General features: G+C 38.5%; 1 protein-coding gene and 1 pseudogene across 1 annotated transcript; both read right to left on the minus strand.

Annotated features, from left to right (window-relative positions):
* Positions 1-47,419: 47,419 nt before the first annotated feature.
* Positions 47,420-60,336, minus strand: LOC125760872 (netrin receptor unc-5-like; annotated as a pseudogene).
* A 20,177-nt stretch (positions 60,337-80,513) lies between these two features.
* On the minus strand, positions 80,514-90,967 carry LOC125774931 (uncharacterized). The gene is made up of 5 exons (XM_049445302.1): positions 89,590-90,967; positions 87,592-87,756; positions 86,505-87,486; positions 85,280-86,000; positions 80,514-84,864 (listed from the first exon to the last, which is right to left on the minus strand). The coding sequence occupies exons 1-5, from the start codon at positions 90,965-90,967 to the stop codon at positions 80,785-80,787; spliced, it is 7,326 nt and encodes a 2,441-aa protein (XP_049301259.1). The 3' UTR covers positions 80,514-80,784.
* Between the last annotated feature and the right edge of the window lie 35,015 nt (positions 90,968-125,982).

The following is a 125,982-nucleotide window of genomic DNA, read 5'->3' on the forward strand; positions in this document are numbered from 1 at the left end:
TCTCCGTCATCTCGTGCCCATATCTAACTGTGAAGAGTTTTATTCTGCCTTTGGCATTATGTTGATGGAGCTTCCAGCTATCCCCATCTGTTATGTGCTGCATATGGGATAAATGTTTACTGCATGGAACGTATGGATGGGGCGCAATGAAGTGCAAGCCATTGCTTTGAATGAAAGCGCCGTTCATTTCAAGCATCTTCATACTTTAGGAAATGGATTTCAACGGAAAGAAGGGTTTTTTTTTCGACGAGTGAAGTGAGCACAAGAACACAAAGAGAAAAAAAACTAAGTAACAAAACAATCATAGAATGGTGTTCACCAATACATGAAACGAACTGAAATGATTGAAGAACACACGAAACAACAAAGTGTAAGTATTGCAGTTATTGTAGTTACAGAATGTAATAGTACTAATTTTACTATGCATTAGAATAGAAATCCTCCAAAAATAATCTTATAAAAAATGATATTTCCAGTTATGTAACTAAGTTTTATCTTAACTTAACAAAGTTTTATCGCATCAGTTGCTCCGCTGCGTCTGTTTGTGACAATTCTCAACAGGCTGACGAATATTTTTAAACTAATCATTCTAGAATTTTAAGGTGTATTGAAAATGATTATTCCGTAACCAATCACCGCTGTACCATAACATGATTGTTGAGAACTATATCAGCTAAGAATCAAGAAACTATATGACAGTGTTAAATTAATAAATATAAAAAATATGTATTATAATCTGCGTTAAATTAAAGTGTTAATAAGAGAATGTTATATAAAACACATTAGCAGTTTGCCTTCATTATTTATTGTTTTGTGGATTGCAATAGCTATAGCAAATTAAGAATGATAAACATGATTTTCTTTAAAAAGTTAACTTTATTTCTTTGTTTATCCTTCCAAAAGTATTGATTTGGTTATTTGTTGTTGTAATAACCAATGTTTCGTACTGTTTCATATTTTTTGTCACATTTTTTTCCTTTTTTCTTTTCAATGTGATTCTTTGACATTTTCTACTCAAGTCAGTAATTTAAATTTAAATTTGTATAATATTTTTATTCGTCTTTGAAAGATAAAAAACACTTTTCAAACATTATTAAAGAGACATCGTATGAGATTGACCAGGAGGAAAGGCTTTATGAATATTGTAACCATAATAATAATAGAAATAAACCAATTTTTTTTATAACATTGTTAGAAATCCAACAACATCAGGACCAGCATTTGTTACACGGAACAGTTTGGCACAGACTAACAAGGTTACGAATGCAGCATCCTATTCATACATTATATCACATTTACATTTGATGAATCAACAGAATACAAGTAAACCAAAATTTGGTGTAAATAGCAAAAAGAAACTCGCGCCAAATGAAAGTGCTGCAACTGCGTTTGTAAAATTGGTTTTTGATCTTTATTCTTTTAAAGTTTCCCTCGGGAAAGAAAATCCTTTGATACCTTTACCAGCGATGACCGCATTGTGAGCATCTTTGCGTCTAAAGAATTTGAGGCTCTTGCTTGAATTCGATGGGTAAAGTTTTCACATTGGCGTAGCTCTTGTTGGTTTCCTTTCAGCAGCCATTCGTTTTAGCCTGCTTGTGCTCTTGAGCAACTTTGGTGAAGAAGCTTCGAAGAGTTGATCTGGCGAACAAGCGATGAGTGGCGCAATGAGTTATGTCTTTCGGATGAATCGTTGCTCACTTCTTGCTGTGGCGGTTGGGTGAAGCATAAAACTTTTGCTCATTATTTGTGAGAGTTCTTTAAGAACTTACGCCGGTGAAATTTGCGGTCAATTAATAATTCCGATAATTTTAGCTGAATCAACAAACAAGAAAACGCTATTTGGTTCAGTAAATTTTCACGCAGGATGCAGCTGATCCAAATATGGTAAATATGAATGCAAGAGCACGTTTGTAACGCGCATTTTCATCATTGATTTTATTGAACAAATCGTTCGCTTTATCGTCTGTGCCCGGTGGTAGTTGAAACGCTGGTGCTTGGTAAATAATTTATACGAACACCATTTTCCAGCTTTCAACTGCATCAGTGACGAAACATGCTCGTCTGCTCGGGCCAATTCTAGCAGCCTTTGTTACTGGTCGACCCTTTCAAACCTGCTTTACCCGTCTATAAGTGTATTTGAGAAATTGTGTACAATCTGCTTACTTATGCATGAGGCCAGCAAAGGTGAAATATGCGGTAAACTCGGGAACGAAATTACATCTTCTTCCAAGCCACCTGCGTTCCTTGTGAAATGTTAATGTAGGGTCATTTTTCGGATGGTTCAGTGTAACTAATTTATTGACAAGTTTAAAGTCTTAGCACTGATGTAGTTTTTCAAAAATATAGAATTATAGTTATATTTGTAGAAACTGTTTCAATTTTCTATGAAAAATTTAAAGAATACACTATGACACTATGTGTTTAATGCAAGCCGTTGCAGCAGTTTAAAATCCTGCTATAAAATTCTATAGAATTATGTATGTGAATACTTCCTCTAGAAAATTATTTTTTATCTTAGCTAGACTTTTTCGTTGAATTAATGAAAATGTCTTATATGATAAAAAAAAGTTCCGTAAATAGTGCTATATGACGGTATTACCAAATTTAAATCCAAATGGAATGGCGTTTTTCATTCAAATTTTGCAAAAACAAAACCCTCACCCGCTATAATAACTGTTCACACTTCCTTCCCTATATATTGATCTTTGGGATAACTTCCTGAAGAATCACGAAATGAAGCGCGATAAGCTGGATAATCCACCTTGTAATTCAAAATATATGAACCCAAGTTCAATGTCATCGTCCAACGGGTGATGAATCATTTCATTTATGTATTTACTTTATTTCGGATAGGCTGCATACTTATAGAATTTCGTTTCAAATCTTTTTTTTACTTCCCCAAGTGATGGCAAGGAGCAATTATCATGGATGTTTGATAAGCTATCTGTTCTTACATGATGAATATAAATAGAGATAGTCTATTTTGCTGTACAACAATATGCTCATATTAAACTGGAGTTAGTTTCTTGGTTCAATATAATAAACAACATGTATCGTGTAGCAGTTTTCTAACATGTAGTAAATGCTTTTCACAAACCTAAATTCAATAACACTTGCGAAACACTTTGACAACCTAATCATCGCTACATGTCCATTTTAGCACATGGCTCCATGCTGCACATGATACACAATAATGGATTGATTCATTTCACTTTCTATAAGTGTTCAACCGAATAGTTGGTTCCTAATCTGTTATAGACATTTTGCACCTTGATGGGCAACGAAGGCAGCCATTCTGCCATTCTAAAACCTGTCAGGTACAGCTTGATTGTATGTTTGATGAGGACGTAAGTAATTCCTTTTACACAATCACATACAATCAGGTACAAGCAAGCAGAACGTACTGATTTGAAATATATTTTGAAACTATATTTTTCGGTACGCTTTCGAATACGATTCAGTTTACAAAAACTTGAAGAAAAAAAACTTTCAGAAAGGAATGATATTAGTTAGGAATTTAATACGACCCAACATACTCCCCAAGAAATGGCATTTTGTGTGCGTGTGTACAAAATATGACTGTAATCCCGTTGGAATAATGAGATTTATAATTCCAGCTTAGTGCATGCACCTAGAACAAAACCAGGTCCACTTCCTAAATTCTGCTGTCGTCGTACAAATGTCAGTCCTAGTCTCGTTCGTTACGGTCAATCAAAGTGATGTGTCGAATCATGGTTGCAAATCTCAAACGATATCAGTCCTAGAAATGCTTATAAACGAAATCAGTGTAGTAAACCATTTGGGTCCGCCATTCAATGCCTGGGCTACGAGCAATGTCCTACGGGACGGGATGTGCCATCATACGTAAAATTATAATCTGATTTCATTTTATGTACCTCTGCCGTCGGTTGTGGAATCCAAATGGTATGTAGTTTTTGTAGATGCTTTGAGCTTGCTTTGCAAAAACCGTCAAACTTTGTTGCACTATGGAACGTAGAATGCAGGACAGAATGTATGTAGATGAACTTGTGCTTCTTATTTGGTTGTACTTGGCTCTTATTTTGCACTCACTATCTGCTGCTGGCTAACTATCTGGAAATAAAGTTTAGCAATAGCTTGAGTACACGAGTCCAGATTAGATTTTGTACCGGAACGTTCTTGCTGTTAAATTATACGTTACTGACTGTACTATGCAACCAACTCGAAGCTTAACACTGTAAGCGATAATTGGAAATAAAAATGAAAATGTAATGAAAATAAATATAAATTACCAAATGCCCTGTGTTTCTCGTTTAATTTAACATCAGCATTATACACATCGAACAAACACACGCATACCGCCGTTTCACGCGGAAAAGCGTACTTATGTTATAATCGTACTATCATTCACCGACACAAGAGAACATTCGATAACTTTATGAAGACGCTAATGTTAGCCTAATCGGTGATTAATGGACCATGCCACTAGAAGGCAGTGAACGAGAAGTCCCGATATCTGTTTTCTATTGTCAGTCAAGCGTATCCCAGCACTTGTTCCTGCTCTTATCTTTCTATTCCCCGACTCCATCTTCATCCGTCGGCAGCAGATACGCACATTGCCTGTAAAGACTGAAGTGTTCGTCCGAATTTCCTGACAAGGCAGATTCCGCGTGCTCCGATGTGCTGGTGCTGCTTCCAAGGGCTGAGAACATTTATAATCATCTAAAAGTCTGTCCTTGTCGTCAACTGTAACACCCCTTTTGAGCAGCAAAATGGACGAGGCGAGGTTTGAAATGACCCTTAGGATGGCTTTGCCAAGTGGACTGTTTAATGGTAGAAAACCGTTGGATGTAATAGATGATTAAATTATATACCTCCGGCCGAGTAGTTGGGGAAATCCCATTCATAATTTGAAAGATATTAAGCTAAATATGTTGTGGGAATAATTTTGTTGAACAAATTTCAAGTTTTCTTAATTTGGCATTATTCTTTCTCTTCATTAACACATTCTCCTTATGAGATATGAATTTGATTCAATTATATACAAAAAAAATAATAAATAATGTATGATGTAGGTGATGTTTCACAAGACGGGATTGGTACCAAATCCCATTCATAGCAACGACTGTCTATAAGATTACGTCGTACAACCCATTACAGCCACAGAATACAATGTCTTAATTAAAATGGCTTTAAATGTTTACATACAATCTTAGTCCTAGAATTGAAAATGGATTATATCCAATTGGACTATCTTTGCGTGTAGAAGTTTCTGAGATGTGATGTTCTATTTTTCCAACTGTAGAGAGCAGCTATGTTGCACTGTTTTATCCTTATATTGTTGGATACAAAACACAGCAAAATTAAAGAATTTAAAATTCATTAAAAAAATCATGGACACTATAGTATAAAGATGCTAGTTAAAATTTCATACGCTATGCTGTAATGGGTAAATCTACTAAAATTGTTGTGACAAGCATGATATAGTATTATGAAAAGAAAAAGAATCAATCATTAGTATTCTGCTTAAAATCATTATTTTTAATAAAAGAAATGAATTCGAAATAAACTTATATACTAGTTTACAAAAGAAAAATGTGAATCAAAAAGTGAGGGAAAATAACAGAAACATAGGTTACAATGAACATTTATATCCTTAAAATAACCTTTTTGAACTTAATCACATACTTGTCAGGCACTAAAACCGCTTCGAAATATCCTTATTCTAACAATTAAGAAATTTTCATTCAAATCAAAACATTTTAAAGGCATCATTTTTTCAAGTAATTTTTTTTAATTTTATTACTGACTCACTGGCCGTATTGATAGAAATCATTTTTATGTACGGTAAAGAAAATTGTAAAAATTACGTAGCATTTAAATTTAATTTGTGTCGAAATGAAAACATACTGCAATTTCTTACATTGTGCACGGTCGTGTTTTACCTCCATTTATTAACGCGCTTCATCTAATATCAAGTTGTTTAAATAATTGATTATTATACAACACATCAGCATTCTGAAAATAATGAGATTTCGACTTGTGCCAATGATTCTGTTTAGAATGCGGCGCATCCCATGTACACCATTAACTAATATCGATACAAAATCAAGCTTATTTATTGCTGCGTGGTGCCTTTAAGCAGAAAAGAAGCCGAAACCGGTTCAGTTCTTCCAAAAATTCTTGCCAGTTCTGCTTCGTTTGGTTGCATAAATCATTAACGACGTTTGAAAAATGAAATGTGTTGCAGTCGTGCGGTGCATGAATATGTTTGAATAATGCCGCAGGACTGTTGTTAAACGACATAATGATCAATAAACTTATTTTGAAAATATTTCCAATCCAATCAATACTGCTAATGAGAATTTGGAATTCTATTTTGTTCTTCATGGCAATGTTTCCGTAATACCATCAGTTGTGTAGCTAAATTAATTTATGCGTTAGAATTGGCTCCAAATCGTTTAATGGATATGAGAAGCTTATTAACAACCAAAAGCAACAAAATAAATGGAAATGTAAGTTTTACATTTGTAGCAAAAATCCGCACATAAATGGACAAATGTAATCTCAATGAGTAGCGTATGTGTGGCGTATTTGAACATCTCAGAATAGAATAAACAAACATATAAAAATCGTTGTTCCACTCAAGCTAATTAATTGTAAAACACATATAAAATGGTATAGTGGTGTGGAGATCCCCTGTCAATTAATATTTTTACAAAGTAGTATTTCTAAAAAATCAGCCAATTATATTCAGAAGATAATTTACTGTAATGCTGAGTGGTTTTTACATACCTATGCCTACATTGCACATCTGCTTAATGATTTTAGCTCATGTAAAAAGTTCCTAAACAGAGTGTCTACAGCTATTTCCCCTCCAGTCCAAAAACATATCGTTTGTATAAAAATGTCTTACAAAAACAACAATGGAAATTAAATAAACTGCTGCATGTGATGTGCTGGATAAACATCGTTTTAATGTTAAATGTTTAGCTTACAAACGCTTATAAAAACGCTTTTATGGAATAGAGTGAGTGGCACGAAACAGTCTTCACAGTTTTCGTGTAATTCTATCACATTTTTTTACACGCTCGAAGCATAAAGTTTTCATTCTGATTTGTCTTTGTCGTGCAGCAGAATCTCGAATGTTTTATCGACACGTTACAGATTTTGCCGGTGGAACGAGTGGAACCATCCCCAAACATCATTCTGTAAACATTTGCATAATCTTTCATCAACAACGTGCGGCTTTTGGCGAGTGTTTCGGTGACAACTGTTGTACGTGCCTGTATCAGTACTTGTGCAACTCGTGCAAAGAAACCCAAAAGCCTAAGCCTCTTTTCAGCAGTTGATGTTCGCCAGCTGCGTGTTCTAACTTTTCCTTTCTTCAGCCCAGCGACATGCACATCCGATACTCACTCCTTCGGCAAATCGATGAGAAAGAGGAAGCTTGAATTTGCATTTCTCGGTCTATCGACAGCAGCCGCGTAACATCACGCTTCAAATGTAATCCCAGCTGTTCGTCATGTTCGGCAATCGGTTTTTCCGAATTTCCTCCAAACCAAAACTACAGCACAAAAGGAGCACTTGAAACGGAAATCTAACAATTCCACAACAATGGCAGTTGTTACGTTGGAAAAGAAAAATTATAAGTATAATCATAGAATAAATTGATCTGCTAGAGGTATGGTTTGGACCAACTACAGAAATAGTAACAAATATTGATTAGTTTTTAAATTTTTGTATAAATCATACTAACTTTACTCTTTCCTTAAAGCTTATGCTTATATTACTAGCATACGCGAAATAAGCAAGATAATTCAAAGCAAATGAGCAAATGATGAAATTCGTTTCATTCTTCCATCGTGTTCTAGTTGCCTGATTTGCTTGGTGCATCGATATTTATGCTGCAGAAAACTTCGTTGAACTCCGTTCACCAAATATTTGCGTTGCACTTCAATTGCATAGTCAAATGTGTATTTATCGATTGAAGACTTTAAGTATTTCAATCTTACCCCAACACTATAGTGAATAGAGCTGGTCTACTTAAAGGAATGATTTGCTTCCATCGTAGTATTCTTTATTTGTCCAAAATGATCGAAGAAGAAAGTTGTTCTAAGATTCCCAGAGGTGTTGTTTTATTTTAAATATTGTTTTTTCAATAGCCAAAAAGGATATTTTCAATATTATTATATTTTAAAAATTCAAAACAAACATTCACTATACTGTGTAGTAAGGGATTGAGATGAAATGACAAGTAAATGGGAGAAGAAAATTTCAAAATGTTGTTGAAATTTGCAGCGTACCCAAAAGTTAAGATCAATGTATATCTGAACATTCTCACGAGTTTTTAATTCGTTTATTTTGTAGTTTTTCTGAAGATAGTTAAAGGTAAGTAGAAGGATTTTTATTTCTAGTTGCTTCATTTTGTAATATTGTAATCAGGATATCGGTGCTTAAACATAGCAATTCCGATCCTATCAATTTGTGTACCTTGATTATTTATATTCAGAACCGGCGCTCACATACATCATAGGACCACCCTTAAAATAATAGTAAAATAAAAAATGAAATTAATTTTATTTATTGTTTTTTTTTGCTCGGTTACAACGGCCTGGTCGTATCAAGACTTATTTTACCATGTAGCAGGATAGTCACTTCATGCTACGGGATGACGGTCCGGATGGGATTTGAACTCCAGTCCTGCCGTGTGGATCGGCGCCGTTTATCACATATACCACCCGGCCAATATTAATTGTTAATTTCATACTTAAGTAATATTGTTAAAGAAACTAATTCGTTCCTTTTTTTGAACATTGATCATGTTCTTATTGAAATACTCTTAAAATGTTCTTCAGTCATAAGCAATTGATTAATGTCACGATCACGTCATAACTGAAGAGTCTTTTGCTTTAAAATCATTTTCAAATCATGCGAATAGTTCATGACACAAAAAGAATGCCTCAGAAACATTTAAAAAAGTAGTCACTCTTACTGGCTTTCAATATTAATAGCGCCTAAAATATACTCTCGATTATTGCAGTGAGGCCAACCTTTATTATTGCCAACCTTTCATCTTGAATGTAATTGTATTATTGAAGATTTAGGACACATTAAACACAGCGTGAAGTTGACTCCCATTAGCATTGAGCAAACGATATCATCGATACTTGACCAATCACTTTCTCATAATTGATATTGATGACCCTCTTGAAAAATGGCATCGACACATGACAGAAACATTCTCTACTTAAGCGCTTTGTTTAATTAAACTGATGCAAGGTGTCCGTACAAGACCTGCGATTTTTGAACACATGTCAGTGTTGTTGGGCCAGTTGTTTTATTGCTAATGTCTTAAAATTTAACATTAAAATGCTATTTATTTTAATTAAATTGAAAATAAAATGGGAATTTTACTTACATTTTTAAGCAAAGAACAGAAAATAACAAACAGCTAAGACGCCACATTAAAAGGCTGCAATGGGGCTTATAAAAACACTTCACAAGAGGTATGAAATAAAATACTTTTACGTATGCCTTTAATACATACGCACAAAGAAACAGAAATTAAAATATTTGCACAACCATAAAACCTGCATAAATCACGTAAGGCTTCCGGTACGCTGGAAGCTAGCTTACTAACCGAATTGTCACTTGTACAAAACACACAGCCATAAAGCAGAGTGTAGACATAAATAGCATTTTGTTGCAAAATATCAGTGCGGTGTTAGACAGTGTAGGAATGCACAGCGCAGCAGAGTTGGTAAATATGCAAAGCATAAAGCATCAACTTGGTAGTAGGCTTGTGCAATCCATTACGAACTAGGCTGGCCAGTAGTATAGTGCCATAAATTATTTTGGTTTGCAAATTGCGGCAAATGTTGCACAAATAAAAGTTCAAGACTGTGGGTAATGCAGATTCAATGTGATGATCAAAGGCACGGAACAATTGTACATAGCTTAAAATATCTACAGCACATAAATCATATTTTTCTACTAACTCAAAAAGATCTTATCATAGATTTTATGTTTTGAAGAATTTAAATTTATGAAACACAAATGACAAATCATATCCTTATCTATATCATAGTATATTTTTTTAATATATTAAATATCAGATTAAATTCCATTAGTTTAGATACTTAGTAAAAATGATACGAGTCTTTATTGTAATCTACAGTTATATGCCAAGGAGAAGGCATATCGGTACTGGACCAGAGCAGAGGACTAGGCGTTATATACAGGCGATACGACACTAATAACTGCATGTGCGCACGTGTGTGTCAAAGAAACAGCATCGTGCGATCGGTAGCCGGTAGAATCGTTCTCTTTTTGTGCGAATCATCAAGTAATAAACACCTCATCGAGCCTCGACTCATCATTGGCGCAGCCGGTAGTTGTGAGTACAATTTGAAAATTTACAGGTAAAAACAGTGCGAAAGAAGATTTTAACTAGTGAAAGTGAATCTTTGAATAAGTGCACCCGAAATTCGTTTGTGTTAATTTAAACGTGATTTCATCTCCGTTCGACCGTTAAAGTTCGGGTGATTTGCGGTGCCGCCGTCCTGTAAACACGTGCTTACAACGGAGTCTTTTGTGTGTGACCGTTGACTCCAGAACAAAACAATAACGAGGTGTTTCGTATTGGAATTTAATTTTAGCGCACTACTAGATAGACGAAAAATTTGCAAGCTAAATCGCTATACGAAATAGACGATTTTTGCCTTTTGTTCCACCTGAGCACATTTTGAGTTAACCTCAAATAATAAAAAGAGCTAAGTACTCCGTGTACGCTACAGATTGAGCGCACTATTAGATAGACGCAAAATCTAGGCACAAAACCGCACTACTAGATAGACGGGCTGTGTAATTTTTTTTCTTTCGTAGCGTGTGCGTTTGTATGAGTGACCTGCATAAGATATTATCCGCCAGGCGTGATCCCGTCAGTGATAGTGAATACAGTGACAGTGTCGACTCTATTGATTCCGGTAGTTCAGCACATATTCCGATAGTAAATTTTGATATTACGCTAGGAACGATGTCTCTCGACGAATCGCAAACGCAAACACAAGCGAATAATATTTTGACTCAATTAATGTCGCAGATAAACATTTTAAATGAGAATATTCAACAGATAGCCGCAAAACAGGAATCGTATGAAAATTCACTGCACAGGTTGACGAACCCTGAAAACACGTGTTCTCAAAACTCTTTTACAATGCCTGTTCTGTCTACTCCTGTTGTTGGTGATGTTTTTCGGATCCCTGATCCAATCAAATCGATCCCTTCGTATGATGGAAATCGTAAGCAGCTACAGTCCTGGATAATAGTGGTAGAAAACACGCTTAGTATTTTCAAAAATTTAGTGAGCAGCCAAGTGTATAATATTTACGTTCAGTCGATATTAAATAAAATTTCTGGTAATGCTAAAGACGCGTTATGTCTAGCAGGAAATCCTTCAGATTTCAATGATGTGAAAAAAGTTTTGATAGAAGCTTTTGGCGATCGCCAAGAACTAGCCACATACAAAGCCCAGCTTTGGTCAAATAAACAAAGTGATGATATGAGTATCCATTCGTATTACAAAAAAACAAAAGAAATAATGCTTAACATTAAAACGATCGCAAAGCAGAATAAAATTTATAGTGATAGTTGGTCAGCTATTTGCATATTCATTGAAGAAGATGTGCTAGCCGCATTCATTGCCGGACTAAAGCATCCATATTTTGGTTACGCGCAAGCAGCTAAGCCTGAAAACATTGAAAGCGCCTATGCATTCCTGTGCAAATTTACCGCAAATGAAAAAATTTCTTCACGATTAATCGAAGTGAAAAATCAGAAAACTGCTATACCTAACAGAACAATGAACAGTTATGCAGCAAATGCGATTGGTAAAAATATTTTTACAAAACATCAGGACAAAAACTCAACCAAGAGCGATCAAAACTAAAGCTAAAAATGTTAAAGAAAAAACGTTCGAAAATATCAGAGGAGTAAAAAGGCATAAGAGTAAGATAAAGCGACTCAAAACTGTAAGAATTGAATGATCTCTTTGAAATTATTTGAAAGTTAAGCACATATTGTATCTGTTTGAAATGTTATGTATTCCTTTTGTAAACTACAGAAATAAGAATTAGTCATATTTCCACACTTTATTTTTGTAAAGTCTTGAAAGTATACCGACAAATTTATCTTCCTTCTTCCTTAAGCGAAGCAGTAATGATTAGGGATTAGATAGGGCTAGTATTAAGATTACTTATTATAACGTTTATGAAAAAATGATACGTAAAAAAAAAATGATGAGCCTCACGAACAACTGCATCCGTCAGACGAGGGCGTCTCGACTCTTACCCCCGGAGGAGTTATATGCCAAGGAGAAGGCATATCGGTACTGGACCAGAGCAGAGGACTAGGCGTTATATACAGGCGATACGACACTCATAACTGCATGTGCGCACGTGTGTGTCAAAGAAACAGCATCGTGCGATCGGTAGCCGGTAGAATCGTTCTCTTTTTGTGCGAATCATCAAGTAATAAACACCTCATCGAGCCTCGACTCATCATTCTACATTAAAGACGATACTAAATTTTGAACAATGCGTTCATTGTTGCTGGCCTTTAAAGATTGACAGTTTAAAAGTTTTAAACAAAACATCAATTCTAAGTATCCATGGTTCCTTGCATAACGAAGAAAATTCGTAGTTCGTATACACTCTGTTTGGTTTATGCATGTGTATCTAATACTCATGAACCCTCTTCGTAAATCCAATTTGGTTCGTCTTTATAGCTAGTCCACGTTGGCATGAAATTGAATTCTGCACATCGTGTACTTCAACTTGCGAAACTTCATGTGTGTGCAGGTGAAAACTGCACAACGACGCAATCAATCCAAATAAATATGCACCTGGGGATTAAAACGAAAATAGGATATTTCTTTCGATTGCTTTCAGATCTGATTGATAAAGGATTCCAGCAAAAATTGAGCATGATCGGTATGTGTCTTTCAATCCATGAAATGTGTGTTTTAAATGTATGGAAAACCATAACCTTAAGTGAAAAGTATTCAACGTACTTATCTTTAAAAGAATTGAAATCATGTTAAGCATATCACATCAAACATTTCACACGAGGTTGAAAATTACGCGCCTTAGAAACAATACTTTAATACACTTCTACAATACTTTAATATTCCCTTCTAAACTGATGTGTGGCAATTTTGTTTACGGATAAAAATATCGATATTCAAACAACAGAACGATATAGTTGAGAGCGATATCATTAAATAAAAGTGGTCGAGTGTAGCGAGGTAGATCAGGCGAAGCATGTGCAAGCTATCCATTACATGTAGATCACGTACGTGACTTGTAGCCTAATGCAGCGAACCACCCAACCTTGTGCCGTGATTTTGTCTTAATCGAATGAGAAGCGTAACCAGCAGAACCGTTCGTTAGCAGACGCTAGGCTACGAAGATGCAGCGTGCGAACTTGCGCTAGTTTCCGCAATATGTTATCCTCCCGTCGTACTGAAACTATCTCGTGAGTCGTGACTTATAGCCCGGAGTCAGTTTGGCAGTTTGGAGCACAGTAATCAATGAACTACTTTTCATTTCCTGTCGTGCCTGTAACACGGCGAACGTTGATGAAATAAAATTAGTTTCTTTGCCTTTTTTATCAGTTACACAGAAATTACACTAATGATTTTGAAATTCAATATTGAACTACAAACAAAGCATGATCTGTTTTCATACTGTGGGATTACGGTGTTTAACGCTAAACTCAACACTACGTTCAGCAGTGTGTTTTTTTTTCAGGATCAGGATGCTTAAGAAGCATTACTATTCATAGCGTGAGCAGATGATTTAGAGAAAATGGGTTCTTTCCACGATGCTTGATATTTCATTCCGGAAAGTGAACCGAATTTATTAAAAAGAGAAATTGTTTTTTCAGATTCTTTTGCACCACGATGATTTTGATTTAGCATAGTTCTCATAGTAATGGATTAAAATAATTTAAAGTTGTTGTTTAAATTTAATTATTTGTTTCTTGAGCTACAGATACTTGGAAACAAAGTTCTTTTCCTGATTTTCTGTAAGTTATCAAATTAGTTTTTTTTAAAACAAAAATAATTTCTTGCAGTATCTCCTTTGTTACAAGCTTTAAATTGTAAAGTTCAGGTCCTAATGCAAGTCTGAACACGAAGTAATGTCTGAGTGAGCATTAATTCGCAATTTGTATGGAAAGTTGATGTTGAACAATGAAATGAATGAATTGAAAGCGTTATGTACGATGGTTATCAAAATTTTGGAAACAAATAATTTAGTTTGAACTTTAACGATGAAGCTTCTATAATGTGTACCAATTTACAGGTGACCGTCAGAGCTCCCGTATTGAAATAGTTAAAAATTCACAATTATTTATTCATTCCTCTGTACGGTTCGATTTCAAAAACCGTAACGACATTAATAACAGGCTTGAAAAATTGCTGCACAGCCATGCATGCATGATAATTAGCCGACTTCTGGCTTTGTTCGTACAATGATTTTTTATTAACATATCTTTTAGTTGAACACCATTTAAATTATATTAATGATTTTATAATGCATGATTTAATTATTCGCGGTTTTGAAGATTTTATTTACAGTACGAAAAGAAAACATTAATTTAAACAACGCTGTCAACTGCGCTGCGTGTAGATTAGGTTGCAGAACAATCGATTTGGTTCGTTTATTTGAGTTATTTACCGTCGGTGTTATGGGATTTGCAAAACATATGGATGTACTTTTTTCGATCAGCCTTTAGCTATTTGCTAAACATTTTGTGTAAATTCCATCCATGTACACACCATTTTTGGACCGTTCGCCTTAACGGCGCCAGTTCGCTCGGAATGCCTGCAGGTTTGTGTACTTGTGGTTTCATTTTCGTTGCCGCTCGACATTGACCGTATGTTGATTAAATATTAATACAAATCAAACACAACTATGGTTCACCACTGATGAAGAAGCGAAATTGTTTGCCAATCTTCACTATGTAGGTGCTTTTTTGGATAGTGTTTTATGAACTGGTGTGAGTAATGTTCGATGTGCAAAATTTGTTGTTTTCCCTTAATATTTGTCCAATGGTTGTTTGTTGCGCAATTATTTGACATTTGTTTAAACTAGATTCATTTAAAATAATTTCAATGCTTTTTCACAACAACATATTCGGTTGTTAAACGCAAATTTGGAGGTTAAAAACAATATTGCTTTGTTAAAAGCAATCTTCAGGCTTTTTTCGTCTGGTTCTAAATAATTTGAACAATTTTTTCTTCTTTTTTCATAAATTCCACTAAATTGGAATGGTTTCAATCTCTAAATCGATTGAAGCGTTTAAAAGTATTTTTAGCAAACTGCTTCAACCATCATCGGTTTTCCGAGTTATCCAACGTAAATCCACACAAAGATTGATTTATTTGATAAAAACGACGATTGCAGCGACCGTTTTGGCATGTTTCATGCGCGCATATGATCTACACCCGTGAGCCGTTTTATGTCACCATACTACAACTGTTTGCGTTAACACTGAGGATTCAGTTATCCAGCAAAGGATATAACGAAAATACCACAATAACGTTCTCCAACGCATTGCACGTAGAGTAAATTGTTTTCACCCCATGAAGTGAAATCCGAAACGCCACCATATCATCCGGTTATGGCATTTTACGTTCCAGCCCCAATCGCCGTATATCAGCGTTCTGGCGAAGGGCTTACCATCGGAGCAGTTTGGAGTTGACTCTTGTGCATGGCTTGGGAAAAGTTTCCGGCAATGGTCGCAGCAGGACATCGGGTGAATATCCAACAATAATGAAAATAATTTCGTTTTAATAAATGTGCTCAAAATTTATAGCTTTGCCTACGTGTCCTTTGCAAACGCTTAGCTCTTTCATGCTGGGTTCGGCTTTGTTTCGAACAACTCAACCAATTTCGATTCGACTTTTGAATCACGAGGCTGACCATTCGAGAACGTTAACGGCAATTGTCTCAAAGCGTTTCAATAGCAGTGCTGTATTTATGTTTTATTCTTGAATTCCACAATATAGCAGTAACATTCCTAGAGACACAATAGAATGTATATGGATATGCAAAAACGCACACAAAATGTGGAAGAAATAAATTTCCAATTCTTTTTATGGTTTTATTATACTGTAATTTTAAACTGTGATTTAAAACAATGACAAATATTGCTTTATTTCTATAAAATGCTAATGCCTGAGGAAACTACTGATAATATCAACGACATCAAACCATCGATAGAAAAGGAAAAGTTTAATTCCATCAATGCTTCAAATATGTGCCAAAGATAGTTTTTAATCGAAACCATTCAATTCATAAGCAAAGTTCTAGCTGTTGAAGATGTCTTTGCTTGTTCAATTCATTTGGAAACGCCAGGGTATATAATCTCCAATGACTACTTAAAACTTTTGCATATTAATTGATGAATTCTAACTTAATTACAAAAGTTTGGTACATTTGGTTTTTGATAAAAGAGTGGAAAAAATGTCGAAAATGTCGGCTCTTTTCACTAAGATTATAATTTTATTTGTCATATTTTCTATCTCTCTCTTCTTGGCTTTAACGACCTTACAGGTCACGCCGGCCATTTCTGGCTTACTAGACTTATTTTTACCACGTAGCCGGATAGTCAGTCCTTGCTACGGAGGGACGGTCCGGATGGGATTTGAACCCGGTCCGGCCGTGTGGACTGGCGTCGTTTATCACATGCACCACCGGGCCGCCCATATTTTCTATATAGTTTTTGAATCCCAAGTATAATCTATTGTAGAATAAAATATTGTTCAATGTACGACTTGGTTCAATCCGTACTTAAATAGCGTACTAACATATCATCCCCTCACCGAAATCAAAACATTTTCCCATAAAGTTTTATTAAACTTCCGCCTAACTTATCCCATCAACCAAAGTGTCATTCCGATACTTACGCATCAGCAACTATTGTGGAGAATCTTCTTCAGTGCGGTGAGAGCGGATTATGCAGGCATTGCTAATGTTGAGATCAAGAATATGTCGTTGCCAAGATGTGAAATAGCTTATCGTCTTTAAATACCACCATAAGTTATCCATTACGGACCCCAACAGGACGAGTTTGTTTAGCTTTGTTGTTCCAAGGATTAAAAGAAGCTTGCTCTTAACCAAAGGAATCTTTCAGAGCTATGAATAATTGCCACTCTATGTTACTTAAGCGAACTTTGGGGAAAAAAAATCCAGATTTAAAACAATACCATATAAATCATTTCATGCATCTATATCGTATAAAAAATTAATACATCCGTTTTTTTGAATAGCATTTTGATAAATTCATTACTCCAAGATGTTATTGCATACAGAGAAAATACGGTTATTAAGAAAATTAAATTTGCCTTTTCCCGTACGTAAATATATTTATTCAAAATCATTGCCCGAAAAGCAGTGCGTATTTCGTTACTAGTACATCCATGTTGGAAAGATAAACTTAGCCACTTTCTCTTAGACTTTTGCACAAAATTACATTGCGTTTGAGCTTGTCATTGGTCGTTCCCTGTGCTCCATAACCATAACTTTAGCACCAAGTTTCATCTTGCGGTCCGTAGACACTTGCTAGAAGGCGTATAATTTCACACGATTAAATCATTATTCGGCACTCTGAGCACGACGATAAGTGCACTTTCGTTTGGTATAATTTGAAAACAAGCTGAACTTTTCGCCAAAGCAAACGCAATATCAAACAAGGTTCATCGTCTGTGTTTGCGGATCTTCTTTGCAGAAAGAATCTTGAAAGACATAAAAGAAGAATATATTTCAAGCACACTTTTCATCCTGTAGATTACAGCAATCAACAACTTTTAATCAACGTTTCTGATTTGTTTGTATTATGCCTAGGTCCTTTCGACATCAGTCCGATGTGTTAAGCAAAATTAAACAGCTCTTTTGGTGTATACGAATCATTGTAAAATATTAATAAAAGTTGATTGAAAACACAAATTTCTAAAGATGAAAGGTGATAAATGAGAGATAGTAAAGGTGATAAAGGGGAGAGAGTACTAAATAGAGTATCTGACAAGGGTTATATACATGGCAGCTTTAGGTTTTTTTACTATTCAATGAAATATTTCGAATGTTGCAGATTCGTAAGTTTTTGGTAATATTTCTAACAAATACCAATATAACAGAGAGCTAATTAAATAAATAAAGTAAAAAATGGATCTTAAATGCTAACGAATTATTACCGTTTGTAGAAACTGTGTGAAAGTATAGTTTTAGCAAGAAAAAAATCTAATTACAATTCACTGCTACACGTGAAACATTTATTTTCAAAACAAATAAAAATGTTTTGTTTAGTACACCATGTCATAACCAGTGCACAGTTACATTCTAAGTACAACAAATATAATCTAACCACACAAATCTGAAAACATAATTTGCTTCCCTGTCATCACCATGTATCGTGTTGTACAAACAAAACTTCTCCATTTCGTGATTTGCGTGCACTGTTTGCAGAGAAAAAAAGTAGAAAGAGTTACAGTGTTGTGCTCCTTGTGCAAACTCTGACGGCGTTTAAGAGATAGAGCACGAGCTGAAACCCCTGTCGGTTCCATTCTTTTGTGCTGCTTTGATGTGAATCATCTTCACTCTTTCTATTGGTATCCAGTACATTGCATGATCCTTAAGCAACATGTTAGCGCACATGAGAACTGTGTTCTCTAGTTCAATAATGCACCAAATCGCTTGTAATACATTTTACTTACGGTACTGTGCATCGGTTCTAAGAAAGTAAATTTAGCATTTGGTTTGTGTGAATGTTTTTCATCCAATATGTTCGATCAATTACACTTGCAAGCGCATTTTATTGTCTTTCGGGTGAAAGATAAAAGGTGCTTGCATTCGAAAAATGTACTTCAAATAGTCAAACGCAATGTATGCGTCTGAAGCAATTACAAATTTTCATCCTTAATTGGAGTGCAAAATAATCAATAAGAAAAAAAAGTTCTGTTAACATCACTAATCCTTAGAATATTTCTAAATGCATTTTAGCAGTTTTATTTAATTTTGAACCATTTTTTTAGTTAACTAACTAACATTGTTTTTAAGTTAGTTTCCGACATTATATTAACTACAAAGAAAAAGGATTAGATGTTTTCCTTTTCCACTGCTCATAAAATGTTACATAAATAGCATAAAAAATGTTAAATTAATTGTACCATAAAATGTGAAAAGCAGTAAAACATAGTCCAAGCATGCGACAGACACGAGGACGTTAAAAAGCATAAATAGAAAAGTGATTAAATTTCATGACAAAAATGTGGTGCAGATATGAACAAAAAATGTGACAATCTGAATCCATACAAAATTCAATTTCAAAATTTTGTACCGCTTCCCTCAAAGAAACACGTTGATCTCTGACCATTTACCCTTCGCTGGGTGCCGTTGTGAAAAAAAAAAAACAGGGAGGAATACGATGTAGATTAAGCTCCTGGTACGTGTTTTGTCACGGGTTACGCATCGATAATTGTTCGCATGACAAAGGAACAACATTTTCATCATGACAAGGGTGATCCAAACGAGCCATGATCCTTGCATCCTTTGTGTAACCCTTCCATGGTTAGTACCGTGCAAAGCATTATACATTCGGGAGTCTGAATACTAGAGCCCGGCATCGTAACGAAAATGGATGATGACCATGTTCTGGGTGCAAGCCTTTTTGGCCATCCCGGGTAGCAAGCACAACCGTCCCTGTTATTCAACCAGGAAACCCCTAAAACCACAACCGGATCAAGAAACTTACCAAATAGAATTACATTGACAGTAACAAACAAGGAAGTATTGCTTGATAGCAGAATGGATCACTTGGGGCTTATCGTGATAAACGTTGTGCACCAACTTTGAACACATTTGGTAACTTGAGGTAAACTTTCTCTACGGAATTTACCCGTGACAGATGCATCGAATGCATATTTTCAATCTGAATTCTTTGCTATATTGTGTGGTGTACAAAACCGTTCGTGATGTTCGTTCTTTTCGTTATAGAACTTATATAATGACATATGCTATCACTAGCTATAGCTTTCAAAGGATCGCATGCGTATTCAATATTGTAGTTTTTTAATAAAAATATGCGATCCGTTTTAAACATCGATATCCCTAAAACCCTTATTTTTGAACGTTTTTTTTCAGTTTGTTACTCATATTTGTTACTTGTGACAATCGTCGTAAATGTGATCTTTTAGTAAACTGATCAATACACGCTACCACGATTGAAAAGGGAAAAATAGCTCGATGAATTATAAGCCAAAGATCGTTTTTCCGTTGGCAGACGATTTAAGAGAAGCAGCGGAACTAAGCCATGGACGAAACCAGTATGTTTAACCGTTTAAATATTCTATTTGTTTTCTTTGGTTCAATAGATTCCCCTTGGTTCTTGTTTTAGCTTTTTCTTTTCTTTGAATCCTTTATTGATTATACATTACCGTTCGTTCTCGAGAATCGATATCATTATTTTCGTCCCACTTTATTTTCTACTGTGTTTTTCTACCGATTCGTAACACTCGACCGACTCACCAATGCTGTTGCTGGTTGGGTGACTAAGGACAAGAAAAAAACACTGTCTTATCTTACTCCGAACGTACACAACGATTCAAACGAAAGAAAGGAAATCAATTCAAGAAATTCAACATTGAAAAAGGAACTACTGCCAATAACTGCCATTTACCAGAGCTCAATAGTTTAATCGTCCCCCCCTGCCTGCAAAACCATCGTTTGAACGCATGAATTCAATGATTGGCCTCTGTAAATGATCTTCCTTACTTCGACATCCTTTACAGTGTACGGTTCGATGGGTTGTTGGTTGCTGTAAGGATGAAATGCATTTTACGGAAGTGAATACGAAACAGTGATCCGAATCGGAGCGTTTCCGTGCGCCTTTTCTTCCGGTGCGAGGGTATTGTTGCAAATGGAAAATCACCATCTATTTGAGGCAACCGGAAGAGGAAATCGTTTCCAAGATTCGCTCCAGCTATGTTCACATTGTGATCAAGACATCCGAACTAATCGTGGTCCGTAACGATTGGAAAGAGATATCAATAGTAAGTTGTTGTTCATGAGGGTACGTACGAAACAAACCACCTTGGCCTAAAATATTAAAATTTAGCGTACATTTCATAAAATGTACTAATCATTAAAGAAAAATCTCAAAGTTGATGTCACAAATATAAAGTAACTGAAATTACAATCAAACAATTTTAAAATTTGAGTTATTATAAAAATGTTAACACTGTAGCAACTTTTATACAACTTGAATACAAGCAATTGGGCTTTAACAAATTTACCAAATTAGAAAGAGAATAAAATATATAATAAATCTTTTAATCATTCGTTTTGCATTCGTTACAGTATCAAAGACTAACTATGGGTTGAATCTTGAAGTTGCGATTTACATAAAAAAACATGTGTGCAATTTCATTATCAATTGCATTTCCTTATAGTACTATAGGTAGTTTTATGCTATTTTTGTAAAGAGTTTTTTTTTAATTGTAATTTAAATTACTCCCGAGACGCTAGTAATAGCAATAGGAAATTACGCGGAATGCATATTTCAACCCCATTTGGAGAAGCGGGTGTTTAATGCAACCCTTTGACTGCGAAAGAATTTACGCACAAGAGCAACACTTGAAACACTTCTGTGTTCTAGGGCTCTTGAGTGAAAAATTGTCAGAAAACCCTAGCTTAGGCATGAATATTTAGTATCTCACTTTGTACTTGCACAGATGGCATTTAGGATGTGAAGCGCTTAGCATAAGAGTGTGCATGCAATTTTCCTCCCTTTCAATTAAGATCTCCCGTGGGATGATAATGATGACCTGAGCAACCGACACCCTCGTAAGCGCTGAAAGAAAGCCGAAAGCCCGTAGGTGGTCCCGGCGGGTGTTGCCAAGTGATTGCATATTTGAGTGTGGTTACAATGAACGACCACCTAAGCGGTATTTTATTACGAATTGTTTCAATAAATCCCTGCACCCAACAGCGTGTCCCAGATGCTAGTAAATAGATGATGAAACGTATTAACGTGGGCAATCAAATACAGCCAAAGCCGTACGCATTCGAGGAACTTATGCTTCCTGTGGTATGCTATGTGAATTTAAAAACGGAATATTTTCTCAACCATAAGCAGAAATCGATATCATACATATTAAAGTTAGTCTCAAACCTGCATTCTTGGGTATGCATTACTGTACAGATGACTTGATTTGATGAAGAAAACGTTATTTCCTCAACACTTCACTATGCTTGTTCGATGCACGTGCCGATGGGATACTTCACAATATGCAAACAAAAGCCACCGCTTCTGCATCGGTCACGTCCTAGTGACACTATGTAATGGCGCAAAGTCAAGCTGAGACTCAATATTCAATTAACGTACAAACAAGTGCACAACGTCAATGCTCTGTACATTGGCACGAGATTGGAAGCTTGTTTGATGTTGCGGCTTCTTGTTGGTGATCAGAAAACCAACCTCATCCTGTTTTGTATGCTCTGCTAAAGCTATACTGTTGCAAGCTGGCATCAGTAGTGTTTCATTACAGGGGCAGCTTAACTGGGAAAATATTTGTGATATAAGCAACGTCGACTACCACACACCTTTGACACAGCAAACATCAATAGCAACGTGATGGTAATAAGTAGAATGATCCACATTTGAACCGCTTAGTTAAAACGATAAGAATATTAAAATGCAGACGAAATTGCTGAAGCTAAAACAAACTCTTCGATAATATGACTCATAAACCTTGAAATATTGAAATTTTAGTGTAATATAGTACAAAAAGCTTGATTTTAATTACATTGAGTAATACGTTTTGGTATGGTTCAGTGTTTAAAGTTTTAACACTAAGCGTAGCCGCACTCATGAGGTATCATTCAGTAAGAAGTATTTAGGCATATTACAATTTTGCAACACAATTGGCTTGTACCTTATGGCTATACCTGTTCCAACCGCTATACTTTATTGCATACCTCTCTTTAATTCTTATGCTGCAGCTAATTATCATTTTGATGAATGACATAATTTTATCCTTCGTCAACTTGCTTCTGTCCATGGTACAAATGTCTCCATTCTCAGCGTACTGATTTATAGCATCAGACATTGCATCTTCTCTTCTCTGTGCGAATCGCGCGGATTCCAGTGCCTGAATCGTGGTCCACGATACCTTTCTCACTTTTCATCTTATTCTAGAACATCGAAAATATTTCTTGCAGAGTGCAACTGCACGTGCGACGCTGAGTAACAGATTTCTGAATCACAAGCTCTGTAAAATGAAGGTAATTTATAAGTTTGCTGGTTGTTATGCTCTTCCGTCAATTGAAGCATTCTTGAGAACTATCTAATTGATCAAGAAGCGAGATTTGAGGTAGAATTTTCAACTTGTTTGAAAATTGAGTTTTGTGAAGAAATGAGATTTATTTCTGTGCATCTGTTTGAGAAGAAAGCAGCTTAAAATGATATAAAGCAAATTTTATAAAGGATAAATCTCATAAAGGATATGCGGATTGGCTGGATCCTTTCCAAGGATCTAAGGATAGTAACAAAAAAAGATGAGATACATTGCGGTATAAGATTGTGTTGCGTCATTGATTGGTCATTTCTTGCACGTCATTGCTGAATGGCTTTACGGTTTTGTGATTTATTGTATTTTTAGGCCACTCAAGACAAACTTAAAAGAACAAAAATTCTTAACAATGCGGAAAATTCTTGACAACATTACATATATCGTTACACTAGTGAGTTTCATGTGGTCCATGTAAAGAATACCATGAAGAAAATGATTAAGCAACTTTGTTCGTGTTGTTGAAACAAAAATTAGTTTTTAGAACCCATTTTAACCCCTGCTTGTTAAAAATGACTTAGTGTCGGACTTGTCCACATAATCAGTTTTAAATCATAGTTACTGGTAACAGTAACAGTTGTAAATTGTATTTTTATATCATGATTACAATTGTCATATTTAATGTTAATGCTTGGAGAATTTTATTTTTTTTTACAATATTCAAAGAAGTTACGGACATGTTCACGTACAATTCATCTGGTCTTCAAATCTTCTGCAGTTGTGAGTTACTCACGCAATTTTCTCACTAAAACTTCATTACGCAAAATTATAATTCTCACAATGTACTTAGAAATTGTGAACTCACTCTCGCGTGTACTCTTCGAATGTTTACTCACTATATTCAATGAGAAAACTCGCTCTAAACATAACATAACTTGTTCCTCTTTCTCAAACAATTGAAAGGTTTGAGTTCTTTTGATATCTTCTAATGGTGAGAAAGTGGCAAGAGAAAGAGTTTGTTGTTTACAATATGATTGCATGCGTTGGTTTCATTGCACTGAGATAAGCCAGCGAAACGCTTTAAGAAGTTTCATTAGGCTTGTCTTATGAAAAAAATGCCGGCCGGCAATGAAAATAAGGCAAAAGGAACATATATTTTTTTCATTATTTAATTATTGAACGGGTGTTATTTGTTTGAAAAATAAACATTGGTAAAAAAAAGATTACTCAGTAATGTTGTATAAGATAAACGATACGAATCATAATTATATTAATTTAACTCAACGAACCATGTGAACTCTTCTTTGTTTTTTAAAATAAAATATTAACTAAATGTTTGTTAAGTACATTAAGTTCCTATTGTAGCTACACTGTTACAGCGTTTTCAAAACGTTCGTCACTTTTACTGTACTCTGAACAAAAAAAAATCCACATAAAAGGAAGTACCACGTGACGTATCGTTTCCTGATATTTCGTTGCATTCACATCGAACTGCACGAACACTCGACTAACTTTGTCTTCCTACAACACAGCTAGAGAAAAATTGTGGTTCCTTTCCAATCTTTTTTTGTACGGAGCTGTAATCGTTGATCGTTATTGAGATTCCGTAAGACTCAATAACCTAACGCTACAGAATACTCTAGGGAAGAGAACGCCCTTGTTGACATCCGATCAAGATTGACACTGAAGAGCAAAACTGATTTATGATATACTTCTTGTAAGCATTTTAGTTTGAATATGAAAGCTGTTTTTTTTGTTTTATAAACCAGCCGTAGGAGAAAAGAATCATTTTTGGAAATGCAAATGCGATGAATTTGTTTGCGCGTTTCTTCTTCGCCGATATGAACTCTGTTTTTCTTTGAAGTACAGTTGAAAGCAAGATATGAAACAAGTTTGCGATATCCCTCCCTTGTGTCTTGAACCTTTACAGCAAAATGAAATGTATAATTTGTGATCATGAACATAATATACTTAAAACAAGCTATGTTCATCAATATTCTGATAGTTGTTTAAATTCGATAGGTATACCACAATTGATCGATTTTAATATCTTTTGTAATAAATAAAATTAGAAAAAGATATTCACTTACGTTTCGTTACTTGTTTTTCAGCAAATTTGAAGCAAACTTTGCAAATGAAATTCAATTTGGTACTTCAATTTCTTAGTTTGATTAAAATTTGTCTCTCATTACAAAAAGAAATGTTTAATTTTAGAAAAACTCCTTATTTACTGACATATCACGTTATGCATATAGTCATAACTTTACCTTGTTTCCAGATAGTCTGTCCTTACGCCGAGGAAACATTCCGAATGGGATTTAGTACCGGTCCTGTCATATGGAAGACAGGCGTCCTTTTAATAGTAATATGCGAAGCGATGCATTTACTGCATTCTTTCATTTGAATATCACTATCCAAATATTCTTGCACCACAAACATATAGCTCAACTGCTTGGCTATTTTTCTCTTAAATTTGCAACGCATAATGAAGCAAGCTATATCTAGTGCTTTGTTAAAACACCGTATGCTTCCGTAAACGTCAGCTTTCCTTAAACTGTATGCAACACGGTCGATAGACATCATTATTCCCAAAGGTGTCGTTTAACTTTTCTACAGGATAAACTTGTCCGCTGTCCCAAGCGATGAAAAAGGAATTTCATCAAACATAAAGCATTCTCTCTCTCATTCCATCTTTTAAAGCTGGGCCATAAGGTGCTATGAACATGTTTTGCATATTTGCATATTGGTGCAAAGCTTGTCGATTGTCACATTCGTTCCACAATGGCATACAGCTAGACGCTGTTTCAAACCGTGCTCATGTGTTAGATGGATTCATTTTATTTTATTTTATTGCATTTCACACACGCTATGACTTTACTTTTTGAATGTAGGTTATGTATTTGTAATAAGAAAATATTGATTTTTTTTATTTTGAAGTGCCTCTACGAAACCCATATAATGATGATAGAGTATTAAAGTTATGAATTTGAAACCTATGACCTTCAATTAAATTCCTTAAAAATATGAGTTTCTTAGAATTATGTTCTTTGAGAAACTATTTACGAATGTTCTATGTTTAAGAACATTAATTTCAGGTTTTTTCTCTTTCAACCCTGTCTTTAAGAGCAACATTGGCAAACACTAATTTGCAAAGTGATTAATAACAATTTCCATACCAAATTAGAGGAAAGAACCAGATGAACAGTTTCTCAGCAATCAAAGACGATGGAAAAACGTTCCCATGAAACCCAGAACAGACGGGAAATTACGGGAAAACCGTCCAACCTAATGAACAACGTTCGCACGGACCACTCCCGTCGTGGATTCGTTCTTAAAGTGCGCAAAGAAAGGATCGATGGCTGGTAACGATTCTACAAGTAATCGTAGGGCAATCTTACTACACCAGCTAGTTTGAGCTAGGTCGCTCAATCAGACAGCCAGCATAGTCGCTAAATATTTAAGGTTTGATTGCAGCATGAATAATAAATTTGTCTGGGTAGCTTTTTATCCGTCCTTTAGTTTTCTACCCCAACCTTAGCTTGCTTGAGACATAAAGTGCAAAAAGTTTAGGATGGGTGGAACAGTTTCAATACACTTACAATGGTTGTGAAGCGACGCATGAAAAAAGGTACAACATATATATCGGTACATTTTCTACTACATCCAAACTGTTTCCATGTGTGAAAAGGTTTATGATTGAAGGGTTGGACAATGCTTTTAGCATTTTCCTTTTTTTCTATCTATCGACAGCTCTTGTTTCATATTGAACGAAGGAAAGAATATTTTGTATAAATAATTTTATTGCTTTTAACCCGTTTGACAAACACATTGTGTACACGCATAACATATTTCAATCTACAAAGCTTAGTTCATTTTCCAACTACATAAAATGTGTATTCTTATCAATGTTTGCGTTCCAAATTTTAACATTCTTCCGGTTGAACCCAATCAACAACTATCTCTTCAGTCAGCTATAGTATAATTTCCTTAGAGAATTTCTTCTTAACACAACGGGGTCGATTCGCTTTTTGCCGATCAGGAACAAACTAAATTCTACACATATTTGGGGATCGCAATTAAATTGCTTTCCTCGAAACTCTTTGGCAGAAGAAATGCCTATGGGCAAATAAACTAATACTTGCGGTTTATTTACATCAGCGATAAGATATCTTACGAAACACCCTGTGTCTAACTGCAAGCGAAGTATGTGATCACATTATGTTGAAAGAAATTGTTGTGGTTTTGGTATTCGTTTGGCAGTGTTGTTAGAATAAATTCAAGTCATACTATTCTGAATTAATCTTCCAAAAACTGTGGAAAAAGGGTAGCATATGTATTTAATAAATTGTTATAACTTTTTATATTTATACATTAAATCTAAAAATATTTACTAAGTGCATCCGCTATCAAAGAATAAAATTGCGAAATTTGAACATTTCCAATTGATTTTTTTACATGGGGCAGATTACAAAGTGATGAATATACAACTCTATCGCTGAACTTCGGCAGTGCTGTATCTTTCAAGTGTTTCTTTTTGCAAGGATCGATTGAAACTAAATGATGGTAGTAACACGTTGGTTTCTGTTGTGCTTCTTTAGAACGGCCAAGCCGTATCAAGATGTATTTTTGCCACGCAACCGAATTGTCTGTCCTTGCTACGGGAGTACTGTCCGAATGATATTTGATCCTCAGTCCTGTAGTGTGGAACTAGCGCCGTTTACTACATACATCACCGGACAGCCCCACATATCACAAATATGTTACTAGTATTTTTACACGCCTTTTTCACCTATTTCAAAATTTAAAAAAAAATATATACAGGTGTTAGTGATGTAATTGTAAAGAATTCTAAAAAAAAAAAACAAAAAAAAACGTATAATTTTTCTGTCAAGGGCAAATCAACTTTTTTGGTTGATAATTTTTTTTCGTTCTTTTGCTCTTAAAGAACTTGTTCCAGCCACCATATTGTTCTTCGGTTGCGATTACTACAAAAGCTCTTGTAAGAATGCAAATAGAGTGAAAGCCGGTGTTGGGCATAAACTCAGTATACACATAGTGTAAAATGGAAAGTGTACGAAATGTTAATTCAAAACACCTGTTGTGACGTGTACCATCAGCAGCGCTTATGATTATGCATATGAATTCATGTAAACAAAATGCGATTGGATTGCGGATTTCAGCTTAATGACTTATAATTCCTAATTAAAATTAAACTATCTGTATTACATAGTTAATTATTTTAAATCACACCATATTTTGCAATACTTTCTAATACTTTTTACTGATACTATATAATATTTCATAATATAGAAAATAAAAAAAAATGAAAAATCACTCTTCAGAAATTTTTAAACGTTCAGTAAAACAGTGAAGCTTTCCAATCCATTTACATATTATTTTATACATAGTGCATATTAATTATTAGAAAAAAAAAACAAACAATAAATGAGCTTTGAATGCTTCTAAAGGAAAAACCAAAACTATTTATCAAATCACCAAATTCTATACGATTGATTAGCGGTTTGTAAATCAACCATGTTACCGAAGGTGATTTTTAATATTGAATCGAATAAAAGATATTTAATCGATTGCATTTAATACATTCACTTTCATGCGTTGAATTACTAAGTTGGCATAAATCCACATGCCAACTATCTTTGCCTAGAGTAAAGTAAAGACGTACCTACCATATGGTGTGTTTAAGGCGCGGTAATCTATCGTGAAAAACATAAATATCTTTTTTTAAGTAATCTTGTTAAAAAATAGCCTTATCAAAATCAAAAATGTGATCCGAAAACGAAATGTAACAAACGGAGATCTTATTGCTGAAGCATGCAGTTGGAATAACAATAAAATTTAACAAGAAAACAAAGACCCCCTTGAAGAACTCATTTTGCATAATTCATTGCATTGGACTTCATACGTATGAAATCGTGTTGTGCAGGATGGGACAAACTGCTTCTTCGGTACGTTCAACGCCGTTGTCGACGACAGCGATTGTCCGTCATGTTGGGGAAGTCTGACGACTTGCAGGAGCCGTTGTGATTTATAGCTGTCATTAAATAATGTGTGCGGTAAATTTTATTTTCCCCTCAAAATACCACACACCTTCAGTTGCACATTGCTTTTCTTTTCGCAGAACTATGGCCATGCGTTCAACCGCAAGTGCAATTTTAAAAACACTACTAGCGATGAAGCAAGAAATGTGGTTTTTTATGAACTAAATTATTCTTGAAAAGCGGTACGACGGCTTCGAATGGTTGAATAATGAAAGCAAAGTGCATATTGGTTAGGGTTCAACTTCCTCCCTCCTAAGTAAGAGATGTTTGGTCGTGATTTGGCAGAATGTTTTTTTTTCTTTTAATTTTTGCAATTCCCGACAGTTGCCGATCGATCGAGTCCAGACGAGACATGTAAATGTGGGCACCTTTTTATTGTGAATGGGTAACAGCCGTGGGCTCCCGTGTTCCGGGACATCCGCCAACTCATCAACATTACGAAGCGCCACGTGCGAGTCAATCACAGAATCGGCACGAAAAATGAAGCCCTTGTGCTGATGGAGAACGTGGTGCATATTGATTTTACGATCATATTACACTACCACCACCATCATCATCATCATCATCATCATAATCATAGTTGCAGTTGTCCACACCCTTTGTCCATAGGAAATAGTTGTTTGCAAATCAGCGTATTATTATCGTTCTCTGGTTCTTTTTGAGAAAAAAGCATAAAAGTTTATGTTTCAATTTATGGTTTTATGTGTAATCTATTTGTTTTTCTGGAAATTGCAAACAACATGCGTTAGGTTGGGAGTTTGTAGTTAAAAAAAAAATAGAAAAAACACCACATCAATAAATCAAGCATAAGTAAAAGATATTCATACAAATTAGACAAACTAGTAGATAAACTATAAAATTATTGCACAAATGCCCTTGGTTACGCTGTTAGTTTAAGCATAGTGAAACTTTGGTTTTAAAATTGTTTTACATGCCTTTTAAAACCTAGTACTCTTACCATCCTCCAAGTACTACAATCGGTGACCAACCACTTTACACATCAAATCAACGTTATTCTACTATCAGGTACGATATGTCGAGATCTACAACCGTCAAATCAATGATTTAATCAAAATCTGTACTTGTGATGCAGTAAATATCTCTTAATACGTTTCACAAATACATTTCAAAGAAAGATAAGTTACATATGTTTGGCTTTTATTTATGGATGCACTTATTTTATGTATTGTCTTGAGAAATAATGTTTATCATTAGTCTCTACCGCAATCCATTAATAACAATTATTAATAAATAATAATTAATCCATTAAAACAAAAATAAATTACAGAGAACTAAAATAAGGAAAAGAAACGAATTTGAATTCATAAATATGTTTTTCATTCTTGACATGTGCGAGTGATGAGTGTGAAGAATTCAGAGATATAGAGATGTACAGATGAAATAAATTTAATCCTACCTGTATACTTCTGCTGCTATTATTCTGCTCTCGTTCAAATTTTGAACAGAAAAAAAATCAATCCAATAGATCCATTGCATCGCATGAATTCTTTTTTATTTAAATGCACATAAATGTGGGTTGTTTGTATTTGGTGATGATTGATTTACACAAACATCTCCTAATCATGCGGGAGAAACTCCCTGTTGTGAAAAACCTTCCCACAGTGGAAATGCCGGAAATCTATTCCGATGGTTTCCCTCGAGTTCGACACCAAACATGCCTGCAATTCAACATAATAACATCACTGCTTCCGAATGCAACGAAGAGGGGAATTGGTTCTGAACGTTCATTTACATTTTTCGATATCGTGAGAAAATTAGTGGTTTGTTGGACAAAAATGATACTTGGTTTGAAGAAGAATGGCAAATAGATGGTTTCAATAAAATAATATAAAAATGATGTTAAAAAAACAAAACATTCAGTGAACTCTTCTCAGATGATTCAATGTGGATTAATTGACGAGTTGTGTGTTTATATGAACAAACGATGTCGTCAAAGCTTCTGCCACAGAAATGAATAATTACAGTTGATGAAAATTTTATTTCGTAAAAACTTTTTTGCTGCTTCTACAAAGACTATTTACCTCAGTGACCTTTTCATTTGATGTACTTTTTTATACAGTGGAACATATTATACATAGAAGCACATTATTTATAAGCCATTCTTCTATATGCCATCTAAAACGTTCATAGTTTTACATCGTTGCATGAAAAGTACTAAAAGAATGATTCTCTTTTTGTTCGTAGATAGAGCTGAAACAGCGAGTTGATCCCATTCATGCCAAAAATGCTGTTGTGCCATAAAACATGTTGCTGTTCAAAAGCATCCTGCTACGTACTGTTAACGGCACCTCCGAGATACCTTCAAAGGCGCCTCTCGTCAACCCATAACGACGTTCTCATTATAATATATTTGCATAATTCAATTGCAGCTGGACGGTGGTCGGTGCAAGCCTTTACCATCAATAACGGAACCATTGTTAGCTGAGGCAAATAGAACCTTCAGCACTCTGTTACTTTGTGCAAGGTGACTTTCAGTGGTATTCACTGAGGGGATACCTATCTTTAACACAGCCCTGGGAGGTGGATGGTTTCACTGGGTTAAATTGAGCTGCGTTTACGTTTATCAAGCATTTGCATAATAACTTTAGCAAACACTCCATCTGCTGAGTTTCTCTTATTGTTCACAGCTTTGCTACTCGTTTCATACTACCGAAATTACAGCAGCTATGAATCGATTTTGGAGCATGGACGAATTTTAGTTTATGCTTTTTAGAATTTTAGCGTATGCGTAGTAAAGCTAAGGACGGTATATCTAATAAACATATTACGGAAATTTATTAATCTGAATGCCTGTTTTTGCACGTTTCGTACTCAAAAACGCTAAACAAAGATAGATAAAATTGGAAGCTTTCTCTTGCTTTATGTTTTTATTCGAACGAAAAACGCAAAACTTTAATTAAAGTAGCAAACCAGACCACATGTCCATATGATGCAAAGAACATTTTGTATTTTATGCATGTTATATGCGAGACACGCGCTCATACAAATACTTGACAAACTAAGAAAATATGGCGCTCAGATTGAAGAATATTAAATGATCTATTCTGCAACTTTACTTTTGAGAACAAATTGTAAAAAGGCTTTGCCTACTTTAAACTCGTTCAACAGAGCTTAAAAAGGAATATTATGAGTTGCATTTCCGATATAAAATTCATCATTTGTTTGGCATCTGTTTTTAACAAGCTATTTCAATTCCAGGAAAATACACCTCTTTGTGTCGATTTTTCATGTATTCTATTATATCATCAATCGTTAGGAAAGCCCATGATTTGCCTAGATTTCATCTGATTCTGACAAACCGGCTTCTTGTGTGTGCAGTAGACGCTACCTGTTTCCTTGGCTGCAGTCTTTCCCTTTTTGAAGCACTAACGAACCGTACCAAACAACGTTCCAATACTTTGCCAGTGTGAAAAGAGGGTGCAAATTGAGGTTCAATTCATACACCCTTGCGAGACGATATGATTTATGAAGACATGAAATGTATGGGGAACCGGCAAGACTGGGACTTCTTTTATATGCGCTGTTTAAAAATGTTGTTGACAAAGTGAAAAGTTTGACTATTTATCCGTTGTCGTTTTAATGGAATGCAATTTTAATGGAATGGAATATTATAATTGATATAAGTTAAGTCCTTCAAACTCTAACATCGTTTAAAAATTTAATGATTAATAATTATTTCGTCTGCTATGTATCAATCAGTTAGAAATCAATCGTCCTACGAATACATAAGTTAAGATTAATGAAGACGGTTGAGTGTGAAGAACATTGTACACACATATTCAATTTCCGATCAATTGAACAAAACACATGAACGCGGAACACGGAACTGCAATCGCAAACAAACTACAAAGTACAAAGTGTTGCCGCCACACATTTGCCTTCTTTGTTGTTTTGCATTATCGATAATAAACTGGTATGTATCAAGTGAGAAACTGAAAAGTACTTCTCCTCGAAACAACCATTTGTTTATTTACAAAAAATAAAAAATAAAAACAACTTTACTCCTCATTGATCCGTTGAAAGCTATCCGACTTTGACCTGTATTCAATTTCAAAACCCTACCGTAGGTGAAAGAACACATATTTCAAATGCTTCTCGCCCGACACGCACTTGGAACACAATTCTTTAACATTTCTTCCCCCTCGTTTTTCACTCGTTGTCTACCGTAGTGTGTCGTGGCAGAGGGGCGTTCATCGAAACAGGAAGCGGAAGCTACTGCTATACTTGAGGGTTAAATTTTCGGTGCAAATGGCATCCAAAACCGCAAGGCAGACTACCACGTCCCGGTGTTGCCGCTCAAACCTTTGAAAAATGTGTTACCATTTCCACCTGCATCTCTTCCAGGGCTATTTGCACGAGGTTTCCAGTTTCCGTTCCTGGCGAGAGTTTCCTTTTCCGTTAGGTTAACGAGCCACAGGAAACCCTAGCTCGCCACTAGTTTACCGGCGTGTTTGCTAGGAGCACAAATACACCGACCTACTTCACTAGCTGAAAGTGTTTCGATGGTTGTTATTTTTTTGCCACACGACCCTATCTTTGAGGTGTAGGCTAATTCGGTTTGCTAATTTCATTCTTATTTTTGGAAGGTACAGCGCACTATTTGTATCCCTACGCCTCCTAATTACTCTGTTGATTATATGAGATGCCATTTTGTCCCAGCTGACCAAAAAGCACTTTAATGAAAAGAACAGTTTTAAGCGATAGCACATGATCCAATCATCATTAAAATTTTGAATTACTCAATTTGTAATTTTCTTTATTCTCGTACATAGCAAAAGGTATTTAGCAGCTCTCATGCCTCCTACATCGAGAACTACGTACCGTTGTCAATTTTCTTAATTAATAGGAGAGAACGAGTGTGTGTACAAAGCTCCCTTCTGTGGGAGTAACTAAACATCGGTCTTAGAAATAAACAAACTAAGTGACATAAGATTGTTCATCCTTAGATCGTCTTCTGCATCGCGTCAGTTTTCCCATCAAATGTCACTCTTTCATCGTACGCGGAAGACGGAACAATCAATCTCACGGTTTGATAGCATCAACTCGGTCTGTTACTGACAGATGATGTGCAGCAGCTTTTCTGTTCAGACACTAGGAGAGCACAATAAACAAACACGTTCAACAAGTAGTGGGTTCTTGTTCTAGGCGATGAGTTTAAAGCCACATGCCGCACAAACAAAATCCGAGCCGAGGAAAGTTATATCTCTATACACTTCGAATGATGATGAGAAGCAGACGATTCACAAATCATCACAAAAACATTACCCATTTAGTTGGGAAGCATTTGGAAAGGAATTAAAATGGTTATCATTTCATCAAGGTATAGCTGACGCACGTATTCAAAAAACTGTGGTAAAATGGATGTGTTAATTGGTTAAATCTAGATTGAATACGTTTATTGATGCGTATGGTATGACTTTGGCAAAAAAGAACAAATAATATCAATAACGCTTCCTACTGCGGGCCGCAATAAACATTAACTTCATATGTATGTAATATTTCAAACTATTGTGTTCAAAACGGGTGTTTTAGGTATCGTTCTTCTTTAAAAACCTTAAAATCCTCTTTATGCTCGTGCATTTGATAGACACTGATCATGACAGCACAGCACTCCGCCCGTTGAAAACCAACGCCATGGAGAATGAGTCGCTTGCTGGAATAGCACCCTGCAGCTAAGCATGACTTTCAAGAGCAATGCTCGTAAATCAGCGACAGACAAGCAAACGAGAACTGGAAACGATGAAATTGCGTTTCCTTCGACAACGGTAAAAGAAGCAATGGGATGTGCTGGACGTTTTAGACCCGTTCTGTACAAGATAAATATGTCAGTACCTTTATACGCTACACCAATACGGATTCGTCGTTATTACTTCCGTTGTCTGTACATAAATCTATGCAACTGGTTAAAACAGTGCCACAAAAAGCCAATATAAATCAGACACCTGCAGCTTGTACAAATTGCTTCAAAGTCGATAATATTAGCTATGTTTTGCGACACAACAGCATTCAAACGAATAGTTAATTGATAGAATTATTTTACTGTAACTAATACGGTCTCTTGAAATCATGCAATTGCTAAGTGGTCTTTTATACGCATGTCTGCATCTTCTATGAATTATTGTCGTCATCGCTCTTCAAGAACAATTTTCAAGTTGCTTTGTTCTTTGATGTTTCTATATTTGTTGTATACTAACTACTAACTACTAACATTAGAAATTAGTTAAATATGTTTGCAAACTATCCATTTGTTCGTAATTGTCTGCTAATAACTGACACTTCAACGAAGGAAGTAACATCCATCTATACGTAATTTTGTAGATTCCCGATAAATAGATATTCCCGCAAAAAATGAACGACGTATTATTTCAAATTCGTGATATGCGATTCATTCAATTAAATGTCCTGGATATAAATTTAATAGTTGTTGAATTATTAATGCAGAAAAAAGATATTTTTGATTATTGATTCTAAAACTAACAAAATGAAAAATAAATTATCTATATTGGCAAAAAAAATTATCAAAGACTTTGAAAGGTTCATTTCTTGATGGCTAGTCCATAAATGTAAGATATTGGTTCCTATCGCCAATCTATCTTCCTGATTCATTCTTTCAGTTCAAAAACTTGTTCTCTTTCCTTTCTATAATGTAAAAAAAAGGATCGTTAAGAAAATTAAGGAATCCATATCTGATTCAACGCGTACTTTGCAAAGAGTGCTGAAACTTTTCCTGTACCCGTGGTTAGGGAAGCTACGTAACATTTTGACCAGTATTTGAGTTTTCGATGATCGTAACTTTGCTCGCAACACGCTTCACAGCATCTCAAAACTACGATGGTTACGATGAAACATCGGAAGTGGTAAATAAAAAGTTGTCTCTATATTTATGATGTTTACTGGAGTGATTAATAATGCACAATGTCCTGCTTGCTGCCAGTTGTTCAGTTGCTACCAGCATCGGTGACGACTTTTCCCTTACTGCCAGACAAGAGGAAATATTTGGCTTGAATGGTCTTTTTGGAAATGAATAAAGGAGGGAAGTGTACAAATAGCAAGTTGTGGAAAAAAATAACCTATAACAGCTACCGAATTCACTACAAATGGTTTTAGTACGGTTTTTGCTGGGTTTAATCATCAATCACTCTGTATGAAGGGTATAAAAATTCGCATTAACATCTATAAATGACTTGTGTGAAAATTTGCAACACTAGCAGCACTTTAACAACTTAAGGCAAATATAATTCTACGGTTATGTTGAAGAAAAATACATAATTTCCATAGCCAAAAAACACATGATTTCTCAATAACTTCTTCAGGAATCTTCTATGACTCATCATACGATGGCCTTGTACATGTCCTTCTAGCAGTGAACCATAACCCCCGCTCTGTAAATAAATTAATCACCCCATTTTCTATTTGCTTCAACGTAACGTGTCTATGACAGTGTAGTAGCAGGGTAGTTGATTGGTGCAGTCTTCACATGTGGGAATTGGTTGCATCCCATCACAAATTTTTGAAGCTATGGTAAGTGTCTGTAACTAAATGTGAAACGTACATCAAACAAACCACCTAAAAGCGAATTGAATTTCAACGATGAGGTCCATTGACAATGTTGGTGTGTCCTAGTGACTCAAAATTATGCTTTTATTAACGTATAGGCACCACGTTTTTCAATCTAAAAAAACAGTTTAACTAGGTTAATTAACGTAGTTTGTATCAGTCAAAAATAATTATACCTTTTTAATACAAATAATCGTTACAAATGTAGTACATACGAGTGACATATTACTATTGTAACCGTACTTTGCAGTTAAGTAACGAATATATGATGCTACGACTGAACAACATTGGCCATTGTTCATTTTTAAATTTCCGAGTCGAGCACTTATCATTTTGACTGGATCGATTCCTTCAAATCATATTGATTTTTGAGTTAAACAAAACATTTTAGTCAGAAACTGAAATTAAGCCATGACATTCATTAATTTCAAATAAAAAATCGTTTCAAATTGTAATTGAAAAAAGAGAATGAAAAATATGAAACTTTTGTTTCTAATCGATGAAAACTTTTATTTAAAGTTATACAAAGAATGGTTTGAAAAATCGAAAGAAATGAAGTAAATTCTTCCTATTGTAAGTGTCGCTTCATATTTCATTCAGATGCCTCCCTAACGCTCAACGTGTCTGCGCATAATCATTTAAGCAAATATTCAATTAGTGCTGCTTGTCCTTACAACAAGCGCAAATAAAAAGCATTGAATAAGTGCTTGTTCAGCGATGGACCTCCATTAGATTTTACAAAATGTTTCGAAACTATTTTCAAACATTTCCTACGGTTTGTTTATTTGTACGAAGTATATAAATTACATTAGTTAAACCATATTCTTGTTGATTTTTTTAAAACTAAAATCAAAACATAGTACCAATTATTAATTAAGATACCTACATCGATAACTGTTTGATTACATTGAAAACTTTTCAATACACGAAATTATGCGTGTTAGAACAATAATAAAAAAATATCTCACATATTCAATTACAGTGAATCAAAAAAATTTTGAATATAAATGTTGGTATGAAACCAATTACAGAATACTTTGTTTAATTTATTAATGTAGCTGCCAGAATCCAATTGCTCCAGGGTCTTCGGAAAAGTGTTTTATAATAAGATGAAATGTTTAAATAATTTCAAAATATGGCTCGCCATGCCGATGGAAGACCCATTAATCGGTGGCATGCTGGAAGTAAGGTTCAATCTTGCAGTTCTACATTTGATCCTTTAATTTATCCTACCAAACAACTTTCCCGAATTAAGAGCCCCACGGACATACAATCTTTAGTGCGTTTATCCTGTTAATAATATGGGTCGATAGAAAGTGATACCCAAAACTAACCCTAGGATTAATTAAGTTGTCTAGGGAACGTTTGTGTGGACTTACCACAGAATCAACTAATTGGTTGTTTTGAAGATGCTTGGGATCATCTTTCCCCAGGGATTTGTCTCTCAAGTCGTCATTTCCCTTTGAATTCGCTCCCCACCGTTGAAATATATTTAAGCTGCGAATTGTGCGGCATTCTTAACTATGGTCAAAAGGTCTGTAAGTTAAAATGTTGTATCAAGCGCTATTGCCTAGTACGGCCGCAATTAAGCAATATTATCATTGAGATGTTTATTGATTTAAAAAAAATGCAATTCAATACTTATATTTGACTTTCATTGTAAAAAATGGACGTGTTATTGATTTTCTAACGATAATAAAATTGTTTAAAAAGAAATTATGGATTATAATAGTATTTATTACTATTAATAACAGCATTATTTTAAAATGCGTTATTTTTAGCCTTTTTTTAATTGTTTTTTATTAAGATTAAGAGAATTAGAATTATTGTGAAAAATGAAATCAACAATATATATTCCTTCCCTTGAAAATCTTTCTTTACACTTTTGAGAATATTTTTTTATGATATTTAAGGTACGTGTTTATAAGGGTTAAGTTACGTTATTATAAGTTACGTGTTTATTATACTTCGTCCAATTGAACAAACCGTAGGAAATGTTTCAAAATAGTTTCGAAACATTTAAAGGGCGGCTCGGTGGTGCATGTGATAAACCGCGCCGGTCCACACGGCCAGACCGGGTTCAAATCCCATCCGGACCGTCCCCCCCTAGCAAGGACTGACTATCCGGCTACGTGGTAAATATAAGTCTAGTAAGCCAGAAGTGGCCGGCGTGACCTGTAAGGTTGTTAAAGCCAAGAAGAGAGAGAGTTTACATATAACTAAAAAATAAAAGTTATACTTCTAATTTCACAAAACCTTTTTTTTAAAAGAACTATGAAAAAACAATTACTACTTCATTGATTGAGCTTCTTTTTTTATTCTGACTTGTGTTGAATGGATTATAAAATGAGCAATCCATTCTAATGCAAACGATTTTCATAGATTGAAGCTGTTAACCTGGTGTGCAATCTAATCGAAATTCCAGCTTTCCTAAGCACAAGGGGATCTTGTGATTTGTTGCACCATGTTTCACGGTTTGAATAGATTAACGAATGTCTTTGTAATCCTTAACGCCTTTGTTAAACAGAAATTGTCTTCGTTCGGGCTGCAGGAAGGAAAAAAAAACGGAGAGAATTGAAAATATTTTAACATTGTGCCCCAGGGGTGAAGATATTCTGAAAGTTCCATCCCGTTGGGTATGCCTTTATAAAACCTTGGTATGGCATTTGACAAAATTCTTTAGACTCCCGACGCATTTATTGGATGGAACTTGTTGTCGTCATAAACGAGCAGTACGAAACGTGACACAAAACGTATGAAGACGTTCATCATTGAAATTACTTCATTTTTATTTTTGCGGAAATTGAAGAAAAATCCTCAAATTTAACCGCTCATATTTTAAATGTTATATTATACCCAACACAATAAACAAAAAAAATAAAAGCCAACTTTAAAAAGTCTGTACAACAAAAAGTTAGATTTGAATGAGAAAATAACTTTACACTCTACATAGCATGAGTTATAATACATATTAGGCTTTTGGCAAGATGTAATAACATACATAGAGCAAAAACAATTGATAAATACATCATTCTTCACTAACAAAAACCCATTAGCAATATATAAGCTTTAAGCTTTTCTATTATCATCTCACTTTTAATCCTCATTCCTACGGTTTTCATAAGACAATACCCTGATTTGAGTAGAATAAAATTTCCTTCTTGCTTAAATCATCTACCAACACCCGTCGTATTGTTTCACCGGAACAAGACCTTGTCTTCCTGTTGACAGGAGACAAGCAAACCCCATTCTTGAGTGGCTTCTGTGAAACATGACTCTTATTTGAATTGTGATTAAGACGTTTCGAAAAGCGCTGACATGTTGTAGGAAACTTATAAAAGGGCGAACCCTTACCGTTACCGAGCTGTCATTAATCTTGGCAATCTGAAAAAGAAAATCGAGAATCGATAAAGCAAACATTAGGAAGTAAGCAGGAAACTCAATTCTTTATCAAAGATAGAGTGAATTAAAGAACGACTTGATTGACAGTTTGGCATCCGGTCTGTGAATCTACCCTGCGGTATTTCTGGCGTTGGATCCATAATTGATCGATTTTCGACAAACGATCGTTTTAAACTGAACTAACTGCTTATTTTAAAGAAAATTAATATACCAGTATATGAGTACAAATATATGTACACTTACTACTTACTATCTAGCACTAAACAAAAGTAAATTATTGATTGAAACCTGAGTAATTGATAAACTACGAATGAAGGAATTGTTAGGTTTTTTTAACGTAGGTGTAAAAGATTAAATTGAGAATAAAAATACCCAAAAATGGTTCATTCAAAATCCTCAACACAAATAATTATTATGCAAATCATGTCATCCGTTTCAGTATGTACGATTGAAATTCACTTCAAACTTAAACCAATCCCAAAGGAAGATAATTGGTTTCGTTAAATCATTTGCAAACTCGTAATTGTATTTTGCCCCGAGCACTTTATCCGGACTGCACTTTCTTTGAACGGCGAATAAAACTGTTTTCTAACCTAATAGTGAAATCGTCACGCACCGAAATTGTTTAAATGGTGACTGAATTTATAGAAACATAGAATATCAGGAATTGGATAGGGGTACGAACAAATATGGAAACAAATGGTTAAATCAACTTCCCACCTAAAGCAAAAAAGCAGCGTAGGCAAAATTAACGCCGTAGGATCATAGTAGATATGGGTGGACTTACATGAAAACGGAGATGATATTCACTCCTCAGTGCGGTAAAACGATAAGGGTGGGAGTAGATAATGGTTATGTCTTGCAAACGGCATCGTTATCTATTATTCTTTAATGCCGCATACTCCTAAAATTATTTTAATATATAATATTGTAAAAATATTCAAAATGCATAAACAATAAGAAAAATCAATAGATCGAAAAACCAACAAAGTCTATGTTGAGATAACTAGTCCTACAATTACCTTTAATATCAGCAAGCAGCTGATAGCGTTTAATCCAAATAACGCTTTTATCACTATTATTAGAACCATATACTTCTCCTACTGCGTACATCCATATAGATTCTAAACCCAAGACATTTGAACGTGCTTCGTTTAACATTTTTGCTTTCTACTTCCACTCGATTGCTTGCATCGTCATACTATTAGCACAATACTGCTTTGCGCAATGCGAAATCAATAAGTTGTAAGAAAAAATGGGTCTAGATAGACTTAATTCCTGGTTGTTCAGTATTGTACATTGTGTTGTTTATGTTAGTTGGCGTTGGAAGGCTCGAATTAATATCTGCTGACCTTTAACTTTCAATTAATTAACTAAGTGTAAATGAAAAAAAATACTGTGGAATACAATTTTCCATTCACTGTATTTCGTACACCATGCGCCATTATGATTAATGCACTCCACTGTTTGATAATAGGAGTTTCTTATTCAAAAACAACTTAGATGGTTTACTCTGTGTTTTTTTCTAACTACAAATTTCATTTTATTATGGTTGCAGTGATTATTTGATTAGCAAAATTTATTTGATTGCCTTTAAATGGAAAACCAATGAACACTTCGGTTGTGGAACTATTAAACATTCCACCCATGACGGTACATATTTACTTGCTTTATAGGCAGAAAAGCCTCTAAATCATTCCGCATGTCTCTACATATCTATTACTAAATTAGTTGTTCAATTGCCAGCTCACATCGATTTCACGCTTGATTAAGGCAAATTCGTTTGAAGTCTGCTAGTGTAAGATTTGTTTTGGCGTCATTACTTTTTGTGGCATGTGTTCAGTCCTGTTTTAAATATTTTGTCAACCCGCATAACTGTATGTTTCAATGTGAGTTAGTTATGGTTATGCTATGCTATGCTAATTGAAACTTAATCAACGATGCACTCTTTCTTCATGATTTTGTAATAATTTGTAGTAAAAGTGGAAAATTTATAATCTATTTAATTTTATATATCAAACATACTAAATATTTTTTATTTCATTTATCATTTTTATTCATTTAATTATTATTTATTCATTTCATATTTTTATACTGGATTTTTCCTACCAACAAATTATAAATTATTTAATATTTTATATAATTGCAGCTAAGTTAAAGGACAAAATTAAGCCCAACCAAATATATTTTTGCTTTTAAAAAATTGATAATGACTCGTTTTTTAAAGTTTCAAAACTTCATTATGAAGAAAAAGAACCTATATTCCTCGCAAACTTAATATAAAAAAAGAATCTTAATATAAATTTCGAACAAAATATATAATTTACTTCTACCTTAAGTTATGCTACGAATACTTATAATTTCTTCATGGCTTAACGACCTCAGTCCTGTGCTACGGGAGACGGTCCAGATGGGATTTGATGCACAGTCCTGTCATGTGGAACCAGCACCGTTTATCATATACATACCGGGATATCATATCATGTACCGGGTTAGCCCTGAATATTTATAACACACACCGCAAATACTGAGTAAGTATTGCTTGCAATCAAACACAACATATATTAACTCCTACATATGTATATTTTGTGAACCATTTGGAAAGTTGCAAATAGAACCTGCGAAATAAAAGCGGTTGCCGAATTAATCATACACAGCTGTGCCACGCTCAGAGACCATTTTTCTTCTATGAAAGATAACACCAATCTTGATGAAAACTACAGAGCAAACAAATCTCACCGACCATGCTCACCATCGGCCTAGCAAATTAATATCTATCTTTAATCATCACTCATCTGCGATAAAGCTAAAGCGTTTCAAGACAAGAAAGTTTTTCACCAGCAACCTTTTATAAATACGTAAGACTGACCGTTATGAGAAGATATCCGTGTATCTTAACAATATATAAATATTATTTTCAAATAACTCCCCAACATCCCAAATACCTTTGTAACTATTTAAAACACGGCTAGCTATTTTCGCTTCCAAAAAAGTTATTATAACTATTTCGTCCTTTACCTAATACTATCAATCACACCTGTAGTTTTGCGAAGTACGCCAATTCATCTTAGCTCCTAAATCGATTAATCACACAAACACAGGGATCAGATGGTAAGGCTCGGGAAGCAGCTTTCATAGCATTATACCGTGAAAACGATGAGCATGCTTAGCCCCTGTCAGAACTTCTGTCCTTATAAATGCAGAACATAGATTCTCAACATGGATCAATCCGACCAGGGTTATCGCAGGAAAATTGAGAAACATAATCAGATCCAATGATAAAGTGTGGTTTCTGATTACTTCAGCTCATTGGTTTCTATGTCAGCGTTATAAGTGTCTTTGGGAACTAGGTCAGCTTTCGCACAATGCTGTATCATTAATTACCACACTCAAGAGGAGAAACTCTTACTAATCTCTGCGGGAAATGATTCTGCATGACAGTGGTAAATGATTCGACGCAAATTAACACGTTCGTCATACTCAATTTGTTCCCGAGAATGTTGTTGAAAGACAGAGTTAGATCAAGCAGTAAGAAGAAATGTTTGTTTTTTTTCTTGATTATGATGAGTTTTAGATCAATATAGAAAATATAACATGAATTTGCGAAAATGAAATACGTATGATAATGCAGCATTCAATAAAATTATGGAAAATGTAATTACCTTCAAACAAAATAACCTATTTTTTCATCCATTTATATAGCCTTTATTGACTGACTGTTTTGTGCAAAGCTTTTCAATCAGAACAACAAATCAATTTTTATCACTCATCATAAAATTCCCTTGAAAAACTTCCAACGCAGAAAACGGCCAAGCGTTGGATGTTTTGGACACATTTCCCTTTGGAAAATCAACATTCCATTCTACGGATGATTGATAGTGCACGCTATCAATGTTGTCCTTGCGTCATTCGAAAGCGTAAAAACAGCAAATGGTCTACGCACAAAATTGTCAATCTCGTAAAAAGTTCAACCCCGACACTCTTTTGCATGCGTATGCATCATACTCCATGCCCACGTATGACCAATGCTGGTGGGATGCTTTACCATGATTTTATAGGCTGCACCAAAGATTCGTGTATGCTGTCCAGCTAGGACGAAAATGCCACAAACTCGCCCACAGATAATGTCCTTGTTGGGGAGGATTTTCTCACCCCCGAAGCAGCACTATTTAATCCGAAATACCACCACATCATCCGGTTATGGCATTTTCCAACTCAGCCTCAATCGTTTGAAGGTATTTGGCGCGAATCTGTACCCCCCCAGTGTGTGCGTAAGGAATATTTCAGGCCGCCCAGCACGACATCGGTAAATCCACCAGCAAGAAGGGAAATAATTCCGCTTAATAAATGTGCTCAAGATTTATGGCTTGTCCCCTTATGCTTAAAATTAAAACGTTGGTAAACGTTTTGCACTCAGAACTAACATCAGTGTTGTTCGGTTTGTTTTAAATTCCCTTTCAAATTAAAATAAATACTTTACTAAAGAGTAAATTTTTATTTCCTTCTGGTATAGTGCAATAACAAGCTGGAATATTTTCTTTATATTTTCTTTATATTTATGGAATATTTTCAAAAATAAAGTAAAAGTCTACAAAACGAAAGGCATACTTTTCATGATATTATAGTGTTATGATCTTCAGACTGTAGAAATAGTGCGTTTCTGATATGTAGAACATGTATCTATCAATTTAATTAATCGCATTACGGACCACATTGCTCTGGGATCGTCGAGTTCCACTTCAGTCTAATGTAATCCATTTCCGATGAGTAAAGTAACTTCCTCTTCCAAAGTGGGTGCCATGCCTTGGTTAGCTTTGGGACAGATTTGCAGTGCTCATCAACCAATGGATCTATTCAAACACATGTTGACCACAGGACACAACGGGTGGACACAGGACCCGAAACACTGATAGGTCAGCGAAACGAGTTCAATCAAATTTTCGACAGGAGGAGCCCTCGTTGCGATTCGAGTAACGATTCCGATGCGGTTCCATTCGATTGTAAACACCCAACAAGAGAGGAGTTTGAACGCGACGCTGTGTTTTATGGGCATGTATGATCTACTGTCGACATAAATCATACGCCATCGTCAAAATATTACATGTTGTATAGAGACTTCAAAGTTTAGATTCCAGCATAACACTTGTAGTTAGCCACACGTATAGAGACTTCAAACATCAATAGATTTTAAGCCCTTCTAGGACTACATTTACAATAATCAAAATTAAGCTCAGAAATGCATGTTTAAAGTGGATAAATTATAAGCAAATTTGATCATTATACTTTAATAACGTACCATTTTCCCTTGTAATGTTTACAAGTTTGTATTTCCAACAACTGATCGAAAAGCGAGCATTAACAAACGGAAATTGAATTTTATTCCAGACGGCTGTGGAAGAATCCTATCATCGAATCTGTGTGTCATGGTTCGGAAATGATTTGTGTCGTGTGGAGACATGTGTGGCCACGCTGGATACGTTCGATATGATTAACTGTCATTGACATAAATTTAATTAAATCCTTTACAAAACCGCTTCAAACAACATGGGACCAGAATGTTATGTTTCTCAAAAGTGTCATCCCATCAGCCGGTATCATTTTGATTCGATTGCATCTTACTTTTATAATTTGAACGTGAAAAAAAATCTCATTGTTTCTCAGATTAACTTGAATGATTGATCGTGAGAGAAGAAATGTAAAATTTTACTGTTTTAAGAAATACTATTTGATCTTTTGTACACGAATATGAATCTACACATGAAGAATAATCGTGGTGGCTTAGGCAACCTTCGTTTGACCCAAATCGCAGTGTGAGTGTCATCCCACTGTCAACACGTACCAGAGCGTCAATACACTGTTGTGATGTTCGAAAAGGTGACAATACCATATGAATGAGCACGATAAAGCTTCAGTCACGTATGGGATGTGTTTTTCACGCGGGAAACATTTTCAGCATCAACACTTTACACCATCTGCTAAGATAACATCTAAAAATATCGCTCAAACAAAATAAGAAAAACATCCTAACCTAGAATATCGAAATTTATGATTCCAACCTTCCTCGAATGGGCACAACAGCAGCTATCATTTAAAGGCCAAGAATTCATGTCATTCACATGCAAAAATATATTCCCGGCATCTTCACTAACCTTTCCAGGATGTTTCGTTGGCAGCTCAATCGAAATTTGATAGAGAATGTTTATACGACAAAAGCGCACGTTCTTTCAATTATTTTAAACTTTACAACATCTGCAGCTTTGTGTCATCTAAGGATAACGATATAGAAATGCATGTCCATCAAGAGTGAGTTCTATATCGGACCAGATGTTGCAAATAATACGAACAGAATACAAATGAATCGATACAGCTTTTCACTTGAACAGGTTTGTCGTTTGAAAGTCGACTACGATTCATCTCAAAGAGCTCATTATTTTTTTTGTCATTTTTTTTCTTTATGATTTCATGTGTCTTTGGTCTAAATTATTTTAAGTTGAAATACATGTCACATGTTTTGTGCAATATTTGACACACTTTTCTGATTTTTTTAATTTTAATTGAAACATTATTTAATGAAGAAATGCAATGTTCCCAGTATGGTTTCTGTAGCTTGTCCACTGAAATGGTCAAATTACGGTCTAGCGAGTGAACAAATTTGCGAACTAAGAGACCATACGAATAACCGCAAATGAGCATCAGACTAGACGGGTCTATGGACAGACTGGAACGATTTCAATGCTGGTATCAACTACGACCAGCAGTTCGGTCATCGGTGGGGGAAGATAGCACACGACGGATAATCCACATAATTTTGCTGCTCCATTACGTTTGTTTGATTAAGCTCTCCTAGTGGGAACATACATCATTCAGGATAAAAGGAATGGAAGTACGTTCTAAATTAGTGCAATAAGAGAGTGAAGCGTATAATAGTATCTTCCCAAGTATTAACCATAAATGTTTGAACAACTTCATCAAAGGTCCTTTTTTACTTACCTTTAATAACCACAAACGTGATCTTGTTTCAACTCTGTATTAAAACTCAGTTTGACCAGTATTTCTATGCCAACTTTTTATTGTTCCTCACAATCAGTCTTTATCAATAGAGCTACGGAAACGAGGACATCCGTGGGAAACAGTACCTTAACCTAGATCGTCGCTAACCAGTACAACTTTTATTTTATTATTTACAACTCAAATAATGCACTGCTGGTGCCGCTGACCGAGAGCGTATATCTAATTTGAACGGCGATGATAACTACATTTCGGCATACATGACGTTTCCTCTTCCAAATCTCCGAATATTTGGCATTTTCGACTTGTTCTACGACTACCTTTGTCGATCATTTCGCAGGAAACTTGATCGCCTTTCGATTCGATCCTTTTAGAACAATCGCTACAACTGAACACGGTATATGCGTTAATCAACAACTTGTGACGATGTGCTATTTGTATATGAGGGTGAGATTCTAGTTCTAGGTTTATTCGCTATGTAATGGCCTCGGCATTGTTTCGTTTTCGCCTTGCTACAATGTCTAACTTGGTGCGCAGCTAACAGTAACTTCTATAAGGGTTGGCTTTGTTTATGGGCTTTTGGTTAAATAATAAATGTTTAAATGGATGCACACATCTACTAAGGAATCATGAGGTTATGTTTGCATGCCCGAGTTGCACCTCTTACAATGTCATCAGCTTCTGGAGAGTACGCGCTATGTACTATCACGAGAATGCCACTGACGTGATAAGTACTTTGGCACCGTTGTCCTGCTCGGCAGCTAGTTCCAATCGTAAACAAGGCATCTCATCGGTCAATTTGTGCAACAAGAACTCACAGTGCAAGATCGCCATGTTCTTCCAGATGTGATCGAAGGGGATCTTCTGCGCAGAACATTCGGCCGACGTCGTCCAGCCGCCGGAACAGTTAATGCGCAGTGTCATCGCTTCTTTACTGTTAGCGAAGTGAAACGGTGAGCTCTGTCCGATCTGGAAATAACCCAGTCTAGTTTCGATTCCACTGCAGTGCTCCAAAGCACTCGGGTAGTCCTCAAGCACATAGGCGCGAATATTGAAGTCGGCTTCCGGTTTTCTAACCGGACCGAACATGACGATCTTCAGTCGCTTGGTGACGATCACCTCTGGCGCAAGACTTTCACCACCGAGCAGATACTTGCCGAGCTTCCGCGTCATGATGTACGCATTGTGCTGGTCAAGCTGAATGTAGGCCTGAGGACTGGGAACGTCATTCTCCGATGACGCAATCTTTTTCCAGCAGTTGGTCACTTCCTCTTTGTAGAAAAGCGATACCTTCCAGCTGGCAATGTCCTCGGCGCAATGCGGAACCTTGATGATGAGCGGTTTGGAGAAATTACTTTTTGCTGGCCCACACACAATCGTGGGACTGATGTGGGTGACCTGATTTTCGACTAGTATCGTATCTTTGGAGTCGTACATGACCGCCAGAAAAACGTTTATTCTTAGCGCCGTTGGAATGGCTCCCTCGGGGATGGAGAGCGATGTTTGCAGATGCTCCAACTCCAACCAACCCCCCTCCGAGGTGACAACCTGACGAGCAGAGTTCGATTTGTACATGGCCTCGGACGAACTGGACGTGTCCAAGGAATCCGTCGTAGCGATGGCGTAGGTTGAGTTTGCTGGTCAGGTAAGAAATCCCCACAACAAAGACAAGAAGGAAATTGAAACCATCAATATTATGACAACCGGCCGCAGATTCTCATCAATCAGTTAAATGAGGAATTCATTCAAGAATGACACACGGTACCGGACACGGAAAATTCATCGCTCGATGCCAAATTAGAAAAAGAATATTGGAAAGCTCATTTCTATTGCAAAACGACACTTACATGTATTTGTGTTGGACGTCCCCGACAGCGATTCAGAGCTGCGATACTGACCCTTTTGAGATTGGACGGCAGGTGACGATGTTATCTGACGTTGAAGGTGACTCTGCTCGAGTGAGTGATACTGATGGTAATGATGCTGAAGAATCACTCCCGACCCAACCTTTTGTTGGTTGTACACATTCGTACCCGTGTCGTCCTTATTTGCTGTCTGAATCGCTTGCCTGTAGAAATGACCGTGGCGTATCAAGACGGATAATGATTGAGTACAAATACAAGCCATATGCCTCGTTGAGTAGATTCGCATTCCTGACGAAATATCAGTCCATTTGGTGAAAACACTTACATCGAGTTGAATTGCGGTTCGTCGTAGTGATGTTCAGATGTGGATCTGGTCAGAAGTAACGGAACACTCTGACTCGGTATTTTTGGAGCTTCCATGGTGCTCCCGTTAGAGTATTCGTAGCCGTTGACGCGTATATTGATGTCCGGAGGGTTTGAGGAGAGAGTAAGCTTCTTTTGAAACTCGTGTGTGTATGTGTGCTGATCCGGTGTCGTCCGAGTGATGGAGTACGTTGGTATCTTCTGTCGATGTCGCATGTGCAGCAGAAACACCAGGAATGTCAAACAGAGTGTCACTATGAACCCGAGTCCGAGATAAAAGATCTAATCAGAAGCTGTAACGAAATGTAACGGAATGAAAAAGCCAACAAGTCAGCAATTTTTGGAATAGTTTTATTATTGTTTCATTTGCTTAACGTTAGAGAATAAGTGTATGGTCTTTCCTTTAGTTCAATGTACAAAACTTGTGATCTTCAATAACGCAAAAACAATGTTTTACTAAATCTGTTGTCGAAACGATATTAGGTGGTTTTGTATTATCTTAAATGCTTATTGTTTAGCCTACTCAATATGCTCAAAATATGAGTGGAACATATGTTTGTTGAAAAAGGATCATTATTTACACGGCTTTAAACATTTCATGACTTACATATGAAATTTTGTATCAACCTATTTCCATAGTACGTCCAGACCATTGAGCAAACTACGACATCGAGCAAAGGCGAGCATAAAAGCCTGTCTTGAAAAATGATTTCTGCATTCCATTACCGTTTGCGCTAGAGAAAACTCATTCATTGGAGAGAACGATTTGCTTTTCACTCTTCTCAAGTTCTCTTCAGAAATGTGGAACATAGGTGTAGGAGCTACTTAAGCTTCTTCAAGAGCCTTTTACTGCTTTTGAAGCAATGAATGTCCTTACTGAATGCATCTTTTTAAGTGGACATACGAGTATTGAAGCACATACTCGAAGTAAAGGCATTTTCAAAAAAATTATAGTAAAATGCGATTATTATTTTACAAAAAGTCATATTTTATTACATGCCAAAATTTGGTCTGTATATGCTCATATCAGTACTCAGTTCAACATCAAAAAGTATTCAAATTAGATACGATCTTTGCATTAGAAATCATATCACATTTCTTCTAAACCATGGAATAATCACTGAACTTTAAATAAAGATTATATTTAAAAAAAAAGTTATTGTTCTAGATATTTTAGGAAGGCATCGATTACAACACTATCGATGATATTCCCTAAACACATAACATTATTGATCATTTCCGCAACAGTTTGTGAATCAAATCTCACATACAATCAACAATCAATATCACATATAAAAAATCTGTTTCACTTACTTCATACCACCAGCAACGATCACATAATAGCCGGATAAATATTCCCCTGGCGAGTAATCAGTGCGGTTATTATGATTTTCCGCAATAAGAAGAGATTTCACCCTTCTTCGTTCACTCGCCAGCATCGTGAGACCGTTCCAGAATCATATCGATTCCGTATGCCTCTTTCGCTATCCTCAATTCCGGGGGAAAAGCGAGATGAATGATTATGTTTATTGTTGATGCTTTTGAAAACTGCGTCCGCAGTACTTCAGGCTTGACTGATGCCAATGCACCATAATGCTGAAAGGTGCTTGGTATACTACCGACACACTACCAACCAGGCACGGGTAAGGATATGCCGCACTCAGGGACGTCCTTTCAGAGCGTTTTCCCTGGTGAATAAGCAAAGGCTCAGATTGGCTCCATTCATGACCGATGATTACGGTTGACTGAGTGGAGCTTTAGTCAATATGAAGCTGTGGATTCTATTCTGATCTTTCTGTTCTTCTATTACTATTGTCGCTTACTAGCATTTGGTATGGTTTTGCATATGCTTCATTACTTGTTATTCATTCATGTTATTCATAAGGTGGTGAATATTTTTGTTCAAGCTATATTTTTATTTATTACTTTGCGTTTCAGTTATCACAATACGGCCCCCCTAAAGTAAATCAACAAATCAAGAAGAGTCACACTATTTGTCACACAATTTCTTCACTTGGTCCTTATATTTTAAATTGTGCAAATATTAAACCTTTCTGTAACTTTTTCAATTATTCTTGAATAAGTTCAATTAGGTTGCATCAAATAGAAAGAGACAAATATGCTAGGCATTGTTTATTTGAGGTTATTTGCATACCAATCAAAAATTGCATAAAAACTCAAACGATGTGAATTTGGGCAAAACAAAACGATTCTATTTGTGCAATATAAAATCGTAGAAACAATAATGTGATGAGAATATTCTCACAACGGAAACATCCAAGAAAGCCAATGCTTAACACTGTATTGTATTATTATAGATGAGAGCAACAAAAAGCTACGGGTCCTGTATTTCATGCCCATCAACCGTATATGATGTCCCTCAGGGGCATTTAAGATGGTCTGTAACTTGATATTGCACAATGCAGCCTTTTTCCCCCTTCATCAACAATACTTTTCCATCCTCGCATTCCAAACGTGTCACATGATTTGGGATCTTTGTATCACAGCTTGAAATGCATAACGTGCGTAACTTTATTTATTTGTCTGTGAAATGCACCATGGTCTTCCGGAAACAGGATAGAATCCACGAGGCTTCAGCCTTCTTGTTAATTGGTATTATTCAAATTACACCCTTTGTTAGCTATTGCGACGGTTATTAGAGATTTGTGAGAATGAGCCCATATTAGCAGTTTCGACCCGACCGTTTGAATTCAATTAAATTCAATTTTCGCTTAAATAATCATTGTTCTTTGATTATTTGATCAAGATCCTTGTATGCTCTGAGATTTTTTTGCATAATAATGATTATAAAATGATATTCCTTAAATGAATAAATGAATGATGAACAAATGTGTCTTTTTGGTATGAAATACATTCTGTATCAACAATCAAGTATCAGCCAATGGAAAGAACCTGAACTGTATAATACACTCACCTGTGTCATCTATTCTGCATTCGCCACCTCGACAAACGATGGTTTGAACGTCCTTCCCGTGACAACCGTAGGCACTGCTCTCCTGCTCGTCGTGATCCTCCATAAGAGCTGCCAACTGTTGATGATGCTTCACAAGCGCTTTATCGTAGTAGTCCATGTTTTGCGTGCGGCAGATTCGTCTCCTTGATTGGGTGCATTTGTTAGTGCACGAGCTCCACGCAGACCATGCTGACCAACGGCGTACTGCAAACGAAAGCGTCCAAGTTTGACCAAGAAGCACATTACCAATTAGCACATTTTCCATCTTTATGTACTATCTAACATGGAAAAGATATGCCGTTTTCAATTTGCCCGTTGGATTGCACTCTTTTCACTCGTTAGAGGACGATGAGAAGTTTAACGTGCATGCAACATCCTTTTATAATCAATACCACAATGACAAGCCTGACAATGAACCCAAAACCTTCCCTGAGTCACGAATTTACGACAGGATGCTAAAAGGAAACCAATTTCTCCGATAAGAATCTTTGTGCGATGCCTACCGTTCTTGATTCCAAACTCTCTTCCATGCTATCTGCCTTGAAGACATAGACATACCGTGAGCACCAGGCAATGGAGAAGCGCTCAAACTACTCTAAGAATTCGTGTGATGGAAATTCCTAACGTAAATCTTATCCTTTGAATGGTTTGGAACTTCAACAAGCAGAATGTCGTCACGCCAACACCAAGACGTTATCGCCAAGCAAGAAGTACCACAGTTGTATTCTTCAGAACGAACTACAATCGGTTCCATTCATTCTGAGACCAGTACTTTCACCTTTCAAAATGTACGAGGGACAATTTGAGAAAAATTGAAGGACACGATTAGAGTACTTTTGGACCTGGAATGTCTATTGGATTTGAAATCAAGTTAGCAGCTGGATTTGAGTGTGGAACTACGTCTAGTCAATGTTCAATACACAATGTACAACATTGCTTTAGGCAGCCGAATGCTGAATTGCCACAACAAAAGTGTGAGAACACATTTCTACAATTGACGGAATGGTACTATTTTAAAGGTATCTTATGTACATTTTTACATGGAAAACTTTAGTTGAAATTGGTATCATTACAGTAAAGACTTGATTTTTAATAATTAAAATATTTGCATAAGGCTATGTCGGCATGTAGTTTGGAAAATGAACGAATATCCACTAAATGTAATTGCAAGACTCCCATCACTACATTACATTACTCTTTAATCCTAATGCAATGTAAAGATATATGGTTAATTCCTTTACTCACCAAATGCGTTATCCTCGAATCCATTAGGAGTGATTATTTGGGTATCTTCTGTACGTGGAAAGTCGTTCATATTCCAGGCAGCACAGCAAGAATAAAGTAAATATCAAAGATCAAGAATAGAAAAATCGCGTAACAAAAAACGTGTTCGAGATATTATAGTGATAATGATCATGAAAATATCCGAATGATAATTAATCATTCTACTTGCAAGGGAGATAACATTTCTGAGGCTTCCAAATGAAGGTGAGATTATTCCGTCATCTTACCTGGACATGTTACACAATCGTTTTCTGTTGGTTTGGACCTACGCAGGGTGCTCCCCCATACAGAGGAATGGGATCGCTACAGGTTCTGGTACGCTTCCTTCCCTGGGCTGGTTTTCCCGGACAACGACACTCCAGCCAGGCGCTCCATTGGCTCTATCCTCCGTTCATTATAAGCAAGTAATAAGCGTGAGTATATCGGAAGGAAAGTTTTCTTTCCTTGTAACGTAATGATTTTCTATACCATTGCAGCATTTTAACAAAATTGTCTGATGTTTTACGACTCATGCAATGCAACAGAATAGGAAAAGATTTAGAGAATTGTAACCTATACAACTATATTAATATACAAACAAAAGATAAAACATCGTAAATTATAATTCTTCCTCTTACCGAAAACGATCAGCTCGATTGATTCCGATGTCCTTTTTCCGGCAATGTTCTCCGCAATGCACGTATAATTTCCTATGTCCTTTTGGTTCCAATCGAACAGCATAGTTCCATCGTCGAGTTTCAAACGTTTTCACAATCCCACAGTAACAGTTCCGTACGCATGTTGTTTTAGGACGAACGGAAACGAATAACAAAACAAATGTCCATTAAAGGATTTGCACATTTAAACAGTGCAATTTGCAAATAAAAATGTCATGCCCATCGCGTGGGAATCCTTTCAGCTTGACGCAAGGTTTACACGCAGTTCTGAATAATGTTCATTTGTAATAATATTTCCTACCTGAAGATTCAAACTTGTTATCACAATGTTTCCTTCTGTGGTAAAGGTCAATAGAGGGTTTGATGTGACGGTGAAGTTGTTCTTCAACCATGTAATCTGGGGCTTTGGATAACCCTTTGGAGCGATACACTTAATTTCCAGCTTTTCTCCAACTTCAGCACTAAATTTGGTTTCTTGAAGCTCGAAGTTTTTCTTCAAATCTGCAAAGAAAAAATTTAATCAATAAGATAATAGCATTTTATTTAAGATTTTAAAACAATATTTATGATACCACCAATCACGTTCGCTGCGAACGAAATACTAAGGTTCTTCGAAACAATACAAATGTGACTCATTTCAAAATGCCTTTTTTTACATGTTTCGGTACGTTTGAGATGATTCATTCTCTTTTGGTTACGTTTTTTCTCTTTTTGATGTACAACGATTCGCTAAATATTGTTCATCCTTTCCGTTAGAAGATGTTCAAAGAAAATCAAGCCATAAATTAATGTGTCATGTGTTTGGCGTTTTATGCATTCACGAATATGTTACACTCTGTTGCGCTCTTGCTGTAGAACCCATCTACATTAAGAGGCTTCATCTGTTCCAATTTATTGTTTGTATCTTCAAATATGTTTCTATTCGCATGGGCCGGATAATGTTGTACGATGCCGGGTGCCCAGTAAGACTTTTTAAAAGTACAAATATTCAACTTCAACTCCACAACACCTATCGCTCACAGACGCTCGCTCCATTAATGAAGCATCGTCGCTGTCGGAAGTGCATGGCGTCAAGCGAAACAACGCGACGGTTTGTTCCCGAACTTCGTGACTTCCGTAGACATAACCTACAGGAAAGGTGAACTGCTTTCGGAATGAACAACGCACACAGACAGTGTGATATTTGTTTAGAATTAGACCCATGATAGACCCCCTTCTAGTGCCCTGTGAAGTCACATCTTTCTTCAATATAATAGTCGTTTTTTTATGCCCATGCGCTTTCCACTACGCATCCCGGATATGATTTATGACCCTTGAGGCCGCGGATAGCATATGGACTCGAATAACTTCTTCTTTCCGTAACATTGGTTTGTTTTTATAATTAAGCAGTTGTAACATTGTGGTCGGCCGAATACAACGTTCTACTCAATCGAGGCAGTTTATCATCAGGTTTTTAGGAACATGATTCGTTAAGGAACTCATATACCGCACTACCATCAGGTTTAGAGTTTTGAGGAATTTTTATTACCAATTTGTTGAAACATGTGTAGGTGATTTCTGCGTACAGAGACGAATGACATAAATTTCACGTTCTATGGCAAAACTTTATTGTATACTATTTTCTTTTACGGAAATTTAATTTGTTGACGCGAAATACCCTATTTTATGTTGGTCTGATGTTTTACTTTGACCTTATTCTACATGCAACACACACCAATAACTTTTTGTTCACTAATTTCTCGCTCAAGAAATATGAAATTTAGACAGATCCGTATCATGCGATATCAAACAAAGTGTGATATGATTTCTACATCAATTAATCTTACATTTAAATTACTCTACACGTCGAGGCACGTCGAACTCTTGAATTGTATTTTTACGAATTTTTTATATGAATATTCTTGAAACCACAACAATTATTTCTTCGGATATGGTGTATCAAATTTCAAACAATGAGGTACATTAGCAGAAATTGCTTTTGTTTAGAACGAACCTCATTGAAAACCTGACATTTTCCTCAACTCATAACCTCTCTGTTTATGTTCAGCTGACTGTAGGACTAATCCACCGAGTGCTTTTTATTTCCAATCGTTTGGCTTCATTGGCAGTTCCCCTATCACCAGGAATTCACTGTCTGCGAAATTGAAACTTAACTAACGAAACCTTAGAGGCAGCTTAAGACGTAGCCACGAAAAGCGTGTTGGAAGCAGATGTAAAATGGTTCCCCATCCTGCAAAATAATTCCGGAAAGCATTAACCACACACTTTGAATGCTTGTAACCGCAACCCCCGAAATCCTCTAAGTACAGGGGTTTAGATGTGGTGGAAAAATAACACCTTCTTGCTGGAAAGACATTCTAAACACCCAAGTACAGCCGTCAAATGTATAAATGTTTTAAATGAGTCATGCTTATACCATTTTTTGTACTGATCACAAGAGCATCTTAGGGTGTTATGTCTTTGATTAAAGCATAACGACCAATTTTCTTATCAGTTTTATTTTCTTAGGTATGCTTGTAACCAGAACGCAAAATGAAGGAATTTATAAGAGTATCTGATGTTAATATTTCACATATATCTCATATAGGTGTGTCTCATATGCTCATCAGCTGCGTGTTTCATTATTCAAGAAGTATGTGTAAACTTGACTTCTGTGGTACCTTCAAACACAGAATACCAATATGATGTTTGTTATTTTCATGCAGCAAAATCATAAAATAACTGTGATGAGACTTGCGATACTATTCTGCTTTATTACCTTCCTGAGATAAATTAAGTGCATTTTGTTGCTTTAAACATGAGACTTATCAACAACTTTATTATTCATTTCTTTAATAAATTTTACTTCACACAAGCTTTGAGCCAAAGCCTATTAAACATAGAACCGTTGTAAATTAAGCCAAAGGTACAGCCGTTTGTTTAGACTTTCACGCTACCTCACCTGCTTCAAATGGTTTTCCTGTTTTACGAGATGACTCACCCACCCCATTCAACAAGTGATGCATACTTTTAAAGCCTCTTAGTGCCCCTGTATAATTTAATGCTTCTCATCCGCTCCTTCACACTACTCAGAAAAATACTTACACGCAACAATTATCGAGGCCGGCTGGCTGACGGCTTTTCCGCGAGGGGACCAGGCGTGGCATTCGCATTTGAACGGTAGCTTCCCGAAGTACTCGTACACTAGGTCGCGGGATATTGTGGCCGTCACCTCCTGAAAGTGAACGCCACTGTGAGGGTCTACGTGCGATTCTTCGATCGAGGGTGGAGGCTTGATACTACCACTGCACTTGAAATGTATCTGAAAATATCCGAGAAAAATATTTATACTCTAAATATACCATTTTCGTAGGGAATATCCATACGCATTAAAACGAAGCAAACAAAATCTCGGCCCTGAAGATGCCTGTCCGTCTGATAAAATTTATCGCTACATCCTGAACGCTGAATAAAACATAACGTGTCCTGCCAGGGTTTCGTATAGTCCTCTTAAAAGGATTAAGAATCCTATATAGTCGATGCTGGACGCAACGTCTTCTCACACTCTCTCTCAATCGTCGAATCAAACCTTTCTTTATTCAAATCGCCAGAACACGCTGCGTTGGTGCCATCTTACTTCCGATCTGCTGTTGTTTGCCACATTCGACATGCCACTTTGAGAATCAACACAGCTTTGCGTTGGTCGTTCACTATAAGCCGTCACGATAAAATATTCATGAAGCTAAAGATGCTCGTAACCCGTAAGTGGCAGCAACAAAACTACCAAACCGAAAGCTTAAATCGAGTCAAGAGTAACACTTCTTTGGCGGTTTTTGCTTCTTCAAATGCCTCAAGAACCCTACTAAGCATTTCATCACTGGAGATAAGGTTAGAAAATATTAAATATTAAATATGTTCCATTGTTTCGCTGTCTACGGAGATTGTCTAGGTGTGTTTATGCCTTTCATACTGTTATTATTGTCTTAATAGTTATCATTATTAAGAAGCAAGTACATTCTTTCGTAAGTTCCTTGAAAATAATTCCAAATAAAAAAGATACACGACACGTATAACAGACACAAGAACAAAAGAATTCTGAATTTGATATTTTTCAAAAAAATTATATGACTTAAGTTGTGAACAAATTCGCACGCAGAAAGAAGACATTTATCTCTAATATTCCTTTTAAACCAGACAAACTGGACACTTACCAATATGCACTCTCAAAAGGCCTGTTTGAGCAGACAAAGCATGCTCATCACCTAAATTTCATCAAACGCACCTCTTTTATGGGTATTTCATGTATGACTAGCCCCTCAGATTGCTTCTGTGGTGCATAAATTAAAAACACTTTCCATCATGTCCCCTCACTAACCTGCAGTGTGTTGGCTGCTTTACACTTCAGGACGGCTGGCTTGCTCCGGATCACATAAGTACTCTGCGGCTCGACCAGAAAGTACGGCGTCTCCTCCACTTTCGAGCCACCGTCAGTTTTTCCACCAAAGGTGCCGAACGCTTCACTTGGTGGAAGCACATCCTCGCCATATGACACTTCACTGTCATCTTCTTCCTCATCCTCCTCATCTTCGTCTCCCTCTTCATCTTCGTCGAGCTCTTCTTGTGCATTCGATTCCAGAGCACCCTCGGTATTTCCACTTTTATAATCATGCACATTTTTCGAACCCTTGCGATATTCACCCTCTGCACCTGACGCACCACTCGACGGGGACGTTGATTTCCCGCCGAAAAAGTTGTCCAACGCACCCGAATTGATTATTTTACCATCCTCATAATTATCACCTTCGTTCTCTTCTCGGCTTGCAGCGTCATAGTATTCGTCCTTGGCAGCATCAACAACATCATCATCCACAGGAAGCCGGTCGTCAAGCATGCGAGCCGCCTTGTGGACACCTTCACCCACCTTCATGTCTTCACTTCCTGGTTGATGATGACGATGGGAAAGTTTCATTTCCGCTTGATTGTTTTCCGACTTATCGGCCGTATGTAGCTCATCTTTTGCATCGACGGGTAATGGGATGAGTGTGTCGTAGTTTTTGTGAAGTTCTCGTTGCTGTGCCTTGCCATATTTTGCTTCAGTTTGAAAGGGGTTTGGATGGGGTTGCGATTCATGTCGATTGAAAGTCGATCGCCTGTGGCCATTGTCGTCAAATGACGGTGATTTATATTGTTCCGAAGCGATATCTTTCCGCGACTCGAAACCAAATGGCAAGGCTGTGGGTAGATGTTGGACCTCCGTCCGATGATGGTCTTTGGTTTCCAGAGTCCAAACTCCAACCATCCCGACAAAGCAAATAAAATATAGCTGAAGGAAATGTGGTAATTTGCATGACACATTCATTGTACGAACTCAGAAGGTGTTTGAAGCAGGGTGAGATGTTCAACAATGTTATAAGCGGCGCTGTAGGAAGATTAAGGTATTCTTCTGACAGAGGATACGCTGCTCGATCGCTGAAGTATTGAGGAATGTATCATCGTCGGTGATCTGGTTGCAAATTTATGTTGCTGTTGACTTGGATCATAATAAATGATTCATCATAATTTGCAGGCAGGGCTTGAATCTTTGGCTACGTTACTACTGCTTTCTCCCTACGACTTGTAAGTATTCATATGTTTAGTGTGTCGCTGGTAATTACGCCATATCATTAAATCTGTGTACGAGAAATATAAAATAAACAAGCGCGTTAGTTTTTGTGAAATTTTGTCTTTTTTAATGAGTTAATTGTTTGGAATGATCAAATACATACGATATCCTAGTCGAAAATTTGTTCACAAACAAGTGCTCTCCATTCAAATATGTATTGTTATCGCCAAAAACCAGAAATAAATTTATAAATCGAGTAACTTCAGCAAAAATTGAACAAACCGGTTTCTTCAGTAGGACTTGCTCAGATATACAGTGCCAATTAGAATAAGTAAAGTCCGTATGAAATACCATGAGCTGTTTCACGATTCACTGGCACCAAAATGCAACGTGAAAATAATTTTCCTTGCAATATCGTGGAAGTTGGTAGAGAGCATTCAAAACCAGATTATAAACGCCATTTCGGTTTCTATTAAACAGCTTTTCAATAAGCTCATTGTGCGGATACCTCTTATTCAATAGAACTAACTGCATTTCAATAGGTTTTTCATTTTTAATATCCACTATTGAAAATGCATGGCCGTACGCTGATTAAGACTCATTTCGCTCTCTTATTAGGAAATTGATGCTTCATGCTTTTGTGGCAAAAAATACTCCTTTTATGCGTCATCTCGAGGTAAAAAGGAGCTTTCACTGGGTGTTTTTGAAAAACGCAGCAAAGAAGACAGCAGCACTCGAGTGAAAACTCACTTTTCCGTGGATTTTCTTCAGGTGTTCAGCTCGAGTTTTAATTAAACCATGCCCGCCTTATGAAAGCATAAACGCATTGCAAAGCGACTTTTATTACTTCATCTTAGTACTCGTCCGCATGGTGCATCCGGATGCTATTGTGAAGCGAAAAGTTTATTGAGGTAGAAATAATTTACTTCCAGCTTACTTTTTGCCAACATGTACGGAAGACAAATACCTCGACGATGGCGATGCGTCAGGCCATATTTCTTGCCTGTAATACAATAAACTCCTCCATTTGAGGCTTTTCTCAAACTAACGCGCAATCTTCCACAAAAACCCAGTCTGAAAGATGCTTAAACCGCTTGACTAATTTCTTCGGCGGTTCCCAACAAGACGCAACTTTTTGTGGCACATTTCCAGCGACAACGGTCGGTGGTGGGAAATATTTTTGCAACATCAACAATGCAGCAGGGACGCGGAGAAAATGCGGAAAATATGTTACTAATTTTTCCGTTGCGGTTTCCAACTGTCTGCCATTGGATAAATGCCATTCTGCAAGTGTTCTGGTAAAAGCAGTCCTAACGCTTGAAAAGATGGAGTAAACATTTTTGTCATCGTCCAAGTAAAGGATTCAGATCCTGCTACACGTGATAAACCACGCCGCGTTATTCTTTGCTTCTGTATTGGATGTCGTTGTCATTGCTCGCCAAAGAGCTTTAGTACTTTTTGGTCTTTTTGGCGGTTTTAATTATGCGAATTACTTATAATTAGTTTTCCATTATGGTTTCGTCGCCACTCTCACTTTCGATTTGGGTCCTTCACCGGAACGTAAAGTTAGCTTAATGAAAAGTTATTGAAGCGTTAAGCGGCGCTGGCTGTTAAGGGGTTGGTTGACATTTTTCCGTCATGGTTGTTTACTGTTTTCCTTTTATCTTAACTGCTCCTTCCGGTTCGCCAAGGTCCAATGCAGGTTTGATGGTTTGTTTGCTATTTTCTATTGCAATTTCTCATTTCTCTTTTTTGATGTGTATGCTACGGTTGTATTGAGTGATGTACCATACAGCTTCTTTTGAGCTTTCAAGGTTTTAGAATGTCGTACACACGTTCTATCGTATATGTCTCTTGTGTAAATTATTTGGGAAAACTAAAAACAAAATTTTTCTTTTGACTGCCACTATGTGAGAGTCAATAAAAAAACTATTATGCAAGGGAGGAATTCATTGAAATACATTATTGTTCTTCACTTTGAATGTATCTGAATCTTACGGTGGACCTGTCTGCTACTTTTTGTTAAATGAAAAGCTTCTTCATGAATAGAATTAAAATTCATGGAGTAAATAAATACAACTAAGTTGAAAATCTAGGACTCTACTAGGATTTTTCTCCTTTTGTTAAGTTTGAACATTTCTTTTATATCAACGTATTCAATCTTTATTCATACAAACTGAATCTAATTGAAAGTTACAAAAATCAATTCCATTTCTAGTCTTTCTCTCGAAAGTATTGTTGATTTTAATGACAATGCCGAAATATAATGTAGAACAAAATCTGTATTCGTTTCAGCTGTAGAGTTCCAGATGACTTAAAAACCTTCGCCAAAGTATTTTTATTTTTCAAAAGATTTTCGATGTTTTTGCTTACTTCTATTCCACAAAAGCTCACAATTTCGAAACAGACATAACCTCATAACACCTAGCTTCGTTAAAACGAGCCCTTAAGCTATCGATTTCCATTTGGCAACGCTCCATATTGCACTCGCCCGCTTACAGCAAAAACACAGACAAACTTCATGGTAGTATTCCTATTTCTATTCCGGATAATGCTTTTCCAATGCACTACCACAAAATACTGTCCTTAGTGCCGAAACGTAGAACGGAAATAGCTAGCAAGAAATGTCGTTTCTCGTACGTGTTCATGCTTAGCTTAAATCACAGATCCTTAAAGAATAATTTGTTTCATAATGGGATCAACAGTCACATGCAGGGTCTTACTCCATATTTGCTACCTTATTTCTAATGCGCACACATTTGCTGCACTCAAAAACTAGTTGCCGAGTAGTAGGAAAAAGCATTCCAGCTGGTGAACTCAGAGAAGCTGTTCTGTCTGTATTCGACACGAGGACACTTCAAATACGATCACCGAAGCAAACTCAACGCAAAGACATTTGTTAAGCTTGAGGAGAAATGCAATGTCCAAAGGTATTTAAAGAGACTCTAGTCTTTACCATGAAAAGGATTATTTTGTTTTGGACACATGCACTTTCTTTGGACCATTTCCAGTGTTAGCATCCTTTTTCGAGACTCATGCATTGGACACACGAATTTCGAAACGATGACGATTATAATGAGCCAGAATAAAGTTTCACAAAAATCCTTCAAATGCAGATAGGAAACCAAACCTAACTCTCTTGTTGTATTATTCTTCGATGGGGGAGCAAAAAAAAAGAATGATTACCGAATCTTCAAGAATCTTTCAAACATTTTGTAAAGCTTGTTTTTTTTCATTTTCACACAACTCATCGCAAATTATACAATAAAAAACAAAATCAATGTTTTTTTCTAAAGTATATTCATTTTTGGATAGTTTTAATCCATAGCAGTCTTGTATGTTTCACTGTTTTTAATGTATTCGGGATAGGCATTCGTTACAGACATGAAAGTCTCCTATCACGCTCTCAAGCTGCTGTTGTCATTTGCCAAATATGTTCCAATTCTTCATGGAAAACTTAAGTATCCTTCTTTCCAGAACACTTTCAATTTGGAGGAAAATATTTCAACATGAACTCACGCGAACTTTTACGAAAAGATGTGTAGAAGCGAAAACGATTCATGTTGGCGAAGAAAAAGGTCATAATTTGCTTCACCATTCGTCAGATACAGTATAAAAGTTTTCTCCAACATTGGGATGAAGGCAATACAGAAGAAAATATGAAAATGAAACATTGAATTGAAATCGAAACAGATAAAACGGAAGATACTATGACCGACCCAAAAACAAGCGAACGAAAATGAAAAGATGCTGAATGGATGAAAAAGCTTGGTTCAAAAAACTTCCACAGTCTAACAAAATGTTCCTCTAGCGTTTTCTTCTCAACGTCCTCCTTATCACTATTTTCACAGAAATAGAACGAAAGCGTGTGAAATTGCAATGAGAGCCCGTTTTGAAAGGTTCAGTTCATATCATCTCTCAAATTTCAGCATTCTTGCCAAGAAAACTGTTTATCTTAACAATACTTCGCAACTCAACGTATAAATTACGTTTCGATCGTTTATTAGGAAAAACTGTGCCTGACACGAAAACACGAATCAGTACGTATAGGCTTGGGGCTGAGGGTTTTTTTTAATATGGGTTTTATAGCCAATGCTTGAAGACCTGATGCTTCTTGATAAGAATTGAATGTAAAGAAAAAAGCGGGTTACAGTTTCAAAAATGTAAAATTTAATCTTAGTTGTGTAAGGCATAAAGATTAAACCCAAACAGAACATCAAAACAATACCGAAAGAGGGTAAATGAACAAACATTTGAATTTTAAACTATTTTTCGGATCCTAATTCAATCAAATATTTCTGACCCATATTTTTCTTGTATAAAGCCAGGAAAATGTACAACAGAACCGTGAGCAAAATGTTTTACGATTTTCATAGTCTTCCCATAAAATCAAGATAAGAATTGGGATGAATTTTCGCGAGACCAACGTGTCGACATCCCTTCCAAGGTTTCACGGTTCATCGCACCATCGATCGTCGCTATGTACATTTTATACATTACAACATTTTATGCTTTTTCATTACTACAAGAAAGAGCGTGTCTTGTAAAGCGGAACAACGGGAAAAGAATATCGTCACCATTTATGACCTAAGTCGTCGTTAATGTTTATAACGCCGCGGTCGCGAAAGACAAGAGTTTACGATCTTACACGACCGCATATAAAACCTCAAAGGCTTACCTACACGAGGCTCGTGGCATCGAACCAGTCTCCAGAGGAGTATCTGTAGCTCTGAAACTAAAATCGATTGTATGCGTAATGTTGCCGTTGCATATTCAACGTCGCCCAAAATTATATGCACTCTTGGGAACGCTCGCTAATATGATTCGGTAGAACACTAATTAGTTCATCCTACATAGGTTATTAGCCGCGTTTTGGGTTCGCATCACTGTTCATGCTGCACAGTCTACAGAATGTGTTAAATTATGCACATGGAAGCCAACACAATCGACTGAACGGTCGGCAGCTTCAGTGTTCCACAAACAATGCCTTTCCGATGCGCTTGGCAGCAATGTAGCGATGGCCCAGTGCCAAATTCAACTATTCTTGAGTAAGCGGATCAATAGCAATGAAATTAAGTTATAGTTTCCAATTTTAAGAGCAAATCTCCAGTAAAGGCGGATCATTGTGCGTTCAACGTGCGATAAACTCTCAGCTAGTTAAAGTAACAGAAACTTAACAGGAGTCTTTTCGTACAATTCACGTAAATTATCCAACCAAGAATTGAAGTTGACCAACCCTAATAATACACTGAGAATGCATCTACTCAAGTTCATGCTAGGCATGTAAATTATATGGCATTTAATAGATCCGCGGTAAACCAAACACTTCGAGGCGTATAGGAGTGCCACCCAGTTTCCGATTGTACAGTTGCAGTCAGCTACGGTGAAACATAATTTATGCTCGCTGCATTCCTACACATTCTCGTCCCAAAATTTCAAGGTATCATTGTATGCCAAAATAACGTGAAATATATTCCATCCAGCCATACCGAGCGCCGCACGAAAAGGATAGATAAATTGATATTAATTTCTCCCCAACATGCAAATTGGCATCCGATACGCATTCATTCTCCTTCCACCGTCATTTCACCTGTCTAGAATTTCGCCTCAATTCACCATTGCAGGGTGCGACTGTAGCATAACTTGCATTAGCAAAATGAAGTTTCCATCGATAATAAAACTGACTCTTACCAACATTAACCTTATACCCACTAAAGGTTTTTGGCGAAAATCGTCGAACTCATTATTATTTTATAATCTGAGTAGCTCAATAATGCTTAAATTAAAGTCTCCCTAATTCCATACCAAACCACCAAATTCCCTTCATTTTTCTTGTTTCAAAAGATGAAATTACCAAATCACTTCAAAAATCGTCTCACCACAAAGAATGTTACTTTCGAAACACAATTCTTCGATCTACCTTCTTACTACCAGCAGTTGACATTTTGGCAATCGATCGATCTCCTAAAACAGCAACAATCTTTACTTGGTATCGGCATGTGCACTGCGGAATTAAACTTTGCTCCAGTGATGTGCAATGTTTCCACCGCAAGCATTCTGCGCCTTCGTTACCCTTCCAGCGCCAGAAAAGAATCGGTTGGGTTGGCTGGGAGCTCCATCTGCTAATGGGCTAGAATTTGGAATTTGCATGCAGCTCCGATCGATAGTGCCCGCCTCGAAATACTCGAGGTGGATGGTATCGAGTGTCGAAAAATTGTTCACGTACCAGCTGCCAGATCACGACTCACCCGATTCGCATGTCTGGGCTAGTCGATACCATCAGAACAGTCAAGACGAGAAGAAACAAACCACATTCCTAAATGAAACAATCCAATCTATGAAAGTTCGACCTACTCGGAAAGATTGCTACCTATCGATAGCACGTAACCTCTTTCTATGAATTTCTTGTGCTTCATTACACTTCACCCTTAAGACGTTTAATGAAATTTTAATCGTAGGTTCGTATTCTTACCAACGGTTTGTGTTTGTGACGTTTCATGCTTAGTTTTTGCGAAAATTTCTGGCATTAACTTGATACCTGAAACGAGTACAATTACTTGTAAATAAAAAGTTTTTGTGCAATGTAAGTCTAGGTTACTTTTGTAAATTTTTACATCAAAGATAAAGAGTCAAACCTAGACACAACAGGTGAAAAATGAACAAAACCAAAAAGAATTGTACAATTGATCTTATTGCAGTGAAGTAAACAGTTACATCAATAGATTGATTAATTTTTACATCACTATTGTAATTTGTATTTTGATATAAGTTTCAATGTTTAAGTAATTATCAAAATATCGCAAAACGGTTAATCTTTTCTCAAAATAATAAGGAATGAACAACTTCGTTAATAAAATCAACATTCGAACACCTTCATTTTACTCCCCTCTTGATAAAGTTACCCAATTAGTGAGCTAGCATCAAACACCAAAAATTTATCACATTGTGCTCACGACTATTCGAACCATCTTCAAAATCGAACCTGACATAATTAGGTCCAGCAACGAAACACAAATATTGCTGACACTGGTAACGTAATTATTGTCAAATTATGAGGGTTAAAAGTCACGTTAGATCCAATGGTATGAGTTCGACGCACCACAAATACATTGTGTTGTCCGTTTGCTGGAAATGACAGACATACGCCGTATGTGTCATGATCGCTTTTACATTCAACTCAATTACGATTTGTCAACATTGATATCATCCTGCACTGCATTGAGTTCATTTGAGTGTTTCGATGATTTCGCTGCAACGATGCTAGGGCGTTGAACTTGCTGCAGCAGGATTGAACACACAATAAATTAGAGCAAGTGGTCCTTGACTGCTTCATACCCATGAAAAGCGTGGCAATTCTGCGGTCCGTTAGCTGGTGCAATGGTTAAACATGCAGGCTTAGCTTTTGCTATCTCACGCGGAATTTGAGGATGAAAATGTGCGTTAACATGCAATGCCCAATGCAATCATGTACACTTGACCAAACATAATAAAATTATTGATATCGATAGCCCACTCGATTAACGATAGCGACAGGTGACAGATACATTCCTAGTATTATCGACAATAATAATTATTTTTGATGCAGAGTTTAACTTAAATTTGCAGAGTTTAATTTCCTTAGTTAACCGTTCGACTTTTTTTAATAATTTATTTTTAATTTTAAAATTTAATATTTTCATTCATTCAATACGTTTTAAACGTGATATTCAGTTCTTTTAAAACAAAACATTTGGATACATTTTTCAAATTGCTCCGTTCCCCCCTTGCAAGGACTGACTATCCGGCTACGTGATAACAATAAGTCTAGTAAGCCAGAAATCCTTAAGGGTCGCTTACAGTTTTCTTAGAAGTAGAGAGAATTTGTTTAAAAATTCTAAAATCAAAACTTTAACCTTTAAAAAATTCTTATGTTGTTAATATAAACTGAAACATTTTTACCCATACCCATTGCAATTCCTTGGCAATTCCTCTTCATTTGGTCATGCGCTGGACACTCTGGAATAAAAGGTAAGCGGAAAAGAAAACATTGGTAAACCTAGCTGCTATACATTCTATCTCCCTATCCCTAAGAACTCCTGTTCCCCGTGGCTCGTTAACCTACCGGAGGCGGAAACCCTCGCCCGGAACGGAAACAAGACCCTGTGCATGTAATGGGGAAATCGGGCAAGCATGCATACGCAAATGGTGATATATTTATGCGACCAGTAGGCGTTACGTTAACAGCAAGGAGGCCACTTTGCGGTTTCGGTCGCTATTCGTATTGAGAATTTAACCTTCATACGAACAAATAACTTTCATTTCCTGCGTACAGATCGCACCGGAATCTGTGGAAAAAAAATAATTCGAAAGAGGGAGAGGTTGTACACCCGAACCATGTTTTTAGTACACATATGAATGGCTATAACGTTAGTTTGTTTTATTTTGGCCTGTTCACTTTATAAAATTTTACTTTTCCAAATTAATTTTATTTTAAATAATGGATTGATACTTTTTCATTTCGGTTAAATCTAAAGTGTACAAGAATGTAAACCTCTCCACGGTAATTCTTCTGAATTGCATACAATGCAATCTACATTTATTGCTCGAAAGAAGATATGTTGCTGAATTTGTTTTCAATTTGAAGTTTGAGTTAAAAAATGAAATCGTGAATGAGAATAATTTGCGAACAAATTATTGACATAATATTACTGTAGTAAAATCGTAAAATCTTATGATAACAGATAATATCTTTTGTTCAAAATAAGCTTAAAAACATGATATTTGTTTCGTTTTATCTAATTTTCAGGATTCTAGTTATAAATTTTGTACCATCTTTTTTTTACAGAATTTACATGTTTTGCTCTTTCGTTTCGTTTTCTTAATGTGCTTTAATTTGGGTTTATTAAGATGAACACACGGAAACAAAACAAACGCCTTTAATTCATCTTCCTACATTAAACAATTCGCGATATTTTACCCATGTCCGAATGAAAGTTAATGACACGAAACCGGCGAAACATGAAATCTGCATTCTGTTTTATTTGACCTTTAAATCATTTTCATAATGATGTCGTTCAGCACAATTTTAATATTTTGACTAAAAAATCCAGTGGGGGAGAAGATCTGCAAGGTCGTCCGACTACAATGTACAAGTATCGTCACGAATGTCTGTGTTTCTCGTTGTTACACCGTAGACTTGTCCAACGACTAACGATGAGCACGTGCAAATTTGAATAATGGAAATGTAAGTCCTACCACTTATGGGGTTCGTTGTATTATTGAAAAATTCTTCACCTTTCTCGATCCCATTCGCCCTCAAAGTTAGAATCACTTGAGAGGTGTGAAATAAACGAAAAATCTTGTCTTTTAAATATTCATGAACATTTATAAAATATTTTACTGCCTAAATGATCATTGATTCTTTTTCCAGAGTTCCAAAGTTTAGAATGAAGAACATCTAGACGTTTGGAACGATGTTGAAATTAATGTTCTAAAATTTATATGTTTTTTTTTTATTTTTTTAAAACGTAAGTTAACTGCATACTATTGTTTGTGAATTAATTTCAATGAAACGAATGCTTAATATATGGTAAGTTCAACTGAAAGATCTATCTATCTTCCAATACATTTTATTTGCTTCAATATTTTGAAACTTTACTGATGTACCGTCGATGAACATCAATTTCCAAATTTTTTGTGTTGAGGTTGTTTGTATTTAATAGAAATCTCTCGTATGATCATTACATAAGATAACTCATAAAGAAACTTTTCATGATAACAATACAAAACAAAAGTTCAATCCGATCCAATTTCATCATTGTACAATAAAAATACCCTTAAAAATTCTTCAAACTACTTAACTGAATGTTAAAGTGTAAAATCAATTGATAGTTGTGATTGGCTTGTATGTTCTGTAGTGGCCTGTTCTTTCGAAAGAGAACTACTTTTGCAGTGAAATACTTTAACAACAAAACATAATCTCGAATCGCAGTATTTCTTTTTAAGTTCAACGTTCAACGACACGTTGAATTATGTTCCACCAGTCACATTCCTCGCTTCGTTGCAATTTAATTTTCTCCATTACTTCCTCTTAGGGAAGATTTTTGATTCTTTTAATCAATATACCAGTTGTATACCGCACTACTACGAATTCTGAAGGATTTTCTTTAGCGAGTACATTGGAACCATGGTATTGTATTTCACGATTAACTACTCTGTCGTTCGTTCGAGGTTAAAAGTGCTGGCATAGAGTTGCGCTACAGATAATATTGTACGAAAGCTGTGGAGCCTCCAGCTGCCTCACACTTATTTTCTTCCTACAGTTTAGTCTCTACACTACTTGCCATTTTTGCACTTGATCTAACACACGCTGGCAATTTACTCTGAGACGATAATTTTCTGCTTGCCAGATAAGACACGCTTGCAAGAAGGTTGCAGCGCTTTAAACCTAAGGAACCCAACTGCGCCAATGACAATGTGACCGTAATCTTATAAATTTAACACATTGAAAAAGGCGACCGATACGGTGAAACATGGTACGGTGCAAGTTACTTCAACATTACCTACGAAAGAACCACCTCACATATGGGAGAAAAGCACAATGCTAGTTGGTTCCTTTTCTTGTTAGGTACAGAGAAAGGTCACAGTGCAGTGTTCAAGATTTGTTCTTCATTTTCTAATTTCTTTTTCATTGGTTTGTTTCTGCTCGATTATTTTTATAGTTGAACAATTCTTAATATATTATTTAAAAAATTTCATTTAGATCTAGTTCTTCAACTTCTAGTACTTTAAATTTTTCAAAAAATATTGAAGCATCGAGCATAATATCGCCTACGTACTTATAACTTTTAAAACAGCAAAATCTCTATTTTGATCACATGTTATAGCCATAACTGGATCGCGCACCCTACTTTTATTGTAACCATTTGCTATCGTTAAGACATCTTTAAGTTCATTTCTAGTCTTCTGGTTGGTCGTTCACTTCTGGTTAACTGCTGTGATAAAAGTCACTGTGTCATGTTGCTCTTGTACTATACAAACAAAACAGTAAGTTTTTTTCTTGTTTTAGTTGTTTGCTCTGACCGGCAGTAACATGCATTTGCTTTAACGGTGAAATGTAGGACAACGACTGGTGAACTGTTAAATTCAAAAGAACTCGCAATATTATACCTTCATAATGAAACTATTAATAGAAGGATGCAGTCGGCATGTGCAAAAATCAATCAAATACTTTAAATTTTCATGAAACAAAGGTTTGCGATAACATCTCTCTCTTTTCTTTTCATAACGACCTCGAAGATAATGCCGGCCATGCCATTTCTAGACTGATTTGAACTTCCATCAATAGATGCATCAATTTCCCCGTTATTTATAAAGTAACAATTACATAGCTATTTTTGGGAAAAATGCTCCAATTTTATTTTGTTAAATGGTTAAATAAGTTACAAAAAAAATGCTTAAGAAGTCTATGCTAGAAGTCTATTGCTAACGGTTCCGTGCTAACAACTATTTCCGAGTTCTTGTTTAGTTTGTTTATGTAATTGATGAAACATTCCATATGCTCATAATTCCTTTGATTGCCTTCTGGAAAATAAGAAACCTTCCCAGCTCATTTTTTTCGAAGTTTCGATTTCATTGCAGTTTGGACATTTGTCCACACACTAAATTTCTTTTACCGTAGTTCAGTAAAATTTTACTGAAATTTTTTCAGCTGAAAGTTCAGTAATCGTTTCAGTAAAAGTAATTTTACTGCATCTTTCAGTAAAGTCGTAAGTGAAAAAAAAGCTCGTTTACTGAAATTATTCAGTAAAGTTTTGCATATAAATAATGACAGTTGGTTTGATGAATTTTCAGTAAAAAGCATTTCGTATTACTGAATATAAAATAATAAAAAATCCATAATGTATTCTGTTTTGTTATTTTTATTTTGTATCACCATAACGGTAGTTGAAGGCTCTTTAATTTTCATCCAAACCAATCGTCACCGTTGTGCTTGAGTGCAGTTGGGAACATCTGTTCGAAATCCATATTGATCTGAGTGATGTACACAATATTAGAATGAAGATTAGGCTGTCTACACATGAATCCGCGGACGCCGCGGTCCGCGGAAAACACGTATAACTTGTATACCAGTTGGGTCCGCTCGGCTGTCAAATTCCGCGGTGGGCTGTCAAACCTACCGCCGCGCCTGCTGTTCCGCAGATTTGTTGATGTTCAACAAAACTGTGTTTCCGCGGTGCCGCGGTAGGTTTGACAGCCCACCGCGGAATTTGACAGCCAAGCGGACCCAACTGGTATACAAGTTATACGTGTTTTCCGCGGACCGCGGCGTCCGCGGATTCATGTGTAGATAGTGTAATATACTGTAGTGTCAGGTCCGCAACCGGTATCATTGTGAAGAGCTTTCGAAATGTCAGAGTGAATTATGACCACTGGACATGACAGTGTGCTGCGCAACTGTCATGCTGAATAAAGATATTCGTTATTGGATCGTTGTACAAGCAACATCTTCCGTTCTTCCGTTCTTCCGTTTTGTCTTCCGTTCTTCCGTTATACCTTCCGTCTTTGTTATTAGGCTACCAAAGCCTCCTTCCGAAAAGTTATATCTTCCGTAATACATCCGTATTACATCTCAGAAGTGGGATTCGCCCCGTGCTGCCGTTGTGTCATCTTGGTTTAGATCATGCCTGGCCGTGATGAAATGTTGGGCGTTCTGTCGGATGCGGGGATTGCGGTTCCCCCTTCCGCTACCGTTGCCCAGATCCGGAGATTGTTTGCTGAAATTATGGGAATTGACGCCACACCGATACCAGACGAGGAACCAGCTTCCGAAGCGCCTTTGACCGATGCTCCTACCACGTGCCTGTCCGCCATTTTGGACGCTTCGAGTGCTACACCCGTGAAGCGCGATGCCGCCATTTTGGACGCCTCGAGTGCCACACTTGCGAAGCGCGATGCCGCCATTTTGGACGCCTCGAGTGCCACACTTGCGAAGCGCGATGCCGCCATTTTGGACGCCTCGAGTGCCACACTCGCGAAGCGTGATGTCGCCATTTTGGACGCTTCAAGTGTTACCCCCGTAAAGTGCGGTGCTGCCATGTTGGACGCTACCGAAGCGGAGCGTGTTGATAGTGCAGCCAAAGAATGTAACCCGGCTAACAAATGCACCCAGGCTACTTACGATGACGAAATTCGCAGATTGCAGCAACAATTGGAGTTAGTGGATTTGCGCCGTAAGATTCAGGCTTTGGAACACCAGTCTGAATATGCTCCACCACCGATTGCTGACTTAAAACTCGATAAAACAATCGAACCCTTCACGGGAGACGACGACAGATGTATCATCCAATGGTTGGATGACCTCGATTATACTTTCTCCCTACATCGTGTGAAGGATGCTGATAAATTCGTTCATGCTCGTCGGTTGCTTAAAGGATCTGCGGCTATTGTTGCCCAGTCATCTCGTGCCCTTACGCTGGAACAGTTAAAGGAAGAACTCATCTCAACCTTGAGTGTGCCGCCCACGGTTGAAGCCGTTCTTCGACAATTACGATCCCGTCGTCTCTCCCCAAAGGAGACCGCCTTACGTTATGTGTTGGATATGCAACGTATTGCCAGCCGAGCCCCCATCCCGGAACCTGAATTGATCAACATTATCCTTGATGGTCTGGATAGCCCATCTCTTACTGCTGGGATGCGATTCATGGCAAACAACTTGGAAGATCTGAAGCCTATGCTTAAGAAATTCGAGACCATTCGGTCCAGAAGAGTCCCCAAGCCGACGACGACATCATCTTCAATTCCGGAGAAAGTTCCTGTTTCGACCAATCGAGGAGCAACGCAGAACATCATTCGATGTTACAACTGCTCGGAGTTTGGACATCTTAAGAGTGCCTGTTCTCGCCCCAACCGACCACCGGGGGCATGCTTCACGTGTTTCCAGATGGGGCATAACTACAAAAATTGCCCAAAGAAGGTCGCGAATGCTGCTGCTCATCCGGATCCAATTGCTCGTATTGCGGCTGATGATAATGAAACTCTGGCATTAGATGAATTACAAGAGGTGAGTGTTTCTTTTCTTAAGTTAGGAAAACCGGTTGTGGTAGTAAAAGGAATACAATCTCTATTTGATACAGGTAGTTCTGTAAGTTTTATAAATGAATCCATAGTGCCAGTTGGACTCCTGGCTCCGTTAGCCCCTTCTCGATTTCGTGGCCTTGGGAACTCCCGACTTTATACTCGTGGTCAAGTAACGTGCCGTATAAAATTTAAGGAGGTGATCCTCAATCATTCATTTATTATATTACCCGAGAACTCTATGGCCTGGCCAATAATTATAGGTAGAGATATACTCCCTTCGTTTAACGTCAGTCTTACGTACTCTAAGAATTACGTCTCTCTTACGCAGCCCCCTCGGGGGGAAATTGAAACCCAGAACCAGGATTCACTAGATGTAGCAACCAATGAAATTTCTGCTATTGACGTTTATGAATCGGAAATTGAGCTTGATGTTGGCCCCACATTATCTTCCAGGCATTCCGCTATTGTCCTATCAATCATTAAGGAAAATTATCTCGACAATTCTATTCAATGCACTCAGTTAATAAATCATAAGATGAAGATCAACCTCACTCATCAGACCCCTATTTTTACTAAACCCCGTCGACTCTCTTATGGAGAGCGGAACCAAGTTAAGGAAATCGTATCCAAATTACTCGAAGAGGAAGTCATCAGACCAAGTAATTCCCCTTATGCGTCTGCCCTGGTGCTCGTTAGGAAAAAGAGTGGAGAGATACGGATGTGCGTGGACTATCGACCGCTAAATAAGATTACTGTAAGGGACAACTACCCTCTTCCGTTGATCGAGACTTGCTTAGAGCATCTCAGTAACAAAAAGTTCTTCAGCTTGTTGGATTTGAAAAGCGGATTCCATCAGGTACAGATGGAAGAATCTTCCATTCCTTACACTTCCTTTGTTACCCCTGACGGTCAGTACGAATATACAAAAATGCCTTTTGGCCTTAAAAACGCTCCTTCCGAATTCCAGCGTTTCATTAATTCAATCTTCCGCGAATTTATTGATGATGAAAAACTAGTGGTCTACTTGGACGATATAATTATTGCTTCCGCCGATCTTCAGTCCCACCTGGAAACCCTCCAATCTGTTCTGAGGAGAATCAAACAGTCTGGCCTAGAACTACGGGTGGATAAGTGTAGGTTTGCGCATGAGGAGTTGGATTATCTAGGATATAAGGCGAGCGCCTCTGGTATCCGACCTAGTGACCGGCATATTAAAGCCTTACGAAACTACCCAATGCCTTTAAATGTGAAACAACTTAGAAGATGCTTGGGTTTATTCTCTTACTTTCGACGTTTTGTTCCGTCTTTTTCCTGCATTGCTAAACCCCTTACTCAGTTACTACAGAAGGATGCCGTCTTTAGCTTTGATGCTAATTGTCGTGAGGCTTTTGAAACTCTCCGCGAGAGACTCATTCAATCTCCTGTACTTGCCATTTTTAACCCAAAAAGGGAAACCGAACTTCACTGTGATGCAAGCTCATTCGGATTTGGAGCAGTATTGTTGCAGAGGCAGGACGACAAGAAACTTCATCCTATCGCCTATTTCTCGAAAACAACCTCGAAAGAAGAAGCGAAGCTGCATAGTTATGAGCTAGAAACGCTCTCCGTTATCTATGCACTTAAGAGATTCCATACCTACGTTCACGGGCTCCCTTTGAAGATATTCACAGATTGTAATTCATTGGTCGAGACCCTAAAGAACCGTAATGGATCTGCAAAAATTGCTCGATGGTCTCTTTTTCTGGAAAACTATGATTACACCATTCATTATCGTTCCGGAACTTCTATGGCTCACGTGGATGCATTAAGCCGAACTGAAGCAGTAGGTGCAATTAGCGAATTAGACCTTGACTTTCAACTTCAGGTAGCTCAATCAAGAGATCCTTCCATTGACTCTTTAAAACGAAAACTCGAAGTCGGTCCTGTTAATGGATTCGTCTTGCAAGATGGTCTTGTTTATCATCAGTCTCCCCTCTATCCCCTCCAATTGTATGTACCTCGTGAAATGGTAGATAACGTCATACGACACAACCATGAAAAGATTGGTCATCTCGCAACTACTAAGACCTTTCACACTATTCGTCAGCATTATTGGTTTCCTCAAATGACAGTTAAGATTGAGAACTTTATTAAAAATTGTATAAAATGTATTGTATATTCAGCCCCCTCTAGGATAAATAATCGTAACCTATTTAGCATCCCAAAAGTACCGCTGCCTTTTGACACTATACACTTGGACCATCTGGGTCCATTGCCCTGTACTGGGTCTCGCAAGAAATATGTTTTGGTCATTATAGATTCTTTTACTAAATTTACGAAATTATATGCTACTGCTACAACTAACACTAACGAGGTATGTGACGCACTCAATCAGTATATGACATACTACAGTCGACCAAAACGGATCATTAGTGATCGAGCAACGTGTTTTACTTCGAATCTTTTTAAAGAATTTCTAGAGTCTCACAATATCTCCCATGTACTTAATGCTACAGCCTCTCCCCAAGCGAATGGTCAGGTCGAACGCGTTAATCGTGTACTCCGTCCTATACTAAGCAAACTGTCTGAGCTCACCGACTACTCTGATTGGAGTTCGCATTTACGATCTGCCGAATACGCTCTTAATAATACGGTCCATAGTTCCACGGGCTTCCTACCGTCCATTCTACTCTTCGGGGTCGAGCAGCGGGGTTGGGTCTTGGATGAATTGCGTGAATTTCTTGAGTCCAAAACAGAAGACGTTAGTCGAGACCTTAATCGTCTCCGTTCCGAAGCACAGGAAAATATCGAAATATCGCAAAATCGAAATGAGCAATACTTAGCCGATAGGAACAAGCCAGCTCCTAAATTCAACGTAGGAGATCTAGTAGCTATCAAATATACAGACACAAGCGGTGTCAACAAAAAGCTTAACTGTAGGTTTCGCGGCCCTTATATAATTCACAAAATTCTTCCTCATGACCGCTATGTCGTTAGAGATGTTGAGGGATGTCAACATACACAAATGGCCTATGATGGCGTTCTAGAAGTTGATAAGCTTAGGAAGTGGGCCACTAATACGTAAATATGATTAGGTATGTAGTCAAGTAGAATTGAGGTCAATCCTAAGTCAGGATAGCCGAGCTGTAATATACTGTAGTGTCAGGTCCGCAACCGGTATCATTGTGAAGAGCTTTCGAAATGTCAGAGTGAATTATGACCACTGGACATGACAGTGTGCTGCGCAACTGTCATGCTGAATAAAGATATTCGTTATTGGATCGTTGTACAAGCAACATCTTCCGTTCTTCCGTTCTTCCGTTTTGTCTTCCGTTCTTCCGTTATACCTTCCGTCTTTGTTATTAGGCTACCAAAGCCTCCTTCCGAAAAGTTATATCTTCCGTAATACATCCGTATTACAATAGCCTTATAGTTTGTACTAAAAAATATATGCATACCAGGTATACTTGAAATTCTGTTGAAATGGGAAACATTTCGATCATGGTGACAGTCACATTTTGTTTCTTGTGTCGAAGTTCCTTTCGAATCCCTATAGTTGTTTTTCCAATCTTTCTGGATAAGAACGAATGCCTCTTTCGATGGCACAACAAATTTAACACCTTGTTGACGGGCGATTTTTAGCCAGAACGTGTTGGTAACACCGCATACGTTTGTTGTCTTCGGCGCTGGAGAGCATAGCGTGTCCCGCCGCATGATGTTATTAGTTATTTGAAATCTGTCACACACATGGAAAGATTACACTAAAAACATTCAGGACGTACAAGTCCGTCCCGAATCAGAAAAGTTCGGCTAAGCGAGGACGCACATGTCCCTCCACCCGTCAACAAAGGCAGCGCGCTGTGAACAGCCAAACAAACCAGACAAACACGACACTGTTCGAAAAGCGCTCTGCCAATTGTCGTGTAGAACTGTCACTCCATCGACCATCGAAAAATCTGAAATTCTCTGTTCCACAAAAATTATTAACAAAGCAATCCAGCACACAAACCGCTTCGGTGCTATTTGACAAGGTATAGAGAATTTCAAGGTGTGACACAGACATGCAAGACAAAATCAAACTGTTTTGTTCTATGTCGAGTTTGTCTGGTTTGTTCTATACAGGTTGACAGAGCACCTCCATATGATTGCTTGGATTTGTTCTTGTGGTTTTGTCTGGTTTGTCTTGTTCGAGAAGTGACAGCGCGCTGCCAAAGTGTTAAGCTTGTTTACCTGAAGATTTACTCATAGGATAACTCCTCCAGGTTAAAGTTTTCACTGTTTTTGAGCAAAAGGAAGATAATTTGTGGGTCGGCACCAATTTGTGGGAACACAATTTACTTTATTTCACGCTAAAAACTTGCACAGTGCACCGAACACGAGTAAACATGCAACTTTTGGCAGATGGATGGATTGCTGCTTTTTCAGTAAAAATAGCTGAATTTCATTGCAATGTGACATATGTCACATATAATTACTGATCTGCAGTAAAAAATTAAATACTGGAAGGTATCCAGTAAATTGATTTACTGAAGTCCAGCAAAAGAGTGACATTATAGCTGAAAATCAGCAAAACGAACTATTACTGGACAGCTTTCAGCTTACTGAAGCAAACTTAAAAAATTTGCTGTGCATAGTTCTGATGTTCATGTGTTTAAACTATTGACTTTTTGGTGGATGAGATAATAGTAAAGATTTTTTTGATTGCTGGTCATATTACTCTTGTAAACATTTTCCTATATTAGGGTTTGCCGATGATGTGGCGTTCACCCTTATCGGGAGGGACCCGCAGGAAATCAGCAACCTTGCTACGAGGAACCTGGAGATGATCGAGCGTTGGATGGATGGAGTGGGATTGAAGCTGGCCCATCAAAAGACCGGCTACATGATCTTCTGCACTCATCACAACCCGCAGGTAGGTCAACTACGTGCGGGGGGACACACGATCGTATCCACGGAATCGCTCAAGTACCTGGGGGTCGAGCTCTGCCGCAAACAGCACCACGGTCGGCATTTGGAGAAGGTTTGCAGCAAGGCATCACGTATCACGAATGTCTTGACCGCTCTGATGCCGAATAAGTGTGGCCCAAAAAGCAGCAGAAGGAGACCCTTGGTTAACGTTGGGAATAGCATTGTCCGTTACGCGGCACCATCGTGGGGACGGACGCTTCTTCAGAAGGACGTTCACCGGACCACGGTTCAGAGGGCGCACCGCACAGGAGTTCTTCGAGTGGCCAGTGCCTTCCAAACGGTCTCCTACGATGCCGCTTGCGTGGTCGCAAGCACAATCCCGTTAGTCCTCCTCCTAGAGGAGGACATCCGCTGCCATGACGAAAAGGTAGCGAGGGGAAGTCCAGGACCAGACATACGAAAGCGGCAAAGGGAAGAGACCATGGGACGCTGGCAACAACAATGGACAGCCGGAGCGGGGCAGCCGAGATCGCCGGGGATGAAGACGAGGAGAATTATCCCGGACATTATGTCCTGGGTAAATCGCAAGCACGGAGAAATTGATTTTTATCTCTCTCAACTCTTTACAGGGCATGGGTTTCTCCGGAGCTACTTCGTCGAAAAAGGCATCCTCGTCGGCTCGCCAAACTGCCCGGTGTGTGAACACCAAGTGGAAGATGTCGACCACGTAATGTTCCACTGTCCACGGTTTGCTCGAACCCAACACGAGATGCAGCAGCAGAGCCACACCCGCTTGACGATAGAAAATCTTGCAGCGGAAATGTGTGCCAACAGCAACACATGGGAAGCAGTCCGGACCGCCGCAAGGACCATCTTCAGAAACCTCCAAGTGAGATGGAATGAGGAAAGTCCACCTACGGCCAGACGGAGACGACAACAACGACGGCGGAACACGGAACAAACGGGACAGCAACAGCTACCGCCGTGACCGCACCAAAGGATGACGACAACGGAAGCAGCAGCAGCAGCAGCAACGAGTAACCAGAGCAGCAGCAGGAGCTAGACCCCACCGGAAGTAGCGGCTACGGACGGGCGGAATCAAGCAGCAGCAGCGGAAGGAAGGCACGAAGCAGCAGCAGCAGCTGAGACAACTAGGACGGACGACGCAGTAGCAGCATTGGAAAGCAGCAGCGCGTCAACAGGATGGGTGCATCGCACAAACGTTCCTGCATGGAGTACTACGCACATCAAGCGCATCGGCAGGGTTCGGATCAGGTCGAGGAGTGGTTTAGTTAGGGTCCCATCGGCTGCCGAGTCCGCTTCACGGGCTCAGCGTCACGATGAATCCCACATAACCCATCTCGGAGGGATTGGTTTGTAGCCGCAAGCCGCCCTTCGAGGTGGGTACCTTTTGAAGGTTCCCTCCCCGTTAACAAAAAAAAAAAAAAAAACATTTTCCTATATTTGGTTCCAATTTTTTATCGGATATTGATAAGAAATTTTTGGTTTGCTTATGTTTCTTTATTAATATATGTAAAAGGGGGGAAATTCGAGTCTTTATTTCAGGATATTTCGTTTTGAAATTCACAAGGAGACTGACTGCCGTTCTATTCGTAGCTCCTTTTATACTGTTTTTTTCGTCATGGATAGCCTTACAGGGCTGTCAAACCTAATTCTTACATTCGGCCCTTCCTGGCGTACTTCGATCCTCGAAGTATTTACCTATCTGCTCTAAATATTTCAATTAATTTCAACGTCTTCTTCGTCCGAAGATTCTATTTCATTGTTCGACGCATACACCCACAATTTGATGCAATCTTCACTTGTCGAAGTGATGGTAGGGCCTTCACAATTTGCTGCCTTCTTTACATTGTATCGTCCGTTACGATTTACCTTTACAATTTCATAAGGTCCTATAAATTCACTGGCCAACTTTCTCCCGGCCACAAACTGCGTTCGTCTGATTGCCACTAGATCTCCTATTTTATAACCTCGTTCAGGTTTTCTTTTCTTGTCAAATTGTTCCTTGTATCTTTTTTGCGCTTGTTCAATGGCATCTCTAGCATCTTTTCTTATCTCTTGCCTATCATTTTCGTATTCATCATACCATTCTTTTTCCAATATTCCCTTTAACAAATCATCTGTCGTATTTTTCATTCTAACCCCAAACATCAGTTCGAATGGTGACCTTCCCGTCGTAGCATGATAATGTCCATTTATCGCACGTTGGACTCTGTTCACTTCCTTGAACCACTTAGAGGGGTCCTCCATCGATAGCTTGCTGAGAATTGCCAACACTGTTCGGTTAATACGTTCGGCCTGTCCGTTCCCTCGTGGAACGCCGGTTGTAGTAACAACATGCTCGATGCTTTGGCTCTGGATAAACTCGGCAAACGCTCGGGCGGTAAACGCCGTTCCTCTATCAGTGATCACTCGCGTAGGGTAACCGAAAATTGCTGACCAGGACTGGAGTTTTTGAAGCACTTCTTCCGTATTCGTGGTCCTGGTGGGATACAACCAAACAAATTTAGAAAAACCGTCGACTACCGTTAGTAAGTACCTGTATAGTTTGGAAGTAGCGTCCATAGGCCCGACATGGTCCAGATGAAGAGTATGTAGCGGTGCGTTTCCCTTATCAATAGGATTCAAGTAGCCTTCCTGCCGACCCAGCTTCTTGTTGTACAGGATACACTTCACGCAATTGCTGATTAGTTGCTTCACCTTCGGTTCCACATGCGGTATCCAGAATTTTTGTTTGATGTTGTGGATCGTACGCTGCGCACCATAATGACCATCATTATGGGCCTCCTCGATTATCTGTTTATGCATATTACGGGGAACCACTATCACATCGTGTCCATCGACCACATTGTACAAGAGCCCACCTTTCATTTTAAATGACCCATACGACTTCGTCTCTAGGATTTCACATATCGCTCTAATCATTTCGTCTTGCTGTTGATTTAGCCTAATCCGTGCAGTTACTTCACTAGTCACGACCATTACATCTACCGGGTACCGACTCAAACAATCCACATGTTGCATTTGTTTTCCCGATCTATGTTCCACTTCGAAAGAATAATCTTGAAGGTACATTACCCACGGTAACACTTCTTGTGGAACATCTGATTTTTTCAGTGTTTGTTTAAATGCCGCACAGTCAGTAACTAATTTAAACGTCACCCCTAACAAATATTGGCGAAACTTTTTTGTTGCTAAAAACACTGCTTTCGCCTCGAGAACATAACTATGTTTGTTGGCCTCGGATTCGCTGGTCTTTTTACTCCAAAAATAAACCGGATGTAGTTTTCCATCTACAACTTGAAGCAATACAGCCCCAAACCCAGCTTTCGAAGCGTCAGTATGCAGTTCCGTTTTTGCACCTGGTTGATAAAGCATTAGAACTGGTTCCTTTACTAATTCTTCTTTCAACCGTTTGAACGCTGCTAATTCCTGCGTTGCCATTTGAAAAGGCGAATCCTTTTTCAACAGATCTGTGAGAGGGCGAGCTATTTTCGAATAGTCTTTGACAAATTTCCTAAAGAATCCCGTTAATCCAAGGAACGCTTGGACAGCTTTTACGTTTTGCGGGATACGAAAATTTTTCACAGCACTAATTTTTTCGAGACCTGGCGATATCTTCCCATCTTTCACTTTATGCCCCAGAAAATTGATTTCTCTCTGCATAAACTGGCACTTTTTCCACTTAATGGCCAATTTGTAATCAGCGGCTTTTTCCAACACTTTTTCGGTTTTCATCAAACACTCTTCAGCTGTTGTTCCGCTGATAACCATATCGTCCATGTACAAATCAAGTACATTGTCCGCGATTAAGTCTCGAAACACATAGTTTACGTATCGGATAAACACTGCGGGTGAATTACTCAACCCGAAAGGCGCACGGTTAAACTCATATAACCCTCTTTTTGTTGCAAAAGCCGTGTACTTCTTACTTGCTTCTTCTATCGGGACATGGAAAAATCCGTTTTCCAGGTCCATCACTGTAAACCATTGTGCCTTTTGCAACTTCTGTAGTACATCATCCACCACTGGTATAGGAAACCCATCTTTTAATATCATCGAGTTCAATTTCCTATAATCGACGCACACGCGGTTAGAACCGTCTTTCTTTTTAACAACAACAACGCGACTGGCAAAATCCGACGTAGAGGGTCGTACTATGCCTTTTCCCAACCACTCGTCCACTTGATTGTCAAGTGATTCTACTTCCGCTAAGGATAATCTGCTTGGTGGATGTCTAAAAGGTGTTATTTGTTCCATGGGTGTGATTTTTAACATAACTGGACATGTCTCTGTTGTGTTTTGTTTTTCACTACCCATAGGGTTATCGGTATTACGCTGAATTTTTTCCACCATTTCTTTTATCACTTTCTGGTACTTTGGATGAACCTGATACTTATCGTTTTCTTGATCAATGCTATAGATCCACTGACCCTCTCCATTGGGCGTTTTCGGAGTTATTGAAATACCGTTATTGTTTATATTAAATTCAACCGAATTTAAGAAGTCCATTCCTATGATCATGTGTGCACTAATCGCTTCCAAAGGAACTACAGTAAACCGAATGTCATACGATTGTTCTTCTATCTCAACAGGGATCTGTGTTTCTTTGAATCCGTTTTGTGGTTGTCCACCCAATCCTCTCAACGTTCGCACCGAATTTGTCCACATCTTGCCGTTCGAAGGCAATTTCTCAAAAATATCGTCTCTTATTAGTGAAACTTCACTTCCTGTGTCTATCAGCGCTTGACACTCCTTACCATACACAGACACACATTTTAGTGGTAATTTACGTGTTGTTACCATGTCGCTTTGGACGCCGGAGCACTCTACTGTATTAATGTTCTCGCAATTCTTCGCTATGTGTCCCATACGACCACACTTGAAACAACCGGATGCATTGTTTGCCTGCGTGTTATTTGGTACTTTTGAGGGCGGGGACGATGTCGCCTTGCACTCTTTCGCGCGATGACCAAACTTACTACACTGGAAACACTTCGGACCGCTTTTGTTAGAGGGACACTGTTGCGATTCGTGACCGACGTCACCACAGTTATAACAAAACCTTTTCTTTGTACTTTCAACAACACGCTGAACCCTACTGTCCTTTCGATTGTTGGTTTTCGGCTCCGTCTTCTTATTGGTTGCACGCTCAAACAACCGAACCTTATCCTTGAGCGCTGCCAAATTTTCTGCTGCGTAGAACAATGCGCGCTGATTTTCGTCTTCCGTGAGTCCATCCGCTATGTACTCGATCAAACTGGCTTCATCTAAGCTTGTTTGTTGGGCCACTTCTTGCATCGAGTAGATGAACTCTAAGGACGTTTCATTTTTTCTCTTTCGCCGCGTCGAAAGGATTCTGTGTACGTCACTTGCTCGCACTGCTCGTCCAAATTCGTTGGAAAGAGCATTTCGCAATTTTTGGTATGTTGTCAAGCTCGGCAACGTGCCTAGAAAACTACGAGCCACACCACTCATTTTCTTGCGACACATTATTAGCTTTTGATCAGCGTTCCAGCCGACCATTGCACTAACGTCATCAAAGTTTTTTAGCCACCGATTAACATCTTGGTTGGTTCTGGCGGTAAATGGTTCGATTCCTTCTTCGATATCTCGAAAGGAATACGGCTGGGCTGGCTGCGGCGGTCGCTGCGTCTCTTCCGCATCCGCATAAGAGGCCAGATCCGTTTGATTCAGGCTTTCCGCCTGTTCGTCATAGTTGACGATACGCGTGGCTAATTCTTCTTTGGTGCCGCCTGTAGTCAAGCCACGTTCTTCGCATTTTTTTACTAAGCCTATCTGTTGCAAACGCAACTCTCTACGCCCGTGATTTACCGTTTAAATAACGACGCAACAATCAATATGTTATAATTCGTATAACACTTTTATTTTACTCGGTGGCGGGGTTTTTAAAAACGCGGTACTTGGACGGTTTATAATGCGCAGAGGCCGTTTGCCCTACGCACGCTCCTTATATCCCTTTTTTTCCCGCGATGGCCGTTGCGCTCTCGCTTCGCTCCGATCATTGCCCTTTCGATCATGTTCGAAATTCCTATTTGTCACTTTGACAGCCAAGGTGCCTACATCCTACCCTATCCTGTCAGGTTTGTTTATATTTCCCTACCATTGTTCTGCTATAACCGTTACCATGCGGTTCGTCGGCACGGTTACATCGTAACATTCTCCCCACCGGTATGCCACTTTAGTGGCCTACCTTCGTTGTGCCGACGTCCAATAGTGCGATATTCACCGCTGGCCTCTCCAATAAACCACTTAACGTTTGTACCGTCACGCGACGCACCTGATTGTCGATAGTACGACACACTTTGACAATCCGTCCCCTTGGCCAGCAGTTTCTAGGATTGTTCCCGTCTGCGATCAGCACCAGGTCGCCCTCCTCCAGCGGTTTTGTCGGCTGAAACCACTTTGTTCGTCTCGTCAACGTCGGTAGGTACTCGTTCACCCATCGTTTCCAAAACATATCTGCAAACTGCTGTGCTGACTTCCAGGACCTACGTACAGATGGGATGGAATCATCGAACGGTATCGGTGGCTTGCTTCCGTTTGAACTTCCTAAAATAAAGTGATTAGGCGTTAGTGGTGGATCGGCCTCGTCCTCAACCGGAACATCCGTCAGTGGCCGCGAATTCACTATCAACTCGACTTCACTCAACCTAGCCCGGAGCAGCTCATCTGTAGGGTGATGGGGTAGATTGAAGGACGAAAGCGTTTTCTTCACTGATTGGATCAGTCGCTCCCATGACCCGCCAAAGTGGGGTGCTGCTGGTGGGTTGAACGTCCATTTCGTCCCAGGGTGCACAAACTCAGCCATCAACCGCTCCAAATCGATTAGCGCACACGCTTCCTTAAGCTCGCGCGATGCGCCGACAAAGTTAGTGCCTCGATCACTAACAAATTCTAGCGGCATACCCTTCCTGGCCGTAAAATTGCGGATTGCGAAAATGCAAGAATCGGTGGAAAGGCTGTTCGCAACCTCGATGTGAATGCCTCTGGTAGTGAGGCAAGTAAAAATGACTCCCCACCGTTTTTCAGTCCTTCGGCCCACTGCGACGATCATCGGTCCGAAATAGTCGATTCCGGTGTAGGAGAAAGGGTGTTGAAATGCGGCCAATCGCTGATATGGTAGATTTCCCATCGCAGGATTCTGTGGAATAGCACGATGCACCTTGCAGTGTTGACAATTACGGCACACTCGTCTATATGTGGCTTTCAGTTGTGGGATATGGTACTTTAACCGAATTTCATTAATCGCCGTTTGATGGTTTGCATGCCGATAGTTTTCGTGAAACCAGCTGATCAACAGGCCGGTTACATAGTGACGATTTGGAATGATAATCGGTCTTTTTGTATCATCGCCAACCCACACGCATTTGTCGATCCTTCCCTTCATACGAAGGATTCCGTGTTTGTCGACTAACGGACTCAGTTTATATAACGTGCTCGATTTTTTGATAGGCTGCTTCCACGGATGCTTTTGTAGCTCACCATCGCTTAGTCGCCGAAGATCATCCGCATATTCTTCGTTTTGAATTTGTCGGTATATTGCATATTCCGCAAACTCCAATTCTTCTTGCGCCAACGCTCCAGTTTGCTTGGCCCCCTTCGATGTTCTTGCTTGACAGTTACGCATAAAACGGTAAACGTACGCAACTGTCCTCTGCAGTCTCTTCCACTTAGAAAATCGAGTGAAATCTATCAGCGGTGAGTCTAGTGTGTGATGAAGCAACTGGTGGCGCACTTCTTCATCCGTCTCACTCGATTCCATCTTAGTATTCGGCCACAGGTTGGTTGGTTTCCAGAGGAAATCGGGTCCGCGGAACCATCTGCTGCCTGGATTAAGGTCGGGTAGTTTTTGCCACTTAGTGCCCTCGTCGGCTACATTGGTCTTGGTGGATATCCAATTCCAGTTAGCTGCATTTGTCGTTTCTACAATCTCGCTTATACGTACGGCGACAAACTGACTGTATCTGCGATGGTCCGAATTGATCCAGCACATGACCGTCTTCGAATCAGTCCAAAATACTTCACGTGTGATATGTAGACGATGCGAATTTTTAATCGTGTTTGCTAAGCGTGCCCCTAGTACTGCAGCCTGTAGCTCCAACCGTGGTATGGACGTAAACGTCAACGGAGCGACCTTTGTCTTCGAGCCCACCAATGCACACTCTATCAACCCACTTCCTTCAAACCTAAAATAGGCGACAGCAGCCATTCCGTTTTCGCTCGCATCACAAAAGACGTGTAGTTCTACTGTCGTGCCTTTGGCCGTCGTGGTTTGTCGGTAACATCTGGGAATGCTCACTTCTTGTATGCTGGGTAGAACGGATAACCACACGTGCCACTTCTCAAGCAAGATACCAACGATTTCTTCGTCCCACATGATCTTAGTACGCCAGACCTCTTGAAGTAGGATTTTCAGGTACATTAACAGGTGACCGATTAAACCCATGGGATCATAAATTGACATTAAAAGGCGTAATATCTCTCTCTTTGTAGGTGCTCTACCGTCGAATATCAGTTGCGGATCGTATCGTTTGGAGATTTTAAAGGTGAACACATCCGTCTCCGTGTTCCACCACATGCCAAGCACCTTTTCTGTGGCCATTTCCATTTCGATGGGTACGTTGTTGCTTTCCGAATCAGTGCCGTTCATCGTGGTCTTCACTCTTGCTGAATTGGATAGCCAATTACGGATTTCAAATCCGCCCTGTGAGTGAACGAAACGGACATCACGTGCTAATTTAATGGCTTCTTCCTCGGTTTCTATGCTGGCGAGCATGTCATCCACATAGTGCTCATATTTAATGCACTCGACTGCCCGTGGATATCCGTCAAGAAACCGATCAGCATTGGTATTTTTTACATAATGGGCAGTGCTGGGCGAACATGCGGCTCCAAATGTCATCACACATAGTACATATGCTTGTGGTGTGCTGCCAATTTTCCCGTCGTTCCAGAAAAACATTTGGCTACGTTGGTCGCGCTTGTTCATGCGAACTTGAAAAAACATTTCGCGTATGTCCCCGGTCACTGCAACCTTATACTCGCGGAATTTATAAAGGACAGTCAGTAGTCCTACGAGCTGGTCCGGTCCTGTAAGTAGAACAGAGTTTAGACTGATTCCATTTACTTTAGCCGCAGCATCAAACACAATTCGAACTTTTCCCGGCTTGTTCGGATTGATGACGGGAAAGATCGGTAAATACCAATCATGTGGCTCTTTGATGCTTTGCTCAGTCTGGGAGAGTTTTCTTATATACCCGCTCTGTTCGTACTCCTGGATTTTTGTGTGCATTGCTTGAGCTAGCACTGGGTCGCGGCGTAACTTTCGTTCCAAGCAGTCATGACGCTTCAACGCCATTGCACGGCTATCTGGCAGCTTGGTAGATTCAAATTTCCACAGGAGACCTGCTTCATAGCGTCTGTCTAGTAGCCGCACGGTGGAAGTAAGAATGTTGAGCGCGCGTTCTTCATCATCGGAGCGTAAGGACTTAGCAGGATGATACACTCCCAACGACTCAAAAGAGAAGTATCTCCTTAACGCTCGATCCATTTCATCATCCCTTTCTTTATTGCAGGGACAAATATGCACGTTCATGTCTTTAACGGTATCTGCCGTGTCTGTCGAAGTTTTGCATGGTCCATATACTACCCAACCAAGTCGGGTCTTCGATGCTGCTGGCTCATCTGCCCCTCTCTCGACGGTTTTTAACGTTTGGGACAGGAAATAGTGGTCTACACCAATGAGCACTCTTGCTGCAGCATTTTTAAATGACGGTAACGGCAGTCCCATCAGATGCTTATATTTGGCTGCTAACTGCGCCGGTATCAATGACTGCTTACTCAGCCCGAGAGTACGAACAGTATGTACCGCAGGCATGTCGTACACATTGGATGCCCCGGTGCCGGATATCTTCACGGATAATTCCACTGACTCGTCCTCGACTCTGGTCTGGTTCCCGGTCCACGATATACACAAAGGGCGAGGTTTGCCACTAATCCCCAGCTCTCTGAGCAGATCATGCTCCATGAAAGTGGCCGAGGATCCGTCGTCGAGAAGTGCGATGGTGTCAACCTTCGTACCATTACCGTGAAGCGTAACCGGAACATACTTCAGCATCACACCTCCGGATGCAGCAGCGTGCACGTTGCAGTTAGTATTAACCCGACCTGCTTCCTGTCGGGCGCCAGGATGGAACTGGTTGCTGTTCGCTGAGTGCAGCAATCGATGATGCCGACGTTCGCATCCACTTACTCCACATAACGTGTCAACCGTGCAAGAACCTTGATGTTTGCGAAGACACGTCCTGCAAATACCTTCACGCTTAATGAGTGTCCAACGAGAACTGACACTCATGCTCTGGAGTTTACTGCAATCGGACAATTCATGGCCACTCTCCTGACATCCATCGCAACGCTTAGTATCACACTCAGCCACTGTTGGTTTGGCTGCTGGTTTTATTACTGGACCTGTGGAATGGACGTTTTGGTGAGCGTACTTACGGTCGTGCTGACGATGGCTAGTGTCAGTTTTTACATCCTTACGACCGCTAGTATGCTTGACCCCTCTGCTGGCAGCGCGCACTAGCTCCTTCGTCCATTCGTTGAATGTCGCCAAAGTGACGTGCGTATGACCGTTTTGGTAGTAATACCAGTTCAGCCTCACGTACGGCGGCAGCTTGTCCACGAGCTCCTCTAACAGCGGTCCTCCATCAAAGTAGTTGTGCAGTCCGGAACCCGTAATAGATGCGCAGAAATTCCGCACAGCCACACCATAATCCACCAACGTGTCGAAGCTGTCGTCCTTTATAGGCGGCGTGCGTCTTATGTTGGCCATCAGCGTGTTCACCACTAGTTCAGGACGTCCATAACACTCCTTCAGGATCTCGATGGCCTCCGGAACGCTGTCAGGATACAGCAAACAGCTAGCAACTGCTTCACGCGCCTTCCCTTTCAAACACGCTTGTAGCCGCAGCATGTTCTCTCCGTTGGTATAGCCGCATATCGCAGTGGAGTGCTCGTAATACGATATGAAAGCCATCCACTCCTTCGGGTTGCCACTGAATGCTGGAAGCTCTTTGCTCGTGCACTTTCTCGCCGAGATCTGGCACTGACTAAACGTCGGAAAACTAGTCGTATGGTTATATGCCGATTGTTGAGTAGTTTCTGCCGGCTTAACAGGCACAAAACTAACGGCCGGTCTATATGGTTCAACACGCGGCTTTGGACTGCTTGTAGTCGGACGTATAGATTCTTCCAGCAGCCGTTTCTTTTCGGCCATACGGCGTTGCTCACATCGTTCAATTGCGAGCAATCTCTCTTCAAGCAGCTGTTGTTCGCACTGCTTGTCTATCCTCTCCATTTCCTCCTCGATCGCCGTAGATCGTGCTGCGGGGTTCCTTACTGGCGTATTCCTTGGCGGCACATCGATAACGTAAGGCGGGAGGAAACTACTCTGCGGTTGTACCGGCCTTTTGGCGGTGGCTTGGGCACGAACCACTGGTTGCCTTTGATCAGTTTCACCTATACGGTCCGTATCACGTAGCCACTGATCAATTTCGTCTTCCTTTTCAGCAATCGACGAAGTTGTATCCACCACAACTTCCGCAATTTCACGTTCGATCGCTTGTAGCTCGCGCTTGGCTTCGCGAGCTCTCCTTACTAACTCGTTCAGTGTCTCATTTCGCGTAGATGATGCCCTCGAGGATGGCCTCGATGATGCCCGTCCAGCTTCCGTAGGCCTGATCGTTGAATTGGCCAACGGATCTGTGCTGTTCCTGCCGGATCCACGGATGCTGCTTGGCCTACTGACGGAGGGGGGAAGCAGCTCCAGCCCTTCGCAAATAGGCGCTCCTTGATTCGGGATCGGTGTACGGGACATTCTGCAAGCTTCACTTCACTTACACTCACGACGTAACGAGTTATGAATCGCGATAAACTACGCGTTGTAATAATGTAACTACGCGTTGTAATAACGTAACAATCGCGTTTTTAAAAAAATGTTGCAAACGCAACTCTCTACGCCCGTGATTTACCGTTTAAATAACGACGCAACAATCAATATGTTATAATTCGTATAACACTTTTATTTTACTCGGTGGCGGGGTTTTTAAAAACGCGGTACTTGGACGGTTTATAATGCGCAGAGGCCGTTTGCCCTACGCACGCTCCTTATATCCCTTTTTTTCCCGCGATGGCCGTTGCGCTCTCGCTTCGCTCCGATCATTGCCCTTTCGATCATGTTCGAAATTCCTATTTGTCACTTTGACAGCCAAGGTGCCTACATCCTACCCTATCCTGTCAGGTTTGTTTATATTTCCCTACCATTGTTCTGCTATAACCGTTACCATGCGGTTCGTCGGCACGGTTACATCGTAACATTCTCCCCACCGGTATGCCACTTTAGTGGCCTACCTTCGTTGTGCCGACGTCCAATAGTGCGATATTCACCGCTGGCCTCTCCAATAAACCACTTAACGTTTGTACCGTCACGCGACGCACCTGATTGTCGATAGTACGACACACTTTGACAATCCGTCCCCTTGGCCAGCAGTTTCTAGGATTGTTCCCGTCTGCGATCAGCACCAGGTCGCCCTCCTCCAGCGGTTTTGTCGGCTGAAACCACTTTGTTCGTCTCGTCAACGTCGGTAGGTACTCGTTCACCCATCGTTTCCAAAACATATCTGCAAACTGCTGTGCTGACTTCCAGGACCTACGTACAGATGGGATGGAATCATCGAACGGTATCGGTGGCTTGCTTCCGTTTGAACTTCCTAAAATAAAGTGATTAGGCGTTAGTGGTGGATCGGCCTCGTCCTCAACCGGAACATCCGTCAGTGGCCGCGAATTCACTATCAACTCGACTTCACTCAACCTAGCCCGGAGCAGCTCATCTGTAGGGTGATGGGGTAGATTGAAGGACGAAAGCGTTTTCTTCACTGATTGGATCAGTCGCTCCCATGACCCGCCAAAGTGGGGTGCTGCTGGTGGGTTGAACGTCCATTTCGTCCCAGGGTGCACAAACTCAGCCATCAACCGCTCCAAATCGATTAGCGCACACGCTTCCTTAAGCTCGCGCGATGCGCCGACAAAGTTAGTGCCTCGATCACTAACAAATTCTAGCGGCATACCCTTCCTGGCCGTAAAATTGCGGATTGCGAAAATGCAAGAATCGGTGGAAAGGCTGTTCGCAACCTCGATGTGAATGCCTCTGGTAGTGAGGCAAGTAAAAATGACTCCCCACCGTTTTTCAGTCCTTCGGCCCACTGCGACGATCATCGGTCCGAAATAGTCGATTCCGGTGTAGGAGAAAGGGTGTTGAAATGCGGCCAATCGCTGATATGGTAGATTTCCCATCGCAGGATTCTGTGGAATAGCACGATGCACCTTGCAGTGTTGACAATTACGGCACACTCGTCTATATGTGGCTTTCAGTTGTGGGATATGGTACTTTAACCGAATTTCATTAATCGCCGTTTGATGGTTTGCATGCCGATAGTTTTCGTGAAACCAGCTGATCAACAGGCCGGTTACATAGTGACGATTTGGAATGATAATCGGTCTTTTTGTATCATCGCCAACCCACACGCATTTGTCGATCCTTCCCTTCATACGAAGGATTCCGTGTTTGTCGACTAACGGACTCAGTTTATATAACGTGCTCGATTTTTTGATAGGCTGCTTCCACGGATGCTTTTGTAGCTCACCATCGCTTAGTCGCCGAAGATCATCCGCATATTCTTCGTTTTGAATTTGTCGGTATATTGCATATTCCGCAAACTCCAATTCTTCTTGCGCCAACGCTCCAGTTTGCTTGGCCCCCTTCGATGTTCTTGCTTGACAGTTACGCATAAAACGGTAAACGTACGCAACTGTCCTCTGCAGTCTCTTCCACTTAGAAAATCGAGTGAAATCTATCAGCGGTGAGTCTAGTGTGTGATGAAGCAACTGGTGGCGCACTTCTTCATCCGTCTCACTCGATTCCATCTTAGTATTCGGCCACAGGTTGGTTGGTTTCCAGAGGAAATCGGGTCCGCGGAACCATCTGCTGCCTGGATTAAGGTCGGGTAGTTTTTGCCACTTAGTGCCCTCGTCGGCTACATTGGTCTTGGTGGATATCCAATTCCAGTTAGCTGCATTTGTCGTTTCTACAATCTCGCTTATACGTACGGCGACAAACTGACTGTATCTGCGATGGTCCGAATTGATCCAGCACATGACCGTCTTCGAATCAGTCCAAAATACTTCACGTGTGATATGTAGACGATGCGAATTTTTAATCGTGTTTGCTAAGCGTGCCCCTAGTACTGCAGCCTGTAGCTCCAACCGTGGTATGGACGTAAACGTCAACGGAGCGACCTTTGTCTTCGAGCCCACCAATGCACACTCTATCAACCCACTTCCTTCAAACCTAAAATAGGCGACAGCAGCCATTCCGTTTTCGCTCGCATCACAAAAGACGTGTAGTTCTACTGTCGTGCCTTTGGCCGTCGTGGTTTGTCGGTAACATCTGGGAATGCTCACTTCTTGTATGCTGGGTAGAACGGATAACCACACGTGCCACTTCTCAAGCAAGATACCAACGATTTCTTCGTCCCACATGATCTTAGTACGCCAGACCTCTTGAAGTAGGATTTTCAGGTACATTAACAGGTGACCGATTAAACCCATGGGATCATAAATTGACATTAAAAGGCGTAATATCTCTCTCTTTGTAGGTGCTCTACCGTCGAATATCAGTTGCGGATCGTATCGTTTGGAGATTTTAAAGGTGAACACATCCGTCTCCGTGTTCCACCACATGCCAAGCACCTTTTCTGTGGCCATTTCCATTTCGATGGGTACGTTGTTGCTTTCCGAATCAGTGCCGTTCATCGTGGTCTTCACTCTTGCTGAATTGGATAGCCAATTACGGATTTCAAATCCGCCCTGTGAGTGAACGAAACGGACATCACGTGCTAATTTAATGGCTTCTTCCTCGGTTTCTATGCTGGCGAGCATGTCATCCACATAGTGCTCATATTTAATGCACTCGACTGCCCGTGGATATCCGTCAAGAAACCGATCAGCATTGGTATTTTTTACATAATGGGCAGTGCTGGGCGAACATGCGGCTCCAAATGTCATCACACATAGTACATATGCTTGTGGTGTGCTGCCAATTTTCCCGTCGTTCCAGAAAAACATTTGGCTACGTTGGTCGCGCTTGTTCATGCGAACTTGAAAAAACATTTCGCGTATGTCCCCGGTCACTGCAACCTTATACTCGCGGAATTTATAAAGGACAGTCAGTAGTCCTACGAGCTGGTCCGGTCCTGTAAGTAGAACAGAGTTTAGACTGATTCCATTTACTTTAGCCGCAGCATCAAACACAATTCGAACTTTTCCCGGCTTGTTCGGATTGATGACGGGAAAGATCGGTAAATACCAATCATGTGGCTCTTTGATGCTTTGCTCAGTCTGGGAGAGTTTTCTTATATACCCGCTCTGTTCGTACTCCTGGATTTTTGTGTGCATTGCTTGAGCTAGCACTGGGTCGCGGCGTAACTTTCGTTCCAAGCAGTCATGACGCTTCAACGCCATTGCACGGCTATCTGGCAGCTTGGTAGATTCAAATTTCCACAGGAGACCTGCTTCATAGCGTCTGTCTAGTAGCCGCACGGTGGAAGTAAGAATGTTGAGCGCGCGTTCTTCATCATCGGAGCGTAAGGACTTAGCAGGATGATACACTCCCAACGACTCAAAAGAGAAGTATCTCCTTAACGCTCGATCCATTTCATCATCCCTTTCTTTATTGCAGGGACAAATATGCACGTTCATGTCTTTAACGGTATCTGCCGTGTCTGTCGAAGTTTTGCATGGTCCATATACTACCCAACCAAGTCGGGTCTTCGATGCTGCTGGCTCATCTGCCCCTCTCTCGACGGTTTTTAGCGTTTGGGACAGGAAATAATTGTCTACACCAATGAGCACTCTTGCTGCAGCATTTTTAAATGACGGTAACGGCAGTCCCATCAGATGCTTATATTTGGCTGCTAACTGCGCCGGTATCAATGACTGCTTACTCAGCCCGAGAGTACGAACAGTATGTACCGCAGGCATGTCGTACACATTGGATGCCCCGGTGCCGGATATCTTCACGGATAATTCCACTGACTCGTCCTCGACTCTGGTCTGGTTCCCGGTCCACGATATACACAAAGGGCGAGGTTTGCCACTAATCCCCAGCTCTCTGAGCAGATCATGCTCCATGAAAGTGGCCGAGGATCCGTCGTCGAGAAGTGCGATGGTGTCAACCTTCGTACCATTACCGTGAAGCGTAACCGGAACATACTTCAGCATCACACCTCCGGATGCAGCAGCGTGCACGTTGCAGTTAGTATTAACCCGACCTGCTTCCTGTCGGGCGCCAGGATGGAACTGGTTGCTGTTCGCTGAGTGCAGCAATCGATGATGCCGACGTTCGCATCCACTTACTCCACATAACGTGTCAACCGTGCAAGAACCTTGATGTTTGCGAAGACACGTCCTGCAAATACCTTCACGCTTAATGAGTGTCCAACGAGAACTGACACTCATGCTCTGGAGTTTACTGCAATCGGACAATTCATGGCCACTCTCCTGACATCCATCGCAACGCTTAGTATCACACTCAGCCACTGTTGGTTTGGCTGCTGGTTTTATTACTGGACCTGTGGAATGGACGTTTTGGTGAGCGTACTTACGGTCGTGCTGACGATGGCTAGTGTCAGTTTTTACATCCTTACGACCGCTAGTATGCTTGACCCCTCTGCTGGCAGCGCGCACTAGCTCCTTCGTCCATTCGTTGAATGTCGCCAAAGTGACGTGCGTATGACCGTTTTGGTAGTAATACCAGTTCAGCCTCACGTACGGCGGCAGCTTGTCCACGAGCTCCTCTAACAGCGGTCCTCCATCAAAGTAGTTGTGCAGTCCGGAACCCGTAATAGATGCGCAGAAATTCCGCACAGCCACACCATAATCCACCAACGTGTCGAAGCTGTCGTCCTTTATAGGCGGCGTGCGTCTTATGTTGGCCATCAGCGTGTTCACCACTAGTTCAGGACGTCCATAACACTCCTTCAGGATCTCGATGGCCTCCGGAACGCTGTCAGGATACAGCAAACAGCTAGCAACTGCTTCACGCGCCTTCCCTTTCAAACACGCTTGTAGCCGCAGCATGTTCTCTCCGTTGGTATAGCCGCATATCGCAGTGGAGTGCTCGTAATACGATATGAAAGCCATCCACTCCTTCGGGTTGCCACTGAATGCTGGAAGCTCTTTGCTCGTGCACTTTCTCGCCGAGATCTGGCACTGACTAAACGTCGGAAAACTAGTCGTATGGTTATATGCCGATTGTTGAGTAGTTTCTGCCGGCTTAACAGGCACAAAACTAACGGCCGGTCTATATGGTTCAACACGCGGCTTTGGACTGCTTGTAGTCGGACGTATAGATTCTTCCAGCAGCCGTTTCTTTTCGGCCATACGGCGTTGCTCACATCGTTCAATTGCGAGCAATCTCTCTTCAAGCAGCTGTTGTTCGCACTGCTTGTCTATCCTCTCCATTTCCTCCTCGATCGCCGTAGATCGTGCTGCGGGGTTCCTTACTGGCGTATTCCTTGGCGGCACATCGATAACGTAAGGCGGGAGGAAACTACTCTGCGGTTGTACCGGCCTTTTGGCGGTGGCTTGGGCACGAACCACTGGTTGCCTTTGATCAGTTTCACCTATACGGTCCGTATCACGTAGCCACTGATCAATTTCGTCTTCCTTTTCAGCAATCGACGAAGTTGTATCCACCACAACTTCCGCAATTTCACGTTCGATCGCTTGTAGCTCGCGCTTGGCTTCGCGAGCTCTCCTTACTAACTCGTTCAGTGTCTCATTTCGCGTAGATGATGCCCTCGAGGATGGCCTCGATGATGCCCGTCCAGCTTCCGTAGGCCTGATCGTTGAATTGGCCAACGGATCTGTGCTGTTCCTGCCGGATCCACGGATGCTGCTTGGCCTACTGACGGAGGGGGGAAGCAGCTCCAGCCCTTCGCAAATAGGCGCTCCTTGATTCGGGATCGGTGTACGGGACATTCTGCAAGCTTCACTTCACTTACACTCACGACGTAACGAGTTATGAATCGCGATAAACTACGCGTTGTAATAATGTAACTACGCGTTGTAATAACGTAACAATCGCGTTTTTAAAAAAATGTTGCAAACGCAACTCTCTACGCCCGTGATTTACCGTTTAAATAACGACGCAACAATCAATATGTTATAATTCGTATAACACTTTTATTTTACTCGGTGGCGGGGTTTTTAAAAACGCGGTACTTGGACGGTTTATAATGCGCAGAGGCCGTTTGCCCTACGCACGCTCCTTATATCCCTTTTTTTCCCGCGATGGCCGTTGCGCTCTCGCTTCGCTCCGATCATTGCCCTTTCGATCATGTTCGAAATTCCTATTTGTCACTTTGACAGCCAAGGTGCCTACATCCTACCCTATCCTGTCAGGTTTGTTTATATTTCCCTACCATTGTTCTGCTATAACCGTTACCATGCGGTTCGTCGGCACGGTTACATCGTAACACTATCTTAGTAAAATCTTCCACCAGAGCCATCACAGCTGGCGGATGTGTTTCTGTGTTACTCATTTCCGCGAAAGTTATGCGTACCACACTCGCGCCAAACGCTTTCTGCAGAAGTGCGCTCGTCTTAGCGCTCAACACACACACGCACGTCTTACACTAGGCGGTTGTGCGCCCGTCTTAACGCTCAACCCACACACACGTCTTAAGCTTGTGGTGCGCGCCCGTCCTAGCGCTTGTTGCACACACACTCACACGTCTTACACTTTGCGGTTGTGCGCCCGTCTTAGCGCTCAACACACAACACGTCTTAAGCTTGTGGTCTATCCCACTTCTGACACCAAACTGTAAAAGGGGGGAAATTCGAGTCTTTATTTCAGGATATTTCGTTTTGAAATTCACAAGGAGACTGACTGCCGTTCTATTCGTAGCTCCTTTTATACTGTTTTTTTCGTCATGGATAGCCTTACAGGGCTGTCAAACCTAATTCTTACATATATGTGTGGGTTTTCTCGTATTTCACTTGGTAGATATGCATTTTTTTATTGTGAATTTTATGCTCAGATTGTTCGATGCTACAATATATGACGGATCGTCTCTCTTCTTGGCTTTAACGACCTTACAGGTCACGCCGGCCATTTCTGGCTTACTAGACTTATTTTTACCACGTAGCCGGATAGTCAGTCCTTGCTACGGGGGTTCGGTCCGGATAGGATTTGAACCCGTTCCGGCCGTGTGGACTGGCGCCGTTTATCACATGCACCATTGGGCCGCCCCCGGATCGTCTATAGTGTAAAAAGCTGTTTTTGAACTTGTGGCGCTTTCTTTTTCTCTCAGGTTACTGTTTATCACTAAAGGTTTGCTTTTCTGATCGGGCATCTGAAGTCCAAGACCACCATCTTTAGTATCAATGGTGTTGTCCGTAACGCACTTTTCAATTACACGCCAGATCGGCGCTTAAATCTCGATTATGTCGTACTAACTATTCAATTATTTATTAGTTATTGCATACAAATTTAATTCTTTAGATATTAATTACAAAATTAACAAAGTTTGAATAATCTTATAAATATAAACAGAAGTGGAGAGCAATGCGTAATTTTCATGGATTTATTCATCAAAATACAGATCAAGTCCGAAATTGACTTCATATCATTTCCCATTGCTAAAGGTAATGGACGTTAGAAAATTGAATAAGGCTTCAGTCACGTAATATGCAAATATATGATAAACGATGATTGGTATGCAAATTACTTGACAACCAGATGCAATTTTCGATGCAACGTCTAAGCAAAATTAATGGGCATCATTCAACATGGACATAACTGTTATACAGTGTATTTGAGCCACATAAACGGAATGATGGTTCATAATTTATTTTGAATTATAAGCCTTAATGAATGTATGACAGACTTCTTCCGAATAACCTACGTCAATGTGCCATCTACGTGCAAAGTTTTTGATAAGAATTTGTGAGAAACCTCATGAAAGATCGTCTATCCATGCTGGTCGTTTCTTTGCTTGATTTTTAAATATTATTTAGTTGACACGGGTGGTTTTTTAATCATTAGGCCTAATATAGTCTACAAACTATGATTAAAACCAATCTATCTCGGAAAGTTTTAAAAAATCAATACACAATACAGATACATATAATTACAAGACGAGTCGATCGGAATAAGAATATATAATTACGTATTGAAAGCACTTTATTATATACATGTGTTCCAGTCGGCGGTTGGATACAAAGAGAGCGATTCGCTGTACGGTTTGCGTTGACGTCTCAAAGCAATCGTTCTGCCAGTTGTACTGTATTCGCTGTTTGTTTATAGTCCCTAGTTGTGTACTATGAACTATGAGGACATAGTGATAATACAACTATAATTTCTCCGAGGGGGGAAGAAGACGAACGTCCTCGGTCGTTTCCTAAGTGCGTTTTGTGTTCATAGTATTCTTTTTTTCATATAACGTTATAATATTTAAAGCTTAATACTAGCCCTATCTATTCCCTAAATATAAAACCTAACACTAACATTATTTACCTAATTCATATCTCGCAATGCATTCATGTTAAATTCTTTTCGTTTAAATTCTTAAATTCATGTTAAATTCTTCAACCTTTCAACCTTTTAATTTTACATTTATGACGTTTGATTCCTCTTGTATTTTCAAAAGTGTTTTCCTTAATATTCTTTGCTGTTGCTTTAATTGCGCGTGGTTGTGTTTTCGTTCTAATGTTTGGGATTACGAAAACATCTGTATCTTCGTTTAAAATTGGTGCTGCTTTCTTGTTATCATTTTTGCTCAACTGTCGTTTTACAGTGGTTTCTAAATTTCTTCTTGCTGCTAGAAATAGTTCATCTGAATTTTCCAATATTTGTGCTGGATTTTGATTTGTTTGATTAAACGTTAACTCGTTTGGCGTAAACTTAGTAGCGGAGTGAACAGTGTCGTTGTATAAAGCTACTGCTATTCTTATCATTGATTTTGTATCGTAGTTTTCATATTTGTGTTTGTTCGTGTTGTATATTTCTGTTATTGTACTATGTGTCTTTTCTATTTGACCGTTTGACTCTGAGCATGAGGCATAATTTAATGCGATGCCCATCGATGCTAAATAGTTCCTTAGTTGCGTGGATCGGAAGGTTGTTTCTTGATCTGTGATTATTTCTCTTGGTATACCGTATTGAGAGAAATAATGAGTTAGCTTTCTTTGAACTTGTATTACGTTTTTGTTTTTGATGTGCAGCATTTGCAAGTGTTTGGAAAAAGAGTCAATTAACGACAGAAAACTGTAGTTATTAATAATATAAATGTCCATGTGTATTCGTTTGTATGGTTTGCGTTCATACTTATGCACGCTGCATATTTCACAACTGTTAATGAACTGTTTTACTTTCTTTTGCATGTTCGGGAAAAAGTAGGAACGTCTGAGCTTCTGTTCAACTTCCGATATCCCACGATGGGCTCTATTGTGCTCGGTAGATATTAGAAAATCTTGTTTATCTTGATCCACTACATCCTCTACTACTGTTTTCGTCATTACAAAGTGACCTTTAACCGAAAAATTGTTTTCTAAGACATCATGTAAAAGTTGTGTAAGGTTTTCCGGAGCCAGAATTGCAGATTGTTTGCCGTTGTGAAATTTTCCTAAGTGCCTTACTACATCCGTCTCGTTAAAGCTGCTTTGAGTTATAGTCACTCTGTTGAAATTTGGGAATGGCATTTCTTTAGCGATTGTTGCGTTATTTGACATTTTGAAAATTATTTGATTTCGGTAGTAATTTATCGGCTTTTTTGTAATGTGGATAAAGTAATTGACCTGAATTTCGTGGTGTTGTTTTCTACTGAGTGCGTCTGCAACGACATTCGTTTTTCCCTCTCTGTATTTAACTTCGTACTCATAGTTTTCCAATTCCAGTCGCCAGCGCAGTATTTTCGAGTTCTTAGTTGACGATTTAATGAATATTAGTGGCTTATGATCAGTGACCAGTGTAAATTTCCTTCCGTATAGGTAAGGCTTGTATTTTCCTACAGCCCATACTATGGCCAATGCTTCTTTTTCTGTGGTTGAATATTTTGATTCCGTTTCGTTAAGAGTTCTGCTGCCAAACGCTATTGGTTTTTCTTTTCCTTCTTGTATTTGAGACAGAACTGCTCCAAGAGCGAAATCACTAGCATCAGTTGTTAAAATGAACGCTTGTGTGAAGTCCGGATATGCCAACACTTGGTCTGATGAAATAATGTTTTTGAGTTCGTTGAAACTTTTCTTATATTCATCATTTTCAAAATCTACGATTGATTCTTTTTTCAAATACCTTGCTAGGGGTTTGGTGATTTTTGAGTAATCCCTAATAAATCTACGGTAGTACCCTGGTAATCCAAGAAATTGTTTAATTTCTTTTTTTGTTTTTGGTATTTGCCAATCCAGTATCTTTTTAATCTTGTCCGGGTTTGGTTTTATACCTTCGTTTGTTATGACGTGCCCTAAGAATTCTGTTTCTCTTCGTAAAAATTCACATTTGTCCAATTGAATTTTTAGATTGAACTTAGCTAAACGGTTAAGGACTTGTGAGAGATTTTTTAAATGTGTTTCTAGATCTTTACCTATGACAATTATGTCGTCCAAATAAACGAAGCAACTTTTCCCTATCAATTCGTTCAAAACGCCATTCATTGCCCGCTGGAAAGTAGCTGGAGCATTTTTAAGTCCGAATGGCATTCTATTAAATTCATAGTGTCCATTCGTGGTACTGAAGGCGGTTTTTTCCCGGTGTGCAGGGTCCATTTCGATTTGGTGGAACCCTGATTTTAAATCTAATGTGGAAAAATACGTCGATTTTCCTAGGTTATCTAGTATTTCCTCTATTTGGGGCATGGGATATTTGTCGTTAACTGTTTTGTCATTCAATTTGCGGTAGTCGGTTACGACTCTAATTTTCTTTTTTCCTGAGGCATCCATTTTTTTGGGCACTACCCATATGGGTGATGAGTATGGACTACAAGATGGGGTAATGATGCCACTATCTAACATTTCTTTGATTTGTTCTTCTACGTCGTGTTTCAGATGATGTGGGTATCTATAGCTTTTTGTATACGTGGGTTCCTCATCTTTTGTTACTATTTTGTGTTTTACCACATTTGTAGCTGTTAAGTTTTCATTTGTTCGTAATAAAACTTCTTGGTTTTCAAAAATTATTTTCAAAAGGTTTACTATTTCAAGTTCTGATAAATGATCAGAACGTATAATTTTTCTTATATCTTTTGTTTCTAATTTTTCATCTGATCTTAAAGGAATCGGAGATATCGTTTCGAAATTGTTGACGTTTAAACCGAACCAACCTAAATCATTAGGGGGTTTTGATGATTTACTTATAACTCTGATAACTGATTTATTATTTCTGGAACTGTATAATCCAGGCTCAACTATTATTCCATCAGTCAATTTTTGATGGCATGGAACAAACCAATCGCCTTCACATAGGGTATTGATGGCTACTATGTGGTGGTAAACATGAGCCGGAGGATGATATTTATGGTATGAGAATGCACAATCTTTGAAGCAAACTGTCTCATTTTCAAAGTCTATTTTTGCTGCTGTTTCTGCCATGTATTCGGCTCCAATAAGCCCATCAAAAAATTTATGGAACTGTATTTCGTGATAGATTTGTGCAGGTAAGTTATTTCCAAGCAAGTTTGCTTTTCCTTCCTTTTCTATCGTGAAGGAACCATTTATGTTGTTTATCTCGGATGTATTCGATTTTGGGTTCATTTTAATAATACCCGGTCTCAAGAGGTTTTTGTTTGCACCTGAATCTATCAATAATTTTATAATTTTACCAGATTTCGTGTTTTTGCACTCGATGTAAGGGATATAATTTACTAGTTTGGTTTGGGCTTCTCGTAACCCTCCCAAAAATTTACCAACAGTTCTTCATCTTCTGTGTTGGAAATTATTTCATTGTTATGAAGTATTCCTTTGTTACGGGTTAATCTGCTCTTAGTTGATTCCACTTCCATTGGTTCTATTTTATTTGTATCGGAATTAGCTTTAAAGTGAGCTAGCCCTTGCGTTTTTATCGCTTTATCGTTTGAAGTGTTATTCATCCTAATTGAACCTGTACTTGTATTCAAATGCCTATTACTCTCGTTTGAAGTAAACTTACAAAGGAAAGCATGAGCTTCTTCTATATTTTTAGGGCGAGCAGCTTGTGCGTACCCAAAATATGGTTTTTTTAAACCACTTATGTACGCCGCTAGACTGTATTCGTCTATGAACTCATTTATTGTGTCCCACTGAGCGTTGTATTTTGCATTTTGTTTTGCTAAAGATTTTATATTAAACACTATTTGTTTGGTTTTCTTATAGTGTTCCTCAATACTACCTTCCATGCGATTATGCCACAATTGGCAATTGTATGATGATAATTCCTTCTTATCACCCAATGCTTCGGTCAGTATTTCTTTAACTTCACTAAAGTTCGAGGGGTTACCATTCACGCCCAAGATGTCCTTTGCATATCCTTCTATTTTATTTAACACAGCTGTGAAGTACATTCGAAAAATGTGTGCTGGCACGACATTTTCAAATATTCCAAGCGTTTCTTCTGCTGTGTTCAACCAACAAGCTAACTGTTTCTTATTACCGTTAAATGCGGGTAGCATTTTAATAGGATCAGGAATTTTAAACATGCTTCCGAAATCGCTTAATTGTCCCAAATTTGTATTAGGGGGTTCTTTATTTAGAACGGGTGTAATATTATTTAACAACACCTCGTGTTGTTCTAATTTTTCACCTATCTGGCAAATCACACCAGTCAAATTTTTTATCTGCTCTGTAAGCTCTTTTACATCCGCCATTTTATTTTCTAACAGAAGATTGTCGAACGGTAAGTCGAAAGAGATAGGCTCGTAGGACAATGAACCCGAGGATAATTCTTCTGAAGAATTGTCTGAAATTGCCGCTTCTGACTTATTGCTTCTCCACATTAGGAGCGAACAGTTGATCTGTTCGGCTCTTTGTCCACTTTTGCACGCGTATAGAGTGTACGTGTTAGTTTACCTTGCCTCGTGGAACACCTGTGACATGTGCGTTAGGTCGTTGACGTCTGGACGCGGAACGGCGGTATCACAAATCGCCCTAGTTTTAACAATTACTAGGAGACGGAACAAATTCCGGATACACTTATTGTGAGATTTTCACTTCTCTTCACTTGCACTGTTTTATTTCCTTTTTAAACCAGACTACTACCGGCTGCGCCAATTACGTATTGAAAGCACTTTATTATATACATGTGTTCCAGTCGGCGGTTGGATACAAAGAGAGCGATTCGCTGTACGGTTTGCGTTGACGTCTCAACGCAATCGTTCTGCCAGTTGTGCTGTATTCGCTGTTTGTTTATAGTCCCTAGTTGTGTACTATGAACTATGAGGACATAGTGATAATACAACTATAATTATATATTAATTCCAACTCCGCGCTTTTAATTCCTTAAAGAGAATAACTAGCCCTATCTTTCCTCAAACGCGCCTAACCTTGGCGGCGCAGCGTACGCCGCTCGCGAGCGTGGGAATGCTATCTGATGCATCAGCAGAAGTGTCATCTTTGCTGAAGCAGCGGTTCTGGCGTGCATTCGGTGCATCGTCGGAGGTGCAGCGGAATAGTCATATGCGCCCGTGCCGCGTCTGTCGGTTTCGCGTTCGTCTGGATTGTAACTATATAAACTACAGACATGATATGAAAAAAATACGTGTAGACAAAATACATATAGATCGATACATCACAGAAGAAAACAAAGAAAGAAAAACTTAAAGGAGTTTACGTGATCAAAATGTTGCAAAAAATTGTATTTGCGCAACTCATGGCTAATTACATAGTTGACAGAGTTTTTGATACAGTTGAGTTACAGATACGAGTATGATTTTTTTTTTTCAATTGTCATGTATGATTCATATGGATGACTCACGCGGAAACAAAGCTATTCATCACATAATCTCGATTTTTTCTTACACTTTTTCTCAACGCATAAAATATAAAGATGACTACACAATTAGTAAGAGAATGGATTTGAAAAGGGTCAAGTGAGTGATTGCTGTCTCCACCAGTCTCGTAAGACAAATAAGATAAATGATCCGATCATGACGTAATGTATGTAGTTTTAATTTTGCTAACTCATAATGCTATCTTTTCAAGATTCACGAAAATAACACAGATTTGTGTTGTCATAACTTTTAGGTATACTGAAGTTTTAGCTTATAGTAATGTGCTGTGTAATGAATTTCATTTCTATTCCTCCGAAAACACAAAACCTACCATATCCGCGCTGTTCTCTGTTTTTTACTAATTTAAGCCTAACATTTAAAATTAGTCCCAATTCCAATATCCTAAGAAAAATTATGATATTTTAGAAGCAACTGTGTATATATACGAAAACTGAAACAAAAATCAAAAAAATGTTGAAAAAACATTGCAGCTATGCAAAAACATTGTACGAGAATAACTATCCCTACACCTTTTATTTGACACTAGGTGAAACTGTAGTAAAAGTTTTAACAGTAACTAAAAGTTTAATCACTGTCTTCATACTAAGCTTAATTAATCTCTTGGCATTATGGTGTACTGCTGCATCAATTCCGCCATCTGATCTTACATTATAAGTACGAGCCGATGTGTAAAGACGATAAACTATTTCAAACCGTACCATAAAGTTTATCCTTCTTCGTGGAACAAGCATATCCTTCGATACACTCACTCTCCACAACGACGTAAATCTTGTGAAGAAGTTATTGAAGCGTTTCAATTGGGATGGCACTTGATGTAATGGAGCTGAGTGTGAGTTTTTGCAAAATTCAATCGCAAACATATTTCAAACGATGGAAGGAAATTCACTTACTCGTGTTGTATCCGAAAAACTGATATATATTGGTATTTTATACTTTGTAGTTTAACCGTTTAGCATTGAATTTTATATTACTCTGTGACCACACAACATATGTTCTCATTTAAATAATATTCGAAAGCTTATTATCAATTAAGTTATTTTATTCATTTTGGTTTCTCGCTCATATGGAAGCAAATAATCATGAATAAAACGTTTGAGAGAAAATGCTTTAAAGTATCGCAAATAACCATAAGCAATTTAGTAAATCAATACATGTCTGTTTTTCTACTTTTAATATAAAACCATGTTAAAAGACTACATGTAAACATGTATGAATGTCCGATCACTCTTTGTTTCATTCGACAGTTGAAGAGAGAATAAAGTAGCTTTCATCTTCTTAATTGCGATTTTGTGCCGCACGTTTATTTTCTTTTTGCTCACACAAGCTCAAAGTGTCTACAATATTTCAATTGACTGATTAATTCGCTACACAGTATGTTTTACTTGTTTTCTCCACTTCCAAAGTATATTCTTTGTCAATTGTAAAACCTCAAAGCGGATTCTACTAATTAAAATGTAACGGCGTAATTATTAGTTTGAAGTTTTCAATTATCGTAATGCCTCTTCAAGCTTGGAGGCAAATACAATGAAAAGGAAATGAAACAAAATCAAGCTTCAGTTCATACAACTATATAATTAAAAATTAGCACCCATTGATGGCGATTGATGATCATGCTGCTACAAATCGACTTTTTTCTAGAGCACAAGTATGAACGAATAATCACAGGGATCGGGTTGACAAAATTTTGTTCCAAATTGATTTTCGTTAAGTTTTCACTTTTGTGATTTGTGATAAAATCGTTAACGTATTTAATCTCGTTTCACAGGTTATGTTTATATATTAAATGCATTAAGGTATTTTGCATGCATTCATTTAATGTTGTAATTTTTATTTATTTATTTACGTTGGTTGTAACAAAATACAGTTATTATCATTAACATTTTTTGATCAGGTTATTACAATGATTTCAACCAAATGAGTTTGGTTCCAGTAAGACTGCATTACAATAAATTACTTTATTAGAACTAAAACATACGTGTTTGCGCCTATGCGTAGGCAACACGCAACACGTGCATTAGGAAAGAGAGAATTACGGATTACAGTTTACGTTAGTATTAGTGCATAGTTTATAAGTTAGTGAGTATAATAGAGTACCTGAAAATAAATGTAAATTAGTCTTAATGTAATCCCCGGACGAATCAGTGATCCCGAACGATCCGAAATATTGTCTAAGTTGCGAGCTGTCGAACATTGGTCCTTCGAGCCGGATAGGAGAAGTTAACATTGAGTTAATCGTTCAAGATTATTTGTTTGTCGTTTATGTTATTTCGGTAGAAAATCGTTCGGTTGGTTAAAGAGTGAATTCACGAGTCCGTATCGCTTTACGCGTAGTAGTGAATCGGTGAAACGGGTTACAGGATCTAAGACTCAAGTGAACAAATTCAGAATTGGAATGTTGAACAATTGAGTGAAACCGCTGTTACAAACGTATTCGAGAAGCGCGTGTGAAGAACAGTGAAATTAACTACGAGCTTGGCGCGTGGCGATAATCGTACATTAGTTGGCGTCGTCCTTGGTCATTGCCCTTAGTAAAGGAAGATAGGATCAGCCATTGCACTTGTGTTGGTGACGCGCGATAGTTGGCGTCGGTTCGGTCATCGTCCGTATTACAACGTAACTAGAATCAGCCATTACGTTTTGGTGCACTGCGCGCGTTAAGTAGGCTTCGGTTTTTTGTGTAGGAAAAATAATGCCGCCAGACAGTAAAGTGAAAAAACTTACGAAAGTGTATAAAGACCGTCGGTCTTGGATCGAAGAATTTGTGGAGTTTATTACAAATTATAAAGAATCAGAGCATCGAGCTGAATTAGCGAGTCAACTGAAAGCATTAGAAGAAGCAAAGGGGGCTTTCGAGGAGGCCAGAGAAAAGTTGCTGTTGGAAGATGAGGATGCGGATGAGGCACAAATGCGGATCGAAAGAAGGGACTTTTTTAAAGGTTATCATAAAGTGAAAGGTTTCATTATGGACTTACAACGGGGAGACGAAAGTGCCCATCCGATTGCCAATAGTACGATGGCAAATACGACATGCGCGAGTGTTAAGTTGCGTTTACCAAAACTGGAACTGCCATCATTTGATGGGAACATTACACAGTGGGTGACGTATAAGGACCGGTTTATGTCGTTGGTGCATGATGTGCCGGAGCTACCGGAAGTGGCCAAACTTCAGTACCTGTTGGCTTCATTGAAGGGAGAAGCTGCATTGCAGTTTGAGCACGTGCCACTAGAAGAGAAGAGCTATGCTCCAACGTGGGAGACCTTATTGCAGCGATACGATGACAACAAATTACTTCGAAGGGAGTACTTCAAAGCCTTGGTGCAATTGGAGCCGATGAATGGTGCAACGTCAACGGAACTGACCAGAATTGTCAACGAAGCCAGACGACTGGTTCAAGGAATGAAGCGGCTTGAAGAACCGATTCAGCACTGGAACACACCACTTACGACATTGGTAATTTATAAATTTGATAGAACCACATTAATGGCTTGGGAACAATTTGCAGTGGAAAACGCGACCGACAGCTATGACCAATTGATGGACTTCTGTGAAAAACGAATTCGGATTTTGAACAGCACGGCACTTCACAATACCGGTGTCATTGGGACAAAGGCAGCTCCAAAGCCGATCCAGCGGATTCGTGGCTCAGACCAGAAATTGCAGAGATCACCTCACGCTTACGCTGTCACTTGTTCTGCGCAAGCAGCGTTCAATGATAAGAAGGTTTGTCCAGCTTGCAAAGCAGACCATCTAATAAACAAATGTTCTACGTTTGAAGGTATGACGATTCTGCAGCGTGAAGGGTTGGCGAGGAGCAACAGATTATGTTTTTGCTGCTTGAAAGGAAACCATCAAATGAAGTTCTGTCGCAACGTTGGCAAGTGCAGTCATTGCAATGGAAGACACCATACACTGCTGTGCAAACGTAGAGAGGCACAGCCACCAGCGAACGTAACGCAACTAGACAAGTCATCACCGGAAGAAGAGAACACTGCAACGATTAATGCTACCACCCGGGATTCCGGTAGAACGAGAAATATGGTGTGGTTATCGACTGCACTGGTGTGGATTCGCAGTAGGGATGGAGAAGAGATGCCGGCGAGGGCGTTATTAGACCAGGGATCGCAATCCAATTTTATATCAGAACGTCTTGCGCAACAACTCAGATTAAAGAGAATGCGAATGTCCAAACCATTGTCTGGAATTGGTGCGATATCGGTCACGGCAACCAGTTTAGTGTCTACGAGAATCAGATCACGGGTGTCTAATTTCCAAACAACGCTGCAGTGCTTAGTATTACCGCGAGTCACTTCGGATTATCCAAGTCGAATGGTAGAGGTGAACCAGTGGAACATTCCTCCCGGAATACTTTTGGCAGATCCTGCTTTCAACAAGCCAGAGCGAATCGACCTCCTGATCGGAGCAGGATTGTTTGCCGAATTGTTAGAAAGAGGAAGTTTGAAATTGGCTTCGCATTTGCCCAGATTGCTGGAAACTAAGTTTGGATGGATTGTCAGCGGAAAGATGTCGGAGGCCAATGAAGAAAGCAGCAGTGAAAGCTTTGTGGGTTGTGCGTTTGACGATAACTTCAACGCTGCAATGGAAAGGCTGGTCCAGCTTGAAGACATTCCGACTGGCAAGTTGATGTCTACAGAGGAGAAATTGTGTGAAAAATGGTATTCAGAAACGACACGTCAAGATAAGGATGGCAGATATGTGGTACAACTGCCTAAAGTAGCAGATTATGAAGGAGAAATTGAAGAATCATATGATATCTCGCTTAAAAGATTTGGAGCTGTAGAACGACGAATGAAGAAAGATGCAGAGTTGAGTAAAGAATACCATAAGTTTATGAACGAATACATCAAGCTGGGTCATATGACAAGAGTAGCAGATGAGACGAACAACCAAGGTAAACATTACTATCTACCTCATCATGCAGTATGGAAGCTAGACAGCACTACTACAAAATGCAGAGTCGTGTTTGATGCTTCGTGTAGAACAGACAATGGGAAATCTTTGAATGATATATTGTTAACTGGACCTCAACTGCAAGACGACCTTGTCTCTATTCTGTTACGCTTTCGATTGAAAAGGGTAGCAATGGTTGCCGATGTGGAAAAAATGTACCGGCAGGTATTAGTCGATGAGAAAGATAGAGACCTACAGCGGATTTTTTGGAGGTCCAGTGAATCAGAGCCTGTGAATATATTTCGACTAAATACTGTAACGTATGGTACCGCCTGTGCTCCTTATTTGGCCATACGAACCCTGAGAAGAGTCTTCGAGGATGGAGGAATCGAATTTCCAGCATCTAAAGAGTGGTACGAAGATTTCTACGTTGATGATCTTATTTCGGGGGCAGACACACCAGAGAGAGCCAAAGAGATCCGTCATGAGGTGATTGAAATGTTGGCGAAGGCAGGATTCAAACTTCGAAAATGGGCATCAAATACAGCAGCTGCATTAGAAGGACTGCCCGAAGAAGAACTAGCGACGACAGAGATGCACGAGTTAAATGTGGAAGGAACGTCGGTTACCACTTTGGGTGTAATATGGGAGCCCAAAACTGATTTAGTAAGGGTGCGAGTGCCACATATAAGAATGTCTACTAGTACTACCAAGAGAAATGTAATGGGCACGATTGCAAGGATTTACGACCCTTTAGGATTTGTAGACCCGGTTAAAATGGTAGCAAAAATCTTCATGCAGCAATTGTGGAGATTGAAAGATATCGATGGACAGGCTTGGCCTTGGGACAAAGAATTGCCGGAGAGCCTGTGTAGTGAATGGACCGCTCTGGTGAGACAACTTCATGTACTGCAAGAGATAAAACTACCACGGTTAGTGTGTTCAGGAGAGGTGATTCAGTATCACATATTTTGTGATGCTTCTGAAAAAGGGTATGGAGCTTGCATGTACACACGGAGTATCTTCTCAACGGGAGAATCAAGAGTACAGCTGCTGATTTCTCGGTCCAAGGTTGCACCATTGGCAAAGAGAACAACGATTGCTAGACTGGAATTGTGTGCGGCGCTGCTAGGAAGTCGATTATGGGATTTTGCAAGAAAGGGTCGTTTGCCGGAAAGCCCTTGTTTCTTGTGGACTGACTCTATGACAACCTGGTATTGGGTTCAGTCCCCGCACCATCTTTGGAAAACGTTTGTCGGAAACCGCACGGCTAAGATCCAGGAATTAACTACAAACTGCAATTGGCGACACGTTCCAGGTGTTGAAAATCCAGCCGATTTAGTGTCGAGGGGTTGTGAACCAAGTCGATTAGTAAACAATGCACTATGGTGGTCGGGGCCAACATGGCTAACAGAATCTGAAGAGAAATGGCCAGCATTGCCTGAAGTCAGAGCAATAACTACAGGCGAGGAACGTAAGGTGGAGTTAATAATCTCTTCTTGTAATGAAGAGAACTTGGTTGACTGGTTGTTCGATCGTTATTCATCTTTCACCAAGCTTCGACTAGTAGTGGGTTACTGTTTACGGTACCTACATGGTGTGCGAATGCGCTTAAGGAAAGAGCCAGAACAACATGGATCTTCAGGTTTTCAATACGATACGCTAACTCTCACCACAGAAGAACGGCTGCGATCAGAACGCGTATTGTGTCGGTTAGCTCAACAGCAGTGTTATGACAGGGAGATTAAGTGCTTGAGCAGTGGGAAGGAATTGCCGCGGTCATCACAATTGAGAGGTTTTAAGCCATTCATAGATGCTGAAGGCGTCATTCGACTAAATGGAAGACTTCAACATTCGCAGTTAGGAATGGATGCCAAAAATCCTTTAGCCGTTCCTAAGGATCACGTACTGGGAAGAATGTTAGTCGAATATTATCATCACAAGCTTCTACACGCCGGACCACAAACAACTATAACAGCGATTCGACAACGTTTTTGGATATTTGGAGCAAGATCCATTGTGAAGCAGGTCTGCCACAAATGTGTGAGATGTTTCAAGTGCAAACCGAAAGGAGTAAATCAACCGATGGCCGACTTGCCGGAAAATAGAGTGACAGAAGCTAGACCGTTTGCAGTTTCAGGAGTGGATTACTGCGGACCAGTATGGATTAAGGCGCAACATCGGAAGGGAGCTCCTACCAAAGCGTTTGTTGCAGTATTTGTGTGCTTCGTAACCCGTGCCGTCCATTTGGAGTTAGTGTCAGATTTGAGCACTCCTGCATTTTTGGCTGCACTACGGAGATTCGTTGCACGACGAGGATTGGTGACAGAATTGCATTCCGACAATGGCACCAACTTTAAGGGAGCTGCAAATGAGTTACGTCATCTGTATGAGCTTCTACGATCAACGAAGCATAAGGAAGAGGTATCATCGTGGAGCGCTGAAAACGCGATCAGCTGGAAGTTCATCCCACCCAGGGCCCCTCATTTTGGAGGATTGTGGGAAGCGGCCGTAAAATCGATGAAGTTTCATTTAATAAGAGTTTTGGGAATGGCTTCTGTTTCCTACGAAGACATGACCACTTTACTTACAGAAATCGAAGCGTGCTTGAACTCGAGGCCAATTACTCCACTATCGGATGATCCGTCAGATTTCGAGGCATTGACACCAGGGCATTTCCTAACTGGATCGCATTTGCAAAACGTGGTCGATATCAACTTGAGGGACGTCGCAGACAACCGTTTGAACCATTGGCGTCTGGTACGAAAACGGGTACAGCAGTTCTGGATCAGATGGAAGACAGAGTACCTCCAACAACTCCAAGCGAGAACGAAGTGGAATATTCCAGCGACAGCGATTGTACCAGGTATGCTGGTCTTATTACGGGAGGACAATGTACCACCTACAAGTTGGCCACTCGCTAGAGTTTCAAAGGTACATCCTGGTAACGACGGAGTAGTGCGAGTTGTAACTGTGCGAACCGCGAATGGAAAGGAGGTTCAGCGACCAGCGGTCAGATTATGCATTTTACCGATGAAGGAAGGTGAAAATTAGGTTGATAACTTGTATTATAAATTTGAAATTGGTCTTTACACTCAGAGGAAAATTATGTACGTATACTGTGTTAGGCAGAAATGAAATGAAATATTAGGAGTAAAATCTGAGCTGTAGTAGAAGAGTTTGATTTGAATTTCATGTAATCAGTAAGTTCGTCGGGAATTTCAGATAGAATTAGGAATCAGAATTTACCCATTTGAATAAGTAAGATTGTAAATAAGGTCACCTAAGTAATGAATTATTGAATTTGGAATAGATTGCGGAATTGAGTAAAAATTAAGAATTTTTAGGTGGTCGGGAATGTTTGCGCCTATGCGTAGGCAACACGCAACACGTGCATTAGGAAAGAGAGAATTACGGATTACAGTTTACGTTAGTATTAGTGCATAGTTTATAAGTTAGTGAGTATAATAGAGTACCTGAAAATAAATGTAAATTAGTCTTAATGTAATCCCCGGACGAATCAGTGATCCCGAACGATCCGAAATATTATCTAAGTTGCGAGCTGTCGAACAATACGTTTTCAGCAAAATGCACCGCTTACATGAATAGGTAGTGCGGTAAGCCGTTAAGCAATCGTTCTGAACAATATATATCCAAACTCTGCGAGGTTGCCAAAGGTCAACTATGGCCCTCTTGCTTGCATACAATTTCACCATACTACGAACCTGGTGAAATATCAAGCAATCGTTCGGATAGTTTAAGGCAAACATCGTAACCGTTGCTTTGCTAAAAATAAAACCATTTGCCTTCGAACGGCTGGGTTTACTAACGAAACCCAAGCTAAAAGAACGAACGTTGAAGGAATTATGTACACAACCGAGTTTATGAGCGTCAGTTTCTCACAAGAATCCATGAACACACTAGTTCAGTTCGTGAACGACTGCTACGGCCAGTTCAGGTGGGGACAAACTCTAGCCTATGGAGAACTTGTGTCTACTAGGACAGGTTTCCTCTTGCAACATTCGATATTTAGACCACTGCACGTCCGCTCCTATCAAAACAACGTCTACCACTATAGTCTAAGAGTTCATTTCACATCCAGCAAGGTTAAACCGTGGAGCATGTGGACCGAAAAATCGTTTCATTCGTTTGGACTGATTTCCCCATTACTGCATCAAGTTTGTGATTTGTCCAGTCGCAGCAGAAGAAATTTATTGCATGACAAACCACATATAATAAAGAACACGTAATATTTCTGACTACACTTTTGAATGTTTTTGAATTGGTTTAAAAGGGAGCTATGATGCATCAGAAACTAGGGACGTTGATTACATTCCTGATGAATGTTGAGGGTGTCAAAGAATTTATGAACATCAACATGCATTAACTTTGCAGAAGAGGAATCAACATTTAAACAGCAAAAGACAGCTGCAATGTTTGACAAATCTTGTATAAATCGTAGTCAGAAATATGCACCTTCCATTCGCCATGATGCAGTTGAATGAATTTGTTGGCTTACAGTAATACATAAAAACAATGAAATGCTTACTTAAAATTAAATAATTGGAGAAACAATATCCAGTTTTAAAAGCATACAGGACAGACGTAAATTATAAGGATTTTTTACACTTTCCTGCTGTGGAAACTATGTTGAAAGTGATGAACTAAGGCTATTTTTTCTTTATAATTAAGCTCCATTCAAATGGTACGCAATGATTAGGCATAACAATCAATTGCATTAGTAAATATCTGATCAACTGTGTCTGATAGGTTTAACCTTGTACACGATGGCTAACTGGGTTCATTTAAAATCGTAGCATAAAAATAAGTCCTCTTCATATACGCCTATCGATCCAAATGAGATTCGATCAAGATTTTTTTGTTACACCCTCGGTTCATGTTATTTACTATTCTTTCAAACTAAATCTATACACAGATAGCATGATTTAAATGTTTTAGATTTAGATAAATGCTTTAGAATGAGCCTAGTTCGGAGGAACAGGAACAGACATTCATAAATGATTTTAGAATTTATTGAATACAACGCAGATTTTTTTTAGCACAGTTGTGTCACTTTTGATAGAATGTAATTCACACTATAAATTAAATCTGATATATTTACTATTGTCATTAGCACAGCTTTTTGCAATGAAACACAGTCATTGGAAATAAACTACAGCAGTTTCTATTACAAAAAGAAAGATATTCTACTTTTTTAAATAATTTTTTTTGTGATATATACTACTGGGAAAGTAGTCCCTAAATACTAATTGATTTGAGCTATATATTCGAACGATCAAGTCCCAACTACGCTGTACAATGGTTCAATCATTTGTTCAACGATTTAGATGGAACGAGTGTTAGGCTCATCAAATCAACCAACAGATATGTGACTGCAGCAATCAAATCACCTGAACGATGAGCAGTGAGAAAGTAATATTTTTGATGTCTCTTAAGGTATTGATACCTACAATGGCAAGCATCCATTGCACAAACACCGACGCGTTGAGTCGTCAACAAAAGAGTAAATAATGACCAGTATCGAGTTGTTGTGCAATGTTGTTAAAAGTTTTGATTGTTGATGACTCGTCAACAAACACACTCCTGTTGATTGGTGGGAAGATGCAGCAACTTACTCTAACTTTAACTTTCTATGCATGCCCAATAAATAAACATTCAAGGAAAACATTTCAATCAAAAAAGCCACTTCTTATATGAAGAGAAGTTAGAAGCTACGACAAAAACATACGATCGGATTCAATTTCAAGTATCATTTCAAATGAGTGACTTTTAAGGACATGCAAGCACTTTTTTACACAATAATTTGTGATTCTTTGAATTCGTATCCATGATGTAAAAATTTGTCTCGTTTGGTATCGATCTATTCTCAATAATACGTTTTCTTGCTATACTTATGCTATACTTATCCATCTTAACAGTGAGCTACATTGCGCAGAAAGAAGAAATCACATTCCATCCCTAGAGTCGGGCCATATTGATCAAAGAAACCACAGAGGTTTAAACATTCGTTTGAAGTTCTGAGGTTTAGAATGTGTGTTCAATACTAAAACCACAACAGCATTAAGTTTGGAAACACGACACAAGTTTGTGATCAGAATAAAACCACACTTGCAAAAACATGATAATAAAAGTTTACTTTAAATTTTTTTTGTAGATATTAACACATAAAGATATATTTTGAACTCGATGAAACGTGTTCTTAAGTAATAATACTATCATTCGAATGTTCAATAACGAAATAACATTTCTGATTTTATGCCAACGAAAACTCTTGACTCTATAGCTGATTAAAAATTTACCCTTTCTAATCTAATCTAATAAAATCATACAGCTTTTATGAGATTAATTTTCTTAAAACCTCTATTTATTATGCAGCTCAACACTACGGTGACCTGGAGCGAAATCAACGCTCCAAACAAATTTAGTTTTCATTCGCAATGCAACGGAAGTACCTGAGCTTTTGGTTCATGCTATGCTTTCTTGTTCACCTAAGAGCTGACGAAAGCCAACAACAGTTGCTCGAATTCGTTACCCAAATAAAAGCATCACATCTTGAGCAGTGTCGAGATATAGCTTTAGTGTTTGTAGAGTCTCTTCCCGTAGCTTCCAAGGTGATCCAACTGAATTCGGATATGGTTCCGATGTACACGTGCGATGAAAATTGGAATGCAGCTGTACTACGAGCGTCATGTGGCATAATTTTTACATCTCTCTCCAACTCTGGTTTGGTATGTAGAAGACACTAATTTTTTACAATATAGGAGCAATACAGATTTTTTTGTTTCGTACATTGCAGAATCAAACACGTAACTTCTTTTCGAATAAGGCGAAGCTGTTGTTCATCATTGACGTCAAGCAAGGGACAACAGTCACTACTTCAACTGTCGAAACGTTCATGTCAACGCAATTCAAACTGTGCTTACTCAACACCGTAGTGATAATGTTTAATGCATACTTTTCGAAAGGATACTATTTTGATCCTCTTTACGACTTGTATTTGGAACTAGACAACCCTTCTCGTTCTATTTACCCTACCATCCGAGACTTGAAAGACCTTCAAAGATATGAACTTCATTTCGCGTATGTTCCGGGAGAATCTGACCAATCAGTTGTTACAAATATTGCGAATTCTTTATCAATCACACGAAATGGAACACTTGTTGAACCGCTGGGGTTAGATCCGGCCTCATTGCTTAATTTGTCCAGAACATTTCAGTGGCATTTTACGTTACTTGCTTTTGGACCACCAGCGTACGCCACTTGTTTCTTGGTCCCAAGGGCAGAGCTTGTACCGATCGGATACGTTTTGGTAGCGCCTTTCGATGCAGCAACATGGTGCGGCATACTGTTGACTGGGATCGTGATAGTCATCTTGTTGAAATTATTTGGTAAATCATCGCTGTTTGGATCCCTCATTATGCTTCTCCAAAGTGTCTTTACGTCTCCAAATCGAATCGCGAGAACTTACTTCGAACGTCGTATTTTAACCGCATGCATGCTTGGATGCCTGGTGCTGATATCTTCCTATCAATCCATCATCTACTCACTTATTTCCAATCCAATCTATAATCCCGAACTAGACACAGAACAACTGATCAATAGCTCCTGCGCCATCTACATGCTGAACGATTTAGAAGGAATCGACAATTTCCGTGAGACGTTTGTCGACGATGACCAATTTATAAATGGAAAGTCGTGTGTGTGTTCTTCTTGTCAAATGAAAGACTTAATGCAACCTCATTGGCAGCGATATAAGAAGTACCGTGTCTCCAAACATCGCACTCATCCATTCCCTATGTTACTTGCACTTATTGATCGAGAGTATCCACCGTTAACTGAGCTTGTGCGGCTCTATGTAAGCGCGTTCTTCGAGGCCGGCCTTACTCTCAAAATGCTACAGGAGGAACAAATAGTGAAGAGAACTAAAGATTATTTCGACTCCAAACAATCATACAACACAGATTTTTCTAGTCATCCATTAGCAATTGCGGATTTGCAAATAGTTTGGATAGTGTTGGAAATGGGATTGGTTTGTGCTACGATATGCTTCTTCGGAGAACTATCTTGGAAGTACGTAAAGAATCTAGAAAATGTCTTTAAAAGATTCGCCAGTTGTTTGCGTTCAAGAAAATGGATGATAAAATAGTAAATGATAAACATTACACAGTTCGAAATATATTACCAACAAAATGGGCACATTCGAAATAAATCTACAAGAGAACTGTGTAGTAAGGACATGAGGAAATGTTTAAGATTCGTAATTTAATAACGTGGATAAAATATAACAAAATGGAGCTGAAATTGATATGGTTATCAAACGTATAATTCTTTGTAGAACCTTTTAATTATATGCAAGCAAACAAAAATCACTGAATGACTATGCAGAAGATCAATTTCATTGTTCTTTTCATGCAAGTTTATTTTACAACTCAGAAGAGGTCTTACAATAGAAAACAACATATTCTTAGAGATGATTGTACATATTTTTAGGCCTCAGAAGAACAAATTCATAGTATGTCGAATCTGCCTTGTCAGGAATATCGGTTGAACACTTCAGCAATTGCAGGGAAAGCACATATCTGCTGGCGACGGGCGCAGATAGCGTAGGGAAATAAAGATAAGGTCAAAAACAATTGTTGGGATATGGTTGGCTGACAATAGAAAACAGATATCGGAACTTCTTGTTCACTGCCTTCTAGTGGCATGGTCCATTAATCACCGATTAGGCTAACATTAGCGTCATCATCGAATACTATCTTGCGAAGCCAATGGGAGACGATGGGACTATAACAGAAGCGGATATTTTGAAGCAAACCAGCTATCGATATGATGTATTCTAGTGGCGTATTGTAGCGAATTGTTGCGTTTTGTCTCCGTACTGCAAAGTGATAATTGCAACGTAAATATTTCTTTGCTTCTCTTTAGTAGTTTAATATTCTTTACGTGCAAATAGAAAAAAAATACGTTGTATTATAATATTCAGGCAGATGCGGATGTAGAATGTGTTCTATAACTTGTATAAGTTTCCATTTCGTTGAGAAAACTAAAATGTAGCGTTCCCATCTCATATGATTGTGTATTACCTGTAACATGTTGTACGCTAAGGATTACTAATTAAAAACCTTTCTTCTGTCCTGAAGCTTGTAACATCCATTTCCACTTTTTTCATGTAACCTTATTCTAATCAGTTCCTATGAGCATTAATCGGAACATCATTCAAATAGTGCAACGCAATGCAAATGGTCTCTGCGTATTCCCCGCTTTGTCAATTGCAACGAAACGGCTCCACCTGGTGTTATTTTAGGATTCTCATGCGGGGCAAAAAGTATCGTAAAATAAACTTCCATTAAGGGATTTGCACATTCAAGCAGTGACATTTCAGCCAAAAGGGATTGAAATTGGACTAGTATAACCCCTGAACGCGTGGGAATCTACGCAACCTGGCTACAGAAGAGTGTACAACATTGAATATTTATAGATTCCCGAATCAATTGATCGTTGAGACGATTACCTGTTAGCTTACACAGGTTCTACCAAAGATTTTGTGAACAACTTTTCAAAATAGTAACGACATTGTTCATGTCTGCAATGGACTTCAATGAACTAAGTATTTAATTTTGTATTGTTACAATTTTTGAACAATTTTCTCCATTTCCTTGTCAGCTACTTATTCAGTTACGTTTTCTTGCACACGTCAACTAACCGCAGCAATGGTATTCATATTTTTATGTATCATACATTTTATGATCCGTACACTCGTACGACACAACACGGATGTGCCTCATAAACTTTAACAACTTCTAATGAATCGTTTCATAAAACCCGCGAAATTTTATTGTAAAATCAATGAAGAAGTACTTCGTCCTTCCCTTCCTGCAGACAATGGCTCGTCTCTCTTTTATTATTTTATATTTGTGTTTTTTTTATACAAATCACTCTTCGTTTATTTATCGTTCTGTTTTGGAGTTTCATGTGTTAGGCATATTTTGGTGTAGGATAACATGTATCATTATCTTTTATAGCTCAGTGTTTTACATACCCTTAAGAACGTTGCAGGTTAGAATCTGCATTTTTTAACAGTATTTGGAAGAAGACAAAATTTCAGTTGGTCTCCTGTTGATCTGATGACCGGCAGTGACTGTTTCTAAACACTTTGATTTGTCGTTCGATGTTATTTTCCTTAAGGATATGCAAAAATACTTTAACTCTGAGTTTAAAAAATGGAACGCGGAGAACAGAAAACGGGTAGGAAAAAAAACGAATCAAAAGATAATGAGTGGCGAGATGATGAGAAGTCATAGGCGAAGAAATGGAGAGACGAATGGCATGTGTGTCCTTTCACTACAACTAGACGAGGTCTGAAGTGAAGATGACGTGATGAGACATATAAATGTATAGGGAATAAGAGGTCCTGCAGAACGATTTTGTGGAGGTGAATTGAAGCGATAAACGTTACTTGGGCGTGAGTTTGTCTATTCTCTAACAATTCAAATCCATGGAACTGGCAGACAAATCTTGACGAAAAATTAACTTCTCGAAAGGGAAAACTATAAGTTTGCTACTTCACTAGAAACTTTTTGCGGTATAGAGTAGACCAGAATAAAAAAATTTATATTCGTTGGTCATTCGTCGATATGAAGGTTGTGAATTTAAAAAGAAAGATGTATTTTTAATCCATTATGTCGATAAATCATGACATAGTATAAAGGTCCGTGTTAAAATAAAACACATTTATCTTTAACAGATTTCAAGCAAGGCGTTTTTCATAGCTTCTTACATTTGATTATTTACATAACTAAGCAATGGTTTCTGTATTTTGCATTATCCCGAGTATGTTCATATCAGATTATACCAACACTGGAAACAATATGATTCCATATTATCTTAAGATACTGCTTGATATGAATGCTTTTTTATTCAAAATCAGCCAAGTTCAAGTTCTATTTCTATTCTTTTGTTTTTATTCAAACACATTTTTTTTTCTACATCAGCCTTGTCATTTCGAGGATCTGCATAGTTTTGCAACAATCGTGTGCTGTAAGACGTCATGTTAAAATATTCGCAACGCTTAGGATGAACAAAGAAATCAAAGGAAAATTCTTAAATGTTTAGGCACTCATAATGTTTTAATATTCTCTAATCCCTAACAGATGAGATCCTGCCTCAATGAATTAAATCTTGCTCTGGGCAAAACTGATAAAACGATTTTCTTGTTGAGAGATAACTGGTCGAAAAATAGAATAAAATGCAGGATAGATAGGGATAATCGTATGATCGTATCTCAAACTTATGCTTTTCATTTAAGTGAGATCTCTATTCCCTCTGCTATTCCTATTATACTCTGCTTTTCATTTAAAGTGAAATCTCTATAAGTGAAAAGTTGTATTTAGAGAGGAATTAAAAAAACACCAAACGTGATTTTATTTCAAATGACAAAGATCAGAAATGAGTGAAATAAAAAAATACTACGATCAGTAAAATATTTAAAACACGTTATACTGTTACGATACAAGAAAACATCACCTTAAACTTGGTTAAGGTAAGGAAATTAATAAAGTATTTCATGTTCTTAGCTTGGGATTTTTCTATCAAATCGATGAGCCGGTATCAATCGGTTACACATATATTAAAGAAGGCCACATATAAACAGAAGACGTGCTACATGGCCTGTACTCACCCTATGGTTAGTGCACAACAGTTGGCATTTTCAATGACATTTTGCAAATGATACTTAATGATTCGTGATAGTTTAAATACAAAAGGTCAACGAGGTACTCTATTGGTTTATGGAGACGCCTGGTTGTTTATTCTTATTTTGAAGTGATGAATTATTTCATCACTGATCGACTGTAACTACTTCAATCCAAAACTTTTGAAACAGGAAATTTCTTCTAAACGATATTTACTAGACATGGTACATGACAGACAAAAAGTAGGGAATTCAAATCGATAGCTGGTTGGTAGAATTTCTGCTTTCGAACGATTTCATTTTTAATTTCAACCAAGTCGTCAAAACGAAACTTTTTAAATTGCTGACTAAAACGAAACGACTGAAAATGAAAACGATGAAAAAACAGCTATCACTACGGTCGGATAGATTCAATAAGCAGTCGAATAACAAAATTTTAAAAGTATTTCCAAACATTCGCCCAAGTATGCCTTACAGGTCAATACACCTTAAGAAACGTGTACCCCGAAACAAACGGAAATCGAAAACAATGAAAACACAGCAGGCAAGCGGAAAATGAAACACAATATCTTTGGAGTAAATACACCACAAAAAACGAAAAAAAAACTCGGCAAGGAAGAAATAATAGCAAAACAAACTTGCCATACAAAAGATCGAAATACCGCCACAAAGCAATAGCAACATCCCGAAGCCAAATCAAATGATAAAAGCTCACTTTTCAGCTCTTTGGCATAAACACGACAGGAAACAGATAAGAATGTCGAAACTTTTTTTTTACTCAACTCCACCCTGACAGAGTTTTTTTTTTCTTCATTGCTTTAGCGGATTGGGAGATTGAAACATTGAGGCCAATGAGAGGAGTATTGAATTTTTAATGGTTGCACAGTATCGTGTTACCATTATCGAGATTTGCTCGTCCTGAATGACTTTGCCTAGCTCATTAAGGACGTCATCATATTATTTTATCAATTACCGGGTTTTATGTGTTTTCATCGTAACAGTAAAGCGTTGTCAAGGATCATCGTAGCGTGTCAAGCCAAGCGATAATAGGTAAAAGGTTTTTCATTTATGGCCCGAGTAGACAACAATCGCTATATCTTTCCGGCCTGAACATGCTGCAAAAGTTACGCATTTATGACTGTTCATGCTGATCCTATTTAAACCACAAAATCTCATTTAAAGTGGTTTCAACCATGTTGTTGAACGATATGAAAACATAATTTATTTGAACGAATGGTTTATCCACAAAAATCCTGAAACATGTTTTTATTTTCATTCCCATATAGTAAACTGTTTATAAATGTACTGAAGCGTGTTGTACTGACCATAATAAGGTGAGTTATTCACAAAAGTAAGGTGGCATTGTAATTTGTTTATATTTCTTTCTATTTGAACAAAATGGTTTTAATTTTATTTTATGAAACTTTGTGAACAATTTAAATTTTCAAACTAAAGTACTTATCTCCATTTCAGTAAACATATCTTTACCGATTCAGAAACTAAACACTAGAAAAATATATTTAAATAAAAAATTAGTCTGAATGTAATGATCCTATAATTAAAAAATTTACTCTGGGGAACTACATAGGTTTGCATTGAGAAAAAAATGAATTATGTTTGTGTTCCTAACAACTCAGCACTCAATAAAAAAGACGTCAAATTGATATATTGTTTTCGTTAATCCTGCAATTGAACACTCTCTAAGCCTGTTAATTTTCCTTTCCTATATGTTTGGCTTTCGATTCTTAATTCGTAATGATTTTTACTCTGATAGTTGTGCTCATGACAGGGTAAGCAATCTCTTCCTGACAACGGTGACCATAAGATTTCTTGTGGGCATCATCCTATAATCCATTCCCTAGAACATGAGCATACGTTGGACGTGCAACGTGAAATGTTTTCGCAAGGCTAATGGGAAAATTTGCTCAATGCGCTAAAGAGTGAAACCGCAGACCACTATCGGATTATACAATTAGCGTGTCAAAAACATCTCGAGCGGGCAACCATGAAACATTGATACAGTTGAGGATTAACGAAGTACGGGATTTAAAGCCTTTCTTACATTTCTAATGTTATTGCCCAATTGAAGAATATATGTTTAAATTAAAATTTAATAAGGACGTTTCATAAAAAATAACGATTGGAATTTTTTTACTTACATATTATGCTGTCGTTGTTTATAAAATCGACATAATTGGATCAACTAGACAAGGCAAAATATTATTAACATTTTGGAAACATTGCATGCAACTTTGCATTAAATTGGCAATATTTTACCCTAAACTTTTTCTAAAATACGAAGGAAAACTTCAACTTCCTAATCTAGAACAAACTTCATGACATTGGAACATTAGAAATTATAAACATTGGAAAAAAATAAGATTCTAAAAATGAACATCTTGTCATTTGGCGCCTTTAAATATTTAAAAAATTAACTTTATTAACTATAGTTATTTTTATACATTTTTACTATAGCCTTATCAACTGCACTTTAAACTAATCGACAATAATCATTGCTTAAAATGCAGAAACACGATGTTTGGTCGTGTTGCGTCTTTGAAAACACATTCATTAGGAAAATATGTTACCATCACGTTGAAACAATGCTTTCACCAAGCATTGATTCATTCCTTTTTGGCAACAATGTCGACGGTGTTTACTGCTTTCCTGGCAGATTAACACGTTTGTCGCGGATTATATTTATTACAGCACTAGCAATTGAAATGCTTCGTACAGCAGTAATATATATTTCCCATAAATCGTCTCAATTACGATTCAGTGGTTCGCTTACCGAACGATCGTAAAGAGGGGCCATTATTAATCCATTGTTTCGCACGCCGTGCAGAACGACGCTCTTCGTTTGAGAAACCTATCGACGATTTGTGTATAAATGTAGTTCCTTTATATGGCAATAATTCATCATCAATATCCAATAAAACTATTGTCATAAACACGGCTCACGATTGAATTCGACATTAAATATTTAATACCTTGTTGATGTTTAGATCATATATTAATTAATTTTTATCCAAAAGTGAAATTGTACAAATGTTTATTTTTAATGGGTTGATTTTTCAAAAACATATTTATTGTTTATCACTACTTTAATTTGTTTCGTAAAATTATTTCAAATTAACTTCATTGGTTGATTTAATAGGCTTAGCTCAAGTTTTTTTTTTTTCATTTGATGCTTCTAAAACATTATCAACCGTTGTCGTGATCTGCTTCACGTTTTTTTAGGAAATATCAACTTTATTTTGAAGTTCCTTTTCGTCGTGAACTGCTTTTCATGTGATTACTCACTTCGAACTCACTATGTATAATTCATTCGCTCTTGAGAATCAACTTTTGCGATATCTCATCTCACGCTAAATAATACTCTCACTTTCGTTGTAATTCCAATTTCCAGAGAAACAACATGGAATACTCTCAAATTGATAAATCTAGAGAGCAAAACAACATTGAATGTTTTTTCTCCTGTTTGCTCTTTCTATGTCACCGAAAACATTGAATGGGAGAGATTCGTTTTCACTTTTACCTTAGTGAAACGATGCATTAAACGGGAAGAAAGTTAGGGGAAAAGCCTGTCACTACTTTTGTGCTATGAGTCATAGATACCTTTTTAGTGCAATCACTCTATTAGCTTCTGTTTAGCTCGCTAAACAAAAAACCGGCCGGCCGGCAAATGTATTGAATACACGTCTAGTGAAAACATAAAAGTAGGTGAACAGAAATGATGTTTTCTTTTTTAATTCTCGTAAAAATAAATCTGCACGGCTTAAATCTACAACATGCTTATTACAAACAAACAGAAACTTTGTTAACAAAAGTAATGTAAAAAAATGTAGAAAATTTTCAATTATATTCCAAATTCATCAAGACCAACGTAGTAGAGTAAAAAGGAAAAAGGATCCAATATTATTCTTCACATACCATAAAATGATATCTCGATATTAAGTTTTAATATCTCGACGATGCTTAATACTTTAATAATATTACGCATACAATTCAATGCGTCTCATAAGCACTTTGCAAATGATTAACCAAAAAGCATGGAATAGGTTTCCTTATGGTAATCAACTTAATTCGTATATTCATGGCATATAAATAAGTTATTTTGTAATGCAAAACGGTTGCATTCGTATTGCATCTCTATCCAAAACACAATAAGGACA

The sequence above is a fragment of the Anopheles funestus genome, chromosome 2RL (assembly GCF_943734845.2).
Source record: "Anopheles funestus chromosome 2RL, idAnoFuneDA-416_04, whole genome shotgun sequence".
NCBI classification, from domain to species: domain Eukaryota; kingdom Metazoa; phylum Arthropoda; class Insecta; order Diptera; family Culicidae; genus Anopheles; species Anopheles funestus.

Bases quoted from the DNA above. Each gene is read 5' to 3' on its own strand.
- LOC125774931 (XM_049445302.1), bottom strand. From the start codon at position 90,967: ATGTCCCGTACACCGATCCCGAATCAAGGAGCGCCTATTTGCGAAGGG. The intron at 87,757-89,589 runs GTAAGTACGCTC...TATCCAATTCAG, and splicing joins TAGCCATCGTCAGCACGACC to CAAGAGTGAAGACCACGATG. The intron at 86,001-86,504 runs GTTAGTCGACAA...TTTTACGGCCAG, and splicing joins ACGTTATATAAACTGAGTCC to GAAGGGTATGCCGCTAGAAT.